General features: G+C 37.3%; 2 protein-coding genes across 5 annotated transcripts in view; one reads left to right on the top strand and one right to left on the bottom strand.

Moving 5' to 3' along the window:
- LOC131529341 (histamine H3 receptor) overlaps positions 1 to 4,379 on the top strand; it is a 15,206-nt gene extending 10,827 nt beyond the window's left edge. Inside the window, exon 3 of the mRNA XM_058759003.1 lies at positions 3,630 to 4,379. Within this exon, the coding sequence (XP_058614986.1) occupies positions 3,630 to 4,379 (750 nt within the window). The remainder of the gene's footprint in view (positions 1 to 3,629) is intronic.
- A 24,522-nt stretch (positions 4,380 to 28,901) lies between these two features.
- LOC131527206 (zinc finger protein 521) lies at positions 28,902 to 143,863 on the bottom strand. Of its 4 annotated transcripts, none has more exons than XM_058756125.1 (7): positions 143,726 to 143,858; positions 115,766 to 115,927; positions 80,185 to 83,642; positions 79,763 to 79,847; positions 53,413 to 53,544; positions 45,937 to 46,052; positions 28,902 to 30,120 (listed from the first exon to the last, which is right to left on the bottom strand). In XM_058756125.1, exons 1-7 carry the CDS (start codon positions 143,775 to 143,777, stop codon positions 30,091 to 30,093), a joined length of 4,035 nt encoding a protein of 1,344 aa, XP_058612108.1. In that variant the 5' UTR covers positions 143,778 to 143,858; the 3' UTR covers positions 28,902 to 30,090. The 4 variants fall into 4 exon arrangements, with proteins under 4 accessions (XP_058612108.1, XP_058612116.1, XP_058612136.1 ...); XM_058756133.1 differs by lacking the exon at positions 143,726 to 143,858 and adding an exon at positions 131,244 to 131,927; XM_058756153.1 differs by lacking the exon at positions 143,726 to 143,858 and adding an exon at positions 131,749 to 131,900.
- Positions 143,864 to 144,179: the final 316 nt, after the last annotated feature.

Genomic DNA, 144,179 nt, shown 5'->3' with positions numbered 1-144,179 from the left:
TACTAAACTCAATCTTTTTCTCACATCTTGATAATTGGTTGCTTGATTTTTTTTTTTTAGCGATTTTTTTTTAAATCAATTTGTCAAGTGATTATCATCACATTAGCTTCACATTTGGGTCTCCATACAACTACAATATTTGAAGTTGGCAATTAAAAACAGCGGCAACTAACAAGAATTCGCATCTGAAATTAACATTTTGTTTAAGGATTGGAGTAGTACAAGTGAATAATGAAAAACTGTTGGTAAAATCCACATTTCTTAGCAGATAATAGAATTAATGGCAAGTACAATGGACTGAACAGTTTTGCCATACATCTTTCTTGTACAACTTAAATGTATTATTCATTGGAAACCGCTCCAGGCAATTAATTTAGTAAGTAATTATTTAGTAAGGTGACCCTCTGGTGCAGAACACAATAAAATAACCAGTCATATTCATTTTGATATTTAGCATTCAATTTAATGCATACAAAGCTTTAAAGGGGTCATATGATGCGATTTCTTGTTTTCCTTTTCTTTAGTGTGTTATGTAGCTGTTTGTGCATGAATAAAATCTGCAGAGTTACAAAGCTCAAAGTCTCCCGGAAAAAGATTTATTCTTTCCAAAAGAGAAGGCTGATCCAGACCAGGCTAAAATGGCTCATTAAAACACGCCCCCACATGTCTACGTCACGATGTGGAAATATTTGCGTAATGCCGCCCAAATGTTCATACAAAGAAAGAAGGCGTGGTTTCAGTAACTGCAGTAGTGTTGATGCAGCCGTGTCAGGGAGACGCTGTGTGTTTCTATGCGAAAGCAAAAGCACTTTATTTGGCCTTCCGAAAGATGCATTTAGGAATCATTGGTTAAGATTTGTTTACAACAGAACAGCACAACCCAAATGTTCGAATTTGTGCAACGCATTTTATGGACGACAGTTTTGTGAACCTAGGAGAGTACAAGGCTGGCTGTGCACAAAGTCTACAAAGGTTGTGTGTGTTTGTGTGTGTGTGTGCCAAGTACTGACTGCTGCGAATGGAGGAATTGGGGATGGAGGAGGGTATTTGCTCCTGAGCAAGCGATAAAGCTTCTGAATATACCTTATCTAGGAATGCCGTGATAGGCATTGTATTCCTATAGGTTGATGTGGATCAGCTGAGAGTCAGCAGATGCAAGCTTGACTCACATGACCTGCCAGAACTAACGCTATACGCTTAATTAGAACATTACTGGATGCTAACAATGTCAAGGTTGTGGGTTTGATTCCCAGGGGAAGCAAAAACTGATCAAATGTGTACCTTGAATGCAATGTGCTTTGGATAAAAGCATCTGCCAAATGTACAAGCATAAGTGTGGACTGACTGTTCAAAATTATCTAGTCTTTAATTGTGTTCTTAAAACATTAGCAAAAAAACATTATTTATACAGCAGTCATGAAAGATTTTTTTCTTTATTTAGCTCTTCATCTGACTTTTTCAAACTTCAATACTTACTACCTTCAGATATTTAGAGAACATTTAAAAGTAACTTTCAAATAATGTTCACAAAATAAAAAAAATAAAAAATGGAACACTCCCTTAATGTTTTGCTGACATTCACATAACCAAGAAAAGTCTTCTAGACATTTAAAAATCTGGACATTTTCAACGTTTAGAGAACATTCAGAAATAACATTTTCATAACTTGATGGGAACATTAGCATTACATTATGAAAATGATTAAGAACTGAATAAAAATTAATTTAAATGGTTTTACAGTGGTAACGGACATTATACCTGCTGACGATAGAGCTTAAACTGTATTGAACTGAGAACATTCCTTTAATGATGATCAATAGGTAATGATAAATGATGATACATGTTGATAAACACAATTACTGGCTATTGATATGTGTGTTTGTGTGTGTGTGTGTCTGAGGGGAACAGGGTCACATCACAGCAGCGTGAACAGTCCGTCAGAAATCACAGCACGTAAGCTGTCTTAACCGCAGCCTGTGTACTGCAAACAGATATGAGCATCATCACTGTGTCTGTCACGCGACTCTGTTCCCCTTTCGGGCTTGAACTGATGGTGAAACTAATGACATTATTAACTGTCTTTATATTTACTTTGAAAGGTAAGGGGCGTTACATTTCTGACATGCGCTTGTGGTGTTCGGCCAATCACAACGCACTGGGTCAGCTGGCCAATCAGAGCAGACTGTGCTTGTCGGAAGGAGGGGCTTTGTAGAAAACGATGCATTTGAGAGAGGCGGGGCATAGAGGAACTACGATAATGTACAGTGTTTGAAAAATAATGTGTTTTTTGAACATTAATAGTTAAACATATTCTGTTACACCAAATACACAAAATAATGATCTTTAAAAATAGCATCATATGACCCCTTTAAAGTGGAAACATAAACTATGTTAGTGAAAAATTGTGTAGGATAAAACTACTACTCCTGCTCATCTGATGCTTCATTCATAGCGCTTATTCAAACAGGGCTGTGTTCCCCAAAGCATAATGAGCATAGGATCATAAGTATAAAATAAGAAACCATTCCCACCACTAGTCTCTATGATACACCCTTCCTCTAAACTGCTTGTCCTGTAGGGTCACAGGATGCTGGAGCCTTTCCCAGCAATTCGGGTCAAAGACAGGGAAACAAGCTGGACGCATGCAGGGCCAGTACAATTATTTCACAATGAACATATGGAAAGTGTAAATGTAACATGTATTATGTTAAGGTTGTATGATATTATTTAAATTGAACATTAAAAGTTAAAATGGATCATGTCCCTGTTCTGTAATTGTTGTTAATGTACTGTGAAGACAAAAAGAGCAAAATTTATACTTTTAGGGGTGCAACATCCTGTCAGTCGATTACGAAAATTAGCCATGTTGGTAACACTTTACTTGAAGGGATGTGCATAAGACTGACATGACACCTTCATAATCATGACATGACACGTGTCATGAATATGAAGGAGGTTTTATGCATGTTTATGACAACTGTCATTAAGTGTCATTTGCTCAGTTATGTCATTTTCAAGGCAAAATTACATTTTTTGACCTAACCCTAACCTAACCCTACCCCTACCCTTACCCTAGCCCATAACAAAGACATCTCAAACAATGTCATCTTTGCATTAACTGAGCGAATGACACTTAATGACAGTTGTCATAAACAACCTTCATATTCATGCCATGTGTCATGTCATGATTATGAAGGTTTCATGTCAGTCTTATGCACACCCCTTCAAGTAAAGTGTAACCGCCATGTTTTTACTACAGAAACCATAGTTTAACTGTAGTACTTATACTACAGGTCGGGGGGGGGGATTCAGCTGTGATCACAGAAATCAATTCGTTTTCTGGCATTGTAATTTCTTTTTCCTAAAAATAAATTAAATATGTTAATATATAAAAATACAATATGAGATTAATCACAAATTATTGACAGCCATAGTTTATTTTCATCAGTTATCCAAGGATGATTTACAGCATTCTAAGATCAATCTAACCATAATAAGGGATATCTGTACTGTGACTCTTTTGCTCAGTATTTGGTGTTATGTGCATGCGTCTCTGTAGTTATCAGTTTTATGCATTTTTTTCTGCCAATTAAATGCAATTTTTCCATTGTTTTCTTTCCTGATCCTAGGTATCTTATCGTGCCAAACAGGGAATGACCCACTTTGCAGTGGTGAAGATAGCAGTGGTATGGATTCTGGCCTTCCTCCTCTATGGACCAGCCATCTTATTCTGGGAGCAGCTGACAGGCAAGAGCCACGTGCCTGACGACGAGTGCTTCGCTGAGTTCTACTACACCTGGTACTTTCTGCTCTCTGCTTCAGTGGTCGAGTTTTTCTCACCATTTTTATCCGTGGCGTTCTTCAACATCAGCATTTACCTCAGCATCCGTCAGAGGAGACTCGGCAGCAAGAAAGAATCCTGTTCTCCAAAGTGCCAGGATGCTACAAATGTGTACGGTGAGAAAGCACGCATGAGCGTCCGAATCTGCTGGAACTCCATGACGCTCAAGAAGAAAAATGCAGCAGACGGCGAAAAGCGCTCGGAGACCGACGGTCTGTCGATGCGGTGTGTCCAGCGTTCACGTCTGAGGCAGGACAAGAAGATTGCCAAGTCTCTGGCCATAATCGTGTGTGTTTTTGCTGTGTGCTGGGCTCCGTACACTCTGTTAATGATCGTGCGAGCAGCGTGCAGAGGAGACTGCGTGTCGCATCACTGGTATGAGGTGACGTTCTGGCTGCTGTGGCTAAACTCAGCGATCAACCCGTTCCTGTACCCGCTGTGCCACAGCAGCTTCCGAAGGGCCTTCTTCAAGATCCTGTGCCCGCGGCAGAGGTCCAACATACCGCTGACAGCCCATTCATCCAGCACACATAGATAGTCTGAATGACTAGAGGACAGAACACATGTACTGAAATAGCATGTACAAAGAGGATTTAAGTGCCTATTTATGAAAAGGAATGTTCCAGGTTCAATACAAGTCTGTCGACTGCATTTGTGGCATAAGGGGTGTTTACACCACACCGATTTTAACTTAAAATGGAAAACTTTTTATGCGTTTTGGCTGTTCACTTACACAGTGTCACCTCACGTCAACTGCGTCTGGACCAAAATGCTGTGCTTAAACACACTGCACAGACTACAGCCAACTGCAAACTTGTATGTGCGTCTGCGTGTAAGGAATTAACTGTCTGATTCCTTATTTGTCATTCAAAAGGAGAATCCAAAACTAGAATATACGTAGATATATGAAACATAAACAAAACTGCGCTTGCTTACCACTTTGAATATCAGTTACAGTGGGGCAAAAAAGTATTTAGTCAGCCACCAATTGTGCAAGTTCATCCCACTTCAAAAGATGAGAGAGGCCTGTAATTTTCATCATAGGTATACCTCAACTATGAGAGACAAAATGAGAAAAAAAAATCCAGAAAATCACATTGTAGGATTTTTAAAGAATTAATTGGTAAATTCCTCGGTAAAATAAGTATTTGGTCACCTATAAACAAGCAAGATTTCTGGCTCTCACAGACCTGTAACTTCTTCTTTAAGAGGCTCCTCTGTCCTCCACTCGTTACCTGTATTAATGGCATCTGTTTGAACTCGTTATCAGTATAAAAGACACCTGTCCACAACCTCAAACAGTCCAACTCCAAACTCCACCATGGCCAAGACCAAAGAGCTGTCAAAGGACACCAGAAACAAAATTGTAGACCTGCACCAGGCTGGGAAGACTGAATCTGCAATAGGTAAGCAGCTTGGTGTGAAGAAATCAACTGTGGGAGCAATTATTAGAAAATGGAAGACATACAAGACCACTGATAATCTCCCTCGATCTGGGGCTCCACGCAAGATCTCACCCCGTGGGGTCAAAATGATCACAAGAACTGTGAGCAAAAGTCCCAGAACCACACGGGGGGACCTAGTGAATGACCTGCAGAGAGCTGGGACCAAAGTAACAAAGGCTACCATCAGTAACACACTGCGCCACCAGGGACTCAAATCCTGCAGTGCCAGACGTGTCCCCTGCTTAAGCCAGTACATGCCCGTCCTTAAGCCCATCTGAAGTTTGCTAGAGAGCATTTGGATGATCCAGAAGAGGATTGGGAGAATGTCATATAGTCAGATGAAACCAAAATATAACTTTTTGGTAAAAACTCAACTTGTCGTGTTTGGAGGAGAAAGAATGCCGAGTTGCATCCAAAGAACACCATACCTACTGTGAAGCATGGGGGTGGAAACATCATGCTTTGGGGCTGTTTTTCTGCAAAGGGACCAGGACGACTGATCCGTGTAAACAAAAGAATGAATGGGGCCATGTATCGTGAGATTTTGAGTGAAAACCTCCTTCCATCAGCAAGGGCATTGAAGATGAAACGTGGCTGGGTCTTTCAACATGACAATGATCCCAAACACACCGCCCGAGCAATGAAGGAGTGGCTTCGTAAGAAGCATTTCAAGGTCCTGGAGTGGCCTAGCCAGTCTACAGATCTCAACCCCATTGAAAATCTTTGGAGGGAGTTGAAAGTCCGTGTTGCCCAGCGACAGCCCCAAAACATTACTGCTCTAGAGGAGATCTGCATGGAGGAATGGGCCAAAATACCAGCAACAGTGTGTGAAAACCTTGTGAAGACTTACAGAAAACGTTTGACCTCTGTCATTGCCAACAAAGGGTATATAACAAAGTATTAAGATGAAATTTTGTTATTGACCAAATACTTATTTTCCACCATAATTTGCAAATAAATTCTTTAAAAATCCTACAATGTGATTTTCTGGATTTTTTTTCTCATTTTGTCTCTCATAGTTGAGGTATACCTATGATGAAAATTACAGGCCTCTCTCATTTTTTAAGTGGGAGAACTTGCACAATTGGTGGCTGACTAAATATTTTTTTGCCCCACTGTATGTTGATAAAGTTCGCAGCTCATGCTGTTATGACAATATTCACGTATTAGCAGGCTCGGGCAGGATAATGTAACATTATAACAGCCTTCTGTCTGTGCCATCTTGACTTACTTGCTCTTTTTTGATCACTTTCGCTTTAAAGGTGACATATCATGAAAATCTGACTTTTTCCATGTTTAAGTGCTATTATCAGGTCCCTGGTGCATGGTGCATCAACCAGCCCAGAAAACGTGAAAAAGAACAACCCAGTAATTTTTTATTTATTTATTTATTTTTTTGGTAAGCCTTTCTCTGCAAGCTTGTGAAAAAAACAAACAACAAAAAAAAAAAACAAGGCCTTCAGATTTCGCTCCTCCTCTTACGTAGAAAGGGGATCTTATTATAATATTACCTCCAATTAATCTGCATGTTTCAACCCACGGCGCCACCACTGTGTTTTCGCCGCCAAAGCAACAACGGTGTACCAGTTCTAATGCTATGGCAAATGTTCGAGCAAAGCATGCTAACTGTTCTGTCTTTGGCTGCACTGACGAGCACAGAACACCGTTTAGAGTCCCAGCCTCAGAGGAGACGAGAGTAGTGGATTTATTGATTTATTTACCGTATATTGCTGCTGCCACACAGATCTAATATAAACATGATTTCTTTCCCAGCTATTTACCTTCACAGACATGCGTTTTTAACTTAAACGTGTGTGTATTTGACAGTTTAAGCGCAATAAGACATGAAAGAGAACTTAGTTTAGTACTCACATGCCTTGTGACAGCCATTTTCTGTGTGCGTGCTGATGTGTGCACTCAGAAAACCCCATATCAGAAGTTTAAACTAATATGGTTTAAAACACATGATTTCAGCATGATAGACATGATAATCAAAACCAAACAGATGTTTTTTTGCAGAGTATCTGATGTACAAGCTGTAAGTAACAAGCTGCACAGTATAATTCTGGAAAAGGGGGCGGGAAGCAGCAGCTCATTTGCATTTAGCATGTTTTTCTTCCACTCAAAATAGGCATTTTGAAAATGATATACGAAATGATCTGTGGGGTATTTTGAGCTGTAACTTCACAGACACATTCTGGGGACACCTGAGACTTATATTACATCTTGTAAAAAGGGGCATAATAGGTCACATTTAATTCTTGTGGACAGACTCCTTTGCTAAACCGAACAGCCAACTAGAGTTCTCACTCTCACGGAAGGCCCTGACACAGCATGTCAAATCAGACACAAACTGCCACCGACGTGACTCCGATGAGAGCCGAAGTGTGAAACTCATCACATAAAATAGCCCTACAGATGCTTGCTTATGGCCCGACATTGGCCGAGTGATGGCTTGATGTGTCCAGGCCTTAAACTACAAAAATCTGAATTTGTGAAAACCGTGATGTCATGAGCATGCACATTACTTGTTAAGTCTATCCACCTTTTTCTTCAATGCGGAAGTAAGCCTATGGGTGAGACTTCCGGGTCATTAGCTGCTATAGGTAAATAACGAGGAGAATAACAACATGCAGTAAACGGTAAAACTGTTTGCACTACAAACCAGTGTGATCATAATTAAGATAATACATTAAAATAATATGATAAGACACACCAATTTTCAATACCAAGCAGCAAAACAAACGGTTTTGTATAGCTAAAAATAGCTGGACGCAGATGAGACTGGAAGCTAGACCCATAGAATTTACAAATGGCCACGCCCATTTTTACAGCAAGAAAAAGCTGGATAGGAATGCATATGTGCACAGGTGTGTGGTGTTTCTTCACAAAGTGACATTGCCAACTACTGGCCTGGCATGCATAATACAGTGTTTTTATTCGTTTTCGCAGATCCGTGTGAATGGGGATAATTTTGGATCGTCTGTACATGAAACTTTTCAAAAACGCAAAATAAAATCTTTTCCGTATTTAGTACAATCGTTGCCATATAAACCTATCATGTACCCTAAGAAAACATCAGTAAGGTTACAATGGACTAAAACAACTGTCAGTAGTTACTAAAGACATACAGTGAAACATTAGCAATGAAAAGGTGTAGACAGTTATTTTTGTTGACCTTATTGCATATGCATTGAACTCAGGAAACTTGTATACAATCTTTCAAATTTGCTGTTATGACAATGTATGAATTAGTAAACCTTGAAACTTCTGCACATACCTTAGACTTAGAAAAGAAGTAGCACTTCAAAAAAGCATTAGCAAATTGAATCAATCAATCAAGCTTTTACTTTTAATTTCTTTAAAATGCTTTAACTAAAATAAAAGCTTCACATTTCTACTTTTAGCTCCTTCAGAATGCCAGTTACCCAACTTTGAGAGAACCTTCCCAGAACATTATCAATTGTACTAATCCATTATATAAGTTATGATTAAGCATTCTAACAGTAATGTTAATTCTGTCAGGACCAATATCGTCAAAGTAATGTACACTTAGCATACAGTTTGAATTTGGCTTTATGCTTCGGTTCTGGCAAAAACTCCATGCAGCCTGTCATGAATGAGCATGGAGAGCAGCAGTAATAACGCCCCTAGGGTAAACAGAACAGAACAAAGCAGGTATCATTATTATTCTTAATGATATTTAAGTGTAACAACATGATTCAACGAGGACTATCAGAAAGCCAAGTACTGACTGTTGCGAAAGGAGGAATTGGGGATGGAGGAGGGTATTTGCTCCTGAGCAAGCGATAAAGCTTCTGAATATACCTTATCTAGGAATGCCGTGATAGGCATTGTATTCCTATAGGTTGATGTGGATCAGCTGAGAGTCAGCAGATGCAAGCTTGACTCACATGACCTGCCAGAACTAACGCTATACGCTTAATTAGAACATTACTGGATGCTAACAATGTCAAGGTTGTGGGTTTGATTCCCAGGGGAAGCAAAAACTGATCAAATGTGTACCTTGAATGCAATATACTTTGGATAAAAGCATCTGCCAAATGTACAAGCATAAGTGTGGACTGACTGTTCAAAATTATCTAGTCTTTAATTGTGTTCTTAAAACATTAGCAAAAAAACATTATTTATACAGCAGTCATGAAAGATTTTTTTCTTTATTTAGCTCTTCATCTAACTTTTTCAAACTTCAATACTTACTACCTTCAGATATTTAGAGAACATTTAAAAGTAACTTTCAAATAATGTTCACAAAATGAAAAAAAAAAAATGGAACAATCCCTTAATGTTTTGCTGACATTCACATAACCAAAAAAAGTCTTCTAGACATTTAAAAATCTGGACATTTTCAACGTTCAGAGAACATTCAGAAATAACATTTTCATAACTTGATGGGAACATTAGCATTACGTTATGAAAATTATTAAGAACTGAATAAAAATTAATTTTAATGGTTTTACAGTGGTAATGGACATTATACCTGCTGCCGATAGAGCTTAAACTGTATTGAACTGAGAACATTCCTTTAATGATGATCAATAGGTAATGATAAATGATGATACATGTTGATAAACACAATTACTGGCTATTGATATGGGTCCAATAAGGGGAGACCAGAGATGACTGCAGCATGTGGTTAGCTGTAACTGCGCCAGTTTCAAGGGGAAACTGGAGCCGTGCTGTTATACTGTACAGTTGTATGTATAGTTTTTGTTCCTGGTGTCACATGTGCCAAGAATTTATACTTAAATTAGCACTGATGCTTTTAGAATTGTAATTATGGAAGTTATATATTATAATTTCAAGTAAAGTTTGCATTGCATTCATGAAAAACCTCATATTGTACCTCAAATTCTACAAAAAAACAGTAATATGCTGTACAAATTATTTTCTTAATCAGTATTTTTGTCTTTTTGCTTTAAAGATAAATGCACAATGATTATTTTGCAACACAGGCTCATTGGAAAAACGTGCCTGCATGTGGTCTCATTTCTGCAAAATGATATTATGCTGCTTCTTGCACCAAGTGAAATGTCCAGTGAATGGCACTAAAAGCACATTCAATTTTCTACGAAACAGATGAACATTTTATTTTGTTGGTTGTTGTATCATGGCAGTTTGGAAATGAAATGTCAGTGCTAAAAGTTTAATGCTCTCTTGAGTTTGAAAATAATGAAAAATCTACACTAAACCTACCTGATAATGTTAACAAAAAACAAATGTGAGATACAAACGCATATGTTTAAGCAACCATAACATTTAGCTTGCTAAAAGTCTTTGAGCTCTTTTATTGTGATGTGTTTCATGGGACGTGCAAGTGCAATCCTACCAGGTGCGCTACTGAGCAAGCTTACTACATTAGAAAATCCGAATATAAATCATGATTCATGCACTATGGTAAAAGTGTTTTAACCAGTTATGTTTTTTGATGTTCTGTTAACAAACGCCTTAGTCTTGTATTGTGTTAGTTCAGTAAAATCATCTGCTGAAGTCTATTGCAGATATAGATATCCATACATGCATGTAACTACAGCTGCAGATGCGCAGTGAACTTACATGAAAATAAGTCTTTATTAATGAACTATCATAGTTCAGGAAAATAAATAAAATGTGATGTTTTATTGCCGCTAGTGTTAATTTCAACCAAAAACTGCAATGAATTATATGTAGGTATGTATATAGGAGTTTTGCAAAAATGTAGTTTCAGACACATTTTTCCAATGAGCCTAGGTTATGTTTCTTACCATATAGGCAGATCTGTGTTATAGACCGAATCAACATGAGGTATATAACATAGGTTAGATACAGTCTTGAATTTTTATGCCAAGTAGAACGTGTCTGATACAGCTTTAAGTGGTGTAAGACATTGGCTTAATCGAGCTGAGTGCTCTTTAATAAGCGGCTCACTGATTTCATCATTTTGATTCATATGTGATGGACAGTGATGATGTCTGAGTGGGTGAGTTGTTTACTTTGTAATTAGTCAATTTTCTGCAGTATAACCCACTCAGGCTTTGTGCAATGATTGTGAGTGTAAGAAGAGGGCATGATCACAATGACAAGGTAATAAGTCAATCACAGAGCGATAGAGACATCTTCCTGTTATGTGGCTTTCACCTGTATATATATATGTATAAAAATGCTAACAATGTCTTCCATCATGTGCAACACACATAACACCTCAAAAATGTTTTAGTATTTCATGACTGTTTAAAGGGATAGTTCATCTAAAATGAAAATTCTGTCATCATTTACTCACTCTCAAGTTATTGCAAACCTGTATGAGTTTCTTTCTTTTATTGAGCTCAAAAAAGATATTTTGAAAAATGTTGGTAACCAAACAGTTGATGGTACACTCTAAAAAATGCTGGGTTAAATACAACCCAGTGCTGGGGAAATATTGGACAGAACACATGCTGGGTTGTTTTCAATCAACAGTTGGGTTAAATGTTTAACCCAACCTTCTGGGCAGTAACCCAACCGCTGGGTCTAAATCCAATCGCTGGGTTCGTCCATATTTTATCCAGCGCTGGGTTGTGTTTAACCCAGCATTTTTTAGAGTGTAGCAATTTTTTTTTTTCTCCATACTATGGAAGTCAATGCCTACAGTCCACTGGTTACCCGGTGCAATTAAGTCTGCTTCTTACTCACCTTGTTTCACGGTAAAAAAAAAAAAAAGTAATCAAATCTGTGTTCTTACTGAACAACATATATTCAGTATTATAAGTGGCTGCTAAATGTTATATAGTGATAATTTTGCATTCTTGAACATTTTACAAATACACCTTCATTTGACAGTAAATGTTCAGTTTTTATAATATTAGCATTTTTATTTATTTTTTTACATTATTTGTATATTATAAGCAAATGCATTTTACATTATAAATTATGAGCTCTCTGTGTGATATGTGGTTTTCTTTCAGTTGGTGCCAAACTAATTGTTATTCTATGATTTAAATTATAATTATAGCTATTGTTCTGCTAGGAATTATTCAGAAATGAACACACTCATATAATAATTTAGATTTTGATTAATTAAGATTAATCAGTCAGTCAAAAATTGGAAATACCTGCTTATTTATTATTACTATTTCCATATTTTAAAATAATACTGGTAATTAATCTAAAATGCGACACACAAATGGGAATAAAGTAGTGGCCAAAATGTTGCACATATCAAAGCTATTTTACATTTTAGACTCTGAGACTTTTACAGGTCTGCACAATCTTTTACTGATTTATCTTGTGTGTTGAACGCTCCTTCACTATCTGTTACAACTTTTGACTGGTAGTGCATGTATAGGCTGAAGCTGAAACATTGATGAACTCAGATGACAATAAAGGGTGTGATACAATTAAATTACAGACTCATTTATGTCAATGTTCTCAAGCAGAGAAATCAGACACATGCAGTAATACCACATTATTCTGACATGATCACACTTACTGTTAAGTAGAGTACTGTATTGTGTAGGCCTACTATAGTAGTTCAAAATAAATACATGAATAACTAAATTATTACAGTCTGCATTATAGACAGATATTCAGTTGGGTTTGTTCTGCTGACTGAATATGTCCATTAGATGTCACTGTTGATCTTTCACTTGAACGTCTGTGATCGTCATACAATCTGACTGCATTTTTCGGGTGGTTTCAAAAGAATAAAATCAGCCCTTAACAATGTGTTTTTTTGTTTGTTTGTTTGTTTGTTTGTTTTTTTTCTCATGAGTTAAAATCGATTCATTTTGTTTTAGATTTATTACATATTTTAATTGATATATTTTATAGTTTGTATTTCAGTACAAAGACTTAATCATGGTCTAGTTTATTTCAGTAAACCATCTGCTCATTTATATGAATATAATAAAATATGGTTAGATATGAATAATTTCCATAATCCACTGAAGTCCAATGAAAAGTTTTGTAATCCCTTTTGATGTGTTTGTAATGAAGTGGCTGTTCAAATACATTTGCAATATGAAAAAAGACAACAGAATGTGGGGGGAAAAAAACTGCAAAAGAAACAACTATTTTACTTTCTAAATAGTCTGATGCAATGCAATAAATAAACTATATACAGTATATCTGCATCCAATCCACATTACATGCTGCTGAATTATACTCAGTGTTTGATATTTTGGGTTTTAATCGGGTAGTTTATGCCTAAAAAAATTCCTTTTTTAATTTAGTATTGTTTAATTGTGTATATAGTAATTTGTAAATTCTCTTCATAGAAAACTCCAACTGATCACACTTGTAACACCATTAGTCATTCTTTCAAATCCTGATCTCATGCTTTAATTTGGTTTAAGCAAACAGTATAGTCTTACCAAAGCAATTAAAAAACCCTGCAATGTGGATACATTGCTTCACTTGTCATTCCTCCAGTGGGTCCCTGAGGAACATTACTACAAGAGGTGATAATGACATGAAACATACAGACAGAATAATGTGACATGCTTGCATAACATATCCCATAAATATCTCACACAAGACATTATTCTGTTGTTCTTTTATAGGCTACTCATCTCCATTTTAATGACATGAGAGTTTAGCAAGATGCTGCTCCATTTTGTTCCATATTTAATTAAGTTTCCTTTTCTTTCTTCAATAGAAAAGCAGAATAAAAGACAAATAGCAAAGATAATAACAAACAGAATGTAGTGGTTCAGGAGTGCTATTTGTCATGAACAATACACTGTTTTAACAATAAACTGTTTATCATTAACTAAAGTGAGCATTTGGGGACTTGGATGGAAGAGCTGCTTTTAGATGAAAAAAAAAAAAAAAACTGGCTCTGAACAACAAAGATAAGAATATAATAATAGAAAAAAATGCCTCAAACACAACAATGCAAGTCAAACAAACATCAGAATTTTAGGATGGATATATATCACCGACCGCATAGACCATACATATATAAGCTCATGTCATGCAATTTTGATCTTTGATATCAAATCAGTAGAAGTGTATGAATCCATTGGCTATTAAGGTAACTGCACAATAACTAATGTACAACCATTGTACACACAACAACTATTAAATACTCATGTTACCAGTGAAATGATAACATTAATTTTTAATTTGTTTTTAATCCAGTTGTGCAGAACTCACACTGCACACATATAATTGCCATTGTGGTTTAGAGTATTTATGTGCACATTTATGTGGCCAAACTGTAGATCAAAACAACACTGACAATTGATATCCACAACTGTTCATATCAGCAAATTAATTATACAAACAAATGACGTTTTGAAACTGATACGAATTTGCTCATAAAACAAAGATATTCCTATATTTAAAAATGTTGTACATTTGCTTAAAACATGACCACAAATATCGAAAATCATACAGATTTTTTAGACTAATAAAAAAAAAATAATAATAAAAAAACTGGGGCAAATATTTCTTTTAAAGCTAGGGTAGGCACTTTATTTGCGCTACTAGCCCCCTAGCATCAACTAGCATAACTACAGTACAAAAATAAACAACCTTTGCAAACGTCCCTTTCACATCAAAAACACAGCTCTTACGACTCTGTAAAGCCGGGCATACACTGTGCGATTTTCATCCACTTTGAGACGAATTCTAACTCGCGCGACTCTTTTTTGAGTCGGGCTGAAGCTTTGTCTTGCGTCGTTTGTCGTGCAGTGTACAGGGGGAAATGAGAAGCGATTAGCCTCTCCCGACGGTCGGATGGATTTCTGACACGTCAGAAATTGTGGTCGCCCCTCGTGAGGGTATCGCACAGTTGAAGCAGAGCTACGAACCGACTGCCCTAAACTCAGTGCTTATGCGCCTGCGCGAAAATAGAACTTTAACCATTTAATCTTTAATGCAGCAAGAAAGAAAACTAAAAGAGGGAGATCTTTTGATAAAATAATATTATTATCAAGGGAAATGTGAACCATTGTCCATCATTTTGCAATTAGCCATAAAGACAAACATGTAGCAAAATTATAAATATTTCGGTTTTAAACCATGAAGACTGCATGAGCGTAATGCCCGTGAAGAAGTTTTAAACTCCAGCCAATTCATTAAGCTACAGAAAGTTCAAGTAAAAACTGACCGAGCTTTGGACATCTGGCGCTGCATTAACAGCACATATTCTCTCAGAGGAGACATATTGGGTATTCATTTATTTTCTAAAAGAAAATCTCAGAATTTAAGTATTTCGTGTTAAACAAGTTGTTTTTGGAATTTTATTGTCTGTAACAAAGGTATGTTTTCATTGATGACTGATTTTTAGGCTACAGTGATCGGACATAGGCTTGTGACGGCACGAGGAGAACAGAGGACTCAAAGGCAGAGGATAGATTCAAGCACAAGGTTTATTTACCAAAGGTGAACAAAACAAATAAAACTATAACAAAACTCAGCAAGCAAGTCTCTGGGGTAATCCAGCTACGGTCGGCAGTGAGATGCGGACCCAATGAGCGGATCACTGCCCAAGACCCAGCGCTCGCACAGGACCAACCACTAAAGAGTGGAGTAAGGCAGAGAGTGGCAGTCCTTCTCTCTATGCGTCCTGGGGTGCAAACAGACAGACGTGAGTGTACACCAAAACACAGAACACAAAACAATCTACTAACAACAGGAGCTAGTCAGAAGAGAAATATAAAGGAAAGGGTAATGAGCAACAGGTGGAATAGAAGCAGCTCGTGACATGCGCAGCCCCACCGCCAGATCAGCGCTGATTGAACCTGTCACGAGCTGCCGAAAAGGACATGACAACACAGACAGCAGAGGGAGCCAGGGAGGCACCCTGGCCTGCGACAAGGTTATACTTTAGACGGTTGAGAATTTTAATTATAGGCCTATTCATTGTGTAATATGTCTAGGTTAAATGTTTAAAATTATTTTCAATGAGGACTAAGCCAATTTAATCTTTTATTATTCGCGCGTCAGTTGTGTGGTAATGACCTATGAAATTATTGCGATGCAAATACATTTTATAGTAGTCTAGGCCTAGACCTCTAAATTGAATAATAAAAGTACCATATAATAATAATAATGATATAATGGTAATAATTTAATAGGCTACATTAATTGGAAAGGCCAAATCCTCTTGATATCGCAGATATCTGATTTTTTTTTTTTTTTTTTCCATATACGGTGTCATCGTCTGGAACTGAGTATTTCACATGTATAGTGTGAGCACATGAATCGTGCTCGATAATCGGACCATACAGTGTGAGCACGTAAATCGTGAGCTTTGGCTTTACATGCGATCTGATCGAAAAGTGTGAGTTGGTCTAGAGACCTGCGCGGGACGGATTTTTCTGTCCCGCGCCCGCCCGCTCCCGCAGAAATATATTTTATCTGGTTCCGCTCCCGACCGCAAAAGCCCACATAAAAGTAATCTATATGGATTTATTTTCTGTACATCGAAGAAATTTGCATGAAATGGTTCAGTAACATCTCCTAAGCTCCACAACATCCCAGAATAAACGCTCCCTTTAAAACATTTGTTATTTAGGCTCAGGGCTGGGAAGGTTACTTTTAAAATGTATTTCGTTACAGATTACAAAATACATGCTTTAAAAAGTATTTTGTAACGTATTTCGTTAGATTACTTAATTTTAGTAACTTAATCTAAATACTTTGGAATACTTAAATGGCATATTAACTTTGATGTCTTGTTTTCATGTTAACCACCTCTAAATAAAAATGGGTGGCATGAATACATTTAAAACAATTATAAATGCATAAATAATGCTATGAGATTAATATTTTCAATACAACATTTTAAACATAGAAATAAAAAAAATTATGTGAGGAAAATATGTTTTTAAATATGAAACTAAAACCGCCAGTAGGTGGTGGCAAATCACTGCCTTAATGAGAGAGTCGTGGAATCATTCGATTCGCTCAAAAGGCCGATTCATTCAGGAATCAAGCAAGTGATTTTATGAATGTAATTGAATCATTCTCAGCTGATTCGTTCAAAACGCGGCTTCATGCAGGAACCAAATGTTGCTCACAGACGCGCAACTATTCTGATGTGGATTTATTTTGAAGGCAGTGGTTATTTGCATTAAGTGCAAATAGCCATAAATTCTATTTACACCATGTTGGAAAAATAGATGCTATTAATACTTATTGCAAACAGTGGCAGATATGTGATGGGAAAAGGGAGAAGAACTGGAGTTGAATGAGTTCAAACGGATTCAAACTCAAATCTTATCAGCACGTGTCTCAAATAGAGGTCTTTTCTAATGATGTCAATCCCAAACAGATTTATTGTGCTTAGTGTAAATAGACCAGCGGTTGTATGGAACCATTTGCATTGCGCTATAGAGCGAATCAGAAAACACTGTTCTTTTAATAAGTCACTAAATATGAACTTTTTGTTATGAATTGCATAAAATCAGCATCACATTTGCAATCGCGCTAATATTCGGCTAAACAGCACTCTACTTCCTCGATTGATATTGCTTAACTATACATAAATATAGAAAAACAAGAACTCATACAAACTGTGAGAACTTACTTTAAGATGCTTTTTTCAAGGTTAGATGTTCCTTTGAAGCCGAGAGACTTTTTGTTGCAGGTAAACAAAAATTACATAGCCTACTTTGATGTTCCGTCCTTTTTCACATTTATAAGTAAAATCGTCTTTTTATTTCCATGACAATTACGCGCTAGGCTTTCTGATTTTCTCTTGAATTAGTCTGCACTCTGTAGGCAGGCTGCTGTATGGACAGGCTGCACGCGAGTCTGAGTATCACCAGTTGCCTCATGATTAAAATCATTTTACATTAATATTCAAATAAATAAATGACATTAAAAATCAAAGTAATCACTTTGGTAATCTAAAATACTTTTCGGATGTAACTGATTACCACCCATTTAAAATGTAACTGTAACGAAATACAGTTACTCATATTTTGTATTTTAAATACGTAACGACTTTACATGTATTTCGTTACTCCCCAGACCTGTTTAGGCTAAGGCTCAACATTCACATGACACTGTTATTTTTAACAGAAAAGCAAGCATGGGTTGCTGCCTGCATGGTTTGGCATGGCAAAATGCGAGCAGCTTCCTTTACTATCACTAAAATCTGACATCTCACTCAGTTCATCGCGATCTCATAAAGCTCTGTTATAACACAATGAACATATGCACAATGAATCTTTCACAATGTCTACACTTCCTGTATTGAGGAAGATTCTGTAAATGAGACGATTCGTGAGCACGCAATTTCAGCACTGTGGTGAGTCACCTCTGACTGGTAGTAACTTTTTTTTAATTATTATTATTTACTTAATAATTTTAAGGCAACGGGTTTCTTCAATTTTTTTTTAAGTTAAGTCAACATCACTTTTTACAGTGTGTTACAACATCAACTCTCAGCAAAAATATATATTTTATATATGTTAATTTAGATTTGTTTGTAAAAATATGCATAGTATAATATTAAAATATAAATAACTGTATTATTGAACACTTACAGATTTTTGAATGATTACAATTTAAGTTTTTTTTTTGTTGTTTTTTTATAGCTAGTAAACTAGTAATAAAACAAATTCTCAACAATTATGCTTTAAGCAGTGTATTAGTAGTTAGTATGCTACACTCCAAGAAAAGTCTGTAAAAATAGGGCACAATCTACTATGTTAATATGAAAGAATTTTCCGTATTGTTTTCTTTACCTGCATTTTAAATTACGCATTGTGTTTTCGGGTTACAGGGTAACAATGGATAATGGATAATGTCCTGGAAAGTTACTAGTAGTCTATCTTTGTCACGTTTCATGGATTCGTTACCTCATTCATGCTTGTGGTGTGTGTGTGTGTGTTTAAGTAGTGGGTGTGTCTGAGATGCGAGCTGATTGGAGTCAGGTGCGGCTCGTAATCTCTCTGGCTATTTATGGCACGCTAACCTGTCTTGTCTTCGTCAGTTCCTCTGTGTTTGTCCCTGGGTTCGGCTGGCGTGTTCTCCTGGATCCATCTCTGTTCGACCAGTTTCACCTCCCGTTTCTCCGGCTGATGATCTTCGTCCATCGAGGCTGCCCATTGGATCCCTGCGCTACCCGGCCAGCGAACCTCTTGAGAACTATATTGCTTGTCTTGACTTCAGTCAATAAACTGTGATTAACCGCACTTGAATCCTTTTGTCTCATTCACCATGACATTAGGAACTGACCATGCAGGATTCAGCGGAAGCAACCGATCTTCAGCACTTCCTGGGTTACACTACTTCGCGTATGGATATTCAGGATGATCAGGTTAGGATGACTGGACGGGCGATCCAAGAGTTGGTAGCGCAGGTGTCCGAGCTCTCCACACAATTACAACAGCTGAAACTACCCGCTGCACAACCCATGCCGCCGATGCCCCTGAGACCAGCGCCTGAGTTAACTCAGTCTGAACCACGTTTACCCACTCCTGAGAGGTATGATGGGGAACCCAACATGTGTAGGGCATTCTTGACCAAGTGTTCTATGTTCTTTTCACTTCAGCCACTTACGTTCGCCACGGAGACATCAAGGGTGGCATTCGTTTTGACACTCCTGACAGGAAAAGTGGCGCTATGGGGTACGGCGGTGTGGGAGAACCGACATCCGTGCTGCTCCTCGTTCCACCGCCTGTCTACAGAGATGAGGTTGGTATTCGATCGCGCCGTGACTGGGCATGAGGCGGCCAGAAGACTCCGCCAGGGTGAGCGGTCGGTTTCTGATTACTCCATCGAGTTCCAAACCCTGGCGGCGGAGTGTGGGTGGAACGAGTAGGCGCAGCGGGACATTTTTCTGCACGGGCTGGCTGATCGCATTCAGAAAGAGATTTGTCTGCTGGACTTACCGGACAGTTTTGAGGATCTCGTGGTTTTAGCGCTGCGTGTGGATTCACGTTTGCAACAACTAAATCGACGTGCCCACAGTCAGTCGTTTGCGAGCCTTCCCGAGTTTTCTTTTGAGGCCAAGAATGCGATCAACCATTCTACGGACGTCGAGCCCATGCAGATTGGTAGAGCTCGGCTTTCCCGGGAGGAGAGAGATCGCTTCAAAAGACAAGGGTTATGCCTTTACTGCGGAGCTCCGGAACATTTTCTGATGGAGTGTCCAGTAAAAGATCGAGCCCGACAGCAGAATTGAGGTTACTGTCGGGTGGAGCTTCGTTGGACAAACCCTCAGCTAGTACTCTCCTCCCGGTGAGATTGCAATGGGCAGCCAAGGACTATGAGTGCAGCGCTCTCGTCGACTCCGGGTCTGAAGGTAATTTTATGGACGCTGCTCTAGCCGGACACCTTCACATTCCCATGATTCCTCTGGGTCGGCAGATTTCTGTCAGGGCACTAAGTGGATTATCGCTGCCCAGCATTACTCACTCCACGCCCACACTGACTCTTGTTACCTCAGGCAATCACTCTGAACGTATCAAGTTTTATATTACTGACTCTCCTCTGGCCCCTATAGTATTGGGCCATCCTTGGCTCACCCAACATGGCCCTACGGTGAATTGGAGACAGAACTGTGTGACGGCGTGGAGTGAGAGATGTTATGCCTCGTGTCTTGTATCTGCTTGTTCCCCCGTCTCTTGTGTTCCGTTGCAGGATGAGGTGTCGGACCTGTCTAACGTGCCCAGGGAGTACCACGACCTGAAGGAGGTGTTTAGTAAGTCCAGGGCTGCTTCTCTTCCTCCACACCGTCCCTACGACTGTGCCATAGATTTAGTCCCAGGTACTTCTCCGCCTAAGGGTAGGTTATATTCACTTTCTGCTCCTGAAAGGGAGACCATAAAGAAATATATTTCTGATTCTCTAGCAGCGGGGATCATTCGCCCTTCTCCAGCGGGGGCAGGGTTTTTTTTTTGTTGCTAAGAAGGATGGTTCCTTGCGACCATGCATTGAACGGGGGTTGAACAGCATCACGGTTAAGAATACCTATCCTTTGCCGTTGATGTCTTCAGCCTTCGAGCGGTTGCAGGGAGCCTCCGTCTTCACCAAGTTGGATTTACGCAATGCTTACCATTTGGTCCGCATTAGAGGGGGGGATGAGTGGAAGACCGCGTTTCATATCCCCAGGGGGCACTTTGAGTACCTGCTTATGCCGTTTGGGCTATCCAAACCCCGCGGTTTTCCAAGCACTTGTTAATGACGTGTTGAGAGATATGGTAGATCAGTTTATATATATCTACCTGGACAACATATTGATTTTTTTTTTCTTCTCTCCAGGAGCATGCTCAACACGTCAGGCGAGTACTCCAGAGGCTGCTAGAGAATGGGCTTTTTGTCAAGGCGGAGAAGTGCGCGTTTCACGCACAGTCAGTTCCTTTTCTGGGGTTCATCGTGTCGCCGGAGGGGGTTCGCATGGATCCTGACAAGGTTAAGGCTGTGGTAGATTGGCCAACCCCTGATTCCCGCAAGGCCCTGCAGAGGTTTCTTGGGTTTGCTCATTTTTACCGGCGTTTCATTCACAACTTCAGCCAACTAGCCGCTCCTCTCACTGCCTTGACCTCCACCAAGATGACGTTCAGGTGGTCGAATGCAGCCGAGGCCTTCGTTTCGGCTCCCATTCTCCAAGCCCCTGATCCCACACGTCAGTTCGTGGTGGAGGTTGACGCGTCAGAGGTGGGGGTAGGCGCAGTGATATCCCAGCGTGCCGTCTCGGACGATAAGATGCACCCCTGCGCATTTCTTTCTCATCGTTTATCCTCTGCCGAACAAAATTACGACATTGGTAACAGGGAGTTGCTGGCCGTCAAATTTGCGTTGGAGGAATGGCGTCATTGGTTAGAGGGTTCAGGGGTTCCTTTTATTGTCTGGACCAACCATACGAACCTTGAATATATTCAGGCCGCTAAACGTCTCAACTCCAGGCAGGCTCGTTGGGCACTATTTTTCGGACGTTTAGATTTTTCCATTTCCTATCGGCCGGGTTCTAAGAATATTAAACCCGACGCGTTATTACGCATTCTGATCATTCGGATCGCCTGGTGTCTCCCGAGTGCATCGTACCTGAGAGATTGATTGTCTCTGCAGTCACTTGGGAGATCGAATCGAAGGTCCGCTCGGCCTTAGAAGGGGTAACGCCTCTGCCCGAATGCCCAGCGAGTGGATTGTGCCGGAGAGGTTACGGTCTGACGTTATTCGATGGGGTCATTGCTCCAACGTGGCTTGTCATCCAGGAATTGGTCGCACCAACTTTTTGGTCAAACAACGATTCTGGTGGCGTACATGGCTCGTGATATCCGAGAGTTTGTTTTGGCCTGTTCAGTCTGTGCTCGAGGTAAGACTTCCAATTTACCGCCAGAGGGGTTACTTCAGCCGCTGTCGGTCCCATCGAGACCCTGGTCCCACATAGCGCTAGATTTCGTTACTGCCCTCCCGCCCTCCCTGGGCAATACGGTTGTTTTAACCGTAGTGAACCGGTTCTCAAAGGCGGCCCATTTCATTCCCTTGCCCAAATTGCCCTCAGCCAAGGAGACAGCGGCTACTGTCGTGAATCATGTCTTTCGCATTCATGGCCTCCCGATGGACGTGGTTTCCGACAGTGGTCCCCAGTTTGTATCCAAATTTTGGAGAGAGTTTTGTCGTTTACTGGGGGTGACTGTGAGTTTGTCTTCGGGGTTTCACCCTCAGACCAACGGTCAAACTGAACGGGCCAACCAGGATCTCGAGAGGGTATTGCGACGTTTGGTCGCCCAGAATCCCACTTCCTGGTGTCAGCAGCTCTCATGGGTTGAATACGCACATAACTCGTTGCCAGTGTCGTCTACGGGCCTCTCGCCGTTTGAATGTAGTTTAGGTTACCAGCCACCTCTTTTTCCCAGTATGGAATCTGAAGTCACGGTCCCCTCTGCCCACGCCTTCGTCCAGAGGTGTCACCGTACCTGGACGAGAGCCCGAGAGACTCTCCTCCGGGTGGGGGCGTGCACCAAGGTTAAGGCTAATCGCCACCGGTCGAAGCCTGCCGTATACGTCGTTGGTCAAAGAGTGTGGCTTTCTACTAAGAACATTCCTCTCCGATCCGTTTGTAATAAGTTAGCTCCCAAATTCATTGGCCAGACGGAGGGGACGCGGATTCTACTTGGTGGACTGGGAAGGTTACGGCCCAGAGGAGAGAAGTTGGGTACCAGCCAGGGACATATTGGATCACTCCCTTATTGATGATTACAATCAACAGGCAAGGTTGGCTGAGAGCGCCAAGAGGCGCTCCTAGGAGGAGGCGTACTGTCACGTTTCATGGATTCGTTACCTCATTCATGCTTGTGTGTGTGTGTGTGTGTTTAAGTAGTGGGTGTGTCTGAGATGCGAGCTGATTGGAGTCAGGTGCGCTCGTAATCTCTCTGGCTATTTATGGCACGCTAACCTGTCTTGTCTTCGTCAGTTCTTCTGTGTTTGTCCCTGGGTTCGGTTGGCATGTTCTCCTGGATCCATCTCTGTTCGACCAGTTTCACCTCCCGTTTCTCCGGCTGATGATCTTTGTCCATCGAGGCTGCCCATTGGATCACTGCGCTACCCGGCCAGCGAACCTCTTGAGAACTATATTGCTTGTCTTGACTTCAGTCAATAAACTGTGATTAACCGCACTTGAATCCTTTTGTCTCATTCACCGTGACAATCTTTTACATTTTTCTTACAGCGTACTCACTGATCAACAATCGCAAGTACAAGCTACTAACAAAGTGTATCATAAATGAACAATTATTCAATTATTATTTTTAAATTGAAGAATTGCAAATAGCAGCTAACTCCATTCACGTGATGCGTGTATTGTTAGGCATCTTTGGTTTTCTTTTTGTGTAATTTGGAAGGAAAATGTGTCTTTTTATTGAGTCACTTAACAAAAGTTGCCAAATAAATTTTAAAAATTGCTAAATTTGTTGCTAGGTGCTTTTGGAAAAAAAAGTTGCTAAGTTTAGCAACAAAATTGCTAAGTTGGCAACACTGGCTAAACACCCTCCGACTAAGCTGCTGCAGAAGCCACGCCCCCAAACTCTCGCTATTGCCTACGTGGAGGTACGCAAATGGGTTGACAGGCAGGTGGGGTATCCAATCATTGCATTCGGACCAAATGCAATGCTTTGGACGAACAGTTTATGTTCCCTTCCACAGTGGATGTTTATATTTTATGTTTAGACTACAATTATTGATTGCTATCAGGATGTGAAGTGATCCAAGATGGCGCCATTGTGTGTGGCATGCTGTCTGCTGCTCTCTTTGTCATCCTTTGTTTTTATGTTTATGTGTGTCCTTTTTAATCACGAGCTGTAAAATGGTGTTGGTTTATGACCGCCAAACACTAATGGACATTCGAGTGGCCGTTGAAACTGCCAGGTGTGACATTTGCGTGCCTAGCACTTCTTCTCTGCCTACATGTTCATATCTCCCTCTACACCATTGCTGGCGTTTGGCTGACACGCCTTGGAAAAGGAAGCGCCGGAGGAAACGTGGAAAGCGGAGTAGAATTGCTGTTCGGCTAAGATCCTTCGCATGGACGCCGTCTCTGTTGTCTGATGGGCCTGGTTTGGCCTGTGAACGTGGTGCTTGCTGGAGTAGGCTGGATGCATCGTATCGATGGCTTCGACCTGTCGTACCCAGCATTCTCTCCATGTTTTTAAAGACTCTCACCTTTGCCGTTGTTTATCAACCGGGACTCGCAGTAGTTTTGAAGTTCAGTTGTTCCTACTCTCTTTGGACAACCCAGTGGTTTTTGCTATTATATATCGGCCACCTCATGTAAACAAGGATTTCCTCAATGAATTCGCTGAATTCTTGGGGGAAATTGTCACCAATTATGATAGAATCCTGATCATGGGGAATTTTAACATTCACGTCTGCTGTGACTCCAAGCCACTTTCAAAAGATTTTCTTAGTCTACTTGACACTTTTGACTTTTTGCAATGGGTGACGGACCAACTCCTGTCCAGGGCCATACTCTGGACTTGATTTTGTCCCGTGGGTTAACAGTTTTGGACATTAATATCGATGATACAGGCTTGTCTGATCATATGCCTATATTGTTTTCTATGCCATTGGACGGGAAAATTCAGAGACATTTTCCACTTCCACGTTGGACTTGTATCATCACTGACCGTTCAAGTGACGAATTTTTCTCCATGTATGTACATTTAAGTGCTAATCAGGATATGATTTCCTCTACATGTTTAATGCTACCTGTTCTAATATTTTAAACTCTGTTGCGCCACTAAAAGTTAAAAAACATAAACAAAATTTAGTACCTTGGCAAAATGACTTCACTCGTTCTCTTAGACAGACCTGTAGAAGGGCTGAACATAAATGGAAAAAAGATAAATTACATGTGTCATATGAAATTTTAAGAGACTCTCTTTCTGCCTATCAGCGAGCTGTAAAGGCTGCAAAGTGTAGCTATCTGAGTTAATTTTAAAAAATAGCCACAAGCCACATATCCTTTTTTTCCACGGTTGAATCTGTTCTTCACCCGAATGTTAATCTGTTTCCTGAGACATCTGTCTCTCTTTGTGAGGACTTTGCAAGACATTTTAATAACAAGATTTCCCAAATTATACCTTTGAAGCCTATTTTAATCACCCCTTCCACTTGGTCTGTCTTTGAGCCTGTAAACTTGAATACTCTATTTGAGATTATGTCTACTCTAAAACCTACTATGTGTCCCCAGGATGTAATGTAAAATGTAATGTTCCTTGGACAGATTATTGAAACAGTTGGACCTGACTTGTTGTCTATCATTAACAAATGTCTCTATACTGGCACTGTACCTGGTGACTTTATACTTGCCACAGTGCGGCCTCATCTTAAAAAAAACAAGTTTCAATCCCACATTACCGGCTGATTTTCGTCCTATTTCAAACTTGACTTTTCTTTCAAAAATTTTAGAGAAAGTGGTTCTAAACCAACTTCAGTCTTATTTGACCATCAGTTCAATCTCTGAAAAATTTCAATCTGGTTTTAAATCCTGTCACAGCACTGAGTCCGCTCTTTTAAGAGTTTTGAATGACATCATGCTAATTACTGACACTGGGCAGTCAATGGTTTTGGTTCTGTTAGACCTCAGTTCTGCCTTTGATTTAGTTGATCATAATACACTTATATCACGTCTTGAAACATGTGTTGGCCTTCGGGGCACGGTGTTGCAGTGGTTTCGTTCATATCTCACTAATAGGAGGTATGTTGTTAGTACTGAAAACCACTCCTCATCTGAAATATCTTTAAAATATGGTGTCCCTCAGGGCTCGATCTTTGGTCCGGTACTGTTTTCTCTTTATATGCTTCCTCTAGGATCTATTCTTAATAAGTATGGGGTCTCTTTTCATCTTTATGCCGATGACACACAAATCTATATCCCTTTGAAGCGTGATAACAAACAGGCCTTAAAGCCTATTTTAGACTGTTTGGATAAACTAAAACTTTGGCTTACAAGTAATTTCCTAAGCCTCAATGAAATAAAATAATTTATTTTGTTTGGCTCAATTGACCACTGTGTACACAATTTTGAATCTGGGCCTCTTACGCCATATATCACTACATGTGCAAAAAACTTAGGTGTATAGTTTGATAATAATCTTAAATTTGGTAATCAGATAAGTGCTGTGGTTAAGTCCTGTTTTTATCATCTTCGTCTTCTGATAAAGGTGAAGCCATTTTTGTCTCTAAAGAAGTTTGAAATGGTTATGCATGCTTTTGTAACATCTCGAATGGATTACTGCAACTCACTGTATATTGGTGCTTCTCAGTCATGTGTTTCTTGTCTGCAGTTGGTTCAAAATGCTGCAGCTCGGCTTCTTTATGGGAAGCGCAAGTATGAGTCTATCACGCCTGTTCTGATTTCATTGCATTGGCTGCCAGTCAAATATAGTATTGATTTTAAAATTCTACTGTTTGTCTATAAATCTCTCCATAATCTGGCTCCACAGTACCTATCTGATCTGTTACAACCATACACTCAGTCAAGAGTACTCAGATCTGCTGATTCTGGTTTATTGCAAGTCCCCAGGGCACATCTCAAAAACAGAGGTGATCATGCTTTTTCTGTTGTTGGCCCCAAGTTGTGGAATAGTCTCCCAATTCATATCAGAACTGCCTCAAAATTATCTGTTTTTAAGTCTACTCTTAAAACTTATTTCTGCTCCTTGGCATTTAATATTTTTTGACTTGCTGTGCAATGATTCTTTATTTTAGTGAATCTCATCCATTTTACAGTTTGTGTTTTACAGTTTCTGTTTTATTGCTTATAAACTCGTCAACTTGTTTTTGTTTTGCATACTCTGTGCAGCACTTTGGTCGACTTCGGTTGTTTTAAATGTGCTATATAAATAAACATTGTATTGTATTGTATTGTATTGTATTGTAAGAGACTTTCAACCAACAAAATAGCTAAATTCTGGAAAAAAATCACCTAACCTACCTTTAAATGAGGCAGCTAGTTATTAGGACCTCAGGGCAGCCTGGGGTTGAGCACTTTGCTCAAGGGCAGTTATGTTTGAGAGATTTATATAAAGTCTAAATGAAGAACTCCCTCAATACGGGGAAGTTTATTAGCATATATGCCACTGGAGAGAGAGAGAAAACACTAAATCACTGTTACAGTTAAAGGCTTATATCATTCAAATTCTTGTGTTACTTTAGGACATGCAAAGTGCAGACAGAAAGCAATTTCATTGATGGCAGGTACAGTGTCCAACAATATCAAGAATCAAATCATTTACATTTATTCATTTTGCAGGTGCAAAGCATATCCCAATGCAATTAAGGAGCACATTTAAATTAGTGTGTGTATCCACTGGGAATCAGTCCCACAACCTTGGTGTTGCTCTCTACCAGCTGAGCTACTGGGACACAAGCATCATGTGAGCTGTCTTTGGTAGCACCGCTGCTCAATTGCATGAAGTTCAACTTGGCTCATAGTTACTTCACTGGACACTGTTAGCATGCATTATTTTAGGCCATCAATGTCTGTTGTATATATGAAGAGATAGACCAGCAAGCCTTAGAAGAGCTTCCAATGTTTTGATTCCATGAACTGGAGCGTCTTCATACTTAGAAGTTTCTGAGAACACCTCCTCACGTTCATGCCAATGAAGCAAATTAGAGTGACCAACACCATTCTCTCTCTATCTTACCTGTGTGCATCTGTAAAACTGGAATTTCTTAAGCTTATTAATGGACACTGAGAGATAATTTGTGGAATCCATGTTAGATTTTGAATTCCTGAAGTTACCTGTTTTCCAGGCCAGCATGAAACAGTATGTGACAAAAATAAAGCTCACATCTTATCGGTCCATCAGCACATCAGACCTTCTGTAGAACTTGTCACGTTTGCAGACAGAAAGAAGAATGAATGCCCTAGAGTAGCTTGTGCTTTTATTGGATTATGTTTCAAGATTTGCATTTTGTGTCATTCATAAAACCAAAAGCTTTCCAAAATACCTTGACACCCACAAATCCAAACTGTATCTCTCTTCATCTTCCCTGTGCATGCAGCTTCGGTCCAGGACCATTTGGGAGAATTTTTTTTTTTTTTTTTTTAATAATGCTTCAATATATATATTTTAAATGTGTTAAATAGCCAATCTCTCTCTCTCTAAAAAAAATAAAAAAATAAAAAAAATATATATATATTTTATTCGGACATGTCTCAAAATGCTGGTAAAGTGGTTGGAATTATTTCAAACCCCTTAAATTAATTGAACAGCTCATTTGATATTCCATTTTACCTTTAAGTTTTTTCTCAAGATAATTGTGTAAAGTCAAGTATCCCATTCTTATGCTGATGTTTGGAAAAGAAATACACAAACAAACATGTAGAAACACAGTAATGAAACATCTTTGGTAAAGCACAGCAAATCCATATCTTCATACAATTTTAATGTTTTCATCACATGAGAACACAAAAAAAAAGTCCAACAAATCGGACCTCAGTAAATATTTTTATAGAACCTTTTTTTTTTTTTTTTTTTTAATTGACATGTCATGACATATAATAAAAGTCTCATTTCCAATTGTCCAGTTGCCACTTATCAAGTGTGTAGAGTCAACTCAAAACAAGAACATCCATAAAAGTATATGGAGTGTTGCAAAAGTGCATGTCAATTTAATTTAATGTAAAACTGGTATATACTGTACATATTAGACACAACGTTGTTACAGTAAGAGTAGGGCATTACACATCAGTCAGCCGTTGACATGCTCCTGACAGCATTTGTGTAGCCAAACCCAATGAGACAAATGGAGACAACAGAGAATAAATGTCCTCGCCCTCTTTCATATAGAAAGAAACATTCTAGACACATCCAGACGTTAGCAAGCAGTAAACATTAAAAACAGAAATATACAAGTCAACGTGGACAGACAGCAGTTTCTCTAACTGTGAGAAATGACCTCAGGATAAGAGAAGATCATTTGGAATGGAATACTGCTGCTTTTGTATTGTTCTGGTTTTGCATATATTCAACATATTATTATTTATATTTCACTCAAAAGTTTGATGTTCTGGTCACACGAGGCAGGCTGGGCTGGTGATGATGGCTCAGTCTTCCTGACATCATCTTGTTTTGTGAGCCCAAATACTTTCTCACATCTGTTCAATCTGGTTTCTTTTGTAATGTCCAAACACATTTATTTTTAACAATAAAAATTCAAGACTCTTTACAAGAAAAGGAAAAGCAAACATGAAGGATATTACTTACAAATAGGTTGTTGGAACACTGAAATCTTTTACCCCCTGCCTTCATTTCTTTATAACTGTTTGACTGTGTGCAACAGAAAAATGCAATGTTCATATATTTATTGGGTCATGATGGGGTCTTGATTCTCTTCTAGGCGGTTCTGTTGTTAGCTGCTGTGCAGACTCAGACTATGGTTCTGAAAAACAAAACACAATGCAAGTTAATCAACAGTTGTAACAATTTCTTAATTCTGCACAGATGAGAATGTGTTCACACTGCGCTTGTGTGAACATTCACTTCAACACACACTCTTAAAAATAAAGGTGCTTCACGATGCCATAGAAGAACCTTTTTGTCTAAATGGTTCCATAAAGAACCTTCAACATCTGAAGAACCTTTCTGTTACACAAAAGGTTCTTTGAGGCAAAAGAAGGTTCTTCAGATCAGAATCAGGCAGGCTTGAACAAACAACAATCATTTAATGTTTTCTTATTTATTTATTGTATTACTGTTTTGATTTAGAAAAAAACAAACACACCCAAGCTTGCCTCAGGCAGCTCTGGTTTCACAAAATCTAGTCAAAATATCTAAAAATAAAAAGAGAATCTAAATGAACCAGCTGACTAAAGAGAGAACAAAGAAATGCAACAGTTTTATAGCTTTTGTTTTTTGTTCGGAATGAAACCTTATTAAAATGTGACAAACCTACAGTGGTTTAACCGACGTGCCTGACCTTGACCGTAATATATTTCTCTGGCCTCTGGCAACCGTAATCAGCAGAATGGAGAAACCGAGTCAGGAGCACCTGAAGGCAATATCCTTCATCAAGGAAGGGAGCATTTAAGGAACAGTAAAAGCCTCAGGAGGTGAACAGGACATCACTGGAATTCATTTTGTGATTATTAGAGGGAATGACAATGTGTAGGCCTTTTTCTCCTTCCCAGTACTGCTTTCTGGTCAACTCAACATTCCCAGGTCGGTGAGAAGGTGCTGCCCTGAGTCCAGCAGAAAGCAATGGATGCCAGAGATGCTGGGAAGAGGATCCCAATCTTCCCATAGAAGACCACATCAGAGAGGCGACAGCCGGAGGGCATCTTCCCATTAGAGCCTATGACAGCAGTGTGAAATCCAAAAGGAAGCCATGCTGCTCGACTTCCCAAAACCATGCCTGTATGGCCATCATTCACTCCATCATATCCCCAATGCTCTGTGACAGAAAAAACGACTAAACTGATGATCCTAGTGGATTCCAATTTCATCCTCCTCTAGTTCAGACTCATTCCCTTACTCATGCCAATAAGTGCACTAATTTCCCATTACTTGTATGCCACAAGATATCCTGAAGCGGTTCCTCTCTGCAAAGTCACACTACAGAACATTGCCAGAGAGATGTTTCCTCTCTCCACTAATGTAAGGATTCCAAAGGAAATTCCAAAATAGGGATTCCAATGAGGATGTAAAAAGGAATCTAAGCCACCTGGGCCCGTGTTCATAAAAAATCTTATCGCTAAGAGTTACTCCTAGTAACAAAATTCTAAGAAAATTCTAGTAAAGAAAAAAGTAATTCAGAAAGCATCTTAACCCTTAAAAGAGGTCTTAAGGTCCAAAATTGTTAGGAGTACGGACGAGGATTTTTAAGAGGCTTAAGAGTTTCTTTAGCAGTGGAGAAAATGGATGAAACATGAAGAGAGAGAAGAAATGTGTTGCATACAATGCATGACAGTAGCTCAAATAGTAGAGCATGGCGCTAGCAACGCCAAGATCATGGGTTTGATTCCCAGGGAAAGCAAGAGCTGATAAAATGTAAAAACTGTAACTTGAATGCAATGTAAGTCGCTTTGGATAAAAGCGTCTGCCAAATGCATAAATGTAAATGTAAATGTAAATGACTGTGAGTTAATAAGACACTACACATTAGATCGTGCAGGGATCATGTTTGTGACCGATCTTATTAGAGACACGCTAACATCTCCGACACCGCGCAGAAATGCCATAGCGCCAGAAATGGAAGTAATCACTACATTGAGTATCAATCAGTACATATAGAGTCTGGAGCAAGCCTTACCAACAAGCCTCTTTCACAGAACAGCTCGCAACATTAAGACAAAAGAATACTTATTGATAAGTACAATGCTGGAAGGAGATCATCAAATTTGGGACAAATAATCAAGATTAATGGTCAAAGAGATGGCCATCACATGCGTTCCACAAGAGAAATCACGAGCTTCTTTAGATGGACTTTTCCCCCACACATACAAGACAAAGACTGAAATTCTTTAGGAGACCTTTTAACCTCTCTCTGGTCTTCACCGAACATGTCCCTATGTCCTACATACAACTACACAGAGACTTTCTTTTTCATATGCATATAAAATCATCCTAAAAGGACATTTCTAGGCATAACACTATATTATGTATGTAACCACACATTAGAATATCATGTTTTAAGCACATATTATGTATGTCTTTTTAATAACTATTGAATGACTTTAAGGTTTATTCGTGTTTGGTATGTATGAGTTTGACAATTCTAGCTTGAAACGTTTCTTCCAATTGATTATTTGTCAAATGTATCATATTCTGGTTATAGAAATCACATCTAAAAGTATACTTTGCCAGAGTGTGTAAAATTCGGACCATGTGACTGATAACATGCTGATTTATGATGGAAGGAACAACCCTAGCTAAGAAAATAGCCTATCTAATTGGTCAAGACACTAGATGGGATGTGTCCAAAATCCGAGTTTAAAAACTCAGGACACCATCAAATCTTCCCTTCTCGCCCTTCTCTCTCCCTTCTCGTCACTGCGTTTTGACGCTGTTTTTTTTGCGCTCTCTGAGCGTGCTCTGGCCTACAGGCCTGTTGCTACTTAACACCACGATGAGAAGAAAAACCACCTAGTCTCATTACATTCTTTCTTTCTTTTCTTTTCTTTTAGTTTATTTTCCGTTGCGAGTTTCGTGTTCTCAGTTTAAGTTTTGCCGCCACGCCTTGTCTCCGAGTTCAATTCGAGCCTGTGACCGCCTCAAAACTTCAACCAGACCAACTCCGCATCCTCAGCCAACGCCCAAGACATCCCTTCAACGACTACTGAACTTCCAGCCAATCACCAACTCGGGAAACCCCTTTTCCTGCAACAACGACGACAAAAGGGAATCCCTGTAACACAAAGGCAATGCAAGCAAGTACCTCCAGGTCTAACTGAACTGGCGCATTTAATATAAATTTTAGCCTCATTGAGAAACTCAATGCGAGGGTTAATTACATGATTGATGGTTGTTCAGGTCTGTGCAATATCCCAAGTTTACAGCAATATGGGTATGGGCTATCACATTTTCATTCTCTAAACTCCTCCTTTCTCTCTTTCTGCAACGTATGAATGTGTGAATTCGTGTGTTCATGTTAGATTAGTTTATGTCTTAGGTTTATATAAATAAAGTCATATTTATATTTAAAAGAGAAGTATCTTGTGTTTTGTGCTTACAAGTTAATGTCTTAATCTGCCGATCTTGTTACTGTGCTTATTAATAGTGTTTTCACTATATTTTGGATTTTAATATCCAGTGCAGAATTAATGTTATACGGCTAGTTCAGTGAATCGCTGCCGACTCAGTGATCAGCCGCAAAACAGTGATTCTGTTCAAATTCCCTATAAAATCATAAATGATTCCCTTTGAGCTAAATAAAATTACATTTATGTATCAAACCCTACAGATCACACAAACAATTACAGCCCTTTCTTATTGTGTCGCTGTTCATTTCCTATAAAATATGTTAAGTATGTCAGCATGGTGAATAAAAAATAAGAATATATATATACATACAGTATATAATGTGTGTGTGTGTGTGTGAGAGAGAGAGAGAGAGAGAGAGAGACAGAGAGTACGGTAAAACAGGAAAAAATACACCTGTAATTTCAAAGTGAAGGCTTTTAGTAGACCGTACTCTTAAAAGCACTCTTTTATTTCCTTCTTGGACAACCAACCAATCACAGTCTTCAAAAGACTGTGTCATAGCTAGCAACGGGGTCAGCCCCGCCTCCTCACTGAGATAAATGTTTTTGTCTTTTGCTCTCAGGTTGGTCCTGAATTACTTTTAAGCTAAGACTCCTAGTTAGAAATTTTTAAGCTAAATTAGGAGCTCTCTGAGAGGATTCTTAGAATCTTTAAGAATACGGGCCCTGGTGAGCAAATTCTAAAAAGTGTTCTTAGAGATCCCCAGTCAGACTGAGGTGACAGCACATCATGTATGCACACTGCTGGGGGTGATTATAAAGGAGGTGCCTTTTGGGGGAACTAAATTAGAGTTGTCATAAGAGATTTAGTCAGATTTTCATGCTCTTTCGATCGTGTAAATTGTGCGTTTACATAATATCTCTGTTATCATGAAACCCACGACACAACAAAAACAGCTCCGATCATGGCGTTCTCTATTCACCGGTTGTTGAGGTTTGTAAATGCCCCGAATAAAGACGTCTCTGTCAGCTGCTTCAGAGTTCCTGCTGCCGGTGTGAATGCAACCAGGAGAACGGCCCGAGGGAGAAATTTGTTCTCTAGGAACCACCATGCTGGCTAGTTCCTAGAACTACACGGTGCAAAAGCATCTTAAGACAGCGGCCTGACTGGGTTTGAGGACAGATTATTGAGGAGGTGAGCCAAATGCTCTAACTAGGGGTCATCGAAGAGGCCTGGATGTCTCAAAATCCAATCCTGGGTCTGTAGTGACTAAATGAACAATGGGCTTGTCCAAATATCCACTTGTGGTCTTTGCACCTGACCACTTGTCTACTTACATAATGTATTTTCTGTATTTGGCCCAAGTGTTCAAGTGAGCGTGAAGACCACAAGTGTGTGTAGAACTTTTCATTACTCAACAGGACACAATTATAGGGTTGTAAAATGCAAGTGTTTACAGAGCTTTGTTTTGATTTTCAATACTTTGCGTTTTAAAACAAACTTCTAAATGTCTGTTCAGTAGTCCGTATAACAGATGACACAATTTAGTAACTGTGGTGCTTCTAATTAAGTGCTAAAAAGCATTTGCAAATGTTGTACAAAATAAACATACTGATCTTTGCACCAATAAAATGTGCAATACTGTATGTTTTACTACCAAATTATGTGTAATATACAATTATTAGTAATATTCATCTTACACTGCAAATGTTTCCGTGACCTCTCGCGAGATCGCTACAAAAAGTCTCGATTTATTTCCAGAACATGATGTATGATGGGATACACCTCGAATACTGCTCCAGAGGATTTAGTGTGTGTTAAGGGCACTGCGCTTTGACATTTTTAAGATCTGGGACAGATTTTTACTTCTTTACTCTTTTACTTTTTACTTCCTGTCGTGTGCATTTGGACAAGCCCAATCTCTCAAGCATGGGTGGGTATCCCATGCTGTAAGAACCTAGCCCTAGAACAGTGGTTCCCAACCCAGTTCCTGGAGGCTTCCTAAGCCTAGCCACCAGTGATGGGAATAACGGCGTTATAAATAAACGGCGTTACTAACGGCGTTATTTTTTTCAGTAACGAGTAATCAAACGAATTACTGTTTCCCCCCGTTACAACGCCGTTACTGTTACTGACAATAAAATGTGGCGTTACTATATTATATTATTAGAATTAAATTTTTCAGTTCATCTGAATGGATTCACAGTGTATTTGACGTATCATAAACTCTAGTGTGAAGGCGCACAACTCGCCGTCGCTTTCTCTCACATACACGCACACAAAGAAAGATAAAGAGCACGAGAGTCTTTCATAACATGCAGAAGTGACGCGCTACATGTAAACGATATTCTTTGTTGTATTTTCTTGTCAAAATAACGGAGTTCCTTTGGAATTCTTCAGCTTTTAAGAACTGCCGGATTCTCTTGTAGTGGGCGGAACTAATGCGCAAACGACAATCTCATTGGCTGGCGCTCACCTATTATCTTCCCTGTTTTGATTTCAGCAAATCAATTCGAGCGAACGCAGACAACGTGATTAATATTCATGAACCCAGCAGCTCATTAATCCTTAGTGCGTTTATATTGATGACAAATATGCATTCATACTTGGTTATTCTAATTACTAAGTTATATCATCATATAAAATTAAATTATCATAATATTATATTATAATGCTTGACTGACTGATACTAAGTGTCAGTAGATAAATAGTGTAGATTAATGTACAATGTTTTATAATAATAATTTATTCTTTTTAGTGTCCATTTCATTAATTTAACATATTTAATATTGGGGCATCCAAAGTTATTTGACATTTGAAAATGTTGTAAAAAGTAACACGATAGTTACTTTCCCAGGTAATTAGTTACTTTTATAATGATGTAACTCAGTTACTAACTCAGTTACTATTTGTGAGAAGTAACTAGTAACTATAACTAATTACTTTTTTAAAGTAACGTGCCCAACACTGCTGGCCACACACTAGACTATTTTAAACCCCATTTTAATCCAGATTTGCAACACCGAACGATCGGGGCATGTGGTCTGATTCAAGGCTTATCGCAAACGATTTTTTGTCCAAAAAATCCTCTATTGTGTGGTGTCATTACGATTATTTAACTGCTCCTGAACGAGACGGCACTTCCCCAAACTCAAATCGACTCTTGTTCTGGCTGTCTCTGACGTGATACCCACGATACCGGATGTTGCATGCTTCTATTGCTGAAACTTGGCTTCCACAAACATGCCACGAAAGCAGAGTACTGAGAAAGAACATCAATCATATTCTTTTCTATACTTTGTTTTTCACTGTGAAACAGAACGCACTCCTGAAGAGCCAGCTGACGATGTCTCCATTTGTTTTTGTTTTTCTCAAGTCAGGTTTAATCTCGCTAGTCTCCGTGAGATCTTGTGTCACTGTGTAATGGTACAACAAGTGTGTGGTCTGCTTGTCTAGTGTGCGTTCAGAGGATTATAAGGCTAAAAATCGGTTGAAACTGTCTTCATGTCTGTGGTCTCCCATGGTTTTAAAATCAGTTAAGATTTGAAAACTGACTAGTGTGTGGCCACCCTAACACATACATTTTGCATGCCTCCTTAATCAAACACACTTGATGCAGGTCATCAACTCATTAGTAGACCTGAAGACCAGAAATGGGTTTGTCAGACAAAGGAGAGATGCTCCAGGAACATGGCTGGGAACCACTGCTCTAGAGAATGAACAAGTATACAAATGCCAGGGTAATTCAGTGGTTTTTAGCACACCAAGACTGTTATATTGAGAAACACCAAGTTATCAGTAATGCAGATCGTATCTCTTAGATGGATCTGATTTGGTAAGTAAAAACCATTCCTTCTACTCATCCATCCATCCATCTTCTGCCACTCTTCCCTGCAGAAATGGCCAACAGTGCTGATTTATCATGGTCAAATACGTTCAGTCTGATCTGTAAATACTGTGTATCCTTGAAAACCTGTGCTAATTAGGCTAATTTCATCACAACTGCATTCGACTGCCTTGTTAACGTTTGTTAATTAAGCCAAGTATTCACAACAGTTTCATTAGGCTACCTAGCAATTGCTGTTACTATAATTCAGTATAGGCTACAAAGAACCACCACATCTACAGTCAATTAGAAGCAAATATCCACAGTGACGACTTACTGAACATTCTGGCAATACAGATTCCTGCAATTTGTAATTTTTTGATTAATTGTGATGGCTGTGCCACAGCAGGGACATTCAGGTAGAACTGACAAACTTGGCAACACACTTGTAAATCTGAAGATGTCAACTTTGGATGTATATTGTTTGAGGACAGCAAAGGAGCTCTCAGGAATTGATGAACATCTCTCTGGGAGGTGATTAGGGCTTGGAGTTGGAGAGCAGAATTATCTTCCTGTTTTAAACAAGCTGCTCACTGTGTCATTGGTTTGAGATGCAAGTTTCTGTCTGTGATATAGCTTGTGAACACTTCGCCACACTGAAGCTTGTGAAGAACATGCACCTCTTGCAGTGTTGAGGAGTAACTAGTTACATGTAACGGAATTACGTGATGTAATTACAAAATAAATGTAATTGTAATTAGTTATAGTTACTGAGAAAAATGTGTAATTAAATTACAGTTACTGATGAAAATGTTAACGATTACAAAGGGGGTTACATCGGAATATTTTCCACACAAACACCCACATACAGATTTAATCGATTTATTTCATAAATTGCACTGACTGCCCTAAATTATGAGACACCAATGTTTAAGGAGTTTAGGACAAAGAATAGGACACGTTTATTCAATAACTGTTGTTGTTTTTTTGTTTTTTTTTCCTGTTTGGGTTGATGTATGTTTTATTTTTTAAGATGAACTGTTTTTTTCCAAGGCTTTGTTGGATGCAAGTGCACATGCAAAGATTTGATTTCAAAGACAGTATCACAGCTATTAAACTGTATCTTGTTATGATTTTAAATATGTATTTAACCTCAGAACGATCTCAAAGTAAAAAGAGGTGCTAAAGTCTGATATTGTGGTGTCTGTGCTATAAATTACATTTATTATAATCTTAATTCAAGTGATGAAGGATTTTGAAAGTCTGACAGTAATCAGTGTTGAATATTACTGTAAGGTTAACCCTGCCTGCTTTAAATGATTCAAAATGATTAACAGTAGAAAACATTAGAAATTTAGAAAAGTAATTAAATGTAATCAGTAATAAAAGTACTGTAGTCATGTAATCAAAAGTAACCTTCCCAACACTGCCCTCTTGGTAGTTGTTGCCCTTCACAGCCTGCATAATGTGTGTGTATATGGAACGGCGCCACTGCGTTTGGACCTTTAGGTGGGCCTCAGTGCCCCTCTCACCCATTCCCTTAATAGGTCAGATGGATGAGTTGATGTTACACAAGGGACAAGGGATACCACTTTCCCAAGATTTGTTTAAAAGTCATGTAAATTCTGCTTTTTTGTGATGCAGTAGATTTAGTAGATGTGAGTGGTTTGGCATCGTATGTTTCATTGTGTTACATTACATCTTAGAAATAATATATTTTTCTTCTTTTCTTTTTGGCACATTTTTTACTTCCTCATGTTTATTACTGATTAGAGATGAATGCATCGATGCAGGACTGCCCGCACAGACACAGATCAGAGAGCAATATATTACTTGACAGTAATGCTGCACCATTCTTAGCTGCAAAATCATTTATGTGTCAGTTAATCAATCCAGACTAAACAATAAACAAAAAAGCAGTTCTTGACCCCTTTAAAGTGCTCCTTGCATATTAAGCTGATATACGAGGAAGTATTTTAATTTTAGTTGCACAACTTTTAAATAACTATGAATTATTATTACTCCCCTAAATTTCATAAAATCAATGCCAGGAAACAACAATGTCAATAAAAGTCAATCAAGAAAGCAATACGTAATTCTCCAGGCAGAGGTCTGTGCACAAATAGTCCAGGAGTGCACAAATCTCATGAGCTGCGTGAGATAACGCTGGTGATTTCTCTGGCATGGCTGAGTGTATTGAATAGAGATTAAATAAACTTAACAGCCAACAATTCTGGCAGCTTCAGATGAGATCTCTTTCCAATGTGTGTTTGCTGTAGTTTGTTTGAGTATCACGATGACTGTATTAGAGATGCTCAAAACTAAATAAGCTATTGCTGGATTGTAGGAACTAAATGAAACTAAACTAACTAAATGAAATATTAATCAAATAAAAGAGAACTGTGTTCCTTTTATTCATGCAGCATTAATTTATAATTCAAACAAGTAATTAACATACTGAAATATTTAACAAAAATAGTTAAAAGACTTGGGGAAATTCATTTTAACATTGCTATAAAAGAAAAAGTATTGGAAAAATGTCAACATTTGCAGTCATGGGAATTAAAGACACATAATACAAGCTGAAATCTATTTAAAATGTAATCAGTGCTTTTCTGTACCCGGGCAGTTGAAAAATGCATATGAACAATCTTTTTTTTGTTTTTTATCAAATTTAATCAAATAGATTAGGGCTTCAACTAATGGTTATTAATTGTTGCATTAATCTCCTGAATAGCTGAATATTTAGTTAATAAGTAGCTCTTCAATGAGTTTTCCAACACGTGTAAATCGACATGTATAGCATTTAGACTAACAAGCAATTTAAAAAAAACAAAACAAAAAAACAACACACATTGTGCTCCTAATGTGTCTGTCATTCCACATCTGTCTTTCATTATCACTCATGACAGGATTGTCTGCAATTTCTCCGTTAACAAAGGGTACATGCAATGGTCACTTCAAGAATATAATTTTACCGTTTATAATCATGTAACCGAGATTGGTGAGATGGCTCCTGATGATTCTTGTGCTACAGCACTCCTGTGGTCAAAACATGTCATTGCAGGATCAAATGATTTTTCGTCAACGGAAATACTTTTTCTATTGGTCCTGTGGTGAGACAGATTCATTTTTAAAAGTACAAATGTTCCAAGTCTTAATTGATATGAGCTCATGAAAACTGCATGCACAATAATTTTAAATACAATTTTAAAAAAAAAATGCACTTTAAAGTATAGTTTTAGATGGAAGTCCCACTCAGTGTTGTAACTACATGTAACGATGTTATGTAATTTGATTACAAAATAAATGTAACTGTGGTCTGTCACAGTTACTGAGAAAAAAAATGTGTAATTAAATTACAGTTACTTATGAATATATCTGAATATTTTCTGTAAAAGGTTAGGATATGTTGAATAACACTGATTTATTGCTTTGCCTGTTTTTGATGCGCATGATGCCTCCTGCCTTTTAAAGTCTGTTTAGTAAAGCGATGCTATTCTGATGCTTTTGATTGGTTCTCTTGTTTGAATTTGCAGCGCACCACGTCTGCCAATTACATCCATCCACATCGTCACTGAAAGCTTTAGACCTGTCCGAGAGTTGATTGACTGATTAACAGCTGAAAACATTCATTAGAAATTTAGAAAAGTATTAAAGTAATCAAATGTATACAGTTAAATTACTTTAGTAGTTACACTACTTATTACATTTATATAGGGTAACTTGTAATCTGTAATCGATTGCATTTCCAAAGTAAGACGGGTCCCACTGCAAGAGTTTATACAGTTTGACCAAGATTCACTCTCCCCAATAATGCCATCAGTAGTAATTATGCTAAATGACTTTAAATGAAAAATTTTCACAACAGTGTGCATCCTGATAATGCTGAAGCAAAGCATCTTTTATTTCGCATTAGCAGAGTCGCTTGTAAAAAGTTCACAGGAAGTTTACAGGAAGCAGAAGTGTGTCAGAGATCAAAAGTGTTTGTTTGGATTGTGCGTCTCCCAGCGGTGATGAGCGGAGAATGAGCGCGCTCATGGGCTTCAGCGAGGGTTTGTCACCGTCTCAAGACGATGTGTTTGCATACACACTTCAGACCCAGCCAGAGGCGGGAACAAACACAAACACACACGCAAACTCTCGCAGGACGCTGCGGTTTGCTGCTGTCTGCATCTGATCTACCTGCATCCGTGAGTCACTCATGGGTAATATCAGAGCTTTCATTACACTTTTGTGTACGAATCATATTTTAAAACATCTGAGCAATCTTAAACCTGAAGTCAAAAGCTTTTTTCTTTTTTTGTTCTTGTGCTTCTGTGTGAACTGTAAGCTAGAACTTTAGAGTTAACGTCAAAAGTCTGAGTGATAGAAAACTCTGGTTAGAAAACTGGGTTAGTTGTGTTGTCCGCTGTGAATGCTGATAAAAACATTCAGGGAAACATATTTATTTTTTCATGTAGTTGCTGTCATGAATTAGTCAGAGGGTTATGGGTTGGCCTGATTAATTGATTGAGGAATTGAGTGAACAGTTTCATTTCAGCTGTATTTCAGTGCAAAAACCTGTTCCTTATCCAGTTGAACCTGATTGCACTAAAATAGCACTGTGTCATATTTACATCTGCTAAAACTTTGATTGTCTACTTTAGACATTCGGCTGACTATGAGTAACTTTGCAAGTACATATCAACTTATACTAACCCTAACCTAACAGTCGAGGTAGTTGACATACAGGGTTGGGACGGTTACTAGTTGTGTAATAGTCCCTCGTTGTACATAGTGTGAAAAGATGGATCTCAAAATCATACGGTCATTTTTGGAACGTTGTCAAATATGCAGAAGATACTGGAAAACCGAAGAATGTGCAGGAAATTGAGGCAGTTTAACTGCTCAAGACAAACAAGGGATGCACAAACATCACAAAACATGAAAACAGTCGTGGATCATTCAGGTAACAAAAGACAGTTAAGATTCAAGGGTGTGTCAATTTTTGAATGGGCCAATTGTTATAAATTCAGTCATTTTGTCTTGTATATAAACATCTGTTATGTGAAATACCTTATTCAGGACTGTACTAAATAAAAATAACATGAAATGCTTTTGCAGAGTGACAGTCAGAGAATCACCGATTTAAAATTCATTTAAAATGTATGTAATGAAATACAATTACATTTTTTTTTTTTTTTTAAAAAGCATAATTAAGCTACATGTATTTTTTACTTGTTTTTTACATTACTCCGCAACCCTGTTGACGAAGTTGCAAAGTTACTTATAATTAGTGTATTGTCTAAAGTGGACAAAACTAAATGTAACTATACATCTTCTCAGTGCAAACACACTTCCTTTCTAAGTAAACTAACATATTTTTCAATTAATGGTGCTATATTAGCACCCACAAATAAGATAAACAGAATTTAATTGAACTTTTTTTATATATAAGAAGTTCCACCCACTGAAAGTGGGCAGTAAGCAGAATTATATTGCATGTTTTCTATTCGATTGTGGCAACTGTAATTCATAAAATGCTGATGAAGTGGTACAAAAAACAGGTTGACGCATCAAAAGCTGAGACGTTATGCTTTATGAGATAACGTTATGCAAATATTTCTATATCAGAAATAAAACAACATAGTATAAGAGCAATTATGGGGCCAAGCACATAAGTACATGTACATTATACATTAAGAATGATCAAAAAAAAATTAAGGACAGCAGATGTTTATGAAGATATTTGATGTCATTTGAAAGGTTATGCAATTTTCCCTCAATAAACTCCTAATTTGCTGCCTATTGATAGGAAGTAAGGTAGTTGTTGTAGGTATGGAGTAGGTTTAAGGGATCCAGAATGTGGTCATGCATTAATATGTGCTTTATAAGGATTAATAAACGGCCAATATGCTAGTAATGTGCATGCTAATAAGCAACTAGTTAATAGTGAAAAGTGATCCCTGAAGTGTTACCTTATTTGAAATCTATAAGCACATTCATCAAATTCATCAAAAAAGAGATTTTTCATTTTTGTATTTTGGTGTGTGTGTTATGTGTACACATAAGATATGCTACCGTGTGTATACAGGTGTAAAGGTGAGGTGTTCCTATGAGAGCTGATTAGGTTGAGTTTTTCCCATCATGCTCTTGGCAGGTCAGTGGTGATGATGTGACTCCTCACTGAGCTCAGGGCGTAAGGAGTTTGGGTAGGGGGCAGACGGTCTGTCATAGCCCTTCATCTCAAGCTAAATGAGCTCAACACAAGTAAATAGAACATCTCTGCATCCATCCGTCCTCGTGACCTCTGACCTCTCCGACTGAGCGGAGACGACTGCAGCGTGAAGAACTGAGAAAACAAGATCCCACACAAGACTGCAGTCCAAAGAAAACAACCTTCTCTTTCTGATGGACAGATAAGTGCAATTCTGACAGCGAAGTAAAGCAACAAATAAATGCTTTTGTTTGTATTCTTATATACGTTTAAGTTCTCCATGATCTCTTTCTCACATGTTACAGGCAGGCAGGCTAGCTTTAAGGTAACCAGATTTTTTAGATGAAAACCACAGTGAACCTTCTGGTGTTATTATTTAAGATGAAGAATTATTGTCTGTGAATTCAAAAATTGAAAAAAAAAAACAAACAGATGTAGCATACGATCTATTTATCTGTACTGTGATGCACATCTGAGTATAACTTATATGATTATAAATGACGAAATGTAGGGTGGGACTTGGTTCTATGCACTGGCTGTTGATTGGATGTTGAGATGTGGGCGTGGCATTTATAAGTGGAGGTAGATGAACATGCGGGGGCGGAGTTTAAGTCCTGCATATGTCACTAGAGAGAAATCTATCATTTGAACTGTTCACAATAAGATTTATAATATGCATTTAAAAAACAGTTAGGTTGAATTTTCATTTCATTTTGTTGTCCTTGTTACAATGTAAATGTACATGTAAGAATTAACAAAGAATTAAAATAGGTTTAGAATTTAGTTTATTGTTGCTTGTAATTATGCATAGTTAAACTATACTATAGTAAATGTATGTAATGTGTAACAAGGACACACTAAAATAAAGTTTTACCAATACTCCCATATTCTGAATGTTCATAAGCACACACTTATAAACTGCAAAGACTGTAAAAACTGGTAAATAACTGTGGGGCCTTTTTCATTCAACGAATAAAAGACAACACTGAAATTCCTCATGTATGAGATCATATAAAATATATTATATTTATAACAAGCAATATCTAGCATATTTCCCAAGAGAGCTGCAACCACTAAAAAAGATACTGTCCCAGGAAAGGTTAGCTTCCTTACGTGTGGATAACTTGTCCCATTTATTTATCAATGAAATGTCTCATTGTCTACCAGGAGAATTCACTGCTTTCCTCACTATAGCTGTGTATATGCATCACAGCAGCAAAGTTAAGAATCTGCTTAAAGAGCTCCACAGTAAAGACCAAAGAGATCCTTTTATTGCCACGGTGTTGCACTAATATCAAAAATGTCTAAACCTCCACTAACATGGTGTAAATACTAATTGTGCAAGGTAAAGTGGTATAAGATAAGATTTTTTTTGAAGAATGTGCAAGCACATGCCAGGATATTACTATCATTTTAAGCACAGGTAGCTTTTTAAATCTTTAGCTGTTCCTTAGCTAGTTTCATTCTTGCTTTCTTCAAAGTAAAGTTTTTCACTAGTCTTTGGTTTGACGCATCTTATAGCTATTACAGAAACAGTTGAGGTATTTTTATTCTTACAATGAAAGAAAATGGAAAATGAATGCTGAGAGCAAGGCCGACATAAACATTGAGGGCAAAAGCAGACGGTATAAGGAGGAGACAGGTTTAAAAATGAATATGAGAAAATCACAGCTCTCGATCAGCTAAAGAGGTCTATAAAATCTGGAAAATGCAGTTGCTCGACAGCACTTGCTTAGCTGATAAGGAAGTACACATTTTTAAATCTGCCACCTCGGTTCATAGGAGGCTGACAGCATCACAAGAACATGCACAGTCCTAAAAAAAATGTTTTGGTAACATTTTAGTTTAGGGACCAATTTTCACAATTAACAAGTTGCCTATTGGCATGCATATTACTAGCATATTGGCTGTTTATTAGTACTCATAAAGCACATATTAATGCCTTATTCTGCTTGACAATATTTTAGGTCCCGTAATCCTAACACATAACTAAACTCAACAACTGCCTTACTAACTATTAATAGCAGCAAATGAAGGGTTTGAGGCAAAAGTCGTAGTTAGTCAATAGTGAGAATTATTTGCATTTTTCATTTTCCAATTTGATATTAGATTTTCACCCATTTCAAATAAATGAAGTCATTTAAGCTTGCTGCTAAAGAAATATATTATTATACTGTACAATATTACATAATTATTTGCCTGGTTACGATGATCTTTCCTCTCTGCTGCATCACAATGTTACAGCTACAAAACACACTTTCAAACTGTCCCAGTGTTGCTTTGCTTTTGTTTTGTTCATGTTTCACTGGCTGATCTGACAGTTGTAATGGGCATCATACTGACAACTATTAACATCGATAATGCAAAGTCAAGTTTTTTGCTTAATGCCATTCCAAACACGCTCAATATATTAACAGCCGAATTTCCTCCCCATGATTTATTTGTTCAGCCAAGCAAAAGGTTGTGATGGGGCATAAATAAGGCTGGTCATGTGACCTCAGCATGGCATCCTCATTCTCAGACTGTCTCACCTGAAGCTCGGTTTGGAAGAAGAACTTCAGCGGGCACTGTGAGCAGTCGTAGATCTTGTCCTCCTGTCCGTGTGCGGTGAAGATGTGCTGCTGCAGTTTACAGGCCTGCACGAATACTGCAACAAGACACAACACATGCATTAAAGTCACATCTTTCCATATGCACTGCCAGTTTGCATCGTAGAACCTTTTGACACACAGGCCTGTGTTTAATTTCTTGAAATTAATTATGTAGACAAATGTAAGCCTTGCATGTACATGAAATAACTTGCAGGGCTTTTAAAGGAATCTCTTCTGCTCACCAAGGCTGCATTTACTTGATCAAAAAATACAGTAAAACATTGATATTGTGTAATAATGTGATATGTTATGAAACCAGTTTTCTGCTTTACATATTGTGGAAACCATGACACTTTTTGTTTTCAGGATCCCCTGATAAATAAAAACGAAGTTTAAAAGAACAGCAATTAAATGATGTCGTTGATGAATAAAAGTAAAAAAAAAAAATGTTTTTTTTTGATCATTGCATAATTCCATACTTCTGTTTGTGTTATTTTGTAGTTTTAATGGCTTTACTTTTATTCACAAATGTGGAAAGTAGTTATAATAAATAGTCTTGTTTGTTTTTGATCAGTATTGTATGTACAGTAAAATATAAGAAGAATGCTTATGCAGAAAGCAAAGCAAATCTTTTTTGAATATCATAATGTCAAACTCAAATTCAGTTTCTACCCATTTTTCTCTCAGACCCCCTTTTTCTAATGGATCACATACAGTAAGCAAACAATTAACCAACATTTATACAATAGTATTTATACAGTTCATACAGTATTGTTTATGGTAAAACACTCACGAGGACACTGAGGAAGTTCTCTCTGGTTATTTTTTTTTCACAATATTACTCAGTTCAAATGAGGAAAGACACATGTTCTGTTTTCCGAGCTCACATTTTACAGTTTGGCAGCATATGAAAGAAGTATTGTCACGAATGAGTGAATCAAGATGCTGGGAAACCCAAATGTTTCCAGTCCTTCGCATCATGGGAGAACCAATCCCACCTGCGCTCAACTCTTTCGCTCAAAACACTCTGTGAATGTAATGCAGCTTTGATTCACCATCCAGCTGGAAGCATCCAGGGTTTGGCAGGCTGGAGAATGGTCAGCGGTTGGTGTTTTGAGTCATAGTGAACAGTGAGGAATAATGATGTGCTTTATTTAGAGCCACTGTAGGGACATAAACAAGCACAGGAACTGCAGTCCCTTCCACATGCAAAAACACTGTCTCTATTAGTCAACAGTGCTAATTATATTGACATTATTAATATTCATGCCGACTCTTTATTTATGCATAGCCTGATTTCAGTCACATATAATCTTTGAAATGGCACTTAAAACACATAGTGCGTCTGTGTGCTTTAATTAAGCCATAGAGCTGCTGAATGGGTGTGTGTGTGAGAGCATGCAGTTATTCTCACAGGAGTACTTCAAACATGCTGTTTGTTTTTAGAGACCCATATGTTAAGGGTGGCTGGTCGCGCACACACACACACACACACACACACACGCCGAGTCGTGTCGTGTCTCTTAGGTAAAGAGTGAGTTTTGGAATTCATTTGAATTTCTTACGAGGGATAAACAACTTTTGCCTTCATGCCACCGTGTGGATTTTGGATTTAGACCCAAATTTGATGTTCACTGCTACCATGTGAGCTTTATTAGGGTCAATGAGAATCTGTGCCTTCTAATTCAACTTACACAGGTAAAACGATCTGGACGTGCATCTGTGGGTTTGAGATCCTACATATGAGCATAAATGAGCGATAATATAGAGCGAAAGAGACGGACGTAATTTGGAGAATGGTTACCAGTACAATGGTAGACTACTGTTTAACTTTACAATAACATTGTATTTAATGTTCCTTAATCCATTAGATGATTCAAAACTAACAATGAATACAGCATTCGGATAACAATGTAATAGTCAACATTGGTTAATGCATTATCATTTGCTACAGTATTTATTAATCCTTGTTAAAGTTAGTTAATAAAAATACAACTGTTCATTGTTAATTCATGCCAGCTGAGGTCCATTAAATATAATATTAACAGATACCAATTTTGATTTTAATAACGTGCTAGTAAATGCTGACATGACCATTAACAAAGATGAATAAATGCTTTAGAGTTATTTTTCATTTTTAGTTCATGTTAACTAATGTTTTTTTTTACTAATGTTAACAAATGGAACCTTATTTTAGTGTTACCGTGGGTTTATCTTTAAGCTGGACACATACCGATGCATTTCTAAATATTAATCACTTCAATTGTTATCGTTGCTAATGCATCATTTAACATGAACAACTCCTCTTTACAATGTTAATTTATCTTGGTTTCTACTGTTTCTGGCCTCCTTACTAACATGATTTATTTTTAATAAAGTCTCTATTATGCACATTTGTGAACCTTATTGTAAAGTGTGACCTATTTCTACATCATTTGATATGTTACTAATGTTTGTAGGCTCATAACTAACATCATATGTAAATTAGCATTTATTAAGGGCCGTTGCTGGATCGTATTGTAAACTGATGACAATTCACACTTTTCCAACATTTGCAGAACGTTTACAGAATTTTCATATTTAAATATCATATAAAATCTTCTGTGAAAATTTTCTGAGCATACAGGGGAAAAAAACTAAAATCTATGGTACACATTTCTCAAATCCAATATCGTCGCAGTATCTGTGACACAGAAAAACACTGATTGCATTTTATTTCTAAAATATCTCTATTTTATATTTTTGCCTGCACACTGGGTTCCCGAACTCCAAGGTTGTTTAATAATGGGAAATCACACATTTAAATCATGCTCAAATTGAGCTACATTTGGATCTGTAAAACAGATCCACCAATCAGAAGCAGAAGATGCTGCTACCGCAGTACTTTTGAGGTCACTCCTGTTTCCATGGTAATGATTGGTGGGATTGTGGGTACTATAGTTCTTCACCATGCAGTTGATGTCAGGTTTTTTTTTTTTTTATGAAATTGAAAATGCACTTACTAATGATTTCAACAGACACATATGCTAATATTTAACAAGATCAAGGTAATTATTTCTGACCATTCATATTTGATGAAATATTACAGTTTATTATAAATGATTTATCACTGCGCATCACCATCATTATTCTTTTAACGTTCCCTTCAATTCACTATGACTTCTCTGATGACGTGTGAACAAGGGCTGGACAATAAAGTCAGAACTTCAATCCCACTTGCAATGTCACTTGCAAATGACAACATTTTCTGCAATCCAATCGTTTTCCAATGGACAAAATCAAGCCAAGCCATGTCATGTCATAATAAGGAACAAAAGACACTCGAAATTTCCATTTCATAGTTTATATATGCTACATTTTACATATTGCTAAATGTTTATTACTAAAACTCAAATTCTCTATGGAGGCAATGAAAGGGATTTTTTACTTTACAGTAGCTTTGAGCTGCTTGTCAAGAGACAAAGTGTCCAACGTGAAAGCAACAACAGCAAATGAAGGACTAAAGTGTGTCTGTACAAAACTCACTGCCAAGATATTCCAGTTGGCTTTTCAGTTTTCCCATTATATATTGCCAAAGATTTTCAGAAAGTGCAGTGAGTTCTTCTGTTCTCACAAAAAAAAATTGTTAATGTGAGTGTTTGTGGTTTTGATTGATAGTTTGATGAATGTGCTACAACTGTTATGTAATGCAAGAATTTTTAAAAAATATGCACATTTTAAATAAATTCCAAAAATAAATGGTCTTTTACAGTTATATAACATTAATAACGTGCATACAAACATAAAAACATCAAGTAGGTCACACTTAACAGCAAGGATCAGGATCACAAATGTGCATAATGGGATTATGGGATTCTTTATTTATTCAAATACATTTGTTTATAATGAGGCTTTCAAATAACTCAGTGATTAGTGATTTGAAAAGTATAATGTTAAAAAAAAAAAAAAAAAAGTATTATTTAAAAAAGGTGTAATTTGAGCATATTTACTTTTTGATTGTTATTATTTGGTATCATGTGTATTAAATGTATTGTACAAGAATTTATTTTTTTTGTATTGATGGGTACATATTTACAAACCCAGGGCCAGGCTGCATTATTGTGCACACAATTGAGTGTAAAACTGTAGTGTTTTGTTGTGTAAAGTGAGACAAAAGCTCATAAGTGGCATGCAGAGTGTTTGTTCTGCGCTCGGCTTCCTCCAGGGTGAGCGGAGCTACTTTCAGCTGCGGGCTGCCTGACTTCACATAGCTGTCAAATGCGTCCCGCGAGAGCGACACTTCTGACATCTCCCCGCTGTCTCTGGATGGCTCCTCGACTCCTCTTTTACCTCCTTCCCCCCTCGCTCCTCTCTCATCCTCCCTCGCTTTGCATGATCACGCTGCGTCTGTCCTTCCCCATCCGCACTCCTTCATTCCTGCCTCCACTCTCTCAGGCTGCAGTCCCGAAACAAACGCTTCTATTAAAACTGGTCGTGTTGAAATAATAACTGGAAATCCTATTACTTGCGATCATTATTTGTGCCTGTAGAGGCCTGACAGAACGAGCTGAATTTGGAGGCCATCATATTCTACTCAGAGTTTCAGACTGTTTTCACACCAGCTTTGACTGTTTTAGTTTCAACCCCATGTGTGTGTTTTATTATATACATTATATTTGACTCTGACCCAGACCCTGGCTAAAATATATTTTAATATATGCCATTTTGAAAAGAGTAAAGCTCAATTAAATAGATTTTTCATTTGAAAATATATTTAGGTTCAACCTTCATATATCAAAGTATATTTCAAAATGTATTTCAGGATCGAGAAAATACATTTCCAGTCTTACAGTAACTTACATTTAGGCTAAATGAAAACATGGATGGAAGAGTCTACTAGAAGTCAATTTAATAATTTAATAATATTTCATTTTTTGTATATTGCTTTTATTTTTTTTGGAACATTGTCAGGTATGTTCCTTGCTGATTTTTATTAAAATGTGTTCACATGTATCATAGTGTTATATCACAAATAAGGTTTTTCTGACATATGTGAATGTCTTTTCTTGGACAGAAATGTATGGAGGGCAAAATACATTTTCAAATGCTTTTAAAATATATATTTATATTTTTATTTTATATTTTACAGCAAATATTTATATTTCTAAAACAAATTGTAAAAAAAAATAAAATAAAAATAAATACTAGTCGAAAATATATTAATAGACAAGATTTTATTTATTTATTTATTTTTTTAATGGCTGTTTATCACTGTGTATAAAGTATAAATGACCACTGAAAAACCAAAGATGTTTTGTTTTGTTTGTTTGTTTTTTTTTACTACCAAAACTGAACAAGCACAGAATGGTGTTTTTGCATCTCTCTGCTGGAGATACACTACAAGAGATGCAAAGAAAAAAATGTTCTTGCTGAAGGCCACTTCTTTAGAGACAAACAGCATTGAAAGTACACTCACTGCTCTGTTTGCAGGGCATCAGTTGCGCTTGTTGGCAAGGTGAGTTAGAAAACACTCACACAACTGATGCTGGATAGCTTTCAAACCAAACCCCAGGCTACTGTTTTCAAGCAGAATCCGAGTTCAGAAAATAACTTCTGCACAAATGAATTGATCCAAAATGTGATCTAGTGTGAAAATGCCTCTAGATCAGTGTTGGGATGTGTGTGTGATGCATGTAGTCATATGTTTGTCATTATTTCTGCAGTGCGGATGCCGTCCTCACAGAGCTGCTTTCTTTTCTCTCTCTCTCTCTCTCTCTGCTGCATGATCAATATGAGTGCGGAAGGAGACGTGGTGGGACCTGTCTGTCAGGCGCCAACACCAAATAAAGCCAAAATGAAAAAAAGCCCTGTAGATCAAGTCAATAAGAATGAGAGAAGCAGAGAAAGACAGAGAGAGACACATGAAGCATGTTGTTGTGGCGGCAGTAGAGAAATACATCAAGATAAAGTGACTGTATAAGCTGCATCTTAAGGTTTAGAGTTCTATGCATAATATCGCTCCCGAGTCAGGGCTTTTTTGAAGCAAGGACACCCTGGATGGAGAAAAGCATAAACCTTTTAATACAGACCTACAGTATTAAGAGCTTAGGTTGTGAAGCAATGACAGAAAACTGCTGTATAAACTGCAAATGTCATTTTAAGTTCATTTTTTTAAATCATCTTCATTTATCATGTTTTTTTTCTTTCTAAAATTGTAAAACTTTGTTTTATTTAAATGAGTTGACCTATGGTCAATAGTATACTGTACTGGATGACATTGCTGCTGTTCAAAAGTGCATTACACCGTTTTGCACCTTTGTTTAAATTTCAAAAATAAATTTGCTTCAAATAGATGTAAAGTTGTGATTCAGGGCATGCTGGTTTGGAACAAATCTGAAATTCTCTTTTGAAGAATTTTTTGACTAGAAATGACTTACAGACCCACAGAATTTTGACACTGACCATATTTTTTCAAAATTTGCCAATTAATGTTAACCTTATGGTAAAGATAATGAGTGTAATAAATAATGACTGTTTTTTGTATGTACTGTGAGATCTGAGCGATCAGAATGATCCAGATCCTAAACAAACTTTTATAAAATGCGATTGTTTGAATGCAGTTCCACCATAAACTTCCAGGTGTTTGTGAAAGCCCGACTTAAACAACAGTTGAAAGAGTTTGAAAAGAAGCTTTGTGCACTGAGCAGCAAACAGCCTCTGTGAGCTCTGGGATTGCATTATGCAGACAGTTAACCCTGCTGACACCAGAGATGAGACGCTTTCCTCTCAGGACGGGGTCTGATCCCACTCTTCACATCCAGAGACAGAGCAGATCATTAACATTAACATCCACTAATACAGTCCTGCTCTTCTCTCTCACTGTAGAGTCCAAAGTCTAGCAGTCCAAAGACTCGACACACGCGACTGAATTCATGTTTTTCTTTCATCTCAAAAATCGAAATGTTCACTAAAATGCATGAAATTATACTTCCATTTGTGTTTACTATTATTCTAAAATGTGGAAAACAGTTGTTAATTAATAAAACAACTATGACTGTTGTTATTGTTAAAAGCCGGATTGATTGTAGTGTTGCTCTGTATATACAGTACACACACACACAGTCGCACACACACGCACATGCACACACATACACGTTTGACATCCCATAGGCGTAATGGTTCTTATACTGTACAAACCGTGTTTTCTATTGCTCTACACCAACCCTACACCTAAACCTACCCCTTACAGAAAAAAAACTCATTCTGTATGATTTATAAGCCTTTTGAAATATGGGGACATGGGGTAATGTCCTCATAAATCACCTTCTCCTTGTAATACCTATGTCATACCCACATCATTATACAAATTTGTGTCCTCATATGTCACAAAAACATGCACACACGCACACACACACACACGCAAACATAAAGATGTACCTGTGAAGCAGACGGGACACTTGAAGATGCCGCCCATGCCCTCAAAGCTGTGCTCGATGAGGTGACACTGCAGTTTCGCTGGAGAGTCGAAGGTTTGACTGCATAGTTTACATTCATGAATGAGACCTTCCTCTGGGAAAAGACAGAAAAACACAAATGCAAGCCAGTGTCACTGGAAACGTCTGAAAGATTCACAATGCAAGCACACTATCCCCCGGTTTCATAGACAAGGCTTAAACCTAGTCCCAAACTAAAATGCATGTCTGGGCTATTTCAGCTGAAAGAAACTTGAGTGATCTTAAAATGTGTCAGATTTATTGTTTTGCCTCAAGATGCACACCAGTAATGTTTTTATCTAAGGTATATTTATAAAAGCTAAATGTCCTAATTGAACTATGGCCTAATCCTGATTTAACCTAAACCCTGTCTGTTAAACCGGGCCTATATGATTTGCAGTATATTTTAAGCATTTATATTAAATTCTCCTCTAATAAGACATCACCGTCTTACCTTTCAGTGTTTGTAAATTAAGCACATGCGTCTATGTTGTATTATCATTAAATAAATTATTGATTTTGCAAAAAAAGTCAACATTAATATCACAACATTATTTTACATATTTTTGAATGAGTTATTATAACATTATTTTACATATTCTTTCACACTCTGCACAACTGTAAATTTAATTACATCCCAACCTAGTCATAGCCGGCAATATTGGCTAAATCCCTGATTTACTGTACATATTTCATGTTATACTTGTAAAGCTACAATGTGATCAAATGGACTCTCTGGAATAATTATAAGGGAGAAATAAGCTGTGTCAAAAGCACAATTAGTCTTTGTGTGCATACAGTGGAGTGGATGTTATGAGTGATATCAGAGCTGGTCTGATCTTGAAGGTCTGTGTGGGCATATGTGTTTGCACTGCCACGTGGGAGCAGCTGCAGCCCATCAAACCCCAGAGGAGCCGTTAGCACAGGTGGCCACAGATGGCATTTAGCATAGAGTGAACTGTGACAGGATCGTCAAATGCACCTACAGCACCCAAACACAATACCAGACCAGTGACAACACATAAAAGTTTTTTTTTTTTTTTTTATTTGAGTGCCTGTGCAAAAGTCACCTTCACAATGCTGGGTGTTGTGAACGACTGCCAGGGCATTGCTGGGAGGTTCTTATGTTGTCTGCATGGCTGCTTACTGGCCCAATTCAATAGAGCCAACCTCTAAAATGATATTATGGTCTCTAGATATCAGTGGAACTGTACTGGCATTTGTTTTGCCTTATTGCTCAAAGAAGCTATAACAAGAGGAACACATTTACTTTAATATAATATAATATAATATAATATAATATAATATAATATAATATAATATAATATAATATAATATAATATAATATAATATAATATAATATAATATAATATAATATAATATAATATAATATAATATAAATTATATTATATTATATAATTATAATGATATAATGATTTTTCCACTGAATGTGGAATGTGACAATGTCACGCTACTATTTTTTCCCGACTTTAGTCCAGCCACAAATACCAAGAGAAAGAGTTTCAGTCCAGTCTTGAAGAAGATGATAGCACTTGGTCTCCAGCCCTTCCTCACCTATCCAACGGTAATTAAACTACGGCACAAAGGTGAGCAGATGATGTTCGACTCTCCTCAAAAGGCGGAGGATTTTGTTACTTCACTGTCACTGAAGACATATTCTGCAGCGCTACAAAGCAGCAGGAAGGCATCGGCTACCGTCTCCATCCTCTCAGCTCAACGAGGGTGTAGCATTTGGACCAATCAGACACACAATTTTTAATTTGATTTAACAAAATCAATTAGTCATTAGATTAACAAATAGTCACAGACCCCTCACCCAATACACATACTGGGTGCCAGTATGTCTGTGAATGACTCCAGGCCCCCAGTTACCATGGCAACCAATCTGATAATACTAGTTTTACTGCTCAAAGGAATGCGGGCAGAGCGACACATTTCATTTCCCCTTAGGAAAGAAGCATAATGCCCATAAAATGGACTCGTCTCTAATTGATTCATAGGAAAACATTTCTTTGAATGAACACACATATCCTTCAGGTCATTGTGTACATTATTACTGTTCTTGTGTATTGTATCCTGTTTTATGCATGCTTATGATCGATCACTAGTTAATATTACCTCACATACCATGTTTGGTCTCTATCAGTTCGTCTTCGGCTGATCTAATTGAGAGTGTATATTAGATGTTGATACCTATGCAACATATTAGTGTTCTAAGAATATTTAATAGTTTGTATATCAACTTCCAGTCCAGTTCATATGCAAATTACCATGTTCAGAGACAAAGAGTCATAAAACTTTCCCTCCAAAAGTTCAAGACACCATTGGCTCTTTGACACCCCAGATGTGTGACCTCTATAGCAGATAAAGCTCTCACATCAGTGACGCCCACCCAGTCTGCGGATCTTTTAGATTCTGAGAAGATGAGGATATGAACTCTAGAACTCTTCTGGACCCTTAAGTTTTTGTGCCAGGCCTTGCGGCCTTGACTTTCCATTCAACCAAGGATCCTCGGATCTCAGCAGATCTCTTTCTTAGCTCTTTTTCCCTTTCTACCTGGGAAGAATCTCCCAATCACCACAAAAAAACACACACAAAATATATAACAGTGTATTTTATCATTTTATATTTTCACACAGACAAGCCGTTTCTCAATATGCGTTCTTGTCTGTTCTTTGTGAACTTGTGAAACATCATTGCCCAAAAACCCGCGTAATTTTCAAAATATTACTGTTATTGTGTCATGAAATGTAGTTTTAAGAGTTTTTCAGGCGAGAATGTAGTTGTTTAATACTCAAATCTGTGGTTTATTTATAAAGATGGCACCTATTTAAAAATTTGCTATGCCGATTTCTGAGCTCCATGCGATCACCGGGCGCTCAGTGCTCATGTATCTGCCTAGAGCAGCCTTTACGCTCGGCTAGTCCTTCCGACATTTGGCGCTGGCTCTGATGTCTCTGTAGTGGTTAAACATGAGATACAATTCGTTGTGTGTATATTTAACAGGCATTCGTGGTCTCATGAATCTATTATTTGTTCCTGGTCATATCGTTTTGACTGAGCACAAAGTTTAACTTTATATTTATTTTGAACTTTACCATAGTACAGCGCTGACTTATAGCATACCTTTGACTGAATTGTTCTTTTGTCTTTATTTCCTCTTATATAAGCCTCTTATACTTTGTACTTATACTTTTATAATGGCTATTGTTCATTAAAACTGACATAAAAGAGGCAGAGTTGTGCTTATCGTCGCACTTTATTGTTGAGCGCTACTTTCCGGCATACAAGTAAGGGTACTGTTGGCAGTGGAAATACAAGCTAGATCAGAGTGTTTGGTCCCGAACCGTACCGTACCGACCCGTACCGCTCTGTGGAAATGAGCCATAAGTTGATGGCAATTTAATTCTGCTACAGTTATTACTGTCAGCCGATATAAATAATTGTTATTAATCATAATTAATTGTAATTATTTATATACATTTCCCTTTTGAGCTGATTTGTTACAAGGGAAAATTAAGAAGAGGACAATAAAAAGGTGGCCATAGACACTTGTTAATTTATTTTTGGAATCTTGCCCCTGCCCTGTACGTTCGTCCGCTGATTGGTAAATAATAATGATTTATTTTCTTTATTTTAATTTATTATTATTATTATTATTTTTCGGGCTAATGGAGAGCAGGTTCAATCACTACACTTTTGGCTCAGTGGGCCTTGCCTTGGGGACATGTCTTGCGTTGAAGTGGACTGGTCACGCATCAACATTTGTTTCTGTTGTTTATGCAGACCTACGCTCTCAGTAATGTGCGGATGATGAAGGTAGATTTGTTTTTATATGCTGTATAATACATAATGACAGGTTAGCACTGGTCTCCATTTACTGCCCGAATGAGGCAGACAGTACATTTTTCACAAATATTTCCAATATATTACTTGAGCAGATTTGATTGTCCTTTAGTGATGGGTGGTGATTTTAATGCTGTTTTAAATCCTGCACTGGATAAATCTCACCCTGATACTACAGCTAATCCATCCTCTAAGTTATTGAATAAATTTATCACTGAACTTAATGTATTCGATCTTTGGAGAATCCAGAATACTACATCTAAGGACTTCACTTTTTTTTCTAGAAAGGGTGGAACGTCTGATGGGAGGACATTTCAAATTTTGCAACAAAACACCCTTATGGCACAGCTTTAATTTTTTATGTTGAAATTGGCCATTTATCCAGCCCTCTTGGTTTACATTGGGCAGAAACACATGCGGTGACTTATATGATAACCAGGGGCTCTGCTCACTTCAAGAAATAAGAATTAAGTTTTGTTTACCAGCATCATCATATTTTGTATTTTTTTCAGTTACGTTCTGCTCTCAAGGCCTATGGAGTTCCCTGGGCATCCCCTATTTCCTCTCATCCTATGTGGGATTGGATCGCACCACCCTCTGGTCGGCCATCTGTGTCTTTAATATATATTAAACTTAATGATCACACTACAAAGTTTCTTTCTATTAAATCTATCTGGAATCGTGAATTAACAGATTTTGATGTATCGGTCGACTGGGAGAGGGTGTGGTCTAATCTAATCTTAACTTCTAAAAACTTGGCTCATCGTCTTATCCATTTCAAAGTCATCCATTGAGCATACATAACTCCTTACAAGAGGTTTAAAATGAAACTGCAATCGACCTATAACTGTCATATCTGTAACACAGATACTTTTAGCAGGTACTTTTCTCCACATGTTTTGGGAATGTTCAATTGTTGTCGGTCTGTGGACTCATGTGGATTCTGTTTTGTCCTTTTTGCTGCAAATTGAAATTGTTATGGTGTGTCTGTTGGTTAAAACGTCTGTCACAATGCATTCTGGGATTGACTGATCTGCAATGGATACATGTGATGCTGCAGCTATATGGCAGCAGATACTGACCTGAGAACAGCTCACTGAGGGAGTCGTGCATCTATTAATACATAATGAGCCAAATTAACAGTGATTAAAGCCCTGGGAATTAAACGCAGACTCATCCTCCTCCCATGTGTGTGTGTGTGATTTCCCTCATGAGTTCTGCAGCTCATGCGGGACCACCCTGTGTTTATTCATTTAATGATGAAAATAGTGTAGGAGGACTTTATAGGGGAAACTTTATCAAATCAAGCACTGATGATTAATGATGGGTCTGAGCTATACTTGATTTATGAATGCTGTAGTGTTTCTGCGTGTGATCTGCATGCGAGATTGACATCTCACATCTAATGAAGACAAACGGAAGAAAAGCATCTTGAGTTGTCTTCAGTCAAAGAATTATTTGTCCAGGACATCATTTTTCTCACACACTGAACATGAAATAATGTGATTTACTCCCACAATTTCCTTCTCAAATTAGTGGAGATGTTAGGTGTGTGTTTATTGGGACCAAAAGACCATCAGCATTATAAGCATATTGCCATTGTAGAGTAGGAGGATGAATTTTAATACACTAATTACCTTAGATTCAGTGGCATGAAGTCATGAATTCTTATGAAAAACAGATTTGTGAGGAAAGCAGAATTCTCACAGTTCACAATTGGGATATTTGCCAAATAAAATACTTTTTTTTATTCCTAGTGTTGATGCTTGTATACAGAGCTGGGTAGATTACTTACAAATTTTAATCTGTAACTGATTCCAAATTACATGACAAAAATTGTAGTCAATTGTAATCCATTACATTACACATTTCAGGTAAAATAATCGGACTACTTTTTGATTACTTTTAGATTACATTTGACCTATCTCGTTTTTTCACATTGATTTAAGTAGGATAATCTTAAAACGATATCGATATAAAAATACAAAGAGTTAAAAAATATATTCTATTTGTTGTTATCAACAACATGAAGTGCATTAAACATTATGTTATGTTAAGGTTTCCCAAACTGGGTTTTTGAAGGAACTGCAGAGGTTTAATTGAAAAGGTACTAATTAATTAAATCATAAAAATTAAAAAAAAATTTTAAATGAATAAAAATAAAACACTTACTGAAAAAATGAAATATTTTATTTGCTTACCTGCATGTAATGTGACCACAATTAAATTAAAATTAGTGTGTTCATCGGTAGTTGATGCAGCGTTGAAACACTTCTTAGACCTGAAATGATTTTTTGCAAATCCAGTGTTCAAATGCTGTGTAGCCACCTGACTAATGACTGATCTCTGTGTGAATGTCCACAAAACTGGAAAACTTCCTGACTGTATATAAGCAGTAGGCTATTTTAGAAAGATGAAATGTAAAAAGGTGAATTTAAAAGATGAAAAAGGGGATTCGGGAGAATCAATAAATTGTGGATAAATTATTGCTGTTGTGTAAATAATATGTAATCGTATATCCATAAAAAAGCAACTGTAGTCTGATTACGAGTATTTGAAAATGTAAATTGATCCAATTATAAGTACTTAATTTTTGGAATCTGACTGATTACATGTAATCAGTTACTACCCAGCTCTGCATGTATATGCAGTGATATGGAGCATGCCAGCATGCAGCTTTTTTACATTTATAATACAATTTTAATTGAACTGAGTACTTGTTCGTCTGTGGAACAGCCAGGCCTGATTTAAAGGGATAGTTCATCCATAAATTAAAATTCTGTCATTATTTACTCTCCCCAACCCGTGTGAGTTACTGGTTCTCATTAACTTCCATAAAAAATACTATGAAAGTCAATGGAGATAAGAAACTGTTCAGATGCCAACATTCTTCAAAATAACTTCTGTGAAAAAATCTCATACAGGTTTGGAATGATATGAGGGTGAGTAAATGACACATTTTTTATTTTTTGGGTGAACTATCCCTTTAAATGCAGTTTTCACTCCCTTCCAATGTGCATGTGGACAAGATTAAGTATACTGCTTCATTTGGAAACATTTTGGTGCCAAAAATTTTGACCTAATTTAAACATATCTTTACCCTGCTTGCATACAAAACCAGACACACATAAAGCCAAGCATTAGCATCATTTCTGAGCACACAAGCTTTGTTGTAATATACAAAAATAAGCATTTCACACGCTCTTTCTTTCCTCGTCTCGCAGTGTCTCTCCATCAGTTTGTCGGCCGCCCCATGAGCCGCTCACACCAGGAGAGAGGAAGTTCATTAGCTCAGCTAAATCAGAATTAGTCCCTTCATTCTGACGGCCTGAACTTCATTAGACGGCCCTTCACAATCCAGCAGGGAGACGTGATGAATCAACGCGGGGCGATATCTTGCCTCACACAGCAGATTCACACTTCCTCCACACCACCCGCCCTTTCTCTCTCACCATCTCCTTCTCTCCCAGTTCAGGTATTCCGATGTTTTCATTGAAATCCAGAATAAATTGCTCAGAAATGAGAAGCGAGACATGTGTACATAATTACACGAATGAAAGCCATATGCCTGCAGAGCTGACATCAGTCCTGCATCAAACATGCTCAATAAAAGCCGTTTGGACTCACGGGAACATTTGCTGCATCAGTCATGGGACAAAAGCGTGAACGTTTGAGGAGTTCAGACAAAAGAGCCGTGTGCAAATCACAGATTTCTCTCACGTAACTATCACTGCATCTATAAATGATTTAAATTCTGTCTCCTCCACATGTAGATGATAATAACCATACAAAACCAGAAATGTCTGCAGCACAGGGCTGATTTCTTCTTTGGCTTGCGTGTTCCTGTAGCCGCCCCACTGATGCCTGTTGCCATAGTTTCACAATTCAAAAGCGGCAAGAGCACCAATCAGATAAAGAACAGGACACAATTAGCAAACAAATCAGATTGTTGTGCAGCATGCCAAATGAATGAGACGGCACGGAGGAGCAGGTCCTGTGAGATTACACCCCGGATATCAAACAGCACGCATCAGATTGTGTCGTGCTATAGAACATGCAGAGATACAGCGACCTGAAGCAGCCATGTATGAAAATGATTTTATAGCATAATGTGATACATCCCAACTGACTGATAATTTCGTGTGCATAGTTTATGCATTTAAATGAGTAAACATTCAAGTTCTTTTACGTTTTCTGTACACATTTCCATAAAGCTGATATATGCTTTTCTTGAATAATCACAGCAACAAAAAAATGCTACAGATAAAATAATTTCACTATTGAACCATGAATAATTTAATGGCATAGAGATGCAATTCTTACATTTGTGGTGAAGTAATACAGAACTGTAATGCATTCAGTAGCAATGCCTCCAAAAATGTATACATGATTCAAACAGGCATGAATAATGACCTGTTTGAAACGATCTCTATTAAATAATTGAACAAGATATTTGTTAGACAGATTATCTAACCCTATCTCATGAGAAAATGTATTTTTATGAGGTATAAGCATAAAGAATATATAAGAATAAATAATGTAAAAGAATAAATAATGGCTTCGCTGCACACCAACAACCTTGGAATATGTGTAATCTAAATAGAATCAACAATTCAACAATTCTGTGATATCAAGAGAAGGCATTGCAGTTCTTAAAGGGGTGGTTTACTGTTTTTTTTCTAGGCTTGATTGTGTTTATGGGGTGCAGTCTAACATGTGTTCATGCTTCATTTTTTTAAAAACGCATTATTTGTCATATAATTTACCTTTATTCCACACCGCTCTGTCCCTTCTCTGACAAACGCCTCAATTACTTCCTGTTTTTATGAAGCCCCTCCCTCAGAAATACGTGATGGGCTCTGATTGGTTAGCTGGCTCAGTGTGTTGTGATTCACTAAACAGCCGAGCATGCATCTAAATGTCCCGCCCCTCAGCTCAGCGACATGCGCTCCGGTTGTATTGTAAACAATGATTTATAACAATATAGAAACGTCTATATTGCTTATCAATTTGAGCCCGATTGAGATGCAGAGGATATTAGTGAAGAGGATCGCGCAGAACCTGTGCAAGCACGGCTCTTAATGGTATGTTTGTTTGTTTGTTGTCTCATACCTTTAGATACGCTGTTATTATGCTACTGTTTATGTTAGCTTTTAATATACGTTTTTATTCTGATTAAAGTTTTAATACAGTACGGCAACCGCACACGCGTCCATGTATAACGCTTCTCATTGCTATGTGAAAATGTATAATTGGTACAGTTTGTTGGAGCTTGAGAACCGCTGTTTTAGAACACTGATTTTGAAACTTGGGAATCCATTAGAATAAATAGAAGACCCATTTTTACGTGCACCCCTAGTTTTCTCTTCCTCTTCTCTAAAGCAGGGCAGCATGGCCTCGCCCCCTTCCTTACATGTTCCCGAGGGCAGGGTTTATCTGGGTCAGTGACGTATCAGACCCGGGAAGTAGTTCGTTGTAGTCCCTTACCAGCCGTTTTTGTAGGCATTAAACTTCCAGAATTTTAAAAGACTATATAATATCTCTGTTTGCATTGAACTTTCAGCGCTGCAACTTTGCAGATGTTGTTTATGCTCAAACAGCAACATTACACACTAACTAACATTAAAAAAGTGAAATTGCAATAAACCACCCCTTTAAGATGAAAGTGTTAAATGAGGCTAATGCTTGCCTGCATTGTATCACATGTAGTTCATTCAAAAATCAAAAATGCATTTAAACAGTCACATTTACAGACTGGACAAACATGAAAAATGACAAGAAACATACAGGTGCATCTCAATAAATTAGAATGTCGTGGAAAAGTTCATTTATTTCAGTAATTCAACTCAAATTGTGAAACTTGTGTATTAAATAAATTCAATGCACACAGACTGAAGTAGTTTAAGTCTTTGGTTCTTTTAATTGTGATGATTTTGGCTCACATTTAACAAAAACCCACCAAATCACTATCTCAACAAATTAGAATATGGTGACATGCCAATCAGCTAATCAACTCAAAACACCTGCAAAGGTTTCCTGAGCCTTCAAAATGGTCTCTCAGTTTGGTTCACTAGGCTACACAATCATGGGGAAGACTGCTGATCTGACAGTTGTCCAGAAGACAATCATTGACACCCTTCACAAGGAGGGTAAGCCACAAACATTCATTGCCAAAGAAGCTGGCTGTTCACAGAGTGCTGTATCCAAGCATGTTAACAGAAAGTTGAGTGGAAGTGTGGAAGAAAACAATGCACAACCAACCGAGAGAACCGCAGCCTTATGAGGATTGTCAAGCAAAATCGATTCAAGAATTTTGGTGAACTTCACAAGGAATGGACTGAGGCTGGGGTCAAGGCATCAAGAGCCACCACACACAGACGTGTCAAGGAATTTGGCTACAGTTGTCGTATTCCTCTTGTTAAGCCACTCCTGAACCACAGACAACGTCTTACCTGGGCTAAGGAGAAGAAGAACTGGACTGTTGCCCAGTGGTCCAAAGTCATCTTTTCAGATGAGAGCAAGTTTTGCATTTCATTTGGAAACCAAGGTCCCATAGTCTGGAGGAAGGGTGGAGAAGCTCATAGCCCAAGTTGCTTGAAGTCCAGTGTTAAGTTTCCACAGTCTGTGATGATTTGGGATGCAATGTCATCTGCTGGTGTTGGTCCATTGTGTTTTTTGAAAACCAAAGTCACTGCACCCGTTTACCAAGAAATTTTGGAGAACTTCTTGCTTCCTTCTGCTGACCAGCTTTTTGAAGATGCTGATTTCATTTTCCAGCAGGATTTGGCACCTGCCCGCACTGCCAAAAGCACCAAAAGTTGGTTAAATGACCATGGTGTTGGTGTGCTTGACTGGCCAGCAAACTTACCAGACCTGAATCCTATAGAGAATCTATGGGGTATTGTCAAGAGGAAAATGAGAAACAAGAGACCAAAAAATGTTTCAAAAATCAGATGAGCTGAAGGCCACTGTCAAAGAAACCTGGGCTTCCAGACCACCTCAGCAGTGCCACAAACTGATCACCTCCATGCCACGCCGAATTGAGGCAGTAATTAAAGCAAAAGGAGCCCCTACCAAGAATTGAGTACATGTACAGTAAATTAACATACTTTCCAAAAGGCCAACAATTCACTAAAAATGTTTTTTTTATTGGTCTTATGAAGTATTCTAATTTGTTGAGATAGTGAATTGGTGGGTTTTTGTTAAATGTGAGTCAAAATCATCACAATTAAAAGAACCAAAGACTTAAACTACTTCAGTCTGTGTGCATTGAATTTATTTAATACACGAGTTTCACAATTTGAGTTGAATTACTGAAATAATGAACTTTTCCACAAAATTCTAATTTATTGAGATGCACCTGTACTTATGCTGTTTCCTTATTAATAGCTAAGCTACAGTGGAATCTATAATACAGTATGTTACAAATTTAAATGACTAATTATAATTATTTATTAGATGAACCATTTATAATAGATGATAGACTGTATATATTTATATAATAAAATTAGGAACTCATTCATTACATATGAAAGGCTTTGAAAATATTAACAGTTTTACTTCTATGAACTTGGGAAATGAATGAGAGTGTTCCCTTTTAAATACTCACAGAACGCATGAAAACAGAAATACTTCCATTCCTCGAAATCACCAAGAGATGCTTTCACTAAATTAATAAATGAAAACAAAAGTACAGAAACTCCACGGACCATAAGCACTGCTACACACACAACCATCCAAAGATTAAGGTTAGTTGATGACTAAGGAGGAAGGAAATGTTCATTGTAGAGGGCATTTTAATGGACAAAAATGTTTATTTGCAATATGATATAATCAATATTTCTTGGTCCATTTTCCTAGTAGAACATGACTGTAAATTTTAAATGCATACCCTAGTGAAAAATAAATATAGTAGAATGTATCTGAAATACATATATTTTATACAGCAAATACATTTACATATTTACGTACTTAATAAAAATGCAATTGTACTTTTTGTACACTAAACTGGTATACTGCTAAATTGGAACAACTAATTTTGTACTTAATGCACTTTAATTGTGCGGAAGTACAACTAAAAATATGACGTATATTTGATTGTGCTAAAGTGGAACTATTGCAAGTATACTTTAGGTACACTTTAAATATCTTGCATTTAAAGAGATATATAAATTATTCAAAGATCATACAGTCCTCATCAATAGTGACACGAAAACACATTTTAGACTTAATATTAAGAAAAAGTAGTACTCCAAAAAAAGTTTAATTATATTTGTTTAAATCAGTAAGTCTTGAGCGATATGGCAGTAAATATGTTAATAGATTTGAACTATACTTAGTATGTATTTTAAATATATTACTTTTTTACTAAGGTATACCTGCAAAAAATGAGTTCTGTCAACTTCTAAGAGTACATTAGCATACAGATGACTTCAAAACTAACATAAAAGAACTAAACGCCCCAAAACTCTTGATTTCATGGGGTCTTTAAATAAATACAGTGAAACAGAATCAATTTAGACTCAATCAAATGCAGCAATGACATGATGAACAGTATTTTTCCTTTCCTTCATGAAGGAAATTTCTGTTGGCATCATATTTATACGAAACTGTGCATGAAAACTCTGCTGAAAACTGCAGTGGCTTCCATTAACGGGGGATTTTGAGGGTAGGCGCCCTTGTGGGAGAATGTGTTGTGTGTGTGTTTGCATTGATGTGTGAGGCGACGCAGGCGAGGGCGAACCCTCGGGCTGCTGTCTGCACCTCACAATCACAAAACTGAGAGACACGCTCCCTCTACGCATGCAATTATACTCACACACACATACACACACTTATAGACGAAACACAGGCGCAGAAGAAAGACTTCAGTAATTCACTCCCGCTGGATGTGTACTCAGAGCGGCTGACATCTCATCTCAAGGGAAACAGTTCTCTCCGGCCCCCTCGCTTGAGTCAGGGCCGGATTACCCTGGTAAATTCCAGGTGATGGGGTACGTGAAGGGTACACGTGATCAGTATACCCAATGCGTCTCTGATCAGGGTGAGTAATGTGGGCACTGTGAGAGGAATAAGTCAATGCAATGGAGGCAACAGCTGCACAAACAAGACTCTCATGGAACTGCTGTCGGTTTATAAAGACGATTGTGTGAATAGCTCCATTTTCCACTCTACAGTCACCCGTTTTCCATATGTGCTCATGAACACGTGTGCTACTTGTCCGGTGAAAAGCCTCAACTCAGATGACTGTTTGCTTTGGAGGAAATCAGCTTCCCCTGACTCCTGCCAGTAGAAAACCAGCTCTGATCTGCTGCCAGACCTGTCAAGAAGACCATGCAGAAGAAAAAAAAACATACCAAAACCGCACTGAGGTGAAAGTACACTGAACTCATGCAGCCTTCCAATGGGGGAAGACAGCCTTTCTATATACAATCTACGATGTCTTAATTCATCCAGAATTTCACTTGAGCCTAAATGGAGGTGGAAGTCTTTTCAAATAACACACTGTTTAGCTGTTTAGAAAACTAGGTAAAATAAGCAAAACTGTTGAATTTTAAAACCACAGAACTTGTGCTTACAGGTTTATGGTCAATGTTCATGCAGTTCAAATGTTCAATTCTTACTTTGGTTACTGCAGCCCCTATAATTGGAAATTGATTAAATTTGGCATGTGTACTCAGAATGTCCTGTTCTCCATCTGTACCAAGTTTTGTGCAGTTTGGACACTGTGCTCACAAGATACAGGCCAATTAGCCACTTTGAAACACATCCAAAATTATATATTGCCTCCTATCTCCTTAAAAATGAATCAAAATTCTTTGAGGCCTTTTGTCAGCTTCATGTGAGTTCTAAACACTGGATGGAGTTTGTCAGAATCTTTGTGATGTGTCTACTGTCATTTCACTAATGTACACCCCAATAACACACAACCATTCCATGTCAACGTTTTGTTACATGTGCCATACTACAAATACACATGTGAAATGCACAGGAGACGCAACTATTTCTTATTCTTCTTCATCAAGTCTATGGAAGACCATAGATCCATAACATAGAAATTGATAAATTTGGCACACTGATACAGGACAATCTGGACACACAGCAATTTTGGAGTCTCTAACTCAAACCCTCTAGCGCCACCAACAGCTCAAATTTGGGTTAGAATTAGGACTAGAAAATATTTTTTCATCTCTCTGATTCCTTGGCTCAAAATGCTTTGATTTTATTTGCATCTATCTAATCTAAGTCGAATGAGTTTGCAAATAAATCTGAGATATCCAAATTACCTTTATTCTTATATATCCTAATGAAACTGAAAACATATTTGTCAAGTTGCCAGGCATAACTGAATGTATTGCTGTCCAATTAAACTCAAGGGACAATATTTCTGTATATTGTAATATAGTACATGGTGTAATACTTCCATAAAGAGACTCATAAACTCGTATTATTTTTGAGACATGGCCATTGTATTCTCAACTATATAGTCTACATGAGTCATGTGCATGGACCTCGATAATTTCTTGTTTGCGGCTATATTTCTAACTTGTACTGTAATTACTGTTATGGATTTTGTGTGCCGTTGCAGTCCTACACATAAGCCTACACAAAATGCATGTAACTGATGTGGGAGTGCTAAAATAGATTAGCTGGTTGGAGTTCTCCTGTTGAATGTCCGTTGTCAATCCCATGCCCAGCAAACTAACCTCCCACTTAGACTCTTGGAGATGATATAGTGCCTGCCAGAGGGCCTTAGTGTGTGGGATTTGTGCTTTTTATTTTCTAAGCCCATTTCCTCATTATGGAAGCAGAGCAAGGGGTCACTAATCATTCGCTCAGCACACATGACCAGTTTTGTGAAAGTTATTTTAAAAGTAACGCATTACAATATTGCATTGCTTAATTACTCTTTATGGAAAGTAATGCATTATGTTATTTTTGTGTTAATTTTTGTCACCTGGACTGGGTTTGCTTATTTGTTGTTTGATAACAAAATACCCAAAAGTTACATTTGTTGGCAACTGTAAAGGCCCTTTCACATCAAAAGTGAAATTAACCCTTTCCCTGACGATTTTTTTTTTTTTTTTTTTTTTTAAGTTGCCAGCCATTACCAGTATTTTTGACTCTTTCAGAAGATGTGTAATAGCGCCTTTTCCACTATTGAGACTATTTAGAGTTCCCACCTCAGGTCTTGGGAGATTATATGCTGTTGAGTACGTTTAGGGGGGCAATTACACTCTTATCTCCAGTGTTTTAAGTCTGTGAAAGTAGGAACAGATCTGGATATGAAGATATGGGCTGTGTGGAGTAAAACATCCAACTGGCCGTGTTCCTGTAGTGCAGGCACAGGCTCCAAGGTCACCCACATTGGGCTGTTCTCTCATACTGTTGGCTGCATTAAGAGCATTTCACCTGCTCCCGGCATCCCAGCGGTGCGACTTCCTCCCGGGAAACCAGGTGGAGCGTTAACAAACCTCTACATATGGCGAAGTCAAGCTGCTCGGAGGCTGCTGGGTGTCTGCTGTGGGGATAGCAGCTCCTAAAAGGCCCAGCTGGCTGTTGGAAAAGGGCTTCTACATTACTGCACCCCAGCGGCTGCCTCTTTCTGGAAAGAGGGCTGGCCCACTTGCACCAGAAGGCCATTTTAGACTCCTACTCAACATCCCCCACACGATCTCTCTCACAGACCGACTCTGGATCCAATGGAACATTTGGTCTTCCACTGCTACTTAATCAAATTCCTCCATCTGGCCGCAGTTTTCCAGCAGAACAGGGTAAGGTGCCTCCAACTGGATATTGTAGAGGGAGCCACAGGCTGCAGACAAAACATATATGTGACCCGTGCTGGCAAAATGAGTCGGAATGCGCACGGGCTAATTTTGAGCTACAAAATGTCAATTTTAGTCGAATTTGAGGTTTTAATAAAAATGAGTTCATTAAGCCCTCATCTAGCGATCCCAATGCTCCAAATAGTAATTAAACATCTAAAATTATCTTTATTTGTACGTTTTCTGAGAGGAGTACCTTTTCTTCGCTCGCTTCTCGAGCTGACTATAATGACTATACTGCACGCGATCACGATAAATAGACAGAATTACAGTATTTAAGTATTCATGCAAACATAATCTATTATGTCTTAGGTGAACATTTGGGGAACTGTTGGGGAAAAACATCTGATGTGTCGCATTACAGTAGGTCTTATATACAGGCCGTCTGTCTCATCAATATTAATCTAACAATAAAAGAAAAGAGGGAATCACTCGCTGCTCTTGATTGAACTGCTTTTGTAATTTTAATAATGAATGTATTTGTAATGAATACACTAAAGGGATTTTTTTTTTACATTTGATTATTTGTTTTTCTTATTTGAATGCTTTTATTTAGATGCAAAATGAAAAAGGTATACTGTTTTTTTTTTTTTTATCTGTTCTTATTTATAATAACAAAGATAAAAAAAATAAAAAAATAAAAACTATATTGTGATTATTAATACAGTAATTATTATTAAGAAAATAACTGGAGGAAAAGATGCAATGTTGCTAGGTGATTTTGCTTTGGAACTTTCAGAAAACTTTAACTCGATTTTTCTTAAAATTGACTTTGCAGACTAATTTTTCCTCCCATTCCAACCAATCATACATCATTTTGAAGGTCTTTTAAGGAGAATGAACTGAAAATAGAGAACTCATTTTTGAAAATTTGCTCATTGTGACTTGTTTTGCCAGCACAAGGTCACATATATGCAGAACAACATACAATCTATTCAAAGATTGGGGGGTATTTTGATGGCACGGGTTGGCTCCACTGGGGATGGGTCATATGTTATGGCCTTCATAGTCAGCAGATCTCAGCCCAATGGAAGATTTTGGAACAATGTGTTAAGACATCATCAAAACACCAAACGAGGGAACATCTTTTGGAAGAATGGTGTTCCAATCCTTCTGCAGAGTCAATTCCAATTTGTCTGTTTTGGCAGTAACTGGTGGCAGTAGCTCAGAAACGCTGACTTCAAACTATATAGCAATCATTCGTAAAGTGAGTCTACAGTCTTTTTCACACAAGAACTATTTATGTTGCTACCTATGTAGAATAGAGTGTTCCAAACCTGAGGTTTCATCTCAGTTAGGACGTGGCCTTAGAAGGCAGCTGCCCATGTAGGCAGTAAGGCAGCTCACTAGGTTATGGAACTGAGCCAGAGTAAAAATGAGAGCAGACAAAAGGAGATGTCTTTTTTCTGCAGTGTCTCCAGGGCTTCACCCTTGATGTGGCGCATTCATCATCGCGCCTCCAATATCAGTTATTCAGCGGCTCGTCTGCTTACAGCAGAATTAATTTGAGCTTTAATTACTCTCATCGGTGGAATGCTGATGAAGGCAAGCAAACGGGCAGCTTGGGACACCGCCGCACTCACTGCACTGCTTTCATACCACCTCAATTCCACACGGACACACGAGCTGGCAAACAACCGGCAGGCTGGCCGCGTCAGGACCCGCGGTCTCAGATACAGCCCAGAGCACAGGAGAGAAGAATCGAATGGCAAACCGTATACGTATGACAGGTATATAAGTGATTAGACAGATAGCCATTACACCAAAATAAGCCCTAACAGGCTTATCAGAGCCTTCGTTTGAACAAGCACCCTAGTAATATGACAAACACACAATAATATTACAATATTTTTTTTATGATCCCCTCCCTTATACTTATTCATTTTATCATCCTCTTTTGCTGAATGGTCATTTAAATCTTAATCAACATCATAATCAGTTTTTATTACACATGTATAAGGATGTGTATGCGTTTTTATCTGAAAGGTGACAAAGGGTCTAGCTAAAGGAACACTCTCAGAAAAAAAGGCACAACCCTACGGTACATAACCAAAGGTACAAAAGCTAAAAGGTGCATCATTTAACCTTATTTACACCTAAATGGTACATATTAGTACTTTAAAGGTACATATCAGGAGTTTAGAAGTACATACATTAGTACCTTTTGAAAGGGTTCCACTCCATTGACAGTTCTGTACATGGCTTCCAAAGAACATTTACTTGTGATTTTTATTTTTTTATTGATCACCAAATAATTCGATTAATCAAGAAATACAATATTATTTTATTCTTATCAGCCTTTTTTTAAGAAATGCATGGATAGTTGTAAGAATGCAATGCAATCTTGTATTGGTATAAATTGACAGAGGAGTTAAAATAGAGCTCATGAAAAACTACACTTTTTTCAGAATCTAACAGTCTGTTAGTTGACTAAACGATTAGTCATTTGCACACATTTAAAAAAAAAAAAAAAAGTGTTCTAATAGGATGCATTTTTTTTTTTTCTATTTAAAAACACCTAAACAAAGCCCAACATAAAAGAATGCACAGGGTCGCAAGGTGAATTTGCAAAATCTATTTTTAACTTGGCATTGTATTTTAACCAGGTTCCTGTAGCTCAAAGAGCAGAGCATGGCGCCAGCATCAGCAAGGTCATGGTTTCGATTCCTGGGGTATGCATGAACCTATGAAAAGTATACCTTGAATGGAATGCAATTAACTTTGAGTAAAAGTGTTTGCCAAATTCATAAATTCAATGTAAATGTTAAAAAACAAGCACAGACTGAATGCAAAAATGTTTGGCCATTAGTAGGGAAAGCTAGATATTAGATAGCCTACAGGCAGCTATTCAACTAACTACAGTGTGTAATAACAGAATAGCAGATGATTTGAAATTTGATAATAATTATAAGTACAGATTTCTTTCATTTTTTATTCAAATTTACACTAGAGAAGAGTTGGCAGGGCAAATATTCCCATTCAAATCCATATAACAAAAATGCAATTAAATGATGTTTATTCTGAACAAATTATGATGTTGATAATATTACATGAAAAAGACTTGTGTGGAGGTCAAAGAAGAGAGCTAATGGTGTCATGTGGACAGAGATGGACTTTGCGCAGGTGGAGGTCTGCTCATGGGTGGATGCTCTGACTCCGGCTACAAAAAAAAAAAAAAAAACCTGCTTTAATGAACAGCTGGGTCACCAACGCTTGGCACCTTCATACTTCTTAATGATAATAATCATTACAGCGTAAGCATCTTTCCCCAAAGTCGGCAGAGTTAGCAGACACCGGCAGGCATTGCTGCCATTAAGAAGCGAGAAGAGGAGTCTTCATCAGAGAAGTTCAGATGCTCAAACAAAATGACTCTAATCACTAATGAGATCAAACTGCAATTAACACTTCATGCTCTTAATGATGGGAAATGCTGAGCATGCCACACTGGTGAACCTTGAAAATGACTTTAAGTTCTAAATGATTTCCCAAATGAACATACACTTTTTCCAATGTAATGTTTTGTTCGGGGGAATGTTTGTCTGGATACACGTTCCAGTAGATCTGAACATTTTAAGATGAAAGATATTACAACAACAAAGGCCTTTAGAAATTGCAAGGTGCACTATGCATATGCTTAAATTTAGGTCTAAACCCAATAAAAACGAGATGGAAAGGGGTGACCTGTCATATTTGTGAAAATAGTTTTATTGTGTGTGTGCAAAACCTGTGTGTGAATGTTTTCCATGCCAAAAAAGGCAATGTTTCATCAATAAACTAAAGTTATTACTTAAATGATTCTACATTTATGAAAACATACACAAAAGATTACATTATTATTATTACTATTGTTACTATTAATATTAGTTTTATTATTATTTATATTACTGTTGCTGTTATCACAGAATATTATTGTTATCATCACCATCTTTATTATTATTATTATTATTATGCATGTTAATACTAATTAAATACTACTACTATTATTCAGATTGTCATTGCTGTTTATTTTCATTGCGGTTATCATCATTGCTGTTCTATTGCTGTTTTTGTGTTTTGCGTTCACTGTATGTTGTATGTTTTGCACTCCTAATAAAAAAAAATCTAGAAAAAAAAACATACACAAAAGTCCTCCAGAACGCCTTATATATGGTATCTACACAAACAACGTATATTTGCATGCAGCTTCACCGTAAAAGAAATACAACTGTGATTTTTAAATTAAAGAATTTGTTATTAGAACAGCAAGAGTTAGAAGCATGCAGCTATCTTCTTAAATTGTCTACAGATGAGAAAAAATCATGGTAGATGATTTTGCTAATTCCTGCCTAATTAATTTGGATCCGTGTGTTGGATTAGCAGGATTGGTTTGAGCTCTGATGCTTTGACAACAACCCAGGATTCTGTCAACTTGCCATCGTCAACAACAACAACAACAACAATAATAATGAAATGTGTCTATGTCTGCTTTATTATTAAGAAAAAACAGCTTAAACATCAACACATAAAACATCTGAGCAACAGAAGCTTCCAGCTCTTTCTATATCCCCCTCACTGTATTTCACAGAAACCTTTGTCTTGTGAATACAGCTGTCAGTGTGGGCATATCACAGGCCATTATCTGCCCCATCCACATTCATTATTGAAGCTAATGATCTGTTGTCCTCCATGCACCTCAATGAAGGAGGACTACATTAGAAATCTCTCAAGTTAATTAGTAATTAGAAACGTAAAAAATTAATCAAAGAAAGAGAGTGTTTCAGGTTTGAGTCTCGAGGTGTGTGTGGGAGAGGCAATATGGGTAATGAAATGCTGATGGTCGTCTTTCAAGGGCATTTCAACACCATGCAGCTACAAAACTAATCAATGGAGCTTATTTATTTATTTTGTATATGGGCGTTTCTTCAACTATAGGCACTTCAGGCTCTATATGAACTTTCAAGAAACCAAATTTTTTAAATGCAAGTTTCACACTAACACTATTCAAATTGTTCAAATGTATAATTATGTTCATAGCGCTGGAATTAATGATGCTGAAAATCACATTACAAACATTTTTGACTAAAATGGATTACTGTTGTCTTTCTATTATTTTCTTAGCTATTTACTTGCTATTTACTTATTACTTCTTAGCTATTATTTTATGTACTGTAAATACATACAATTGAACCATATATTCACACATTTAGCAAACTTTGAAAAAATGTATTGATTGAATGAATGAATGAATGAATAAAAATGTTTAACTCACCAGGTTATATGATGTACTAACCAGGTTATATGATATTAACCTTCATTTTTCACCTTCGGTTAATATCTCATATTTTCTCTCAAGGATGTTTTACACTAACACTTTCACTGTTGTCTCCTCTGTAATTAAAGGGATCCTCCACAAAAAATGAAATTCTCACATCATTTCTCATCCTCATGCCATCCCAGATGAATATGACTTTCTTTCTTTAGGTGAACATGAATGATGATTTTCAGAAAAATAATAATTTAAAAAAAGAAAAGAAAAAATAAATAAATAAAATCCCTGAGAGAAGAGACAAAGAAGGCTGAGCTAATTCAAAATGTGCTAGTGGCTAAGATAACAGGAGAAGAGAAACTTCTTATCAAAATACTGATGGTGGTGGTGTTTACATAAAAAGTATTTGCTTTCAATACTGTATGTGCATGTACAAAATTTAAACTGATATCAATGTTTGTTACAAGCCAACTGTTCCAACTCAACTTAGATAGAAAAAAAAAAGCATTAGCATAAAAACAATCATAATAAAGACGAAGTTGCTTTGATAAACGTTATGGTACATATGAATATAAAGCTCCATAAGGTATTCAGATGAAGTTCAGCTCAAGGTGTTGATTTATTTTATAGACAGGACAGTTATAAACCATGGTGCTGAGAGCTGGGAAAGATCTGGCATGTCTCCACTGGTTTGAAGCACCTGAATCTTATTAGAACACTCTGGAACATTCCACAGGGTTCCATGACTGCAGCCAGAGGGCATCATGAAGGACTTCAATGAGAGAGTTTACTAATCAGCATCCTGTTCACCAGCAGAGCCCAGGGGGCCAAAGCAATAAGAAAAACAAGAGAAACCAAACTGAGCCAAGAAACGCAACAAACACAGAGACCTCTAAAAATCTACAGAATACATATCAAGTCATGTGTTTCATACATTTCTGCCATAGTCACCACTAATAACCTACTCCTAAATATAATGTAGAAACAAACTATTTTCCGTAAAGCTTCTTTACAACGATTGGTATCGTGAAAAGCGCTATACAACTAAACTTGAATAGAATTGAATTGAATTGTAACAGTTGCTGTGTGCCCTTGTGAAGAAGTACACATCAGCACACATTTAAAGAGAGTACTTATTTTGGAAATAATATACTTTAAAATAATATGAATGAATAAGAACTGAATATAATGTTTTCAGACAATGAATGTAAATTAATGTTTACTACAATAAAAATGTATTATAGTTTAAATATATATTAAATGCAGTTGAGTGTTTTTTGCCCTCTTAAGTAGGACTTCAGTGCATCTTTATATGTAAATTCACAATAAATTGTATTGTTTTTTCAAATTTAAAACATTTATGGTAAACTTACATATATTTTAATTTCATTTCTATTGAAACTTATATGTCATTACAGATTTGTAATGATTGTTGCAATGCAGTACATTTAAAATATATTAACTTCAAATGTAGTATTTAATAACAAACTGCTGTTAAAATTATGACCATGTGTTTCACCTGCTTTATTGTGTTAGTCAACACATCAGAATGACTGTACTACTTTAAAGCACAACAAAAAATGATTAAAACAAAGATTATTTTATGCATGTACTTAAGTAAAACTTGTAACTTGACATTGACAAGTGTGTAGTATACTTTCTTTAAGTGTTGGCCTTTAATTAATATTCTACCAATTACAAGCCTTAAGCCTTTTATTTAATATTACACTATCTGCAAGTACAGTTAAAAAAAAAAAAAAACATACTTTCAATATTTGAAGTACACTAGAACAGCCACAGGCTCAGCACCTGCCTACTTCCACTCACTATTATGAATCTACATTCCCTCCAGAAGTCTGAGATCTACTAGTGAGTGACGCCTCGTGATACCATCACAGAGAGGCACAAAATACGTTTCCAGAACATTTTCATTCACCGTTCCAGGCTGGTGGAACGATCCCTGACAATTTTCAAGCGACAGCTGAAAACACATCTCTTTCATCACCATCTGACTTCATCCTAACAAAAAAAAAAAACAACCTTTGCTTCTCTTTACTTAATCCCCAGTCTAGCTTGTACTTATTTGAAGAATGCCTGAAACTTGGTATAACGAGCACGTCCTGTGTCTATTTGCCTCTTTAAGGTGAATCACTTGATATATTCTCTAATTGTAAGCCGCTTTGGATAAAAGTGTCTGGTAAATGAATAAATGTAAATGTAAATACTAATGCTAATACACTGGCACGTATTTTGTGTAAATAAATTAAGAACAACAACAGAGTGTTTCCTTTGGCCACGGATTCAAATCTAAAGTTGACAATTTAACAGCTGAGCCCAAGCCTCCGTTACTTATTCCAAAACGTCACTTTAGAACTAGTATTGAAAGAACGTTGAGTTACTTCATTAAAAGCTTATTGTATTACTGTATTAAAATCTGTGTATTATGTGAAGTAGAGTATTATGAGAGAGAGATTGACTGAGCAAGTGTGATTACCTGCATCTGATACAGCATTCGTTCTTCAGCTCAATCTCATATTCGCAATAAAACATTGACCACTGAGAAAGCGTTATCTTTGTCATACTATCCTTTCATCTGTTACGAGTGATTTCTAATGACAGCGCTGCTCAGTGCATTTGTTGTTTTGTCTTTTTCAATATAAAAGTCTTTACTGCTAACTCGTAAAAACAGTCTCTTGTGGCCATCTAATGGCTGAACAATGTAACTAAAATCACAGGTTCCAAAAAAAACTATATTAAGCAGCACAACAGTTTCAACACTCATAATAAATCAGCATATTAGAATGATTTCTGAAGGATCATGTGACACTGAAGACTGGAGTAATTATGCTAAAAATTCAGCTTTGATCACAGGAATAAATTATATTTTAAAGTATATTAAAATAGGAAACCAATATTAGAAATTGCAATAAGATTTCACAATATTACTGTTTTTTTCAGTATTTTTGATCAAATAAATACAGCCTTGATGAGCAGAAGAGACTCCCTTAAATTTTTTTTTAAATCTTACTGATCTCAAACATTTGAGCAGCAGCATGTGTGTGTATATATACATATATATATATATATATATATATATATATATATATATATATATATATATTAGGGCTGTCAGTTGATTATATTTTTAAATCTAATTAATTACATGATGTATCGATTAATGAATCTAATTAATCACAAAATAAATTTGACTGTGAAAATACCCACGCGAGATTATTTAAAGCGATTTTTGTGTTAAATGAGTTACAAATTGTAGCTTTAGAAAGAAATATTTTATTTGATGTAACATAAAATTTATTATACACGAACATTTAGACTACAACGGCCTAACATAAACTATGGAACATAAAAGAAGATAATTTGAGAAACATCTCAGTATTATTCATTGGTCAAGTCAAATCACCGTTATTTATATAGCACTTTTTTCAACGCAGATTGTCAAAACAGCTTTACAGTATTAAAAAAGGGATTTAAAAAAAAAAAAAATTCACCATGAATCTCTTACTAAGTGAAAGGATGTGCTCAAATGAGTGCCTTTTTGGAAAGGCCAACAAAATGAGAATATTGTAAAGAAATGCAATTTTATTTATCTGACTGGCATTAATGAAGCAAGCATCAATCTGATGATCCATTTAAATAAAACTAACTAAAGTAACAGGACACGCTACACACCACAATAAAGGTCATCGACAGTAATGTCTCTCCACTGCTCTGTTTATCCACTTCATTCCTCTTCTTTATTCAGAAGATTTTCTCCTCTCTCTTTTCAGCATGACATCAGCCCACAGCGCTGCTTCACACAGAGTGGCCTGCTGGACAACAAATGTGCATCCTACACTGCTCCAAGCCTGCACCAACTGCTCTCTGCCATCCACCTCACCCACCTTCCTCTGGCTGGGCCGCCCAGGCCATACGCTCCCCGCGGTGCGCCGGAGCGACACAAGGCTGGATGTGTTTGCTGCTTGAGCTTGAGCCACTGTAATCAGCCACCCCCACCTCACGCCACATGCAGGACGCCCATGTGTGACCGTCCTTGAGAAGGTGGCCCACCAGCTTGGCAAAAGCTTTAGAGGAGGATGGAAATTTGCCCTTTTTCCTTTTGCCTGATCTCATAAAATCTGAAATATGTTGAGGTTATGCTGACATATCAAGTGTCATTGGCTGGATCATGCACATGAGTCAAACCAAAGGAAGCCTTTCTACATCTTCAACAAAAGACTAACCAACTAAACAGCAAAATCTGGATTTGGGCCGATCACACTGTGAGTTTCTATCCACAGGCACTTCAGTGCTCCTGTGGCCAAGATCAGTCCCTACTGTCCAGTTCACATCTACCTCCACCTCCTTACCTTATCCGATTGCCTTCTGGAAGATGTCTCTGTGGAAATCAGCAATATTAATGACTGTGAATCAAATCTGCCAGGAAAAAAGGCACAAAGCACACCTTTTTATATTTACGAACCACAAGGCCAGGTTACAAGGACCTACTGGCTTTTGTGCTCATGTTTAATAGCATCCCATTCTCTACATATTTAGAGTTATCGATGGCAATAAAGCACGGACATGTGCCTAGAAACAACACCCTGAAGAGCATAGCACCCGCTCCATTACATAGGCTAATAACACTGACAGCTGAGCGCAGATAACCCCGCGGCCCCCTGTTTCACCGCATCTTTACAGATGGCCATTAACAGGAGAAAGTGTGCCCTTTTTCCAAGGGAAAAGATATTTAAAGCTTCTCAAATATGGCCTTTGTTTTTTCTCTTTGCAATTTTGGCACATGCTGGTTTATAGGGAATTACAGTCCAGATTTGCACATACTTGACGGGGAGACTGCAACAGAACGCGATTCAGCAGAACCAATTGAAAATTGAAAGCTTCTATATCTATTGAGAAAAATGGAACATGCTTCTCTCAAGCAGAGAGGCAATTCTGTTCTGACACATTCTCTTTCCATGAAACACACCAAATCATGAATAGGAATAAATAAAATATTGAATAAAGAACAGGAGAGAAGATAACCACATAAGACCCTTGACTAAATCTGTTATTTTCCTGAAATACAACATTCCACCCTGAAATTTTGTTTCCGGTGACGTTTTTTCCAAACACTCAAACTGAATTATTCAACCGCATTTAAATTTAAAACCCTGTTTTATCCTTGACTATATACAAGAGTCATATTCCAGTAACACCATTAAAGGTGTAATAAAAAAAAGACCCAAATGGCAAACAAGTTACATGGTCACACTTAACAGCAATACCCAAAACTGACATTGAAATTGAATTGACAAATGTTTAGTCACTTCTTACAGATTCAATTAAAACAGTCTTACCTAGCATATGATTAGCCACATGGACCTGAATGTCCCATTTACTGTAGAAGACCATCTGACACTTGATGCACTGGTAAGTCTTCTTCTAAACAGTGGGAAAAAAGAAGCACCAAATAGAAATTAATAGTGTTTGACAATGATGCTGAAACAAGAAAATACATGTCCCTTATAAATGTGCTTTTGCACTTCTTTTGGAAACACTTTATTTTGATGGTCCCCCACCAATTAGATTTAGTTGACATGTAGTTGCAAAGTTACTTATAGACAACAGAATGTATAAATGAGACCATCAAAACAACCATTATTATGTAAATGGTACAACCCAATAAAAAAATCCTTAGCAACAATAATTATCACTATTAATGTGTCAATGGCAAATGTACTGAGCATGCACTGTAGTTTTACTGTAAGGCACACCTTACCTCGTCACTTTGGGTTGGGCTAACTCGTGACATGGGGGAGCCATCGGGGGTCCGTAACGGAGCAGCTTCTGGTGTTTGATTTCTGTGCACTGTCTGCAAGTGTGCTTGAAGCTCTGCCTCTGACTCGAATTTAACATTGCAACTGGAACAGCGGGTCTTGGAAACAGAGGGTGATACTGATGAAGACGATGAAGAAGAACAGGCAGTCTTTCCCTTTACAAGACAAGGGCTAAGGCTCTCCCCATGGGTCCATCCAGAAGCAGGACCCATCAAGGTTTGAGCCCCTTGATGCAGCTGCTTCACTCCATTTACACTCAAGCTTTTGCTACCAGCAGCATTGACACATAACGTGCAAAGACCATACGTCAAACCATTAATGTCAAGTTTTACCAAGTCCTGCTTAGAGTAGAACTCTTTGAGACATGCAGCACACTTGACGACTTTCTGGCTTTGACTATGATGAAATTCTGTGGCAGCTGAGCATACAGTTGGTTGATTCATAGATGCCACTCCAGTCTTTTGCATGTGAAAGGTGCCGTGGATCTTGAGTTCTAGAGTCGAGGTGACAGTCTGCATGCAGACCACACAGCGGAAGCCAGTCAAAGAATTGCGCAAATCGGGATGCATCTGACAATGCTCCAGGAAGTCTTCTTCACTCTGCAGAGGTAATTTACAGATCCGGCAGCTTCCGGTGTCCAGGCTTTTGCTATGAGTGACCTTGTGTTCTGTAAGAGTAAGTAGGGAAGGGAAGCGCTCTCCACAAATGGGACACATGTAGTGCTTGACAGGCCCTAAGTGCGTTTGCATGTGCTCCCGAAGTCCTCCCTCTGAGAAAAAGGTTCTAGAGCAGACGTTGCATTTGTGGTTTCCTTTGATCATTTCTGCCTTCCTCTTGTGTAAAGCACTCTCACCAGGTCGAATGTTATGGTCACGAAATTGGTGATTGGTTAGGAGAGACTCCATGGTATAAGATGCACCACAGATGTCACAGCTATACATGATCTCTGAGGTATCAAAGTCTTCTTCGCTGCCATCCCGACTGTTATGAGACTCCCCTGCAACAGTTCCTCCATGACTGTTGTTCAGAAAGGCCTGTAATTCTCCATCATCTTTGGCAACTGAATCACCGCTTCCGGACGTGGATCCATTGGTGCTGCAATTCTGGGTCTTTCCCTCAAACACACAGTGCTTTTCACGAAGGTGACGTTCTAGCAGATAAACAGCATGGAAAGCTTTGCAGCAAAAGTGACAATTGTACTTCTTGCTATGGGTGGTAATATGACACTGCAGCTCTACTTCGGTGCCAAAGGACTCACCACAAAAGATGCAACGGTGAGAACAACCCTGATTTTCAAGGTGACTATGTTTGACATGTATTTGAAGGTCAGCTTCATGCTTAAAATCCCAGTTGCAGGAAGTACATCGGTATACCTTTTTCTCATTACTGTGCTTCACCGCAAGATGGAGTTGAGTTGACACTTTAGAGTCAAACACCTCCTGGCAGAGAGTACAGCGAAAAAACACAAAGGTGTGCATATCCAGAAGATGCTTCTGCAAGTCATCCACAGATGTGAACTGCTTGTCACAGCTCTCACAGATGTAGTATGTGGACATGATGGTGAAATGTACAGTCACATGTTTCAGAAGAGACTCGTGGTTAGGAAAGTCTTTGTTGCACTGTGAACAGGTTAGCTGTGGCACGACACCATCAAGGTGGGTCTTTAGGTGTGTCTGGAAAAGGTCTAAACTGGTGTACTTAGCACCACACTGATTACAAATGAACTCACTTGAACATAAGGAAGAGCTGTTCTGTTTGAATAGCGAGGCTTGTTCTACAGAGACTGGAGATGAGGGGCTCAGGACTCGCAGAGATCTTCTCCCATTGTTGATATAATTCAGAGCAAGAGGGATGTTCTTGTGGTTCTCCTTTATGTGCTTGTTAAGCTTTATGACACTGTTAAAAATGGGGGAGTTGGTACAGTAAGAGCAGGAGTAGATTTCCACAATGGGATCTTTTGGAGTGACCGCTAGAGGAGAATCAAACTGCACGCTTCCAGAGTCACAATGCGTCTGTCTGACATGTTCTTCTAGAGTGGCCTCAGTTAAAAATCCCATAAAGCACTTGGGGCAAAAAAATGCATTGCTTTCTTTGGCGACTGGATTAGGAAAGCCATGGGAGCACCGTATGTGCTCTTGCAGAGCATTAAGATCTCCAAGAACCTCTGGGCAGAAATTGCACTGCAGCAGGTCATTGGACAGGTTAGCAAGTACACCTGAAGGATCCTTGGTGTTGTGGATCTGTTTCAGGTGCTCGTTCAAATTGCAAAGGGATGGAAGGATCTCCAAGCAAAATTGGCAGGTATGAGCCTGTTCTGGCTTGTCAACATGTTTGGTCTTAAGATGAATCTGCAGCACAGCGAGACTTGAGAAGACTTGTTTGTTGCAGTAAATGCAACTGTATTCGATTTTTGGCTGTTTGGCAGATCGCCCATACATGTTATTATGGGTGGCCCTCTTTCGTCTCCCACGTGTCTTGGGCACTGCAGAAGCGGCCTCAACCATAGTCGAACTGTCAACAGAAAGGTTGGAATCTGGGGTAGTGCTTGAAACAGAAGTATAACCTACGGGCAACACGGAGGGGCTATTGCTGGACTCTGGGAGTTGGTGGATATCCATGTGAGTGTAGAGCTCCTCTACAGTAGGGAATTGCTCAGAGCAAACAGTGCATGCACTGCTCTTTCTATCTCGCTCATCTCTCCCATGCACCTGATCGATGTGGCTTAGAAGCGTCCCTTCATCACCGTATGGCTCGTGGCAGTAGATGCACTGCAGGCCAGGTTCGAGACTCCCTCCTACAGGAGAAGAGCACTCTGGGTGGCTTTCTGCAATGTGTTTCTGCAGTTCCTCAGGCATGTCGAAACCCTCCTCACACCGGCTGCATTTGCGCGTCTCTTTTAACCTCCACTCTTGAGGGGACCTTGAATTCGCTCCATCCTTCCCACGTTCATGCACCTGCATGTGTCCGTGAAGCGAGTTGGTGGACAAGAACCCCCGGCGGCACACTGGGCATTTATGGGGCTTGTTGGCAGCGTGCGTTTTCATATGGATCTTTAGATGATCGCTCCGTGAGAAAGCAGAGTCACAGTCTCCACAGTGGTACTTTTTGTCACCGGTGTGAAGCTTGATGTGTCGGTCACGGCTGCGCTTGTGCTTGAACAAGCGACTGCAGTATGTGCAGCTGAAGGGAAGTTTATCTCTGTGACTCTGCTCGTGGCACTTAAGGAAGCTCAGGCGACTGAAGGATTTTGCACAAAACTGGCATGGGTAGGGTAGGCCTGCACCTCCTTCATCCTCACCGTATTCATAGTCATCGACATGGCCTGGAGACGTGTGGTCTTTACTAGATGGCGACGATGCAGGCCAAGAGCAGGATGGGTCATCTTCTATATCAGTTCCATCTGTCAAAAACAACCAGAAGAAAATACATAATGCATTACCTTTTTACTGTTTGGTGGTACACAGATGCAACAATATGTCTGTCTTCTAACAAATAGTATTTGTGAGAAATCTCTCCATTCAAAATTATATTAGTTTTGGTATGTATTTGCTTGTGTACTGATAATTACTGCTACTCTAAGTATGCTCATCTTTCAAACTATCACCCACCATGAGTTCCTACAGAAAATATATTTGTATTGAATGTCTGCCTTAATTTCTTTCAGCAAAAAAAGAGTCATCATGCATTAGTCAAAGACTTGTTTTAGGAAAATTAGTAGAGTATGTTGTAGAAAAAAGACTTTGAGCTTAACTGTTCTTATTTGTATGCAATATTTTCCCTAAATCTGCTTTGAAACAATGTATATCCTTATGTGTCCTATTCAAATAAACCTGACTTTAACACTAAGTTCAGTCATGTTTTTAATCATTTGCTCTGTGCATTAGAAGTGACACTTCTAATGTGTTGTGGAGATTTACTTGAAGTATATATCCAAAATGTGTGCAATCAATTCAAAAGGATGCTAATAGTTGTCACGGTGCACACAGCAGGGAGAAACGAGGAACACGCAGACGAGGAGTAACTTCAAAATAATAGTCTTTAATGAGGACATCAGGACAGGGCAAGACAAGGCAAGGTTGACAGACAGGAACACCGGGGAATAACGAGTAGACCAGACGAAAACTAACTAAACAGGCATGAACTAAATACACATGACAATTACTGATCATTACTAAAACACAGCTGGACAAGACTTAACTAATAATCACACTTAACAAGGACAGGAACATGACCAAATATGGAAACAAGAGGCGGGAACACATGACAGACACGACAGAGGACTGACAATAGTCAGCAATGACAAACTAAAAGGTTTATTATCTTAATTCTTTGCATCCACCACAGTCATTAAAGTGCCCTTTGTGTACAAATTATCCGCCTTGAACAATACATTCCAAGACAATCACTATCAGACCTGAAAATGCTTTGTGTGAATAAGTAAGTACACCCCATGAAATGTGTAGCGTTATATATATATATTACGCAGCCCCGCACATGAAAAAAAAAATAGGAGGCTAAATCGCATGATTGCACAAGTGCACACGATTTATAAATCAAGGGAACGAATTAGCAAATCGAGCGCACGATTTAGCAAATCAAGGAACCGAAATAGTAACTGTGTGCACGTTTTAGTAAATCATGCGCACGATATATATATTTTTTTTCTTGCATGTCATGTGCAGGACTCCATAATATATATATATATATATATATATATATATATATATACATACATTTACATACATTTACATTTAGTCATATAGCAGATGCTTTTATCCAAAGCGACTTACAAATAAGGACAATGGAAGAACAAAATCAACAAAAGAGCAATGATATGTAAGTTCTGTAACAAGTCTCAGTTAGCTTAACGCAGTACAAGTAGTAAGGTTTTTTTTTTTTAAATTATATAATAAATAAAAAGAAAACAGATAGAATATAAAAAGAATAGAGCAAGCTAGTGTTAGAGGCCTTTTTTGCTTTTGTTAATTGTACAATAAATAAAAAGAAAACAAATAGATAGAATACAAACCCCTGGTTTCACAGACAAGGCTTAAGCTAGTCCCAGACTAAAATGCATGTTTGAGCTGTCTCAACTGAAAATATCTTGCTCTGACATATCTTGTCATTGTTCTGTGTCAAGATACACACCTGTAATGTTTTCTTCTAAGGCATTTTTGTTAAAGTTGCTTAAATATCTTAATTTAACTAAGGCCTAGTCCTGGCTTAAGCTAAACCCCGTCTGTGAAACCGGGCCAAAAAGATTAGAAAAGCTAGTATTAGTATTTTTTAATTTTTTTTTAAGAATAGAATTAGAATAGAGAGTGCAGTGCAAATTGATAAACAGAGGTGTGATGTGCATTCATTTTGGCTCATTACAATTAATCTTGTTGCCGCATTCTGGATTAATTGTAAAGGTTTGATAGAACTGGCTGGAAGACCTGCCAAGAGAGCATTGCAATAGTCCAGCCTGGACAGAACAAGAGCTTGAACAAGGAGTTGTGAAGGATGTTCCGAAAGAAAGGGTCTGATCTTCCTGATGTTGAATAAGGCAAATCTGCAGGACCGGTAGTTTTAGCAATGTGGTCTGAGAAAGTCAGCTGATCATCAGTCATAACTCTAAGGTTTCTGGCTGTTTTTGAAGGAGTTATGGTTGATGTGCCTAACTGGATGGTAAAATTGTGATTAAACGATGGGCTTGATGGAACCACAAGCAGTTCTGTCTTGGCAAGGTTGAGTTGAAGGTGATGGTCCTTTATCCAGCAAGAAATGTCTGTTAGACAAGCTGAGATGTGAGCAGCTATCGACGGATCATCAGGATGGAATGAGAGGTAGAGTTGAGTGTCATCAGTATAGCAGTGATATGAAAAGCCATGTTTCTGAATGACAGAACCTAGTGATGCCATGTAGACAGAGAAGAGAAGTGGTCCAAGAACTGAGGCCTGAGGCACCCATTAGTTAGATGTCGCGACTTGGACACCTCTATATAGACACCTGTATATATATATTTGTGCTGTCAATCGATTAAAAAAATGAATCGCGTTAATCACAGTCATGGACTGTGATTAATCATGATTAATCACAAATTTAAAATACTAGGATTTACCTGTAAATGTGTTGAAATAAAGAAATGCATGACAAACTAGTTTAAGGAAACAGAACCTTTCACACTTCCGCCAGGTATGAGACATATTCCTTATTATTCTTTCATCATTATTCTTTTGTTTTTATTCAGCCATTATCAGCCTTTATACTGGCAATAAAACGTTTACCAAGCCACATTGCTTCAATCCCAGTATACATTTACCCAACTATTATCAAAAGTATTTCTAAATAAATACAACAAAACATTTTCTTGCGACCTTACATGAAGTATTATGGTAAAATGCATTATGAAGAAGAATTGGACCTGTTCTGCAGCTGCATTAGAGCTCATATTAGCATCATGCTTCATAAGACAATTTATGAGATTAATAGTACACTCCTACTCAGAACTCACTTCAAACCACCATCGAGTGTTTGTAATAACTTCCTTTTACGATCACATGTGGAATTTGTCGTTTACTGTTGTTAAAATATGCTATTTATAGCCTTTTATATCGCTGCACAAATTAGCATTTCAGATGTACACATTCAACTCAAGAAAATCACATACAAATATCCTATTGTAATCCTATTTTGTTTATTATCTTATATAATCTATAGTGGCTGTTGTCATTTTTATTTCTGCTGTGTAAAAGTCTTAACATGTATGCTCTGCTGAAACTCATGTTGTTTGTGATGTTACAACCGCCTCTCCGTTCTTAAGTTGCCAGGTATACATTCCAAGTATAATACACATTAGTAAAAGGATCTCACTGTAAAAATTAAAAAAAAAACTAACTCAAAAAAATAAGGCAACCTATCGCAGTCAACTTAAGTTAACTTAACTAGCAACCGACAACTTTAGTTCATCTAATGAATAAATGTCAGTCTACTGAGTGATAAAAGATCTGTCAAAGCAAATTTTTTAACAATCTTTTTTAACAATCCTTTTTCCTTTAGATTTTTGTTTATTTTCAAAGCCTTCCACATAATATGGGTAGTATTTGCCTCTTAAAAATAAAGGCAAACATTTATGCTGATAAACAAATGCATTAAACAAGATGCAATGAGATGCACATATACAGTAGCTCACCACACGATTCTCAACCATGGTTAGGATCAACAAATTTTAAATCAGTAAAAATATGAACTCTGATCCACATGAGAGCTAACTGACAGCGACAACAGCAGCAGCAGCATAAATTAAGCCAGTAAAACAATGATAATATTTTAATAATAATTAACATAAAATGTTTTCAAGCTGCAATGCATGCTGGGAACTTATGCAATTTTGTTCAATGTAAAATTGTTTGTTTAGATGACTCAATTTGAAAAGTTGGGAGAACATTTGCATATGTTGTGAACAAATACTTGAGTATCTAAGTAAGGTAAACAAAAAAACTTTTGCTAGCGACATGCTTGGAGTATTTTTGTTCAGTTCACACAAAAAAATAAACTGACTTCTCCTAAAAATTATTTGTTCAGGCTACTTTTTTACATTGGTTAGTAGAACTTTTCGAAAGTTGGATTTTTTAGTGTATTTTCATTTTTATTTGTCTATATACACCTTGGTGGTACATTATAAAAGTAGCCCAAAAAACCTCTGTAATTTTTCCCGACTGTATTTTCAAAATAGCCCACTTGTGCCGTTACCCTGGCAACACTGGTTCGCTGTACCCTCATCACACAATGACAGATAACCTTCCATGCTGCGATGACGGGAAGAAGTTGGGGTCAAACCTTATCAAATGATTAATTCGCGTTAAAAAAATATTAACGCGCTAAAATCTTTAGATTAATCGCATGCGTTACCGCATTAATGTTGACACCCCTAATATATATATATATATTAGGACCTAATATTTTCTGGTCTGGTGCTGATTGTTATAGTGTGGTATTCACTCCCAGGCGTCTGTCAGAACAAATAAATGACCTTTTTTTAAATAGATGCAGAATAAAAAGCCTTAAACTGCTGAATGTTGTGCACCCACAATATTTCAGTTATGAACTTTTGCATGCGGATCAAGGGTCAACCCATGAGCAATCAGGACTGCATTTAGAAGATTATTGTTTAACTAAATAAAAGGTCATAGTTTTGACATCTATTTTGATTTACTATATGATTGTTGGTGTATGCTTAGTGTCCATGTATCCATAAGAAACATATCTGATCAGGGGCAGATGGACATAATGTAACCTAATTATACAGGCCTTATTTAAAATCAACTAGTTTTTCAAACAACCCATCAACCCAACTTTTGTCCATATCCCTTTAAATAACGGAGTGAATTGCCAACCAATAAACTGCCAAGAGGCAGTGCTGAGAAAGGGAAAAACAAGGGGAAATGGCTAGGATTTATGAGACATCTTCAAGCAACCTACTCACATATTCATGTCTCTTCCATTGTTTTTACCTCAGGATCGGCCACAGTAACATGCATTTATGAGCACTTAACCCTTGGCAGCATATCTTCAGGAAACAGATAACAATGCAGGCTGACCTGCTGTTCCTCTAAACACACAGCTTTACGCAGCTCAGCCCAAGATACACATTCTGAATAATTCCGCCTGTCCTATTGACCGCACAGTTTGGAACATTCTGCACTAAATGTATGAACAATGTTCAGACAAAATGTTACCACAAATGTGATACAATGTCATACATAAGCAATGTATTTCTGATCAGCAAACCTCACATGATTTAACACGTTTCAAGATCAGTGTCAGGATTGTCTAGTGCTCACAGACAAGAGTGTGAACACTGACTGATGGGATCAGAGTCAGGGCAAAAAGACAGCATGTTTTTGTCTCTCTTACTAGTCTTGTTTTTTCCTTCCTTCACTCAGACGAGAAATGTGCAGGACGCTAGCTGCCTGAGTAAATAAAAGCCAGGGTCTCATGGGTCCTCATCCCTGGCTCATGGCAGCGGCCTCTGTGTGCCTGCCAAAGGGGATGCTGGTCCTGAAAACCTACACCCTACAGATGAGGGTCTGTCTTTGTTGGCCTGCCAAAGCCTTCCTGAGCATCACTGTCCAACATCCTGCCACTTCTACAGAGGAAGAACTCCATCTTATGGGCTGACGTTGGTGCAGGGTTTTTACTGTGTACAGTATGTAGCTCTCAAAGCAACCACTCTGCACAGCTGGAAACACTTTTGACATCAGCTTCATGAGTGCTTGGAAATGGAATAATGTACTTTAATAGTTCTGAATAGCTGCAGTTGCTTCATCCAACAGTTAAATAAAGGTGCTCCACCATAATATCACGTTCATATTCAGAGGCGATTCACAGAAACACACACACACACACACACACACAAAATAACAGTAAAATAAATGATCTTTTAAACATGACAGTCTAGATCTATTTAGGGGCCCTAACCTTAATGCACTAAAAATCATATGGTTTCGTTGTTTATTAGTACATTAAAGAAAAAATTATGCATATATATATATATATATATATAAACCATCACATTAAACATTAAGGTCTTTCAAAGACAATATTCCTGTCTTTATTAGTAAGTAAACTAAAAGATTAACTAACAAAACGTTTCTAGTTTTAGCTTTACCCTTTTAACTTTTTTGTTTTCATCAAAAATTCTACTTTCATATAATAACTAATTTAGCTTTTCTTTATGTTGACCTTAATTAAGTACCATTTTGGTTTGTGTTTAAAGATAAAGATTGTGTTTTTATAATAAAGAATATTTTTACTTTTTATGAGTGTAAATTTTTATCTTTGGGGAAATAAATATTTTTGATTAATATTAAATCAAAATTTACTGTAAAACCAACAATTTTGAAAACCAAAACCAATAAATATAATTTGAAACAAACTAATAAATGTGACTGTAACAAATTCAGAGTTTATTCTTCCTTTTTTCTTTCTTTCTTTTTCTCTCTCTCGCTGTTTTTCTGTGTATAATGTAAGTAATTATGATGGCTTCTATATAGATTAACCATTATAACGTAATTTTGGGAATTATTTATTGCTGGTAAACAACTGTAAAAAGGTGTTGAATAATTACCAGATTGTCAAACATTTTTTTTTCTTTCTGTTAACATTCAGAGGTTTAGCTCAAATGTAAGTAGTGAACACTTTCTCAAGGCACTGTACACTGCAGATAGTTAATATACCCACTGGTGTGGTCAATCTAAAGGAGGAAGCAGACAGGAAGAAATTACATGAAAACATGTTAAAAGGGAAATGTCATTGTACAGCGGAAGATGTAATGAGCTGTGAGGGTGATGGTGAACAGTTTGTAAAAAAAAAAAAAAAAAAGACCTTGGAAAAATGCATGTGTTGCTTGCCAAAATACAAGTACAAAAGGCAATGGAGGTAGAAAGTTTAAACATTTTTGTCTGAATTTTTTTTTTATTTTGCATTTTTTTGCTGAATGCCTTACAGTCACATTCCTTATCTATATCCTTCCTGGTATCACAGATAAGTTATATATGTGTAATTGTGCTCAAATCAGGCACTACCTATCTGAAGAATGTAGAATCTGTAGGTGTCCTCGACATACTTTCCTAAGAGGAAGTGTCCAGACGGGCGACTTTGGGTAGCCCTGACCTCCACTAAAATTTGATTTGCCACCTCATATACCATCAAGAAAATTCTAAACTTAAATTAAATCTGAGCCAAAAGCTGTGTCACCAATGACAATTAATGAAGTGGGCTCATATAAAACATGGCGTAAGTAAATGTGCTCCACACTGGCAACCTCGGAGTTTGAAACTGTATTTAACCTGGAACATTCTTTAAACATAAGGTTTCAAAACTCAAAGGGCTCCATAATATAAGAATACGTTGATGTATTTCACTTGAAGTCTCAGCTAAAGGCCTCCTCCTCATTTCTCCATCCATCATCATTTCTAACAGGCTACGGCTAAGACGGTTTAATCTTGTTTAGGAGGCCAGTTACTGATTCTTCAGCTGTGATTGCATCATGCTGACCTAAATTCCCGGACCGCTGAGAAAAACATCATCTAGCCAAACATCACTAGAAAAAAGTTGGTTCCCATACCAGCAAACCAGTAAAATAGTTTCAACATATTTTCTACCTATTTTATGAGACCTGAATATGAAAGCAGTGATGGATAATATACATATACATGTACATATACATATACATATATATTTCAATGCAGAGTTGAATTTAAGACTGATTTTTGTAAGACAAAAGTAGGACTTAAGTGTGTTTTTATATGTAATGGCATAATTCTATCCTATTGAAATATGGTTAAAGTGTACTGCTAAATCAGTGTAATTCTTTAAAGCATTACAAAAGATTATTAAAGCATGGTTTAAAATGTACTTTAAAGTAAAACATTTAATTTGACATTATTACAAAGTGCACTTTTCCTCTTTAAATAAATCTCTTTAAGTGCACATTGGTGGGCTGTTATTTTATTAAAATATCTGCAAGTAAAATGTACTTTTAAGATTGTAAGTACACAGTATTTTAATTAGATGAAACGTGGTAGCCCCAAAAGGATAACATCTAAATGAACTGGTTTTATTCAAGTCAAAAATATGATTTAACATCACTTAACCAGCCTATATGCATTAATTTATACCAGCAAGTCTAATCTTTATGGGTTAAAACAGATATAAATAGCTCTTTAAGGTAACAACTGGAGGTTACCACTTACAAGTGCACATGCAATACAATAACAATCTTTTTCACGAGGGCATTGTGAGATCAGAGCTCTGGTGTCTGACATCCACAGCTTCCTGTCCACCACAGGAGAGCAGCAGCGCGTCAGCGAGTCTGTCCACATTTACCCATGTGCCCCAGCACACAACACTTGGTCAGTGTCCCAGAAATCACATCGCACAGGTGGACACCCAGAAACACCAGACAAATGACAGATAGGGGCATGAAAACTAGGACAGTCACTCCTTCTGTTCTCCAGATTTACAGTGTGAGGGAAAATGATCAAGAACCTAAGACTAAGACTCCCAAAGCTTTATATTGATCAAAATCCATTTGCATTGCCTCAATAAATGAAAAATTGAAAAATATAATTTTGAAAGCTGATTGCAGAGATTTTTATTGACTGTTGTTCATAGGACAATCATGACATATCATGCAAATATATATATATATATATATATATATATATATATATATATATATATATATATATAATATAAATTATATTAATATAAATATATACATGTAAATATTTTCAAAATATATACTGTATGTGTGTGTATTTATAAATACATAATAAATATACACAGTGAACACACATATATTATGTAAACAAAAACTTTTATTTTGGATACGGTTAATCACGATTAATCATTTGACAGCACTAATAGTATTTATACATATATATATATATATATATATATATATATATATGTGTGTGTGTGTGTGTGTGTGTGTGTGTTTTCATATTATCAATATTTACTATGATATTCATTTATCATTAATAGGAGGAAATGCTTTCCACATGCTTGTTAGATCTTGATAATGAATGTAAACATAACTTGTTTGTTCACAATTAAACTCCACAGAGGAGTAGCTAGGGCTCCATGAAATCCATTTTATTTTTTTCCTAAATTCTGTGTTTTCCATAATCAATTTATTTGTAATGAACACACTGAAGTAATTTTCACATTTTATTATTTGTTTTTACTATTGTTTAGATGTAAAATGAAAAAAGTAATAGAGGCCTATTTGTTTCTTTCTTATGTTTGTTCTACTGTTGTTGTTGTTTTTGCATCTGTTTTTATTTTTAATAGATTTATATATTTGGCTATATTGAGATTAATTAAGGAATTGGAGGAAGCAATGCAGCGTTGCTAGGTGATTTCGCTTTGGAACCTTCAGAAAACTTCAACTTGATTTTTCTCAAAACCTACTTTGCAGACTCCATCGACTTCAAACAGGTGTAGCTCAGGCATTTTTCCTCCAATTCCAAGAAATCATACATCATTTTGAAGGTATTTTAATGTAAAACGTGAATATAAAAATAACTCATTTTTGAAAGTTTGCTCATTGTGACTCATTTTGCCAGCACATGTCACATATAAGGAATATCATATATGTGACCCTGGAGCACAAAAGCAGTCATAAGTAGCACAGGTATATTTGTAGCAATAGCCAACAATACATTGTATGGGTCAAAATTATTGATTTTTATTTTATGCCATAAATCGTTATTTAGTAAAGATCACGTTCCATTAAGATATTTTGTAAATTTCCTACTGTAAATATATTAAAACTTAATTTTTGATTAGTAATATGCATTGTTAAGGAATTCATTTGGACAGGTTTAAAGGCAATTTTCTCAATATTTATTTATTTTTTTTTTTTGTACCCTCAGATTCCAGATTTTCAAATAGTTGTATCTCAGCCAAATACTATCCGATCCTAGTAAACCATACATAAATGGAAAGCTTATTTATTCAGCTTTCAGACAATGTATAAATCTCAATTTCAAAAAATTTACCCTTATGACTGGTTACATATGTTATATATGTTATTGCTATTTGAGAACTATGTTTTATATACAATAGTAATATATTTCTGTCATATTTTCTTTAATTTAATCCAGACCTTTATTTTGGTGGTTTCTCATGAAGATCTTGAGTTTCAGTGTGTTTTTCTTAAACGAAAGGGTGTGAAGCTGCTGAAGTGACTCTGAGAGCAGCCCTGGAGATGAAGTTCATTTTCATGTCTTCATATATTGAGATTCAGACACTGAAACACTGCGAGCAGCATGTGAGTTTGTGTATCAGATGAAACTACAGAGACATGCAGAACATTCTGATATATGAGACATGCACTGATTGACTGCCGTGTCATTTATTTCTGCTGTTAGATTAATCCAGATCAAGCAAAAATATACAGAGTTTATCACCATTTTCAACCTAAATTTTATCGCAATCTCGATATTACTGGTTACCGCCCAGCCCTACTTAATCCTGTCTTCTTCTCTTGGCTTTATCACGGTTCATCAGGGTCTTTGTATCAGCTCCTTCCTGCGATATGCAGCTCGTCCTCGGGCTCATCTCAGCGTGCAGCGCTCAGGGAGTGGAAGTGCTGTTGAGCAGGTCAGGTATGAGTGAGCAAACAGGAAGGCGGCTCTGCCCGGGGCCTTGGCTGGGTCTCTGTCCCCCGCGGCCCACCGGGGGGGAGGCCAATCTGTCCCCCAGCAGAGCCCGGCCCGGCCCGCTTCACTGATTCACCCTGAGCTGAGCAGCCATATACAACAGTCTGCGCTTGACTACAACCAAGACAGGCGGCCAAATAAAAAAAAAAAAGCAGATGGATGAGCCAAACAAACTCCAACTGCTCATAGCAGTTCATATGTCTGTTTCACACCAAACACATTTCCCAGCATGTCTTGTTTCCACAACTTCAAAATGGCAAACAGTGTGTGACAGCATTCATTGCTACCAGGAGCTCTAAAGGGGACCCGAGGGGCGCCAGTGACCCCGTGTCTGTAAGTTTGCTCTGTTTTTGTTTTTGGAATGTCAAATACTGCAAAGTTGCTTAATATTCAACCATTTGAATGCTTATCGTGAAAAAAAAGGAGATGAACGAAGCACCACTTACACAGAAATCACTTTCAAACCAAGCAGTTTTCTAGCTTTCTATTTCTTTCTAGCTTTCTACATTTCCTGTGAAAAATTCACCTAACATTGGTAAATGTGACAGTTACAGTTTGTATTATATGTTCTTAACTACTATGTACTTAACCATTTTATACAACATACCTATCATGTACATAAGTGTTGGTGCATTGTAATTACATATTAAGTACTTGTAGTCAATTGACATGAAACCTATAAGCAGTAAATGTGGGAATTTGAGTCCAAAAAGCTGATAAAAACATCACAATAATCCACAAGTAATCCACACCACTCCAGTCCATCAGTTAAAAATCCACCCACATATTTGTTTAGAGCTGTTTTGGCTTGTAGACGGTGCTTGATCTGTGCAGATTTCTCTCCTGATTCAGACCAGACCACTTTTTCACTGGAGGAAGTGTTATTATGGGTTATGGACTCATATTTTAGTTAAAAACTTCTTAATGATGGATTTGTTTCATCTTTTGTCTTCTCAAGTTGTTAACTGGTGGACTGGAGTGGTGTGGATTATTGTGAGGTTTTTATCAGCTGTTTGGACTCTCATTCTGATGGTACCCATTCACTGCTAAGCATTCATTGGTGAATTAAAGCATTTATACATTTTTCATTTTTGGGTAAACCGTTCCTTTAACATTTCCCCCTCCAGTTAAAATGATTTTGAGCTGCACTTTGAACTGTAATGTCTCATTTGTTCTGAAATACTATGAAATAATTTACCCATATATGTCGACCCCAATGACAAAATGTGCCAACCACCCATTAGATGAGAAAGAAGGTCAAATAATAATGCATAGAACTGCATAAATGGGAAGATCCATAGTATCAGAAGGCAGACAACATCACAGGTAATCTAGAAGTCTAGTCTTTTAAAAAAGAACAATTAAAATTCAGCACAGTTTGGCCGACTCTTCACCCTGGATCTGATTAATCTGATTAATACTTAATACTCATTGCAGTTGCACACACCACATGTGAAACAATAGCAGAACACATCTAAACGCAAGAGAGCGAAAACATGCAGAGAAAGAGGAGAGAAGGGAGAGAAAGAAAACAAGTGTCAGGCGAACAGCGTGTTTTTCATGCACTCCTGTCTGAAATGTCAAGATGTATTCCCCATCAGTGTGAAGATACAGTGACATACCGCCAAGCCTGAACACACACACACTGCATTCATTAATGATTAGATTTGGACAAAGGTGGGCAGAACCCCTCGTCCAAGATCACACAAATGGGAGTGATGTGTTTTCTGAGGACGTACAGTAAGAGAGGCAGCGCCAGAGTTTGGTTAAATTAAAGCTGACCTTAAGTTCACTGAGTATTTGATGAGTAATGGTCTGAAAAGAAAGTGACTAATAAAAATAATACAGTAATATAATAATAGTTAATAGTAGTGCAATATTAGCATGAGATTGTATTAACATGCATATATGGGTATTATTTTGACATTTCAAATAAAAAATACTTCGGAACATAGTTTTATTAAAGTACATTTAAGTAGAAATAACAATAAAAATTTGAAGAGCATTAATGCAAGAATGAAATGCAATTTTTTTTTTTATATGCATCAAGCAGTCATACACTTTAAATATTTATCAGGTGCATTATAAACGATGCCAATGTTAGATACACAGCTGTGCTCAAGTGCTATTAAAAGGATCGAGAAAGCACTCAAATGTTTAACATTTTACTTTCAAGATGTCCAAGCTAATTTAGTACCACTTAAATATAAATAAGTTGTGATAAGTAGTTCTGAAATAATATATTATGTAAGTGAGAGTATATCATTGCTATAGCATGCTATTTTTAAAAAGTATACTTAAGTGTTAAAGTGCAGTGAGGGATTTCTGAGAAACACTGGATCGGACCAAGCACCAAAACACACTTAGTCAGTCAAAAGTAAGGGGCGTGTCCACTCGTGATGGGGGAGGTGCCTGTGTTGCATAGTGTGTTCATGAATTTGAAGGCGGAGCTATCCAGATAGGGGTATGACCCTTATGGGTAGGGGCGTGTTTGTTTTGGTGATTCCAAATATCAACAGCGTTTATAAGAAATCACTTACTGCACTTTTTAAAGGGATACTCGACCCCAAAATGAAAATGTGGTCATTAATCACTTACCCCCATGTCGTTCCAAACCCGTAATAGCTTTGTTCGTCTTCGGAACACAAATTAAGATATTTTGGATGAAAACCAGGAGGCTTGTGACTGTCCCATTTACTGCCAAGTAAATTACACTGTCAAGGTCCAGAAAAGTATGAAAAACATCGTCAGAATACTCCATCTGCCATCAGTGGTTCAACCGTAACGTTATGAAGCTACGAAAATACTTTTTGTACGGAAATAAAACAAAAACAACGACTTTATTCAACAATTCGGCACCATAACGTCACCGTAGCGTCACCTTAGCACCATTTTGGAGAGTAACGCTGCACGCAAAATGCATAAGCTCTTCTGTGTCAGCCGCGGCACAAGGATAAGTTTTCTACGTAGATTTATGCTTTGATTTGAATGCAAATAGCGCATCCCTATGTTGGGGCTCACACAGAAGTGTGTACGCATTTTGCGTGCAGCGATACTCTCCAAAATGGCGCTACGGTGACGTTACAGTGGCGAATTGTTGAATAAAGTCGTTATTTTTGTTTTATTTCTGTACAAAAAGTATTCTCGTCGCTTCATAACGTTAAGTTTGAACCACTGATGGCAGATGGAGTATTCTGACGATGTTTTTCATACGTTTCTGGGCCTTGACAGTGTAATTTACTTGGCAGCCAATGGGACAGTTACAAGCCTCCCGGTTTTCATCCAAAATATCTTAAATTGTGTTCCGAAGATGAACAGTGCTCTTACGGGTTTGGAACGACGTGGGGGTAAGTGATTGATGACAAAATTTTCATTTTGGGGTGGAGTCTCCTTTTAAGGATTTATTTTTTCAGCAGTAGGAACAATTTTGATATCATGGTGGGGAAATTCCATTGACTTCTATTGTTTTGATAGTATGTTTTCTGTCCTCTACCTCTACACCCAAAACCTAAGCCTTAAAAAAACCTTTCTGCACTCTTACATTTTCATTAAGACGTTATTTAGTATGTTTATTAAGCCTTTTTCCTCAAGGGGACCGTTGGCTGCTCCCCGTAACCTAGATGATTTCAGGTTTTATTATCCTTGAGGGGACATTCAGTCCCAACAATGTGGGGAAAACCTGACCCACACATTGATGCTCTGCTTTGGTCTTTTTAACTGCAGATTTTCTCTCTGTCTCTTTCACTGCACACACGCTAATCCACTCCAGATGAACAAACATCTCTGTTTCTCCACCGTCATATTCATCTCTCCCTCCCTTATTCCTCAGTACAGAAGTACAGCCAAACAACAGACAGGACAATGAAAACAAAGAATAAATGTTTGCAGCGTTAAGATGGGGTGTTTCATTGCATACAATGCATATTTCTATATATTTTTGTAACATCCAGCAGCTGCAAGTTACTTAGATGATGGCACAGTACAGTTAATCACCATCTGCATTTACAAAACAATTATTTTGGACTACCACCATAATGTATACAGTTTTTTGATGTTTTGGTTTAAATAGGGTTCAATGCATAGTTTAGAGTTGCATTATTAAACAATGTGTTAGCTAAGTCAAGCCTCTGACAACAGAATCTATTGTCTTACACAAGTTTAAACAAACCAGACAAATAATTTACATAATTTACATCCCTGACCACTTTTCAAAGTCACATACTGTATAAATACTTGATGCAGGAGACCACATCAAAACATCGACATGCTATAACTGACTGTAATTACCTCTATTCTTCAGGGTTTAATTACTATCCCCCATTCTGATTGCCAATTCTTTCCCTATTCCAGAGATACAACACTCTTTTACTGATTTTAACATTTAAGTAATGCAGGACATATGTGTGATGGTTGAGGCAATAATGGTTGTACATGATGTACATGTAAAGCAATCCACGAATAAACGCAGATGCTGAAATGGTGTTATGCATTTTAAATACAATATATGAGTGTGTTTCATTAAGTCAATTCGATTTAAATTAAAATGTATATCAGAGTTGGCCATTTGGATATTTCTTAGAACCTTAAACCTGCACAACAATGGCACAGTGGATTTTTATTATGGAAATTGAGAGACCATTTTACTTACGAATTTGTGAAAATTTAACGTAACAGTACAAGGCTAGAACTAAGTTTCTATGCACAAAATTTAAGCTCTAGCCTGTAGAAGCTTTTTAGCATCATAAAAGTTGTCCATACTCCTTGTTCATGAGAAAGAAAGAAAAAAGATTTGTGACCAAATAATTTAGTATTTCTATGAATTGGTTAATCCAATTCCCAAATCAATTATTTGTACATGAATTGGACTGGTCCAGTTCAATGATCTATAGCAGTTACAAATGATTTGTTCCGTATAAAAAGCTATTGTTCGACTTCACACTCTTAAAAATAAAGGTTCCAAAAGGGAGTTTTTACAGTGATGCCACAGAAGAACCATTTTTGGTTCTCCAAAGAACCTTTGAGTAAATGGTTTTTTAAGAGCCATTGTTTTCTTACTGTGAAGATCATTTAAAAAAATCTAAAGCACATTTTCCCACTATAAAGAACCTTTTGTGCAAAGGAAAGTTTCCTTGGATGTTAAAGGTTCTTCATGGAACCATTGATGGCAATAAAGAACCTTTATTTTTACATAAGAGAAGACTTAAAAGAAGCTTGCATGCTTCTTGAAGTTCACATTCTTTACACAGCATGAAGAAAAAAGACTGGTAGCCTCATTCTTTAAAATTCCTTCTACTTGAACTCATGCTCAAGTAGAAGTGATGTCACTGTAAGACCGTTGGCTGTGATAGACAAACAGATTTAATATGTGTTAGACCTGTGGTGAGGTTTATAGCATGCTCTGATAGCTCACAGTGAGCAAGACTGACTGTTTCAGCAAGCTGACACAACTGAACAGAAACCCCAGATGTCAGTTTGGTGAAGCTGAGGATTCCACCCTAAACCAATACTGATGTGTGAGAAGACTCCACTACTCAATAATTGAGGATCAGAATTGATTTAGATCTACTTGCCATCTACTTATTTACAAACCCCAAATTCATAAGTATGCTGTTTGGACGTCAAGTAGAATTAGTTTAGAATGACAAAAGATTAGAATTGGTTTTAAATTAGTCTCAGCCTCAGACGTCACACCCACGGACTGTTGGCTGAGTGTCTGTATGTGAAAGTTCACAGCCTAGACTCTTGATGACCGAAGATGACATTCTTGAATGAATGATTTATTGGTTGCATGCTGATCTTTTATTGTAGGGACACCGACTTTATATTTTCACACTCCTAAACATGCCACTGAACAAACCAAACTGTGATTGGCTGCTTTACTTTGTTTTTGTCAGTCATACGGCCTCTTGGGCGCTTCTTGCCAATGAAAGCTGCTGTGGAGCCCAGACCTTCTGCTGTCAGTCTGAAGGTCTGGCTACATAAGACTAGTCCCAAATGGACCAAATTTTCCAATAGAGGACTAGTGATCACGATCTTAAAACTTGTTGATCTGGGTCTCAAAATATACAAAGCATTGTTCTGGATCTGGGTCTTGGCTGGGTCTTTGAAGAACTATACATGACCTCAACTACAAGTCGACAAAGTAACTTCAGTATTACAAAGAATTTGCAAGAATTCAAGTGGCTACTCAGCATCTGTCTCAGTGTTTGAAAGGAAAGCCACAATAAATTAAGCATGTTCTCTCCTCAACCAACCACCCTCAGTCACAATCTTGGTCCTAGGGGTGTGAAAATGGACTAGATCAGGGACAGGCAACTCTGGTCGTGAAGGGCCACTGTGCTGCAAAGTTTAGCTCCATCCCTAATCAAACACACCTGAAAAATCTAACCTATAACTGTCCCAAATCAGGGGCTGCATCCAAAACGGGGTTCACAATCTGTCTAAATGTGAAGAGTTCTGTCTAAATATGAAGAGTTCTGTCTGAAAGTGCTGTCTAAATTTTTTTCTGAAATCAGCATTTTTCTTAGGCTCCTATGTTTATATTCAGTTACTTCACTTTAATGGCAATGAAAACAACCTATTCATTGCCATTAACGTGAAATTACTGAACCTACACATAGGGGTCTGATAAAAATGCAAATTTTAGAAGAAAATTTCAAATGGCACTTAGAGGCTTTTGCATTTGAACTCTTCATATGTTCACCTTGGCCCATTTATGTACATAATAAAAAGTATGATCTATAAGATATAAGTCGAAATTAAAATCGCTTTTAAACAGTTATTGTAACATTAGATATTTGACTACATATTAAAGTGTAAATTTACCATTTTCTCAGAAAACAATCCTGTCATCACCAGCGAGCAATGAATCTTGGAATAGTCTGGGCCACAAAGGATGCATGTCTTGTATCCTTCATGGCTCTGGAAACAAACAACGCATACCGAGACCGCATTTAAAGGAGTTTTCGTTTTGGACAGCCTTTGTCATGCCACCTGTGATGCATTCAGTTTTCGAATACAGCCTTTGAAGGATGCAGCCTCTGGATTGGGACACAGCTTATGTTTTCAGGATTGCTTAAACGTTACAGGTCGGTGTGTCTGATTATGGAAGGCACTAAACTTTGTAGGACAGATGTCCTCTAAGATGCGGGCTGTGAAGGATCCATCCCGTGTATCTTTCATGGCTCGGGAAACAAAGGACGCATTTTGAGGTTCCATTTGAAGTAGCCTTTGAATTGGGACAGCCTTCGCCGCACCGCTACGACACATTCAGTCTTCGAATACAGCCTTCGAAGGATGCAGCCCCTGAATTGGGACACAGCTTATGTCCTCAGGATTGCTTGAAAATTACAGTCAGATGTGTCTGATTAGGGAAGGAACTAAACTCTGCAGGACAGTGGTCCTCCAAGAACCAAGCCGCAATGGATCCAGCTCTTGTGTCATTCACGGTTCGGGAAACAAAGGATGCATTTCGAGGTTGCATTTGAAGGAGTCTTCGAATTAGGACTACGTTAATTGTGCTGCTGTGAAGCATGCAGTCTTCGAATGCAACTTTTGAAGGATGCAGCTTCTGAGTTAAGACAAAGCTTATGTCCTCAGAATTGCTTGAAATTTACAGGCAGATGTGTCTGATTAGGGAAGGAACTAAACTCTGCAGGACAGTGGTCCTCCAAAATCTGAAGTTCCAGGTCTGTTTTCCACGATTTGATATGTGTATCTCTCAGCTTGCAGCAATGATACAAAACACAATCTTACTGTACTGACAAAAGCATGAAGCCTCTGCAAGGATAAGATCAGCCTATTAATACAGCTGTTGTTAAATACAACAGTATTCACTGACGCCGCAGGAACTGTTCTGAGTCAAGACGCAGCAGCGGTCCAGACATGCAATGCACCTAAACAAACTACTGCTGTTGTGCAGCGAGACAAACCTGCAAAACAATGAAAAAACACCGCTGAGGTGAGGGAGGAAAAGAGGAAGAGAGAAGTAAACCAATTGAGAAAAAACGACAGCATACTAAGAGGCAGAAGACATGGGAGAGGGGGTGGAGAAGGCAGTCGCAGTGGAAAAAAGACAGTTTGAAAAATCAAATTTACAGAAACACACATAAAGCTACTGCTCAGACTAAAGGCAACACACACGGGTATTTGTGGAGCTGTCTACCCATGATACCGTGCTGAAAGTTTATTAAACAAGAGCCCTTCACGTGAAGACTCCCCACCCACAGACGAGCCAAAGCCCCGCGGCCCCCGTCACTCAGCCGTTCCTTCATTTCAGCCGCGTGTTCACCTCCCCGCCGCTCTGGCCTCCCTCATCCTGCTGCGGATAAAACAGTCCCCGAAGGATCCTGCCGGTAATTTCCAGTTTCTATAGAAACTCAGGTATTAGAGAAGACCGCTTGGGGACCGGCTACAATATATCTCCACCATTTCATCCGAGCGAGGGAGGAAGAAGTAGCAGAAAAAGAAGAAAAAGGAAAGAGCTGGAAGTCCCCCAAGGGTCTCGCAGTTCAAATTTCTGAAGTTCAGAGGAGGAGGAGAGAGACGGCTCTGGGCTGAACATACGAGCATTAGAAAACCCACCACAATGAGAGAGAGAGAGAGAGAGACGGGGGGGGGGGAGCATTTCCTCTATGGTCTGGCAGGAGCGATCTTTTCCCCTGGCTCCCACTGGAAGCTTTTTACAAAACATGTGTTGCTGACATGCTGACAGATTGCTCAGTGAAGTGTTCGGAGCGTGCACACGCTGGCCATTTACAGGACAACATCCTCTACCTGAGGCGCCATGTTTTATACATACGCCGAAAAAAAGACAATGGAAAGCAGATTGTAAACAAAGCAGGCCTCTTGAAGGTAGGAACGGAGATACAGAAGTACAACCATTCCCTTATTGACCCACAGCATGCAAACGCTGTTAAAATGACAATGGAAAAGCTATAGAGTCTGCCGTCTGATTGAGGACCAGAAGTGAGGCGGTATTGACGCCATCTCCATCGGCCGCTGGCTCAGAAAGTGCTGTCGTGGCAACCGAATGGAAACGGGGGGATCATAATGTATTCATGATGTGGCGACCCAGGGGTTGAGAGCGCGCTCTCTGGGGACCCTTTACCTAGAGCTAGACGTGTCTGAGCAAAATCACTCAACACAGGACAAGAGCAGAATACTGAGCAGGCCAGAGGGGAGCGGAGACAAAACAGGAGAAACGAGAGCATAAGACTGATGTGTGTTAACAAATGGGGACACAACAGCAGCGATACACAGATACTGGAAATAGACATTTAAGAAGTAAAAATATGTCCAAGATGGTGCATGAGTCAAGAAATGTTTCACATTTCACTGCTCTGATTTCCAGTTGTTTCTTAGGTAAACATGAATCCATTCTTAAAATCAAACTCAAACACCCATAATCTAAAATCTAAACCAATGTGTACTTCACAATCACTCTCTGTCAAATGGAGATCTGCAGCATCAGTCATTACCCCAGAGTCCAGTGAGAAATATACCAACACAAATGTGTTTTGTTGAATTGGTGGCTAATTTGTATGAATTTGTACAGTCAAGATTTTTTTTGTTTTCTTACGATCTGGTTACTACCCATTGACAGTTTTCTGTGGGGCCCAGGCACCAAATTTGATGGAAAATGATTGTGTTTGTTCAGATCTTTAGGTTGTTCCAAATCTGCATGTGTTTCTTTCTTCTGCTGAGTTCAAAAGAAGATATTTCAAAGAATGCTGATAATCAATCAGTTGCTGGTAGCCACTGACTTCCATAGACTTCCGGGAACCATGGTCGTCACCACCTCACTGAAGTCCGGACCTCACTTTTTCATGTTCAAACATAAAATTTGTTCCATGAATGACTAATTTGCTGTTATATGAGTGTCTGCATGTATAATTCAGTTTAGGCAGTTTGTAAGAATGTTTAGCGCCCATGGTATGAAAATGATTGCTGCGAGACGCTGCCGGAGTGAACAAGGCTTGAGAGAGTTGCGTGTGAGGGTACGGCATGTTGCCAGATCCAGCTATTTGGACTTGTCTTTTATACTTAATTTGACACTTTGAAAGTTAATGAAGTGGGAAGTTGCAGTTTAGGGTTAGCAATATCTTTATCTTATTTATAAAAGATTTGAACTAGTTTCAGTTTATTTTTAGGTTTTTATTTGTTTTTATAGCAATATCTGGCAACACTGCATCAGCGGCACTTAAACTGACAGTAATCAAAAAAAGCCCATGGACAGGTTATTGCTGAGAGGATAGCACATTCGGTAAGGCAAACACAAAAAAACATCATGATATTATCTGTCAGAAAAGTTATCAACGCTACCAAAAACAGTAGCATTTAACATTAGTACACAGATCTGTAGAACAAGCAAGTTACAAAATGAAATGAAATATGAAAGCTCTAGCCATGAAGAAATCTACACCATTTCATTCAGTATAGTAGTTAAATTTTCACAAAGTTACGCTAAAAATATTTATAAGAGCACTAGAGAAAGTTATTGTCTATATAGTAATAGTTATTAACAAAAACTCTAACAGTAATATGTATTGTTGCATTAACAAAAAACAACTGATAAAATGATCTACCTCTAATCTGTAGTAAAGTATTAACAAATTTTGATGCAATAAATATGGTATAATTTAACAATGTTCATCCCTCCAAATAAGAGAAAACTTATTTCACAAACATCAACATGTCTGTCTCTTTTAAAGTGTTTAGTGTATTTGATGAGTTGTGGGGTTGTTACAGCACAATTCTTAACCCCTCCCCACAACTCACTAGTTTTCAAACCCATGGCAGCAACCGATTGATTATCAACATCCTTCAAAATATCTTCTGTCGTGCTGTCAGTGAACTCTGGCCATCCTCAGGTGAGAGGTTTACTGGAGATCTCTGGGTTCAAATGACAGCGGTGCAGTGCCTCCCTCGGGTTACTTTATCCATGATTACTGAGACTCAATGTCAAGAAACAAGCTGCAATTCTGGTGTCATGTGGAGACATTTAAATAGTTTAAAACAGTTTTTATTATAATATTTTTTTTAACTCAAAAATATTAATTAATATTAATAAACTAACCTGATAACATGAGGTTATATAAACAAGTAATTTGTAAGTGTTTGATGAAGTAGGAAAAAGTTGTCACATTTTACTGTCTGCTCTGAAATATCAGGCACTATGTGCATCAGCATATACTATAATATAGCATGGTTTTAAGTGCCTTTTATAAATTATTACCATGCAATACAAATATTAAGGACATTTTTATAGTCAATTAGGCAAATTCATGAAGTAGAAGATATAGTCCCTAAAACTAAAGTATGGAAGAATGCACCATCAGACAAACATTACTGCAAAATAATCCTAGAATAAGGATGTGCTGTTCTTCTTATGCTGCCATGTAATTCCTGCTAGCTAGCTACATGCTAACCTTAGATCAGCTGAATCAAAGTGTTATATTTCACAGTGCATAAAGTGGTGTAAATGATACATAGCCTTGATTTTTCCACATTACATGCAGACTAGTGGAACTGTTATTCATTTGATTTCTACGTCTACAGTCGCGTGCCAAACAAGGAGAGAGAGCAAACCAGCGCAGTCTCGGCCAGACACAGACTTATAAACATTTAATACTTAATATGGCTTCCAGCCGTGCAAGCAAACTCAGAGACAGCACAAACATCTGGGACGAGGAACCAGTCAACAAATGTGTTGAGTGCAGGCAGTGTACTTGCAAACATGCATGAAGGTTTCTGGATTAAGAATAGGGCTGCTGGATTGCATTTCAAGATAGGAGTGCATTTTGAAAAAGTATAGAAATGTTGAAAAATACCCTCTCCAAATATGTTAGCAATTAGTTTGGAATGGTGTGGCAGGATTTCAAACTTAAGCTGTGTAAGTTTTCAATGAAAGTACAGTTTATTTTTTCTTTCTTTCTTTCTTTCTTTCTTTCTTTCTTTTATTACATTCTCTTTTTTAATACATTGCCATGCCTGGTAATTTGTGCCAATAATTAAGATCTGCAATCTTACCGTCTAAACTATTAAACACTACACTGTGATCTGATGATCATTTAGTCAGGGTTTTTAAAAAATATATATCTATATACAAATATACTAGTAATCATACTACACACATGCATACCTATAGAACACATTTTATTAATACTCAAGGTGTACTGTAAGCTCTTCACCAAATGTAGAACATACAGTACTTTGAAATTAACTTAATTCAGAATGTTATTTACAATTAAAATTCCATTATGTGATTTTAATGCGCTATCTATATCGCAAGAACTTCTTTGGCAAGATCAGTCTGTCTACCTGATCTCATGATGAAAACGTACCTCCGGGAACTTTTTCACAAGACGTGAAACACTTACCATAAGTACATCTCACTGCAGTTTCCAACAGAAATGAACACTAGAGGCAGTAAAACAGCGAGCACTTGTAATCGTTTTCGATAACTATGATTACAGCTCCATATGTTTCGCTTTCGGGACTTAACAAGCTTGCTCGATGAGAGATCGAAAAACAAGCTAAAACAGCATGCTTGCAATTGTGTTTTTACGTCACATTCACTTTTGTTCATACTATCAGGTAGGTTTAGGTGTAGTGCAGATTGTATGTTATTTTAAAACGTTATGGCACCACTCAAAGGACATTTCAAGTCAGAACTGCGGAGACACCAACAAAACCAACGCCACATAAAACATACCATATGTACATTAATCTGTTCCAGTGGTGGAAAAAAATGAACACTCTTTTAGTGCCACTCAGTGGAAATTTCACATCGAATATGTCACGAAACATACATAGCAGTACATATTTTACGTCTTGCCAAAAAGTTTCCACAGGTATGTTTTTCGTCATGAGATCAGGTTGGTCTGTGTTGAAGGTTCTTGGACCTTTATATTTATTCCGCTCTCACAAAAACAAACAGAAAACAAACAAACAAAAAACATAGCATTCTGTCTTGAAATCTGCTCAAACAATTTCGCATGAACTCACTTATATTCCACTGGACTACACTTAAGCTCTTATTTATCAATCATTCATGCCTCTTAATCAATTTTCAGTGCAAGAAAGCCTTGCAATCAGTCAGAGGCAGTATCATGTTGAGACGGACGGTAACACTTTAGAATACTGTTCCATCATTAATGAATAAATACACAAGAACACATGAGTAATGCAATATTAGCACTCTAGTAACTACTAGTAACTAACAAGAAACTCTGATTAATGAATTAGTAAGTAACAGTGCTTAGTCGAATGTGGTAGTTCACTATTAGCTAATCAGTAACTATTATTTTTCCATACCTCCCCAAGAACTACTAAGATATGGAAAGATTTTCTGGATTATTTTCAAAAGCAATTGCAAATTGTATTTTCAATTGTGTTTTCCATATGTGGGTGCATAAATTGTGACATAATTCAAATGCAATTGCAAATCTTGCATTACCGTTTGCATTTTCGCTTTCGCGAACGCACAGTGACTGCCACATTTCAAATGAAAAAGCAAAGTCCATTTGCAATTGTATTTCCCATGTCTTAAGAGTTATGAGCCTGTCATAAATAGTGAGGAAAATCCTTCTATACTAAGAACTACTGTATAAAGGTTCATAATTAATATGAATAATACATAATGTATAATTCATTCTAGAGTAAAGGTCATGGTAACCAACTAGTAATGACTCAAGTATCACCAAATTCTTCAGAAGGAATTATTAATTATTTGGATCAATATTCTAAAGTGAATAACATGATAATGACTGAAATCATTGTAAGCTTTTGAGGGTTTTGTGAAATATTGGATAGTAATTATTCAAGTGGTACTACATCCTTCTAAAGGTTAGGTAGGTAGGTATTCTAACGTGAAGATCGTGGTAACTCCTAGTAATTACTGAAGTCATTGTAAACTTTTGAGATTGTTGTTTGATCCTGGTTAGTAATTCATTATGCTAGATTAGGTAAGACTTAAATTATTACTAGTGGGTTACCATGATCTTCATTTTAGAATTAATTATTCATTATGCATAATTCACATTAATAATGAACCTGTATACAGTAGTTCTTAGGAGTTCTCCAGGATATATAAAAAATATAGTAGTTATTGATTATCTAGTGAACTACCAGTTTCAACTGAGCGGTATTACTTACTAAATCGTTAATCAGAGTTTCTTGTAAGGCAATAGTAGTTACTATTAACGACGGGACAGTATTCTAAAGTGTTACCAGACGGACAGCTAGTCTCACACTGAATGGGAGAAATTGAAATGCCCAACATGGTGGCTCTCTAAATAAACCCCACCTTACAACTAAAACAGCCAATCACAAATCTGGAAAATCAACACCGTGTCTTATAATAACCTTTGCTCCAAACTGCACAAGTGCAGTTGTAGTTTTTGTTCAATTATTGTAATGTCTGTTCAATAAAGCTCACCTGTCTGCTAATATCCAAGGCGTCAATAAATTTAACTGATTGTGATGCTATCAAGTTTGAAAGTGATTTTTATTCAATTATTCTATTTAATGATATATTTGTTTTCACATTTGATAAAGTTGCTGCCAAAAGAGTGCAACACTCAGGTTTCAGAAGTAAAAACTCTTTACATTTATTTTCTCAATAGGGAAATAGTTTTTAACAATAACTGATAAACTTTTAAAGGCAGGCCAGTTTTTAATTGATTGTATATGCTTTTGTTGAGCCCACCAATTTGCATTGATTAGCATATGTATTTGTAGCGGAATTTGTAGTGAAAAACTACATTACCCATGATGCTGTGCAGAACATTCCACCAATCAGAGAGTCGCAGTGCACTAAAAGAGATTCCATTCCAATGAAGCGCCGCAAAAGACATAATCGAGTCTTTCAAACACAAGATACAACCAATGATTTTAAAATAATATGTTTATATTTCTCCATCATTTTTAATTCAGTTCACGTTTGTTGATGTGTTATGGAATTGTCAGTCTTGTACTGTACCTTTGACTTTGTGTCTGAATTTCATTTACTTTTTTGCTTCAAAATGAAAGTTCTTTTAAGATCCATATGGGAAAAACTAATGGGAAAACTACTTCCGGAACAAGCGCCACTGAAGAAGTGGGCAGCACTAATGCACTCTATAGGATGCAAAGTGGAAACTTCTTTGGCAATTGGCTCAAGTCCAGAAAGACAGATAGAAAAATAACTCACCTGTTTTTCTATATTTGCGTTTCTACAGAGATGAGCTATGGCTGGTAGACAAAGCTCAATGAATAGTTTAAATGGAGCAGGATAGGATGCTCAGGAGACGGGAAGAGAGAGAGTGAGGAAGAGGAATAGATATGTCTCCTGAGACTGGAGCTGCTTTGAATATCTAATGACACTTTGGCTTTAACATGGGCGGCACTGAACACACTCAGACTGCGGCACACATTCAGATACACACTCAGAACAACACTGTCAAACGCAAGATAACTCCAATATTTCTGAATTGTTAAACTGATGAGAAGTTCATTAATTTGTAACACTGATAAACACTAGCAGAAGCCGGAGATCCTTCAACCTGTCATGCCAGAAATTATGTGTTGTGTTATGAACTGTGGTTGGACATTTTTTTCCAGACTTTATAGACTTTACCTTCCCATTAAGCAATTTTTGTCATTGCAGAATACTTCACACACACTGATGGCCTAAAGCTGGGGTGACTCCATAAACCTCTAAATTCCAAAATAGATTGTCATCACATGCTAAACCCAGTGCCAAGAGTGGAAAGCTGAACCAGTTGAACCTGCTCGCAAATCATACTGAATGATTAATTTATGAACTGAACTTATTCGATACCTGAAATGTGGTGTGCAGCAAAGACAATATCTGTATCTGTTGTAATGATAAACATATTGATATCTGTATTCAGACAAATCTGGAAGTCTAGAAGTTCAAACTACACTGAAAAAAAGTGTGCAAAATAAAATTCTGAATAAGTTATTAAATATGGGTAATTGCACAGAGAAATTCTGGCATATTATATGCACCTTCTAAAAGTAGCTAACATACTTTGAATTTACTATGATTGTGTGTCCACATCTGTACAGTGTACTTTGTGCACAACTGTAAATAAATGTTAAAAAAAATTCAAAAAAAAAAAAGTGCATCTTCTCTGCTGCTGTAGCAGTTTTAAAGTACATAAATCAACTAGCCTGTTTTAATTGATTTGAACATTTTACAAATGTTAACACTTTTTATAAAGTATGTTGTCATCACATATACATGCACACTTTAATTGATTTGGTAGTGAAATCTTTTGATAGAATATGAATGTTGCTAACAAATTGAAATATTTGCTCATTTTCAATTGCAATCATGCATATTTAATGTGTACATGTCTCATAATGTATATTTAAGCTCTCTGTGTGCCAGTCACATTAGTCTCCTCTCTTCTTAAACATGCACTCAAGCACTAGAATGGAGAATATGAAATTGAAACAAACTAAACTATAGCACTTTAAGATTGGTACCTTCAATACACTTAAAAGTAGACAGGAGTACTTACACTTTTACTGGAGTAATATTTCATAAGTGTGTCTGCACTTTGATTTGTGTATTTCATACACTGCATTAACTTTTATCAATAAAGCTCTCGCAAATGGATCCTCAGCCTGTGGGTTCATCAGATCCATTACACATTTAAACAGTTTCCCAAACCTTACTCAGGTGTTCTGTATTAGATTCATTTTATTTCACTCTCAAAAGATACTGGGAGGAGTTCAGTGAAATTTGCCTGCTGATAAGGCTGTTTATTTGAATGACTTGAACAATGTTTCATTTAAAATTTCAAATGTAAGAATTGTTAGATAAACTATGATTTTTAGTTAACCTTGGAAACAGTTCACCCAAAAATAAACACATACTCAAAATGTACCTCGGCTATCCAAGAGGAGTTTGTTTGTTCATGGGAACAGTTTTGGAGAAATGTAGCATTACATCACTTGCTCAGCAATGGAGGCTCTGCAGTGAATGGGTGCCGTCAGAATGAGAGTCCAAACAGCTGATAAAAACATCACAATAATACACACCACTCCAGTCCATCAGTTAACATCTTGTGAAGACAAAAGCTGTGTGTTTGTCAGAAACAAATCCATCATTAAGACATTTTAAAGTCCATGATACATAATAATGCTTTCTCCAGTGAAAAAGACCATGCCCTGGTGTCCTTCACATCAAAATCCACCCACATATATATATTTTTTAGAGCTATTTAGGACTGTTTTCACTTGTAAACAGTGCTTGATCTGTGCAGATTTCTCACCTGATTCAGACAAGATTACTTTTTCACTGCAGGAAGAATTATTTTGAATTATAGACTTAGACATTATAACCGGAAGCAATGGTTTGAAATTAAAATCATCTTACTACTCGGATTTTTTTCTTACAAACAGTTTGTGTCTTCTCAAGATGTTAACTGGTGCACTGGAGTGGTGTGGATTATTGTGATGTTTTTATCAGCTGTTTGGACTCTCATTCTGACGGCACCCATTCACTGCAGAGCATCCATTGCTGAGCATGGAATGACACATTTCTCCAAATCTGATGAAGAAACAAACTCATCTACATCTTGGATGGCTTGAGGATGAGGACATTTTCAGTATATTTTCACTTGTGGGTGAACTATTCCTTTAATCCTCACTGGTGCAACCTACCCTTAATAATGAGCAACAAACCTAAAAAGGAGATTATGTTTTAAATATACGAGCAGGGAAACGTGCCTCACAACAGTTTACAATTCCACAGAAAGTATCTGTTAAAAGCCTGTGCTGGTGACCTTGAGGAGCTGTATCGCTGAGCGTTTATGTGGAGATGGACAGCTGTTGCATTTCCAGCCTCCCTGAGGACAGCAGCGGCTGAAGCGACAGGATGCTGAAACCAGCCGCAGAAACTCAATCCTCAGCCGGGCCGGAGCCAGAACCCCACCGACGCTGAGAGCTTTCAGGGGTAATCATTCCTATCCCAGCCCCTCTGGGGAGCGTTCCTACCATCCACCCCAGGGATGCAGCGCTTCAGCCCCTCACCAGCGTTCGCAGCCCGTCAGGTTAAGGTCAGGATGAGGAATACTGGAGGGTGCAGGCGTTCTTACTTTCCCATTCCTGTGGAAGACAGCAAGTCCTGCGGGACACATTCCTATAGCCATCTCTCTCTCTCTCTCTCTGCAGTTCTGCATTAGCACGATCAATAGTCCAATCACATCAGGGACACGGGTGGATCCATCGGCCCATTCCCATAACGCAATGCAGTGGTCATGGCTTAAGTGCACAGAGAGGTGTTAAAGCTCCTCTGGTCCGGGCCGAGACGACGGCAGCCATTGATCGAGGCGACACGTGACGTCTCTTACTGCCTCTGTCTTTGTGTCTCATTCTCTAATGAAAATCGGAAATTTGTTTCACACACCCTTAGTCGGGGTTCCCTGTAGCACTGGTCAGGAAATATATCAAATATATTCTACCTGATATAAGGAGCACAACAAAATATTACAAAGACATCATGTCTTTATTGCATTGTCTGTTCTGGCAACACACACACACACACGACACACAAACACAAGTTTAGGCCTGGATTTCAATAATACTTTAATGTTGAATGACTGTGTGTGTGTGTGTGTGTGTGTGTGTGTGTATGTATATATATATATATATATATATATATATATATATATACATATACACACAATCATTCAACATTACAGTATTAATAAATGTTATATATATATCTATATATATATATAAATATAAACATATGAGTATCAGTATTGGAATCAGTGATACTGGCCTTCATTTATAGTAGATGCCATTGAACAAACATTTAAAATATCGAATATTTAAAATATCGTCTTTATGTTGTTTCCACATTGAAGATTTAATGTAAGATTTAATCAAATTACAAATTAATTGCAAATTTTAAAGGTCATTGGTTTTCATATCACTGAGGTACTATTATAGCTTTTATTAATCTTTTACATTTTAATTTTAAGTTTTTGTCATTTTATTATGTATTTTGTCATTTTAAGTAGTTTTTTATGTTTATAATATGACTATACTTGCGACTGCATAGTTTTTTTTAATGAATTTTTATTTCATTTTTAGTTTTAGTACATCAAGTTAAACTAAATGAAAATGTGAAATGCTGCTTTGGCAACTAGCTGAAATAAAAAGTTTTGTTTCTCTCACTCTCTCTCTTTGTGTGTGTGTGTTTGTTTGTTTTTCTTTCAGTTTTAGTTTTAGTTAACTATAATAACCCTGTTGGTTTTGTCTAACAAATCTGTCACCGGATGAATCTGTGGTTCCTGAACTGTCTGTAAATTACAACTTTCAGTGATTTGTGACTCAAAATGAACCACGAGCTGTAACTGTGTTTTGTTCTCTTAAGACTTGCAAGACTAAATCAGTCTAATTATTGAGCATGTCATTTGTGAAGAAAATGAAGCTGAATGAGTGTGTTCAAGCTTTTTCTGCTGAATTGAATCTGTGAAAATGTTGGAAAGAGGGAACGCAAGCTCCTCATCGCAGCACAGCTTTAATATCAGACTCATTTGAAGAAGCAACTAATTTAATCATTCACGTTGAGCTACTTCTAAACCTGCTTTCACCTGCACACTTCTCTGCTCTTCTTCAGATATGCACCGCTCCCAAATGACTATTACATTCTTCTTTTTGGCCTCCACAGGGAGCTCATTTAAACCACCGTCTCAAGTACTGAACAATTAAGACTTATTTGTCAGAGAAATGGGGGTTTTTAATGAGGGGCTGCTCTGATGGCAGAAGTCAGCAGAGGGAGTCGCTGATCAAATCCAACCAAATCAATTACACACAAGTACTGAATTACAAAAGTCCAATCTCCAACCAAGGGACCAAATCAAAAATGTTTGCATATAAGTTTATATCAAAGCAACAAACTGCAATAAATATAAGGGATGCAAATGATAATGAAGCAACATGTGCTGCATCTAAACATGAGTCAGATCTGAGCATCATCTACATCGTGTTAAAGACACAAAGAAGAAATTTGAAGAATGTTGGTAACCAAACAGCTGACGTTAGTCATTGACTTCTATATTCTGGAAAAAAAATAGTATGAGAGTCAATGTCTACCGTCAACTGTTTGGTTACCCACACTCTTCAAAATATTGTCTTTTATGTTCAGCAGATGAAAAAAACACTCAATATAATAATACAATTTCAATATAATAATATAAAGAAACTCAACATAATCATTTTCAGTTTTGAAATTGTCTATCGGCACAAACTTGATCAAAATGCTCATTTGCCTTCTTTTTAAGATCACTATTTTATACTTCATGCAATGGTATGTAGTAATAAATAAATAAATGTTAATATTATGTTTAAGTTCAAGTATATTTTTGATACAATATTGTCAATATGGACAGTTTTTCACCATTTTGCCAAGCATTGCATCTCCTGATCAACACAGTGGTGTTTTGTTGCTGAATGATTCAGCATTTATGAACGAATCGGGTGAGTCAGTGATTCAGTAAGCCATTCATAATTGCTAAAGTCGAAACTGCATATTTGTACACTACTCTTACTATTTTTAGCATATTTTTATGGCAGAAATAGTAGTATTAGTAGTATGCTAGTATGTGGTTCAGAAATCAACAAGTCGCTTGCTTCATTCCTGAATGAATTGGTTGAGATAGTGAATGAGTGACACACCCATTAAGGCCAGTCACCACCTACTGCTGGATTTACTTTCATATTTAAATATAATTTTATAGTTCTATATTTAGTACATCTTATATTTAAAACATTAATCTCATAAGCAAATGTAACTGCCGTGTAAATGCATTCATGGCATCTCTGAGCTGCGTAAACAATCTGTGTAAATACATCTAAATCCACTTCAGATGCAGCTTCTGTGCCACTTCTGCAGTGCAAAGATGGATTTTGTTGATACTGATTTCATTTCATTGAAATCAGTCCTACAGTATTTTATTATTCTAATTGCATACATTTCATAAGGTTAGAAAATTCGCCTTCATAAAAGTTCAAAAATGTCAATGGAAACCAATTTAAGAGGGAAAATGTTGTCACTTTATGTAAATGTTGATTTTTTTTCCTCCACTGGTTTAGGATTATTTTTCAGTTTTTGTCCTGGATTCACGAATCCCGCAAAGTTTCCTCCTTTTGGAAAGCAGCTTGTGCAATTATTTTTTTTCTTTTGCACAGTTTAAAAGCTCTCTGTTGTCTGTTTGACTCATGCATAATGCAATGTTGTGTGTGTAATTTAAAGAAGCATCTAAATGGCATGGTCATTATTTACCTGTGAGGTGACACTGATGACTCTTGTGTGGGGTGAGAGTGTTCAGGGGCTCAAACACCTGCTCTTCCTCCTCCTCTTCCTCCTCCTCAGGACAGATGTGGCTCCTCAGATGGCCTTTCCCTTCATCCTTTGACTCAATCTCTGCAGCAGCAGCGTCTGGATCTGAGGGACCAAGCGCAGCAGGACGAGAGATGATCATCAATAGTTTAAGATCTATTCTCACATTATCCCAGTAGACAAGCAGACGTATTAAAACAACATTTCCAGAGATAATTTTTGCTCAAGCAATAATTGTATTGACTGCTCTTGCATTTCTTTTTATTAGCAAAAAACATTGATTTTGTTCAGTATGACGAGGCAACTGAAGGTAATTGTATCTACCAGGCACTGTTGCAGACAAATTGTCACGGATTGGCCTTTGAAAACAACAATGCATTCTTGTTGCAATGCATTTGATAATGTATTAAGGAAGAGGAGAAAGAAAAGCTCCATGTGTTTGAGTGGCTGTTCGTCTCAAACGTCAATGCTGTTCAGGAATGGTAGATCACATACGGGATAATGTACTATAGGGCTGCATGATGAGTCGTATTTTAACCATAGTCACGATTTCTGCTTCTCTCCATTTATTAAGCATAATCGTCTGTGATATTTGCCAACTGGTTTTTTATCCTGAAATGTTTCATTTTAATTTGGCATTTGCACCAACTTGCATTGGTAACAAGCCTCCACAAGCCTTCATGGCTGCGGTTGCCAGATGTCAGGAGATTAAATCCCCCAATCAGAGCTTTTAAAATTCATACATTTTCTGGCCAAGTAATCTTCCCAACCTGGCAACCATGTGCAAAAGCACTGATGAGCTGAAAACACCGGCAAACATGTATGTTGGAGTTCAGCGATCTCTGTTGCGATATTCTGCACAAAAATAAAAGTGTAATACAGCCAGTCTGTTTTCTTTCTCGGTTGTTTGCACTGTTTGCTGTAACTAAATCTGGGAGCAAACCATGCAAGTCGATGTTCTCTGGATTTGTGCTTGCATGAAAATGCAAAAATAAAAAATAAATAATGTCAATAATCCTGAAAAAATAATCTTTATATTTAATATTATATTTTATATTTATACTTTATATTTTATTTTTATATTTTTGAGCAAAATAATCACGATGAACCCTTTTTACCATTATCACACAGTCCTAATGTACTGTTGGTCATTATCACAAAATAAACCAGAGGAGGTGATCAGGACCACAATGGGAATATCCCCCTGCTCAATATTATTATTGTGCTCAAGAAACTTCAATATACATATTTCAAGTCACTGGAGGAACCACTGACCATTCCAGTCTCTATTGATGGATTTTATTTTGCAAGAGAACTGTCCATTTTAGAAAACTTGACCAGCATGTAGGAATCTGATGCACACAAACAGTACAGTCTACAATCAGCCTGTAAAAAGCTGCCAACCAGATTTGGCGGGGCACTAACAGCATGTTGAATTTATTAGTTTTGTACTCATTATCTTATATCAAGGTCTCTCTGAACAAGATACAGACAAGTGCTAATACTGTGCCAAATCTCATCTTATACTTCCATATTGGTAGAAAACCACCTTTCATCGAGGAGAGTGTCCCGCAAGGACAAGCACCCTTAAAGAAGGCTCTTCTCCCAGCCAGAAACAATTACAAGAAAAAAGTTGAAATTCTTGACACAGTGTTTCAAAAACGTGGCGCAAAAGACACGAGATGCGTGTACAATGGTCATACATGTCCGTCTAGCACACTTACATAGAAAAACAATGGAAAAGTAGCGCATTAGAATGGAAAAATGTGTTCTGTGTGAACAGCCCTTAGAGTAATAGTATATACTCTTAAGCCAGTAATATGGACCCTTTTGATACTAAAATAAATGCATCAAGGAGTTAAAGCAATTGAATCTTCATCAGACTCAATGGCCTCTTCAACTATTGGTTCACTCTTTCCATCAGGGCTCTAAGAATCTGTTCCTCAAGGATCTATCTAATGGCTCACTGTCTCAAAGCACAACAATAGCAATAGCTTTTCAGTAACATGTGGTGTGATTCAGCTTCTTGATAGATGGTGTTTAATTTTCTATTTATTCTCTCGCATGGCAACTAATACAACTCAAATACTCTCCAGCAAGAGAAAATCCAACTATTTCTGCACACATCTCGTCACGTCTTCTTGGCAAATTGGTTCACTGGCACTCAGAAAAATGATTCTAGGTTTCCTGCTTCCTTCTACTATTTCACCACAGTCTGATGAAATGATATTTGATATAGCCTTGAATAAAATTACATAATCCTTTAAAACGAGTTGACAGCAGAAGTCACACAGAGCAGAATGAAATGTTATATCAAATTAAATAAATGAGCTGACTGTGTTTGATCATAAATACAATAGAATCAACTGATTAATTCCATGAATTAAACTTTCATAGAATAATTAAGGATTTGTAAACATTTGTATGTCTGTAAAGTTGTTAATTCGTTTTAGAAGTCAATACTGTAAGTTGTAGTGTCTGTAGTGCAAATGTAAGTAAATGTGGCAGAACCGCATTTTACATAAAATACTCATGAATACCCATGCAGTCACGTTGCATGATGGATGTTGCAGTTAAAGTTTATACTACATACATAACGGTTTATTTAGGTGAATAACAAGTCAAGCATAAGCAAGCTGTGAACAAACTCATCGAAAGATGACCTGCACCAAGCTATTATTTTAAGATTATTTTCAACCTACCAGCTGTAAGGTTTGAACTTTAACAATCCTTCTGCAAGAATCCTCTAGAGACGCTGTCATTGATGTGCACTGCAGTGAGACAGATCAATAACGGGACGTTTGAGGATTTGACCGCTCTCCTGGAATACACACGAGCCACCGCACAAAGCAGTGCAGTGAACATTACTGAACTCGCTAAAACACAAGCATTTAGACAATCTCCTTGGTTCTCCTTTTATAGCATAAAGTCACACTCTGAAACCTGCATTGCTTTTCATGTAACAAACTCTGTCTCCAACAAGACTAACGTACACAGATCTCACACTGTCCTGTCCTGCTGACAAGGAGATCTTTAAAGACACACTTCTGTCGAGTGTCACTGGTAATGTCATTTATTCTACTGTCACAGAGTCTAATAAACAAGAGGTAATGTGCGGTCAGTCATTATCACATAATAAACCATAACAGGGTGACCATGACCCAAAACCGGAAGCAAACTCTACCTTTTAAAGAAAATATAAAATGCAAATATATATTCCAAGGAAACAGGCTGTGTAGTGAGCAGAGCTTGAAAAGTGTGTGCTGCTTTATCAATACAGCAAATGCCATGAATAAGTGATTTCTCTTTCCCCTCCTTTATCTAATTCCTCCAGCAGCAAGTTCATTCTGTATATCGATCTTCTTTCTCTAATCGGCCATGTCTCTCTCTCACACACACACACACACACACACACACGCACACATACACGCTCACTCAGTCTAATTCACCCCTGGACTCATATTCTCTTCCAAAGTACAACACAAACCAGAGCAGTAAAAAAATAAAGGCAAGTTTTATAAGAGAGAGAGATGGTGAGAGATGTGTGTGGTTATAATGAGGCACAGGCAGAATACAGCTGAAGACCCTGATCCCAGAACAGCAGCATTACTTTAGAGACAATTCACTCATACACTGTTGCTTACTGCACATTATCAGCAAACTCTCTGTACACTTCTGCATTCTGCCTCGGTCAGCTCAGTAACATCTGCTGCAGCAGCGGAGGTCTTTTTCTCCCAATGCTGCTCGTGCTGTTAGGATGAGGAAATTACTTCTCACACTTTTTAAATAAGTTTCAAAAATGACGTGAATGACATCCATCGCTCTGTGAGACTTGATCACATGTATTGCCGTTTAAGGGTAAATGGATGACATGAAGTATAATGCACTGGAAGTAAACATGAATGAAAACTCTTGTATGTGAAGAACAGCATAATTTAATTGCCTGTAAAGACTATAGAACAATTCCATATAAAACAATAGTGGATTTACTGTAAGATCAAAATTTGACATCTAATGTTAAAATATATGTTTTAATGCATGATTTTTTTCTCTCCCTTTAAATACTTCAAGAATAATTTATTTTATTTATTTAAAATAAATAAAAGATCAGTTTCATGTCTATCCTTGTATTGTTCAACTAGTGGAGGTTGATGTGGGATCTAGAAAGTAAGTAATTAATACAATACAACACTTTTTAGAGAGAGTAATTAGTACAGTAATCTAATTACGCTGTTAAAGATGTAATTAGAAGCTATACCTTAAAAAAAAAAACTTCTACTTGATCTGAAAAATTGGATTTTATTCCAATCAAAAACATAACTGATCACCATTTCTAATAGCTTAATCCCAAATTTTTTTTATTTTCTGTAAATTTATCTTTTTCTTAACACTTTCAGCTTCATAAGTTTACATACCCCTTGCAGAATTTGCAAGATATTAATAATTTTAACAAAATAAGAGGGATCATAACAATGGCAGCACAATGCATTAAGAGTCGGGGGTGTAAACTTTTGAAACGTTTGGAAATTTGTGTAAATTTAGTCATTATTTTGCATTGTGGACTAGATGTCTGTTATGGGTAACAGCGTATTCAGAACAGTACTAAATAAAAATAGCATGCAATTTTTATGATCCCTCTTATTTTGTTAAAATGGTTAACATATTCTGCAAAAGGTAAAAGCATGGGTAGAACTGCATCTTTAAGTCCTGTTTTCTAACATCTTTTAGATCTGAAAGAAACAACTCTCAAACATGAAATATTACAGTTTGACCATTGCTGGCCTGAAATATCAGATGCTTTCATCATCCGTTGTACTGTATTTATGTCTTCACACCAGCGCCGCTGTTGTGCTAACAGCTGACAGGCTCACAGGTACCATCATCCATATGAGCTTTAAAATAAACACACATGAGAGCTGACCTTTACATGAGACAAATGAAGCAGCAGATCCGCTGGACTCACTCATGACCTGATTACTGCTCACCGCCGCTGAACGCCACATGCATGACAGGAGGCATTCATCTACTGAACCACCACAGCTCACATCCACTCCTACACGTCCATATAACAGCACAAAGAGCTGCACTGCCACGTGCAAATCAGATATATACATTATCCATCTGGGTTGACTTTCATGGCACACAGAAATGAGCAGGGAAACATTAAGGTATAACATGAACACATAATGGATCTCTGAAAAGTGAAGATGATCTCTGGGACACATTTGTAAAAGTGCTGGAATCTTATAAGTGCTAGCTAAATTAATTACATTAAAATTCAGTATGATGCTAATACGTTTAACAACTGCTGCTGATAGCTTTAGTCTCACATTCTTTTTACTTTTCTTCAACTGAAAAGGTCAATATTAGCTGGAAAAAAAACACATGGATGCAAGCTTCAACAGGCTCTTGCAGTGCAAATGCAGACTAACAGACCTGCTGCTCTCAGATATGTCATTAATAATAATCAAACACAGCTAATGAATGAAACACACTCACTGTTTTTGTCTGGATAACTTTAGTTATAGTAAGTCATAGAATTATGACTTAAGTGCATTGAGAACCTTCACGGTTTCTGGTGTATTGCTTCAAATTCGTTTGTTTAATACATTTTTAATTACTTGCATACTTAATTGAAAACTACTTGAAGTTTACATGCCATTGTTTTCACTTATTGATAATGAATAATTTGCATCAAAATATAAAATTGAAAATAGTTAAAAAGTTCAATGAATTAAATGACGTTTTCCTGAATTCATTGGTATCATGAAATTTCACTGAGCATGTTTACATCACTTTCTGAAGCCAATTATCGGCATCGTTAGTGCAGATTTAAGCGCAACTAGATGGAGCAAACATTTTGCAGCAAAGAAAGAGGGAAATATATCCCATAAGCAGACTCTTTCATGACTCAGAAAATGATAAAAATGTGTTCTCATCTCGTGCAGCAGAAAGTGGTTTAGTCAAAATGCTGCATTTATAACTGCATGAGAGGATAATATATGAGCTGTAAGTTTCCCGCTGACATGTTGCAAGCTTCATTTAACATCACAACTGACAATGTATGGAATACTCGGAGTCAGATACGCAAATTATTATATTTTGATGTCACTAAAGGGAAATAACCTGATTTATCAATTAAGTCATGTAAACGCAGCTTACTAGTATTGTCGGGTTACTGATGTGCATGTAAACGGGGAAAACTGGTTATTTTAATAAGCTGATATTTGTGAGTTATCAGCTTACTGGTGTACATGTAAACATGCTCATTGTTATTGGTACAATTACTGACATTTTGGTACAGAGACAACTCAATAAAGAACACATGCATTCTAGTAATGCATTCTGTTGAAAATAATATCTTTGAGGAATGAATGAATTCATTCCATGCTCAAGAAACTGCATTTGAATCTGTTTAGTATTTGTGTGTAAAGGTCAGTGATGGGAATAATGGCGTTATAAATAAACGGCATTACTAGCGGCGTTATTTTTTTCAGTAACAAGTAATCAAACGAATTACTGTTTCCCCGTTACAACGCTGTTACCGTTACTGACAATAAAATGCGGCGTTACTATAATTTATTATAATATTATTATCATTTTATTTTTCAGTGGACGCACAGTGGAGCTGTATTTGACGTACCGTAAATTCTAGTGTGAAGTCGCATGGCTCGCCGTCGCTTTGTCTCTCACGCGCTAAGAAAGATACAAAGCGAGATAGTCTTTCATAACGTGCAGAATTGACGCGCTACATGTAAACGATATCCTTTGTTGTATTTTCCTGTCAAAATAACGGAGTTCCTTTGGAATTCTTCAGCTTGTATCTAATAATTTTTTTCTAATTACTAAAGTTCTATCATCATATAATGCTAAATTATCATAATATCAGATTATAATGCTTGACTGACTGATGCTAAGTGTCAGATATTTAAAAAAAAAAAAACTGTGCCATTTTACAAATATAAGCTTTATATATGTAATTGGTTGAAAATATTTACAATAATATATTGATATATATATTGTGTCTCTCACATTGTTCCACAGAAATATTAAAATAGATTAGTGTAATGTTTTATAATAATAAGTTATTATATTTAGTGTCCATTTCATTAATTTAATATTGGAGGCACCCAAGTTATTTGACACATTTGAACTTTTTTTTTTTTAAAGTAATGCAATAGTTACTTTCCCTGGTAATTAGTTACTTTTATAATGATGTAACTCAGATTTTAAAATGGATTTTTTATTTTTACCAACGATCGTGGTACTGAATATCTGGCCCCAGCGGAACCACACAGTTTCCTTATATTGCTTTGAAGTGTCTATGGAAATTCTCTGACAGTTTGAAACAACATTTACCTTTGCATCAGCTGATTTAGATGTTTTAAACCTCAATCTGTATGTAAATCATGCACCACATAGCTTTTACAAATGCACAGAGCTTTCACTGCTGAAAGAACAGAACCGGTTAAACCAGCAGATTGCCCGTGGCTCTGTTGCTCTTCTGACACATTGTCTTCTACTGTCACTGAGAAAGAGAATTTTACCATTAGCTGATGTCCTTTAAAGCCCACAGCAGAAAGACCCACTCTCACTCTAACTAAAATTGTATACACATATATGTGTGCAAATAAACAAACAAACAACAAAAAAACCCTCCTCTTCTGTGCAGAACTACTTCCTTACACCACGGATTCAAATCTCAGTTTGACAGTTAAACAGCTGAGACCAAGCCTTCGTTACTAATTCGAAAACGGCACTTTAGAACTAGTAACGAAGGAACGTTAAGTTGCTTCATTAAAAGCTTGTAGTACTGTATTAAAAGCAGTGTATTATGTGTAGTAGTGTATTATGAGAGAGAGATTGACTGAGCAAGTGTGATTACCTGCATCTGATACAGCATTCATTCTTCAGCTCAATCTCATATTCACAATAAAACATTAGTTTGAATGGAAAGTGATATCTTTGTCGTAATATCCTTTCATCTGTTAAGGGTGATTTCTGATGACGGTGCTGGTCAGTGCAGCTGTTGGCGGTCATTGAAAGAAAAAAATAACTTCCTTGTTTACAACCCTATTTCAGTCTCTTTCAATATAAAAGTCTTTATTGCTGACTCACTCTTAAAAACAGTCTCTTGTCGCCATCTAATGGTGGAACAAAAATCACCATCACTAAAACACAGACCATTTCTACACCAAATACTATTAATAAATAATACAATTATTCATATAAAATATTATTTCTTGAACAATAGTTATAATGAACAATAATACCCATTATAAGAAGTTTGTACAATTACAAATAAACACCAGCAAACAATTCAGTCAAAAGTACAAAGGCAGAGCTCTCATATAGCATTACAGTTATATACAAATTTAAAGTTATGAAACTTAACTTTGCCTTCAGCCAAAACTATTTGCTCTGGAACATATTAATGAGACCAAAGGTTGTCTGTTGGATATACCCAAAATTAATTATATCTCATGATTATCCACTATAGAGATATCAGAACATTCCATAGTATGTATCTAGCTAAGTCATAAAACTCTAGATGGTGCAGGTCTGTCCTTTACATGCAATGAGCTGGCAATCACATAATTTACTACATGGTGCAAGCTGATTGGCCTCTGCTTATTCTGCAGCCAATGAGATTAGCTTGCTCAACATTTAAATGTTCACTGTAACCCTCCACCTCCCCCAGCACCACCTGTCTAGATCTTCTACAGGATTTATATATGCCTATTCATCCAGCACAATATTGTAGCACAATAGCAGCAGCAGTGTAGCAGATCTAATCCACCATGACCAAATACACTGTCTTAACATGACACTGAACACTGAATTAACATGCTAAAACATTCAGAGAATTGTCATGATTGAAATATATACTCATTTTCTTAAACTTTTACAAATTCCTCTGTGGTTGAAATAATGTTGTGATTTAAGCTTAACAACTTTAAGCAAGTATTTTGCAAGGCGGTTACAATTTAAGAATGGGAACAATTGTTTAAGAATGACCAATTGAAAATCCATTTTTGTTGACCACAAATTTGAGGATGCAATCCCCTAATGGTGCTTCCTTAGTGGATATGGTGATTACGGTTGCTTTGGTTAATGTGATTTCTAAAAATTATCGTAAATTTTTTTATGTAATGTACAAATGGCAACTTTCCAGCCAACATGTAGCATACAAATAACCCACATTCAGCCTACAAACATAAAACAACGTTATATGCCAATAAAGCGATTTTTACAGGTACCAGTGTTCCTCAAACAGACTTTGCGCTGCAAAATGTGTCTGTCACTTCATTAGAGACTCATTCTCTACCCATTAAAAAGGAAATGTTCCTCCTGTATGCCAGGTGTGGAGAACTAAATGGATTTTTGAAGCGCAAGGAGAACAAAGACTCCCACCTGCTTCATGAGAAATGAGGCTTTCTGGGAGAAGACTTCAGCTCTACCCCTGCGGTCTCCATTATACCTCCACTATCTGCACTTTCATTTCCTGGCACAGAGGAAAGGGACGCCTGACGAGACCTCCCCGCTGGTCTCTGGCACTGACTGACAGCGCACAACGCTGCTTTGAAAAGCACCTTTAAAAAGAAGTCCTCCATCTGACACAATTAAGCTGAAAGGCCAATAGTTGTACAAAGACAGACTTTCTGCTCAAGCACAAAGATACAGTAAACTTCCGCCAAAATAATCCAAAACTGCAAAATCATCATTTGACTGAGTTACTTGCCATTTAGCAGATGTGATTCAAAAGCAACTGTATGCCAGACAGTCTTCCTAGAGTATACTGAAGAGTCTGGCAGTATATTTCATACTCTAGGGCTTATAACTGACAGACTGGAGAGCTGGATAAATTATAATTGTGCTCTTTGGCTCACCCCTATTGTAAACTAAAATAACTACCTTTGCATCCCAGATCTTTAAATATTAAAGGGATAGTTCACCCAAAAATGAAAATTCCGGTATGAGTTTCTTTCTTCTGCTGAACACAGAAGAAGATATTTTAAATAATGTTGCTGACCGTTTCTGGTCCCCATTGACTTCCACAGTATTTATTTTATTATTATTATTTTATTTTTTTTCTTTCCATGAAGGTCAAAGGGAACCAATGAATGTTTGGTTATCCACATTTTTCAAAATATCTTCAATATTACAGGTTTGGAATGACTTGAGTAAATGATGACAGATTTTTCATTTTTGGGTTAACTATCCCTTTAAGTGTCTTTCATAATCTAGCAAGTACAATCCATTTAACATCCTGACAATTTAACTGCATCTATCTTGACTTTTACATCATGAATCATTTGTGTTGGTCAATAACCTATTTAAAACACACAAAAAAATGCATTGTGATTTATTAAAGTAACATACAGTATTCAAAAAACACATACATATTCATTTATGCAAACAAACTAGGTTATATGTGTGAACTACCGACAGCATGGCAGAAATGTTGTGGCACAGAGCATATCTGCATGACTCCTCAAGCGACCATCCATCAGGAGACTAGCTACTGTATTACTAACACTAGCCAGGATTTAATCTACCTATATTTAAGTGAATTTAGGGATGACAACAATAAGTACAAACATTAAGTAATGGTTCATTTGTGCAACAATGCATTTTTAAATAATACTCCAGTCTCTGTTCACTTATGGACATATTGTTTGTATTTCACTTGTTGTTGCATTCCAAGTTGCTTATATACAGTGAATGTTATTGTTCAATACATTTTCTGCAGTAGTTTATTGTATTCATCATTATTTTGTATCTTTTTATTTATTTATTTTAGTGCTGTCAAATCGATTAATCATGATTAATCACATCCAAAATAAAAATTTGTGTTTACATAATATGTGTGTACTGTGTATTTTTATATGTATAAATACACACTCATACATGCATTTTAATAAGCTGTAATGAATTATTAAATTATATCTCGTCAGGGCAACTGTAGATTGACTGAACAAAACTTTTATACAAATATTAATTAGCAGTGAAGCAACTGTGATTTTTTTCTAAGAAATAATAATACAATATGATTCTGAATTACTTAGGTTTTCTTTCTTTTAATAAGGTTTTCTTTTCTTTATTATGATATTAGGACAGATACAATGACATTTTTTATTTGTGCATGTGAATTTTTACTATATTGTTGAACACATTATTAGAGAGAACAAAAATACTGATCAGTCTATAAGAACTTTATAGACTGTGGATGAATACTTTTGATAAAGGAAATAAAATCAGAAATTACTGTTCTTAAAAAAATATATAGACACATGAAGCTTTTTGCTCCAAACATTCCCTTTCTGGAAAATCAGAAATTTCAAAAGACATTCATCAGCATCCTTCTCAAATGTATTGGATTTACCAGAGCTAGAGCTACTCTCTGACGTAAAACTCCTCAGACTTGACGTCACAGATGTGAAGAGTGTGATGGGGTTTTCAGAGGACAAAGGACACAATCACAGTGCCAGAACACAACTATATGAACGAGATCCTCATGAGGGTAAAAGCCAGACTGCATATGAAGTCAGTACATGTGAAAAAAGTACTAAAATAATATAATGATCCTCATTTAACCTCAAGGACAGCAATTATTTATGAAGTAAAATGTGATAATATTCTTAAATTGTATAGAATTTAAACTGCACTAAACTAATGACTGCTCTGCTTAATGGCTTTTAATATTCTCCAATGATAACCATCACAATTTATAACATCAAATACAAATAAAAAAATAAATTAAAAAATTTCATTTTTTCTTCACGGACTACTAACATGAACCTACAGTACATCTATGATCATTCTCTATGTTTGTTAACTTAAATGCATACAATACTATTAACTGTTTATTATTCAACAGGGAACAGTAAATAAACCTACAAACAATACAACTATGCAAACAGTACATTCACAATTTACTAAATATGTGATGCACCATCAAAAAAGAAAACGATATATTGCTAAATCATGACAAACGTAATCATGCACAGTTTAAATATAATGTATACAGTGCACGTATAATGTATATAATAATGCATACTGCAGCCGATCACTTAAAATGTTCAAACATTTCTGAAAAGATTAAAAAATAAGTCCCTTTATCAGTGAGTAAACTATTGAGCAATAATCTACAGTCAAAATATGTGCATGTGAAACATCACAGAGCTGTTTTTTACTGCTTTATGAACATTTCTGTAAAATGCACCTCAAAAAGCATCCAACTAATAAACATGAATAAAGGCAGTCTCATTTACGTCCATCAGGAGCTCTGTCTCAGAGACAGAGAGGAATGTGGCACAGCAAACACTGCAAACCATAGCCAAAGAGTGAGTGTGTGTGTGTGTGTGTGTGTGTGTGTGTGTGTGTGTGCACGTGTGTGTGATGCAGACGGGCAGCTCTGAGTAAATGTCAGCGTGAGAGGAGAAAGTGTTTGCATATGAGCGGATGATGTATGTCTTTGGCCTGTGGACATTTATTCCCTTAAGCAATAACACTGTCACCTTTGTCCAGCGCATTATATATTAAAATAAACTTTTGTAAAAAAGAAAAAAAAAAATATCTTCCCTGAGATCCAAACACACGGCTCATATGTATTTAAACTAGCTTGTGTCTCCATGACAGAGGACAGGATTTCACACACCCTCGCTGACCTCTGACACTTTTACAGGCTGACACATGACACTCCATCACACACATCACTCCGTCCACTGAGTCAGTAGAAGTCAGTAGAGTCAGTAGAGCTTTATCTGTATGAGCAGCGCAGGTAAGAAAGTCTGTGTGAGGTTTAATCTAATGAGCTTTAATGAATTCTTTACAGCTCAAACAGCAGAGCCTGGCACCAGTTACACAACATAATGGGTTAAAAAATTACCCAGGAATGAACAGTATAAACTAGTAAGATGTAAACCTTAAGTGCAAAGTTGCTTTAAATAAAAGTGCCAAATGCATAAAATTGCTTCAAATAGGAAACTGTTAAATGTTGCATTGTTACATTAATATCTATTCAAAAGCTTTGTCCTCCTATTTTCCACCTACTGGCACTACATAAGAGACTTAATAACAAACGGAACTCAATTAAAGCAAACTACATTCATCATAATATTATTTATACAGTTTATCTAATTCAAGTTTATTACCTGATTCCCTCATAAATTACAATGTGTACTTTATGCAAACAAATTAATTATGTCTACAAAAAAGAACTAAAAGAAAGCTAATGCAATGTAAAAACATAAAATGTCAAAATGTTTGATACAACTTACTCATTGTGTTTGTGTTGTTTTGCAACACTTCAGCTGTTATAGAAGTTGGATACGGGTCAGTTTAGTGGTATGGGTAGGTTTAAAAGAGGTAGCAGTAGGGTCAGCAGTGTTATTATAGATGCAATTACAGAAATTGTTTACAGATGTAGTTAGTTACATAAGTTAATGCACTTGCAGGCAGGTAATAGCAGCACAGAAGCATGCATGTACACAATAAGTATATACTGTGAATGAAATGATTATTTTAGCTGCTAGTAGGGTAAGATGGGAAGATGCCCTCCTTAAGAACAATGTCCATTTACTTTAAAATGATAACGATTAGATTGAGTTCAACATGTGTAGGACGATGATGCATCAACCAACATGCTATTTAAGGGAAATAGACAGAAACATCTGCTAATTTAGATGTTATAGCACAACGTGACATTAATATAAAATACTAAATAAGCTCTTCTATTTAAAATGTGTTTTGACAATTTAGCTGAATAATTGAATAACCGATGACAAACAAAGCAGAATCCCAAGTGAAAGAGATTCCTCTGAAAGGTACATTCATTCTATACAGGCATATGAATATATACTTATTTAGTTGCATGCAATTTAATTAAAGATATGTCTTAATTGCAATCACTCCATCAGCTTAGGTTTTAATATACATCTAAAATATACATCTAACTCATGGAATTATTGAATAATAACCTCATGAATTGCAATAAACATTACATTTAAAAAATAATAACACTAGTAACAACATGCTACTCAAGGCCTTCTGTGCCAAATCTGAGGGGCCATCTCATCCTAAGGGTCTAATTGTATCTTTTTACTTCAAAAATAAATAATAAATAAAATAAAATAAATCTATTAATCTTGCATGAATGTGTCCACAAATCCCTCATTAACAAAATATGGACTAAATCGTACATATGTTTAAATTCAGATAAAATAATGGTTACACTTTATTTTAAGGTGTCCTTGTTACAGTGTAATTATGCATTTAAATATTGAGCAATATTAATTAACTACATGTACTTACTATATGGTTAGGGTTAGGATAGGATTTGGCTTAGTGTTACTTAAATATAATTATGCATAATTAATTGTTATTTTAATAGTGAGTGCATGTAGCATGTAACAAGGACACCTTAAAATAAAGTGTTGACAAAATTAAGAGGAGCATAGCCATGTGTTTAGTTTAGATTTTGTGCAATCTATAATCAAGAGAGAGAGAGAAAAAAAAAACATAAAGACACTTAATATAAAGTGGGTCCAAGCATAATGTACCAGTAATTGTTTTTTTAATTATTTTGTGGAATTATAACATAGACAGCATTAGTTTACAGTGCTTATTCACAATGTCAGAATTATTTAATAAAACGGAATGCCTGTCTGATTGCAACAGACATAAATGAGTCATTTTTTCCTCAAAATTAATATATATATATATATATATATATATATATATATATATAAAAATCCTCTGTCTGATTCACTTGTGTGTTTCTTTACAAACATAAGTTATTAAATCCAATGCGACAAATGAAGAACATCATCATCGCCAAAGACTCTCACGATCACAAACAGACCCACTATCTTTGATGCAAAGCGATAACACATCAGAACAACACGAGGACAGTAACCTAATGCTGAAAATGTTGTAGCCTAATGGTCAAACGATGCATGTCGTAATGTTTATCCTACTGGTAAGCTCCCACTTTCACGATAGATCTCAGCCGCTCCGGTCACGTGATGTGTCACTCCAAACTTGCATGCCAATTTAACATCCAGATCTTATATCATCACTTACAGCATGCACACATCGTCCTGAACTCTCCAACGAGACAAGACCACATAAAACACAGCGCAGAGTGTCATGCATTTCTACTTTCCGTTCCCGATCCGTTCTGACCCTTTACACATCAAGTAGGCTAGTTCATGAAGCAAATCTTTGGGTTTTACAGTTGTTCATATTTGCGCACTTCAGCGAGCTGCTCGTGGCAAAAAATAAAAAATAAAGAAAAAATATAATAAAACCGGTGTTGTATAACGCATGCATTTACCGTGAGAAGGTGTTTGACATCCTACAAAATTCAGTTTTCGTTTCTCGAAAAGCCGTTATACAGGTACGGAGGATCACTTACCTTTCAGAGCTCTTGGTTTGGCTTGTTTGCGGCGTGACATCCTACAGAAACCCGCTGAAGAATATACATATATATTTCTATATCTCCTCTAATGTGATCATAAAGCTCATTCAGCCTGACAAATTGTACATTCGAGGTAAAAAAAAAAAAAAAAAAAAAAGAAAAAAAATCACAGTGGTACTGGTCAATTCCTGCTGGTCTAGATGTGTCTGTTTACAGCAGCAGAAGAGTTAAAATGTCATATCCATCTGCTGATAATTCATATACATGTTTGAAATGATCTGTTACATTGCACGATAGATCTCGAACGCCGCTGTAAATGTGCGAAAAAATTCTAATAAAGCGAAAAACGAGTAAAAATGAATTATTTCCTTATATTGGCACGAGCTAAAGACCAATTGAGACTGTCAATTTTCTCATTTCATCTGAGAATCAGGACTGAGTCTGTTTTAAAAAGAAAAAAAGAGTCGGAGAGGAACATGCGAGCTCCCTCCTCATCACCAACCTGCGAGGTCTCGCTCTGCGCTGTCGCTCCGGTAGTCCACATAATAATGGAAAATGGAAGCGAGGCCCCCAAAGCCATGAGGACGGCTCCAGAGGGGGCCCCATCCCCGCGGGGACGCGCCCTGTGCGTAATCACGGAGGAAATCATTGTCAGCCTGCTGCTCTCAAACACTGACAGAGAGGCATGATTAAAATCCGCGGGACGTCGGCAAGATCTGGCGTCTGGATCGGGGAGTCGCCGGATCCGGAGCCCTGGACTCCTTGTCGCGTCTTATGAAGGCGGATTGGTCCCCCTTCTGGCAGACGAGATGTAGAAGCGTCTCTAATTCAAATACAGAACCATTTCACCTTTTCAATCGCATGTTTCAGATTGGATTATAAAGGGTTATGCATCCTAGGTTTACTCACCACAGTTTTATGGGGTTTTTATGGAAGTTGTGTTGTTTTTCACACTGCGCACAATTGTTTTGTTGTTGGGAATGTCAAGACATTAAATTGAAATAATGCATTAGGCTATGTTATGGCCACTGACTGCCCACACTCCATTCACACTTTCTCCATCTAGTAAGGTCTGATATGATTGGCTAATTTTACAACAATGGTAAGCATAAAAACATAAACTCTTTCAAATGTCAAATTAAATCTAGCAGTTATTTCCCTTAACTTGAAAAAAAAAAAAAAAAAGTATTCTCCTTATCCAGTCCTATACAAAGCATGCTGGGAACTAGAAATCTAGTGCCCAAATTCCAAAGTAGGCAATAATATTTATTGCAGAAATTTGAATTTACATTACCCAATATATTAAGTTAATATAATCAACATTATGTCAACTGAACTCATGAAATATAATTTGTAATTTAAAAGGTTTAATTAAATTAATCTATTACAATTTTTTTTTTTTTTACTTGCAACCATGTATTAAGTTGTGGTAACAGGTCCCAATTCATATTTTTTTAAAGTGTTACATGCACTTGCTACAGTAATAACAGTAAATAAAGCATAATTTCAAGCAACTCTAAACCAAACCCTAGCTTTAACTGTTAAGGCTTTATTTTAAGGTGTCCTTGTTACACGTTACACGTAATTACATTATAATAACAATGAATTATGCATAATTACATGCAAGTAATCCTAAACCAAAATTCAATCCTAATCCTAACCATATAGCAAGTACATGTAGTTAATTAATATTAATCAGTACTTAAATGTAAAATTACACTGTAACAAGGACTCCTTAAAATAAAGTTTAACCCTTTAACCCAATAGTTAGTACATACTCGGTACTTGTTTGTGTAATTACATTGTAACAACATCACCTTAAAATGAAGTGAAACTAATACGTTTTTTACTTGTTTGCCATTTTAGAATAATATTTTTTCCTTTTTTTTTTTTTTAAATTACAATGTTTAAAAATTACATTTTACGAATATGTGTATAGACATAGTGCAGTGCTCTGGGTCCCAAAAACCGTGAACCACTGCAGAGTGTGAAAAAGCAGTGTTCATGAACTAAACGATGCTTAAATCTTTGCCCAGCACAAAACATGGAAAACAGCACCCAAACTGGTATAACATTCAGCATATATTATAAACAGACTCCAAGATTTTTTGTGTTGCACTGAGACTGAACAGGTGCTGAAGGACTGCGGTTGTTCATTACTGTCATGTTGTGACCTCCATAGTTGTATTATTTGTATAACATCCTCACTATATTTATAAAGCCTTTACATGTTGAGAATCCGCTCTAAATATTTGGAATCACCCCCGAGTAAATTCCCCACTTACCATCTGACAAAAGCACAAACAAAGTGTGATCAAAAGACGCAAGATTGATATGATTTGCTTTTTTGTTGCAATCATAGTGTTTGCAGGATGTAAACATTTTTTGTATGTGGTTTCGTTCTGTCAAGAGGTCTCTGTTGTCTTTCAGATGAATATGAGCGGTGCACAGGGTCCCAACATGCTGTCAGTCTCTCTCCCCAAATCTGAAGCTCTTTTATACCTGCAGCCCCCAGCCGTTCCTCACAAACACAAACAAACAGCGCTCCAAACCCGCACAGACTGCTCCAACTTTCATTAGGAACAACACTCGTATTCTTCCACAGTTTGGTGTAGTTAGCAGCATACAAACTTTTCATTGTCATATTTATTGTGTGAATTAGAAAAACTTGGGCCTGAAACTGGCTTTGTACCATAAAAGCTGTTGGGCTGTGCTTCTACAGTCACATGTGTTCATATTTTATATTCACAAGTTGTAAAGTGTGGTCAGATGATATAGTTTTTCTTTCCTTCTTTCTTATATATATATATATATATATATATATTAGTGCTGTCAAACGATTAATAGCGATTAATCGCATGCAAAATAAGTTTTTGTTTGCGTAATATATGTGTGTGTTCTGTGTATATTTATTATGCATATATAAATACACACACATACAGTATATATTTAGAAAATATTTACATGTCTATATTTATATTAATATAATTTATATTATAAATAAATATAATTAATATATAAAAATAACCTATTTTTCTTGACTATATACATGCAACTTTTATTTTGGATGCGATTAATCGCGATTAATCATTTGACAGCACATATATTTATATATCATTACATCATATATCATATATATATAACTTATATCATTACTATAAGTTATATATTAGATTTTTCTCTTCACACTAATAATTGTAAAGTCTGTGTACTGAGGAGACTCTGATGTTTTCTGGAGCGACGGGGTGTCTTTCAGCTCTGATGTCTCCGCCCACAGCAGCTCCTCGCCGGGTTTGTGCCATGAACTGTTGAGTCGTGCCAAACTCCTCATGCTACAGAGAAAAGACAAACTGCATACTACAGCACTGCTTTCCAGCGCTCAGTGTTGTTTAGCCTGCTTTGGTGGTCTTTGTCACAAAAAAAAAAACAGACCACTGATTTATTCTCTGGCATGCATTCTTTTGAAATCCACATCGTTTGTCACCTTCACCATGTTGCCAGTGTGTTGGTTAAGACTGACCGCTAATATTTGTAACCTTCCAATTTGGACGAGCGCAGGCGGAGGCGTCCCACGGCGAGAGGCCGACACCGGCTCATCAGCTCAGATCAGACCGGGCCTGTGGATGGAGGGTGGCGGGACATCGTGCCCTTGGTTGGGGTTTTTGGCAGAGCATGACAGTAGCGTCTGGCAGCAGTTCATTCGTGTCTTGTTTCATCGCAGCACATGTTCAGTCATCTACCTCGGCAGTATTTCTGTGGCAGAGGTTTTGTTTTGCACGTTTCCAGTCAGTAAAAGGACATTGCTGTGTTTTTGTGATTGCTTTTAGTTGTTTTAGTTGCACAGTTCTCTAATCATTTAAGACTATTTTAATAGCATCTCTGGTACTGGAGGGTTGAAATGTTTGTACAACAATAACTGCAGAGAATATGAAAATGCCTAAGGTAAGGGAAAAGCAGCACATGAAATAAATGAGTAGTACCAGAGCCACTAGAAGCCAAGCCTGCAACTTTTAGCCAAAAAAGTGTAATGGCTAATGCTTCTGCTTTGGCAGTATGTGGGGAAGGAGACCAGAGGCTGTTTTTTCTTTTTTTGAATGGATGTCAATGGAGGAGAGGTTTCACTACACTGAATAAACAGCTTTTTAGATGTAAACAGCTCATCATTTAATGAATCGACAGCCTATCGGCTAATCTTCTACATCAGTGGTTCCCAAACCTGTCCTGGAGGACCCCCTGCCCCGCACATTTTGTATGTCTCCCTAATCAGACACATCCAATTTAGTTCTTGCAGTCTCTACTAACGAGCTGATGAGTGGAATCAGGTGTGTTAGATGAGAGAGACATACAAAAGGTGCAGGGCAGGGGGTCCTCCAGGACGGGTTTGGGAACCACTGTTCTACATGTTTTTCATTTAATCTGTCTGTGTAGATTCATAACTAAATCATCCAGGTGTTTAAACATTCAAAAAAGTAATTTTTTAATAAAATTTTACAACTGATGCAGGTGTTTGGATAGACACTGAAACATCTTGTTGATTATTTTTTATAGTCCAGTGATTTTAATAAAAATTACATTTTTTGAACCTTTTGGATTTAACTATTTTTAGAGTTTACACTGAAAAAATAAATGCTGTTTTATAAGAGAAGTCACTGATTTTTTGCGAAAGGTGGGATTCAGCTTATGGCACTTCTCATTCATTCCTATGGGATCCGTAAACGGCGACTGAGTGTCGCACAACTCGAAGCTGAAATTCGATGACGTCAAGGCTGTAATGTGATGGTTATTAAGGCACACGTGATCCAAGTTAGCCGTTACGCTTTCTCCAATAGCAAGTAATACAGAGCCTCTCATCTCCCTATAGTAAGAAAATCTCTGGTAATACTGCGCAATAAGTGATTTAACACAAAATTTCCCTTGCCCTGTATCTTGTTCTCTCATTGGCTGTAGACTGTCGCCGATATCATTTCCAGTCAAAACACATTTCACACTGCAGAGGCACAGACACATCCAGATATTTAGCTGAATATTTCTCAGGCATTGGCGACACATCAGCTTTTCTCCCAGATTGCATCTTTGATCATTTACACTACGCAAGCATCATTCACGTGAACAAGTGCCATTTTGCCTCAGATTTCAGGCTTTTGTTGATCATTTCCAATAAAATTGTTGGTGAGTGAAAATTGGGCCTAAAAATCAACTACAAATGTGAAACCTTTTATGCGTTTTGGCCATTCATTTACATAACAACGGCATTTTGGGGGCCTGAAAATGCAAACTTTTAAATTGGGTTTCCCAGTGCAAGTTTTTGAAAACAATAACGTTTTGAAACGATGATGCCATGTGCATGCATATTCTGTGTTCAGTCTATAGTGTGCAGGCTCATGGCATTTCTTTACAAAGCGACATTGTCAACTACTGGCCTGGAATGAATAATACAGGGTTTTTAGTCATTTTCACAGATCCATGAATGGGGGTTTGTTTTGAAAATGCTGTTGTCTGCAGGCAAAACCTTCCAAAAAAGCAAAGAAAAAAACTTTTAATTTTTAGTACATTGTTGTCATGCAAACATGCCCACAATGAGCAGCGCTGTGGCTCATCAGAACCAGGATTGAAATCACCTAAATACATTTTTTGTCATGGAATCTGGAATCAGTATCGGATTACAATTTGTAATTAATCAACCCGGCTCTGAGTACTGTGTTCAATGTATTGCAGCTGTAAATAAAAGATGATAGTTTCTTGTCTGTCATAGACATAATACTTAGGACCTGGTTACTGGTAGGTTGGCTTTCCTCAGTAGAAGAGTGCTGGTTATCTTGAGGACGCATGTTTAAAGCAGCTGGAGATGGAGACGGCCCCAGATCCCTTGACCTGCTTTGAGAAACTAGCTCAGCAGGGCTGTCAAACGGTCGCACTGGAGTATTCTTCACTGGTGAGGGATGATCTCTGTGCTGGTCCCATCTCTGCTGTCAGGAGGTCTGACGTGAGAGACCCGGGGACCGGCGGACAGCAGACTCACATCCCCATAGTTCCCATTTCCAAACTGGAACTCTTCTCACTGGATGACATACAGCCGTTATTCCTCTTTCTTTTTCTCTCCATCTCTGACTCTCAGGTTCTCAGAGAGATAGAGCCACACACAGACAAAGGGTATGGAAAAAAAAAAATCAACAACAACAAAAAGCAAAGCACTGCACTGCAAAAAAAAAAGGCTTATCTTAGTATTGCTGTCCTGTTTCCAGTAAAAATATCTACAAATGGGGGTGGGACTAAATTAAGTGCATTTTGCTTAAAATAAGTAAAATAATCTGCCAGTGGGGTAAATAAAAAAAAATAAAAAAATCTTGTTTTAAAAATATTTTACTTACCCCACTGGCAGATGATTTTGCTTGTTTTAAGCAAAAATTCACTTAATTCAGGGGGTTGTCGACAAGACTAAATATTTTACATCGTTTTGCTTATCTAGTAAATGCATCTTAATTTAAGAATTTTGTTTAGATATTTTGACTAGAAACAAGACAACAATACAATTCAACAATCCCCTGGTTTCACAGACAACAAGGCTAGTCTCAGACTAAAATGCATGTTTGAGCTGTCTCAACTAAAAATATCTTGCTCTGACATATCTGTCTCAAGATGCACACCTGTAACGTTTTCTTCTAAGGCATTCTTATTAAAGCTGCTTAAACATCTTAATTCAGCTAAGGCCTAGTCCTGGTTTACGCTAAGCCCCGTCTGTGAAACCGAGCCAATGTGTTGTAAGATAAGCCTTTTATTTATTTATTTGTTTTGCAGTGCAGAGCTAGTTATGCTTTTTTTGCTGTTGTTGATTTTTTCCATACCCTTTGTCTCTGTGTGTGGCTGTATCTCTCTGAGAACCTGAGAGCCAGAGATGGAGAGAGAAAAAGAAAGAGGAATAACAGCTGTATGTCATCCAGTGAGAGGAGTTCCAGTTTGTAAATAGGAACTATGGGGATGTAAAATACTAAGTAAGATTTTTTTTTTTTTTTTTTTGCAGTGTGTAAACCCTCTACACCAGCAAAAATAGACGGGAAGCATTCACTATTAGCCTAGTTTGTCTACAGGCTATACAGTACTCATGGTCTGGGCTGATTGCCAATGAGATGTCACAGAAAAATTAATAATGATGACTGGCAGAAGCAAATGGACCAATTACCAATTACTGTAAAGTAAAAGTATGGGGAGAGGGAGAGAATAAGAACGACCCATATGAAAAAAAAAAAAGAAGAAGAAAGAAATCTGCCCAAAATATATTTAAATATTTTTGAAATGGAAATAAATATATATATATTTTCAATATTTATTTTCTATGTTCATATACCAAAATTTATTTCAAAAGGTTTTTTTAGGGGCAAGAAAATAAATTTCCAAACTTACAGTAGCCTACATTTAGTCTAAATGCAAATGTAGCAGTTCACTACAGTAAATAGTTTTATTAGTTAGTTTATTAATTAGTCATTTTTATTTGACCTTGGGTTTTTCTTTCATGAAAAATTAACCATTCCACTGTTTTCCATACATGAAATCCCTTTACATGGGAAGCTTAGTTGCAATTTTCCTTCTTTCAAAGGTTCATTATAAAAAAATTAAATTTATACTGTTTATTGTGTGCCAACCAATGAATAACTTTACAAAACAACATTCAGTTGATTCAGAGCTTTGAAAAAAAATTGCTTCTCCCATCAAAAGTGTTTCTAAAACAAATGATGTGGTGCATTATAATGACAAGATGTTCTGGACAAAGAAAAACAAATGCTCCATTTTTGGAGATTGCTGTAATAATTACAGTGTTGTATTTTTAATCTGCAACTGACCTGTTATCTGGCATGACTTCATTAATACAGGCCTATTAGTGACAGAACTCTATACTATTTATTTATACTAGATATATCTGTAACATAAAAAAACAACTGACTTCTGAATGAACTGAAGTGAAAAAAAAAAAAAAGGTTTTATCCGACGAAACCTCTTAGGAAAGTTTGTCTAATTTTCAAACATTTTACCTTTGGGATAGCAAAGCAGTCAATGCAAACGAATTAAACTAATGAATCACTGTCTGTACATCAACTCATCATAGAATTCTTCTCAAATCCTGACCTTTATTCCTGTTTGACCTTGAGAGACGTAGCCGAGCTCTTTCTAGAACAAACACACCTCCGGTCCGCTGGGAGCCGTGAGGACTGAGCCTCACACACACACACACACACACACACAGCAGGACAACACACCATCAGAAGCCAAAAGACTCTCACAAACACACACAGACAGCAACTATAAATACAAGCAGTTGGTAAGTGATAGCTAGCACGGCTCTTGGCATGTTAATCAGGCTTTCTTTTGCCGTGGGCTATTTAGAGGATTCACCAACACACCACGCTGAGCTCCCTCACTGCTCCATTCAAGGACAAAAGCATCTCAAACAGATATTTATTATCTTTGCTCTTGGCCAATATCCATACTTATTATAGCAAACATACACTCACGGTAGCCACTGAATAAAATATAAATGTAAAATGAGACCAGAGATATTTAAAATGTTTTCTCTGTTTAAAGTGTGCCCTTCAAATGCCCCAAAACATTTATTTTTTTTTTTTCACAAAATGTGTAATGCAAATAAATAGCATTGGTAAAAATGTGTCACTGTCTGTAATATGCTGAACACAACTCAAAGTGAAGCTCAAAAAGCAGCTTGTATGCTGAATGAAACCTAAAGACATTCATATTCATACAAAAATCTTTTAAAAAAATACTTGCATAAATTTCATGCTTCCTGTGTGGAATTTGATTACCATCATCTAAATTTTAAACTTAAAAAAAAGTACAAATAGACCGACACACTAACAGTGTCAACACTACTTGAAATACATCATGTATAATATCATGCATCATATATAACACCATATATAGCCAAAAAGATCATGCACTGGCATTGTTCTTGCTGCTGTCGAGCCAGAGGAAGATTTATTTTGTCCAGACATTTAGGGGAAAATTATATAATTGAACATAATTCCGTCAATGGTGTACAGTCAACTATCAATTTTGCAATCGAGATTGTTAGTCCATAATGAAACATCTTTTGCTGTTCACAGATTTTCTCTCACACCATGACAGCTTTGCATTTTTAAGATGGTGTATAAAGTCAAACTCCTTGTTAACTTATCAATTTGTATTTGGAATAATGAGATATGATAATCATCACTATCATAAATTAAAGATTTTTTTTTTTCCAGTGCTGTTTGTGAAACTCTTATAATATGTCCAAATAAGGATCATGTGAAGTTCTCTCACTCCCCCTACAGGATGCACGGACTAAATTCAGTGAAGAGAGCTGTATTCTTGTGTTGCAGAAGATTCTAAGTGAAGCTTCTGATGCAGAGATGTTCTGTTTTTGAGCAACAATATAGTGATGACATATATATGTAATATACTAATACATTTTGAACTGCGCATTTAATGCTACAGTATGTTAGGGTAGAGATGTCCTACTTTTATTTTAAAATGTTGATTAGATCATTTGCTTTAATGTGTACATGTTGATCAGAAACCAAAACTAGAAATGCAAACATGACTCAGATGTGATGCCACAGATCAGTCACTTACTGTATTGGAATACAATTACACAATGTCCTATTAAAGCAGAAGTACAGTGGCATGCGCACGTTTGGGCACCCCTGGTCAATATTTCCGTTAATGTGAACAGTTAAGCAAGTGGAAGATGAAATGATCTCCAAAAGGCATAAAGTTAAACTTGAAACACTCTTTTGCAATTATTTAAGCAATATCAGTGTATTGTTTTTGTTTTCCACAATTTTAGAGTGAAAAAGGGGAAAGCAGCATCCTGCAAAAGAATGGGAACCCCAGGAGACTTGATCTCTCAGATAACTTTGACCAAGATCTCAGACCTTAATTAGCCTGTTAGGGTCATGGCTTGTTCACAGTCATCATTAGGAAAGGCCAGGTGATGCAAATTTCAAAGCTTTATGAATACCCAGACTCCTCTAACCTTGTCCCAACAATCAGCAGCCATGGGTTCCTCTAAGCCAGTGGTCTCAAACTCAATTCCTGGAGGGCCACAGCTCTGCAGAGTTTAGCTCTAAATCACACCTGCTTGGAAGTTTCTAGTAATCCTGAAGACCTTGATTAGCTGGATCAGGTGTGTTTGATTAGGGTTGGAGCTAAACTGTGCAGCCCTCCAGGGACCGAGTTTGAGATTAATGCTCTAAGCCAGGGGTGCCCAATCCTGTTCCTGGAGATCTACCTTCCTGCAGAGTTCAGCTCCAACCCCAATCAAACACAACTGAACCAACTTATTAGTATCTGAAGGAGCACTTGATAATTACAGACAGGTGTGTTTGATCAGGGTTGGAACTGAACTCTGCAGGAAGGTAGATCTCCAGGAACAGGGTTTGGCACCCCTGATCTAAGCAGTTGCCTAGCACTATGAAAATTAAAATGATTGATGCCCACAAAGCAGGAGAAGGCTATAAGAAGATAGCAAAGCATTTTCAGGTACCGATTTCCTCAGTTTGGAATGTAATTAAGAAATGGCAGTCAACAGGGATAGTGGAGGTCAAGATAAGAGGCTTGTTCGATGAACTACACTGGTCTGCCACTGGCTGGCGAGAGTAGCCGCTTGCAGTCAGGGCAGAATTAAAAGATTTTTTACAACAGAAACACTTTTTATATAATGCTGAATACAGCGCCATCTGTTCAAGAATAAAGTTCAGAATAAACATATAGACTACTAAATACCACTAAAGTGGGGGTATAGATGCTTTTATCAGTGTTGTTGAGTGATTTTGAGCAACTGCAGCACCTGACCTCGGCGGCTGGTCCCGTTTTGCTCTCGCGGTACTTTGATGGCACATGTGATCGTAAGGTGGCTGCAGCGCCGATCAAAGTCGGACAAATGTTCTAACCAGCATGCATTGCTTTTTTCAGGCGGCAGCCGATCTTTGCTGTGCCGCATGAAGTCGAACAAACCTATTGTCTGGAAGACCAAGGAAAATATCAAGAGAGAACTGGTTGTAGGATTGCTAGAAAAGCAAGTCAGAACCCCCGTTTGACTGCAAAAGTCCTCCAGAAAGATTTGGCAGACTCTGGAGTTGTGGTACACTGTTCAAGTGTCCAGCAATACCTGCACAAATACAGCCTTCATGGAAGAGTCATCAGAAGAAAACCTCTCCTGCGTCCTCAGCATCTGAATTTTGCAAAAGAACATTTACACAAGCCTGATGCATTTTGGAAAAAAGTCCTGTGGACCGATGAGTTTAAAATAGAACTCTTTGGCTGCAATAAGCAAATGTATATGTTTGGAGAACAAAATGCTGTGCATTTCATGAAAAGAACACCAGTCCAACTGTTAAGCATGGGGGTGGATCGATCATGCTTTGGGGTTGTATTGCAGCCAATGGCACGAGGAACATTTCATGGGTATAGTGAAGAATGGATTCAATTTAATTCCAACAAATTCTGGAAACAAACATAACACCATCTTGTTGAAAAGAGAATGGCTTCTACAAATGGATAATGATCCAAAACACACCTCAAAATCCACAATGGACTACCTCAAGAGGCGCAAGTTGAAGATTTTGCCATGGCCTTCACAGTCTCCTGACCTAAACATAATTGAAAATCTGTGGATAGACATCAAAAGAGCAGTGCGTGCAAGACGGCCTGGGAATCTCACAGAACCGAAAGACTGTTGTAAGGAAGAATGGGCGAAAATCCCTCAAACAAGAACTGAAAGATTCTTGGCTGGCTACAAAAAGCATTTACAAGCTGTGATACTTGCCAAATGGGGTGCTACTAGGTACTAACTATGCAGGGTGCCGAAACTTTTGCTGTGGGCCCTTTTCCTTTTCTGTTATTTTGAAAACGTAAAAAATAAAAAGATTTTGTTTAAAATATAAAGGGGATGTGTCATCTGTAAGTTTATGCCTTTTGGAGACCATTTCATCTTCCACTTGCTTAACTGTTCACATTAACAGAAATATTGACCAGGGGTGCCCAAACTTTCGCATGCCACTGTTTTGTAGTTTCTGCTCTACTAGTGTCACCTAGCAGAACTTCAAAAATAAAGTGTGTTGCTTCCACCAACTCAAACATCACAAACAGGGCCGCATTATCCTAATGAGCAACATGGGCTGCAGCCCAGGGCCCCGAAAACTACGTTTATCGGTGCTTAATAAATATAAATACAAATACAAATAGGCTACCTGAGGGAAGATGTCTTTCATTATTGGAAGTTAATGTTGTTAAATAGAGAAACAAACTAGCCAATACATGGGGTCCCCAAAGCTGCGTTAGCCCAGGGCCCCGCAAAGGCTTAATGTGGCACCGATCACAAACACAGCTCTTATGGCTCTGTTACAGTGAAAGCATGTCTCAACAGGTAAACGTAGGCTACTTTTAATAAAAGCTCCAAAATATTAGAAATACTTTTAACTTTAGCTTACCTGTCGCAAAGAAACTCCACAAGTTCATCGCATCGATCAGAGACCCAAACATTCCATTAAACTCCTACATCTTGTTAAAACATTAGCAGTGTTTACCCTTGTTTTACCTCGATGTATGTCCCTGTGTGTTTTGGCAAGTCTTCATATTTTGTCTTGCACTTCTGTAACGAAATCTGAAGCTGTTTTTCCACACCGGCTAAACTCCCTCTGGCTCAGGTGCTGCAATAGCCACGCCCCCAGACTCTCGCTATTGGCTGCGCTGAGATATGCAAATACATAGGTTGACAGGCAGGTAGGACATCCAATCATTGCATTTGAATGGAATGCAATGATTGGACGAACATTTCGTGGCTCTGAGACTTCCATTTTTTGTCAATCAGTAGACCTTACAGTTAATTCAAAAGGTTTTCTAGGGAGGCTGTGATTGCTGTATCAATTCAAACACAGTATGTTA

Source organism: Onychostoma macrolepis, chromosome 02 (assembly GCF_012432095.1).
Source record: "Onychostoma macrolepis isolate SWU-2019 chromosome 02, ASM1243209v1, whole genome shotgun sequence".
Classification (NCBI taxonomy): Eukaryota; Metazoa; Chordata; class Actinopteri; order Cypriniformes; family Cyprinidae; genus Onychostoma; species Onychostoma macrolepis.
This window is presented reverse-complemented; position numbering and strand designations above follow the sequence as displayed.

Bases quoted from the DNA above. Each gene is read 5' to 3' on its own strand.
- LOC131527206 (XM_058756125.1), bottom strand. From the start codon at position 143,777: ATGTTTGGGTCTCTGATCGATGCGATGAACTTGTGGAGTTTCTTTGCG. The intron at 53,545-79,762 runs GTAAGACTGTTT...GTCTTTTCCCAG, and splicing joins TGTGGCTAATCATATGCTAG to AGGAAGGTCTCATTCATGAA. The intron at 46,053-53,412 runs GTACATCTTTAT...GTCTTGTTGCAG, and splicing joins GTGTCCCGTCTGCTTCACAG to TATTCGTGCAGGCCTGTAAA.